Below are 125,587 nucleotides of genomic sequence, written 5' to 3' on the forward strand. Positions count from 1 at the left end.
ATTTGTTAGTAGATTCTGCTACCAAGATCTGAAAAGATAAGTCAAAACATTTGATCCACCCAATTCATGATTAATGATGTCCTTTCACAATAAAAAAAAATCCCAATATGATGAGGTGGATATAACAATGAGCAGTGATTCAGCAGCTGTCTTCTGTATACAGGGAGAAACCATCCCTCCTATACTGAACAGAGAGACACTGAAGAACCAGGATAGGTGTCAGATTTAAACCCATACCCAAACCCAAACCCTGGACAAACAGGTTCAGTGAATGTGGTGTTGAAGGTGTGGAGGTGGATCAGTGTGTCAGAGGAGACTCTGTAGAAGGACAGAGTGCCAGCAGGACAGTCCACATACACTCCTATTCTACCAGAGGAGGAGGAGGAGGAGGAGGAGGAGGAGAGGACTGTTTCTTTGTTCGTGTGAAATACAGAGTAACAACCCTTTGAGCAGTACAGACTCCAGGACTGATCATTCCCTCCAAACCAGCAGGCATCTCTGGGTCCCCTCCTGCTGATTCCTCTGTAACTCACTGCTACATACACGACTCCTTCCCACTCGACCTCCCAGTAACAGCGACCAGTCAGACCCTCTGTACACAGCAGCTGGCAGTAGTCAAATCTCTCTGGATGAACTGGACATGGCTGCTTCACACTCTCCAGCGTTACCTTCTTGTTGTTTTCGGACAGTTTGAGGTATCTGTCTGCTGTGTTTTTGTCCAGTGTGAGTTCATGGGAATCTAGTTGAGAGAAAAAAACACAACACAGCTGAAGATTATTAGCTACAACTGTTTTTGTTTTTAACATATGTTGTTGTAATATAGGAGCCATCTCTCAAGTAAGGATATGCCGTACATCAATTTGTCCAGAAATATAGGTGGTAACTTAGGGGGAAGGTGTTGCTAGATGAAGGGGCACAATTTTTTTTTCTTTTATTGTTGTGTACAGTACAACATACCAAGTGAATGCCCTTTGATGTATTTATGAAATGTTTGTCTGACGGAGAGTAATGGACAATGATTATGGATTCTTACATGTAACACACATAAGATTCTTAATAGCAAACAAATAATCTTCCATCAAGAGCAAAGAGCAGAAGTTTGTTATTTCATTTGACACAATAAAGGTGCTAGTGGAGTGTTGTGTCGGGGTCATGCCCGATCAGGAGCAGGTTAAGACTGGTGACGAAACTACGTTTAACAGCCTCTACAGACATCGTGGCAGAGGCAAAGAGCCTGAAGAGGATGTTGATGGAGGAAAATAGGAGGAGAAAGAAGAGAATGACCAAGCGAGAGGACGCTTAACAAGAGTGACCTTGAATTTTAGACTGGCTTCAAGGAAAAAGGCAGCCAACAGATGATGAGCTGGTCTTGTTGCTGTTGGAGTAGTAAGTAATACTAGCTGACTGGTAAATGAACATGAGCAAATTCAGCACATCCTGTATGTAGCATGTCGTTCACCAGGGCGCTGGGGCATTGGTGAGCTGAAAGGCATAACCAAATGGTAGGTTTTGCATAAGATCAACTTTGTGAAAACAGTGGCCCCCTCCAGGAGCTCAAAAGCAGTGGAGATGAGTAGGAGGGGGTAACAGCCCTTAACCGTGATGTCATTCAGGCCCAAGTAATTAAGCAATGGCTGCAAAGACTTGTCCTTCCTCTCCACAAAGACAAACCTGGCTCTGATAGGTAAATATCTAGGAGGACGACTAAGGAGTGGCGACCTGCTTGAGACAAACCTTATGGCAAGCAGAGCTCTAATCCAGGATGGTGGTGACACTAATGCTCAGACCAATCTTACTAAAATAATAATATGTAAGGTAGGGGTGATGCCACCCATCCACTGGCGGCAAAGGATAGGGGCACTAAAAGGTAACAAAACAAAAAAGCAGAATCTTTCTGGGCTGATTCAAACAGGTTATTGTTTCGCTTTGGTAGTGTTGGTATGACATTAAACTTTAGCTTTAGCTTTTGTTTTGTTAGCAACATCTTTGTGGCATTGAATTTAGGTTAAATTGCTCCAGTTATATTTAATTGAGAGATCATATAAAATGTCACATAAATATCATACAAGATTGTATGCTGATCTGTTATCATAAATCAAACTTCAACAATGCTTACACTTTTTGAGACCAGGTTTCAGTCTCTTTTCTCCACCATGGTTGATCCTGAAAAAAACAGAAAAACAAAACAAATTCAGACCATCATATTGTCTTGGAGATTATATATATATATATATATATATATATATATATATATATATATATATATATATATATCAAATAACATTTGCTATGAGTATTTGTTTTTCTTTTTTTCTTTGAATTATGTATTTTATTTTGTATTTTTTATATTATAAATTGTAATTGCTACCCAAAATGAAGCATTATTCCTTAGTTTGTCAGTGTAACCAAACAAGTATGTGAGCTTCTGTTGTTTGTCAATACCTGAGTATGTTCAGTTTCCACAGTGGATCCTTCAGTTGAGTAGACAGCATCCTCACTCCTGTATCACTTATATGATTGTAGCTCAGGTCCAGCTCTCTCAGATGGGAGGGGTTGGTGGTCAGAGCTGAGCCCAGAGCACTAGAACCTGTCTCTGTAACCAGACAGCCTGACAGACTGGAATTAGGAAATGGTTGATTACATTTTATAATTAAAAATGCACAGTGATTTGAGTAAGATGGTATCTTGCAGACAAAGTTTCAGAATGGGAAAACAAAACTAACCATTCAGATGTCAACATCAACTTCAGTGTAAAGCAATATTAAAGCTAGAAGATGCATTTCCTTCACAAAATGTGTGTGAATGGTGAAAAGTTAAAAGCTGATGCTAACCTACGATACTGGTTGAAATGTGTAAGATTGTGTCGATGTGTAGAGTATGTGTGTACAGTATTTATACTATGTGTACAATGGGTAAATAGTATGTAGCTATGGTATGTGTAGTATGTGTGTGTACAGTAGGTATAGCATGTGCAGTATGTGTGATCAGTAAGTATAGTATGTACAGTATGTGTATCATGTATTTAAAATACATACCTGCATGTCATTAATGTGATGAACAATTTGATGTATCAACGGTTTGAATGCTGAAAGCTAAAAAAAGCTGACGCCAAACTGTGATGCTGGCAGGAATAGTTGGAAAGGTAGAAATGGATCTAATTGCTAACTGCTAATGTTATTAAAAAAGTTGAATAAAACCAATAATATAGTATGTGTAGTAATGTGTACAGTATATATAGTACACCTGTGTATAGAACAAGGCAATCTGAGAGATATTGATGTTCATTAAGATGAACTTGAAGCTGGATGAGCAAAATTAAAATTATTCCCTTTGTTAGTAAACAGCTGAATACTGACCTGAGGATTTCCAGTGTACAGTTTGTACTCTTTAGTCCAACAGAAAGCCGCTCTACTCCTGAATCCTTCAGGTTGTTATTACTCAGGTCCAGGTCTCTCAGACTAGAGGACTGGGAGCTGAGAACTGAGGACAGAGCTTCACAGCTTCTCTCTGACAGGTTACAGCCACTCAGCCTAGGGAGATTTAAGAAATTAACACAAGAAGATATTTTCTTTGACATTTTCAACTTTTGAAACATTGTTCTTTCCAGTGATACCCCCACTCACAGAGCTTTGTTGGAGGCTTTGACCACTGGCAGCAGCCTCAGAAGAGCTTCCTCTGAAGCAGAGTATTTCTTCAGGTCAAACACATCCAGATCTTTTCCTGATGACAGTAAGATGAAGCCCAACGCTGACCAATGAGCAGGAGAGAGCTTATCTGTGGAGAGACTTCCTGATCTCAGGTACTTTTGGATCTCCTCCACTAGAGAACGATCATTTAGTTCATTCAGACAGTGGAACAGGTTGATGCTTCTCTCTGCAGACAGATTCTCACTGATCTTCTCCTTGATGTACTGGACTGTTTTCTGATTAGTCTGTGAGCTACTTTCTGTCTGTTTCAGCAGACTGTGTAGGAGTCTTTGATTGCTCTCCAGAGAAAGACCCAGGAGGAAGCGGAGGAACAAGTCCAGGTGTCCATTTGGACTCTGTAAGGCCTTGTCCACAGCACTCTGGTAGAGATGTTTTAGTTTAGGTTTCACTTTGTAGACTTTGAACAGTCGGGGTCCTGATTGTTCTTCTTCCATCAGATTGACTCCAGACTTGACGAAGGTCAGATGGACATGAAGAGCAGCCAGAAATTCCTGAACACTCAGATGGATGAAGCAGAACACCCTGCCCTGGTACAGTCCTCTCTCCTCTCTAAAGACCTCTGTGAACACTCCTGAGTACACTGAGGCTGCTCTGATATCGATGCCACACTCTGTCACATCTGAGTCATAGAAGATCAGGTTTCCTTTCTGCAGCTGTTTAAAAGCCAGTTTTCCCAGAGACTCAATCATCTTCCAGTATGAATCTATCTGAGCTCCTCCATCAAACTTCATGTTCTTCAGTTCAGACTGAACCACCAGGAAGTGGATGTACATCTCAGTCAGGGTCTTGGGCAGCTCTCCTCCCTCTCTGGTTTTTATCAGCTTCTTCAGAACTCCAGCAGAGATCCAGCAGAAGACTGGGATGTGGCACATGATGTGGAGGCTTCGTGATGTCTTGATGAGGGAGATGATTCTCCTGGCCTGCTTCTCATCTGTGAATCTCTTCCTGAAGTACTCCTCCTTTTGTGGGTCAGTGAACCCTCTGACCTCTGTCACCAAGCCAACACAGTCAGCAGGGATCTGATTGGCTGCTGCAGGTCGTGTGGTTATCCAGAGGCGAGCAGAGGGAAGCAGTTTCCCCCTGATGAGGTTTGTCAGCAGCACATCCACTGAGGTGGACTCTGTGACATCAGTCAGGATCTCAGTGTTGTGGAAGTCCAGAGGAAGTCGACACTCATCCAGACCGTCAAAAATCAACACAACGTTGAACTCTTCAAACCTGCAGATTCCTGCTTCTTTGGTTTCAGGAAAGAAGTGATGGACAAGTTCCACCAAGCTGAACTTTTTCTCTTTTAGCACATTCAGCTCTCTGAAAGTGAACGGAAATGTGAACTGGATGTCCTGGTTGGTTTTGTCTTCAGCCCAGTCCAGAGTGAACTTCTGTGTTAAGACTGTTTTCCCAATGCCAGCCACTCCCTTTGTCAGCACTGTTCTGATTGGTTTATCTCTTCCAGGTGGGGCTTCAAAGATGTCTTCTTGTCTGATTGTTGTTCCTGGTCTGTCTGGTTTCCTGGATGCTGTTTCAATCTGTCTGACCTCATGTTCAGCATTGACCTCTGCAGTCCCTCCCTCTGTGATGTTGAGCTCTGTGTAGATCTGATTCAGAAGGGTCGGGTTTCCTGCTTTAGCGATCCCGTCAAACACACACCGGAACTTCTTCTGAAGGTTAGACTGAAGGTTACGACGGCACACTGCCACAGTCGTTCCTGGAATTAAGGAAATCAATGAATAGTTGTTTACTCATTTAGTTTTAAATCTGATAAAATCTTCTTACTGCTCTGCAGACGGTCAGCCAGCTCCTCCTGCTTCATTCTCCTTAGGAAATTCAGTGTGATCTTCAGAAATGCCTCTCTGCTGCTTCTCCTCTGCTCTTTATTGTCACCGTCAAACACCTCCTCATCCTCCCTCTGTCTCTCTAAGCGTTCTGAGTAATCTGGACTCAAGACCCTCTGGAACTTTTCCAGCTCGTGCTTCACTAAATGCACAATGTTTTCCTCAAGAAGCTGGAAGACAACGATAAATATAATTTGAAAAAAAAAATTAGAAATCCACACAACATCTGTCTACCATAGACTGAATGATCACTAAACAAAGTAATGTGGTTAATTTAAAGATTTGAGCATTGTTGTACGAGATATTACATTTTATGGTTACTTTTCATCTGTTACGATTTGATATAATAATAGTAAAACAAATACTTCTACTTTTTCTACTACTCTCAATAATAATATCTTATATGGATATTAATATGGAGCCTTTCACAGAAACCAAAGATGCCGTAGACAGTAGGAAACACAACAGGAACAAAACAATACACAAACTGAGAAAGGTAACAAAGATTATTGTTAGGATGTCAGAGTTAGGAAGGTTGTAGGCTGTGGTTAACACATTGTGTTGATGAGTATATCAGTAGGGAGCGTGGGAGCTGTGCAACTGAAAGCTGTCTCACTGATAGATATCATCACCATATTATACTATATTATGTTTATTTATTTGATCTTCTACATTCATATCAAAACAGGCAACATATTTATTTAATCATTTGAACAACCCATTTGACCATTTCAATCAGTCAACCAATTACAGCTATTTTGTTTGACCTGCACATGTAAGTGGCCTGCTGGTCTCTTGTTTGTGGTTTCTGGTGTCCCTGGTGAAAAAGTGCTTAGTTTGGAATTTGCCCCCATTATTTATGAAAACCTATGCCTTTAGACGTAGAAGTTTTTTACTTGCCTAACCAAGGGACACTGTTTCTTGTCAATTGCTGCACCACCTTGATTTGTTTAATTTGTGTCTACTTACATTGCTTTCTGTCTTTTTCTAATTATTGTGCCATCCTTATCAATGCTAGTGGTGAACAGCTTTTGCCTCCAGTGTTTATTTTTAGTCTTGTGGATTATTTACTGCCTGATTAATGCGTGCCTTTCATTCTGAAATCTTGCCATTTAGTGTTTCGAATGCCACTATTTAATGCTTTGAACACCATTAACTAAATTACATAAAAAGTAGATGGACTGGTTGGGGAGGAAGACATTTAGAAGATAAATAAAACCAATACCGTCTCCATGGATAAATCCCTTAGGATGTAAGAGCAAACATATTTTTGGGTGGATTTAAGTTTTTGTGTAGGTAAACAGCAGAAACTACTGTTGAAGGTGCCTAAGGTACAACTATACAGGTCATTGGATGACATGTCTGTACATTTACATACCTTAAATATTGAGTCAAGGTCTTCTTGATGCTGCTGGACACACTGACTGCTGGGAACCTCTGAACTCGGCTGCTCAAATCTGTGAAGAGAAAGTGTTCTGTCTCAATGAATCCTGAAATCAAAAGCAATTCAATTTTCTGAGAAACGGTACCAATAAAGACTCTTATTTTCTCTCTTCCTTATGTAGCACCGGTATCACACCACTTATTGCGCCACTGGACCAGTTCTAGGCTCTAAGGAGTGGGGAGCAAAATGATTACACCAGAGACCGTAGCTTTAAATGTAGAGTCCGGCAATTAACTGACAATATGTAAACATATAAAACACAGTACAAAAACAAACAAAAAATTACCCAGCAGGTTCCAATATTGAGGTAAGTAGAAAAAGTATTTCACTGTCTTCTATTTTCTTTAACCAAGCTAGGTTAAGAACTATTTTTGATAAATTTGACCGGTCTTCCAATAAGTTTCAAACAGGTAAGTTAAACCTATTTTAGATCTCCTATTTTATTTTTTCATGAGTTAACTCTATTTCTTCCAGTTCAAAATCAAATGAAAATGGACCACAATTAATTCAGATCACATTCAAAATCATGAACATAGAATTCAAAATAAAAGCATGACACTTTCAATCAGTTCAAATTCAAATGAGGTTCAATTATGTTCAGTTCAAGGAAAAGTCTCAGTCTGAGTTCAATTCAATAAAGAAAATATGAGTTCCCAGTTCAGAGAAAAATATAAGTTCCCAGTTCAGTTAAATCCCGACACTCCTACCACTCCGGCAGCGAGCAAGATTTCCTCACTTAACGGTGAGATGAGATGAAAGTCCGGGTCTGGCCCGCCATCTTGTCCGTGGAAACGTGGATGTGCACGCCTGCACGCTGTCAAAAACCTGACCAAAACCGGTGTAGCTTAGTTCTTATCTTATCCCCGTCAATTCACGATCAGGTAGGTATCATTCACAGGTTCTAAAATAAACTTTTATAAACCTTTTTCTCCGATCTCTCCTCTGCTCTCTCCTACAGGTTTCTGCTCCTGCAGCGTCACTGAGGTGCTGCGACTAGGCCCTTAAAGGGGCAGCGACATGAATTTACATAGGCACACTTTTAATCTTTTAACATCAAATTATAGTTGTATTACATTTTTAATTAACTCAGATGAATTAGCATTAAATTAATCCTTTTTAAACATATTTATTCAGCTTTTTAATGTTATTTATTCTTATTTATTTATCATATTTTAACGTGGGTTAAACTTAACATCTCCTTAACTCTTACAGGGTTATGTCTCAAGGACACACTGGGTTCAGGATATTGTACCATCTGCTGATTGCTGCTGATAGAGTACAGTATGGACAAATGTAAATAAAAAATGGGGAAATTACATAAGTGTTTTCATTGTTTGTTGTTGTTGCAAAAGCTTACCTTCGCTCAACAGGCTGATATTCATCGTTGAACCCAGGAGGGGGACAAATGGGCCTCTCCCTTTTCTTTGGCTCACTGGATTCAGAATGGTCTGGTTTCTGTTGCTGAAAGCTGATGTAAAAAAAATGAGAGAACTAAATCTCAGGATTTTGAGCAGATAGTCACCACTTAAATTCCAAAATACCAACCCATCAGACAAGCATGCACAGGAAGATGCACAAGCTCCATACAGTAACCTATACCAGTGCTATTCAGTTCAATAATTCTTTTGTATAGCAGTAGCCTGAAAAAAAATTCAAAAAAAGTTAATTTATGGATTTGTACTGACGTAAATTAAAATGCAGCAGCATTTCTCATCAGTCTCTCCAAATGGCATCTGGGGTCCCCTTTGTTCTCTGGCAAAGAAACAGCCAGTAATCTCTCTTCCCCATGATGCCTGGCGTTTATGACCCCTACAGATGTGTGATCACCTCATTGGTCAGGAAGACCTTTGACACCGGATGGGGTCGCCTGTATATAAGCTCAATTGCATCTCCACTCCTCCTGGAAGGGGACACAGGTCTATATCCTCCAGAGACCAGAGCCCTCTTTACTCTATAGATTGTATGTTTTGTTTGCTTTACTTTGTTTATTTAGAATAAAAACCTTTTTGCAATACATGCTGTTCATTTAATGTTGAGTGATACGCCAACCCCTTCTATGAAAAGAATGAAACATTCCTTAAACCACCACTAAACGTTAATATGGTAATTTGATTAAAATGATTAATCAGTGTTCCAAATTAAATTGTTATTTTAATAACTTTATGAGACTGATTTAGGTGAATTGGCTGTTTTCTCTGTTTTACAGAGTGGTGCCCCACCTCAAAGTGAAATCAAGTGATATCATTTATTCTTTGTTTGCGGCATATAAACCCTTACATATTTAGCGCCATTTACAACGTAAATGATCCTTCACGTAAGGCATATCTCTACAGCCACCTTTCATGGCTGGAGTTTAAGCAATGACTTCCACAAAACCTATCCCTGAGAAGCTGTGCAGCTCTTGCCTGGTGTAGGATAATGAGCATATATTTACACCAGCTCACCCATACTTATACATGAATACAGACTTTAGTCCTATTAATATCTCATGGTTAAAGGACATCAATGAAAACTCTTAAACTTTTACCCAAAATAAGGCTGCTGTCTGAAATTACTAAAATAGATGACAGTGTATCTCCTCTTCCGCTCACAAAATCTAACTCACGAGTAGGGAATTATCGCTCTATTTTAGTTTTAGCTGTAAAATTCTAATGGAGGAATTAAAGGTAGTTGTCAGAGAATACATGTATCCAACAAATCCTCCAATTGTGACTAAATTGATATCATTGCAGCAGATTTGGTTGGAGAAGGATGTATACTTGATGTGTTCCAAATGTTGGGACAGCATGTGGTTTCTTTTGCACTTAATTATGGGTGGTGTATATTACAAATATACAAAGGTGATTAGAAAGGGTGTCTTCACATGCTTATAAAAAAGTTGTTAGATGGAATATTGCATCTGCTAAACCTGCTACACCAACAGCCTCCAAGGACCGTCAAAAGGGACTCTCTAAACTCAAGGACAAAGATTACTCTGCCATATTATTTTTCTGCTATTATTAGAAAAAAAGTTACTGCACATTTCTTGAACACAAGTAACTTTTTTTCTGAACGTATCCATAAGAATCTTTATATTGGCAACACTTCATGGTGACATTATGATGACTCACTGTGTTTTAGAAGAACGATGCCCTCTAAAGTTATGAGAACGCCTTATCGATGCTACGCGCTTGAAGGACGCACCGCTGGGTTCATGTTCAGGAGAGTCTGGTCTGTTCAACACAAACACACAGAGCTTTGAGTGTGAATAATGATGGTGGAGTGATTTGAGTGCTGTAGAGTCCTGGACAGTTAGAGATCCTCATCTCACCTCTGAGCTTTGGTCTGGCTGTCATGTTCCCCACACAGAGTGGTTTTAGAGGGACGGACTCCCTCCTCTCTGTCCTCACACTGATCCATAGCAGAGTCCACACCTTCACACAAACACAACAACATGCTCAGTCATTACAACAAGCTGCTCATCACAGGACACATTAGTTCTCTTAACATGAGACACGTATTAATAACATTGAAACCTCTCCCAAAATTGGATTATAGCTCTGTGACAGTGTTGTAAGGTATCGTTGAACACTTGTAATATCAGCAGTAGATAAAATCACCTCAGCCATGTTTGACCTTGGCTGTCTGACCAGTTCTGAAGTTCTCTACATTTTTCTCTGATGATTCAAGCTCAGATTAAAATCTCAGTTGATTGTACAACCAGTGAGTCATGAACAGTAAAACATTAAAATCATTTTCAAAACGCTTTCATTTAACTAACAGAAATTCTTAAGAACATTTATACCTCTTGGAGGAGTTAAGAGAGACTCTTTGCCCTCCCTCTAGAACCACTGGCCCAGAAAATTAGACAGCATCCCTCTGTACTTCCCAGTACTTTCTGCAATACAGAACATAGAATAGCATTATATGCTAATGATATCTTACTCTATGTTGTTGACGCAGGAAACTAAATTCCACATTTACTAACTACTTTTTATCTATTCACCCCTTTACCTGGATATAAGATTAACTGGACTAAATCATCATTAATGCACTTAGACTCAGCTTTATCAGTCATACGCTTGCCCTCTGTCATCCCAGTAGTAAGGCAGTTTAAGTACCTTGGTGGTGACATTTTTCCTTTGACATCTTCCATAGCATCACAGAATTTCGTAGGCATATACAATAAAGTTGAGAAGAATCTTGGACGCTGGTCTAAGCTTCCGAATTCCCTCCAAGCCCCCACATTGATAGTAAAAATGGATGTATTTCCTCGTATAAACTTTTACTCCTCTATGGTTCCCCTTGTATCCCCAAAGGGATATTGGGAAAATTGCATTTACTCATATCTAAATTTATATGGAATGGGGAGAGACCGCACTTTAAACTAAAATCCCTTCAATGAGTTAGGACAAAGGGAGGATTAGCTCTACCTGTCTTTAAAATGTTTTTTTGGTCCCTTTCTCTTTGCTCCTTATGTGTACGGTTTGACCCAAACGCTTCTGTGTGCTGAAGATCAATTAAAGAGAACCTTTTACAACCTCATAGACTACAAGACCTGGTGTACTCGAACATACCATCTAAAGAAGGTAATAAAAAAAAGGCCTAAGCCCTCTGATTTCTTTTTTGCTCATAACTTGCCACTCTGTAATGAAACACCCTGGTGTAGATCGTAAATGGCAAAAGCATTCCCCTGTATTCAACATTTTTTCTCTTCTTATTGGCAATGCGCTACTCTTTTGCACAATGGATGAACAAGGGAGTTCACGTCCTCCAAGACTTGTATGATGATGATGGCTTACGAGCTTTGGACAATCTTTTACTTACATCTGAGATCTGCCATGAAGGCATACGGTGTCCCATGGGGAGTACCACTCCTCACACATCCACTGCATAAATTATTTGCTGCACACAGAAGAACACCATCTCCTGATTGTGACCTATGTACACTTAATGTATCAGTATGTCATTTGACATATGTTTTGGGAATGTCCTGATGTATTTGCCTTTGGGAGACATACATCTCTCACTTTAACCGATATGCTTAAAATATATATTCCACTGTCACTGACTTTACTTTTACTCAATGATGACAATGATAATGTTGGAAAATGTTGGCCTTGCGATGGTAACCGCCTCACACGTTGTCGTGGCAGCAGTGGGCCAACTCTTTTCTAGACATAGTTATGATGGAGAGATCTGTGGCATGGGTGCATGGATCCTGTCAGAAAAACCCTATTAGCGGGGCGTCCCGGTGGCTCACACCGGTAGAGCGCTAACCATGTATGCCGTGTGCTGCGGCGGAGCCGGGTTCAAATCCGACCTGAGCTCCCTTTGCCGCATGTCTTCCCATCTATCACCCCCTTTCTATCTCTCACTATCAATAAAGCAACAAAATGCCAAAAAAATAATCTTTAAAAGAAAAACCCTATAAGCATGGGAAGAAGCTTCCACTTTGGTTAAAGAATGATTGCAGCATTGACATATTTGATTTTTTTTCCATGTCCATATTATATTTGTATATTTGTATTGTTTCCTTTTTTTTGTATCTTGTGGAGGTCAAGAGATAATTAGGGGTCACCATGGGTTGGGGGAGGTTGGGGATATTTTTTCAGTTTCTATAAGGTATAAGATTTTTTGATGTTTAATACTCAAAACTTGTACTATCGTGGAATTTCTACTTAATAGAAAACCAATAAAAATGTATATAAAAAAAACATTTATACCTGTACGGTTCAAAATGATATCTTAAATCAGCCAATCAGCATCAAGAAACATTCCGCCTGTGCAGTGAAACAGTGACGCAGCATGATGTGATCAAAGTAATCCTGATGATGAAACATTTACAGATTCCTCTGGTAGGATTCTCACCTGCTGAACTCACTTCAGGTCCACTTACAGACACTTTCCACCTTCATGTGTGGAGGAAACTCTGGGAGAGAAGAAGCTGCTCGTCTTCGTCTTCATCAGTCCTGGTGTCTGTGAGCGTCCGAGCTGAGGACGCCGTCACACCCTCACAACTTCACAGTCCAAGTCTAAAAATAAAACAACAGAGTGACGTGAAAACCAGTCCTGTGGTAGATGTCAGCCCATCAGAAGTATTTTAATTTGCTTTATCCACACCCTTACCTGTCCGAGGTATTTGGCTAATTAGATGTTGTTGTTTCTTATCTGTGTTGAGTGTTGTATGTATATTTGTTGTATCTGATGGCTGAAATGTTAAACTTTTCTAATGAAGATGATGTTCACAATATCTTGAGAGACAGTGTCTTGATGTATCTATATAACAATACGTCCCAGAAACACAAACAGACAAATCACTGATCAGATGGTGTAATTTAATCACATGTCCACTAAATGGCGCTAACTGACCATCTGATGTTCAGAAAGATGTAATGGAGGTTCAGCAATTTGGATTACAAGCACTATCTGTCTATCTGAAGAGACACAGTTTGATAACTGTATGTATTTATTTCTAAATGTACCTTTTTAAAAAACATTCTGTGAGTTTTCTGAACAGCAGTTTATAAAAGTTTACAGCATTTATATTCAGAACAATGAGTGTGAACCTGACAAATAAAATAAAAAATCAAACTAGAATAAATCAGTAGACAAGAAAGTGAAAAACTGTCATACCTAAATAACTCCTCTTATCAAAACAGACCATCATCAAACTTTATGATTCAGATGAAACACAAAGTGCAGCCAACGTGAGACACTGGATTCTACCAGAATAACTCTGAGTGTTAGATCTGATCCTGGACCAGAATCATTAAAGACCTCACAGAAGGACAATGGACAGTGTGTCTGATTCTCACCTGCTGAACTCACTTCAGGTCGACTTACAGACATTTTTCACCTTCATGTGTGGAGGAAACTCTGGGAGAGAAGAAGCTGCTCGTCTTCGTCTTCGTCAGTCCTGGTGTCTGTGAGCGTCTGAGCTGAGGACGCCGTCACACCCTCACAACTTCACAGTCCAAGTCTAAAAATAAAACAACAGAGTGATGTGAAAACCAGTCCTGTGGTAGATGTCAGCCCATCAGAAGTATATTAATTTGCTTTATCCACACCCTTACCTGTCCGAGGTATTTGGCTAATTAGATGCTGTTGTTACTTGTATGTATGTTTGTTGTATCTTATGTCTGACACATTAAACTTTCCTAATGAAAAAAATTGTTCACTATATCTCGAGACAGTGTCTTGTTTTACCTTGTATAACAATATGTCCCAGAAACACAAACAGACAAATCACTGAACAGATGGTGTATTTCCATCACCTGTCCACTAGATGGCAATTTGAATTACAAGCCTGTCACCCTGTAGAGACACAGTGTGGTAACTACATGTATTTATTTTTAAATGTACTGTCTTTAAAAACATCCTGTGAGTTTTCTGAGCAACAGTTTGTAAAAGTTTACAGCATATACATTCAGAACAATGAATGTGAACCTGACAAATAACAAAACATCAAATGAGAATAAACCAGTAGACAAGAATGTGAAAACTCTGTCATATCTAAATACCTCATCACAAACAGACCATCATCAAACTTCATGATTCAGATGAAACACAAAGTGCAGCCAACATGAGACACTGGATTCTACGAGAACAGCTCTGATTGTTAGATCTGATCCTGGACCAGAATTATTAAAGACCTCACAGAAGGACAATGGACAGTGTGTCTGATTCTCACCTGCTGAACTCACTTCAGGTCGACTTACAGACATTTTCCACCTTCATGTGTCGAGGAAACTCTGGGAGAGAAGAAGCTGCTCGTCTTCGTCTTCGTCAGTCCTGGTGTTTGTGAGCGTCTGAGCTGAGGACGCCGTCACACCCTCATAAGTTCACAGTCCAAGTCTAAAAATAAAACATCAGATTGACGTGAAAACCAGTCCAACATGTGGTAGATGTCAGCCTATTAAAGTGTTTTTATTTCCTTTTTCCACACCCTTACTTGCCTGAGGTGTTTAGCTAATTATTTATGTAGTTACTGTTGTTATGTTTGTTGTATCTGACGGATGAAATGTTATGCTTGTGTGGCAACAATAGTTAGTCGTCATGGTGACCATCAGCTGTGCTGCAGTCCCAGCCAATCACAGTGGGAGACTACCTCATAAAGGCAGCCATAAAGCACCTGGTTGGCCTTTTGCTTGCTGGAGGCTGGGTCACGTCACTCCTGTGCGTCCTCCATTCCCGCTCCCGTGACAGGAAGGCTGCCGGCAGTGGCTGCATTTCTCTCGTATGTCACCCATCCAGTGCTAATTTTAGTTATTGTTTGGTACAGGCTTCTTTGGGTGTTGCTGCTGGCTGCGTGCTGCGCACCGCTCCATGTGACACTTACTATTTGCCGCTGGTAGGTGTGTTTCTTTCTCCTCGTGTCCTCCCATTTGGAGTTGCATGCATTGCAACCTGTGTTTGTTTACAGGTTGCTCTTGTGTATTGTCATCCCTCCGCTCCACGCTGTATTGGCCGGGACTGCCTGACCGGTATGTAGTGCAGTGGTCTTAGCTTCCTCCTCCAGCCATTTGTAAGTTCCTCATTGTGTGTTTGTTTATTTGTTTTTATTGTAGGGTGACTGACTGTAGCGGCGCAGCGCCGGCTAATACGCCTTTAGAACCGCTGCTGTTTTGCGTCAGAGCTGCTTTACCTTACTGTTGCTTTGAATCATTGAAAGAAATTGTTTAAAGAGCTGTTTTGCTTCACCTGGAACTGTTTTTCGCCTGGCTTTGATTGGCCTTGTGCCGGACACTCATTGCCTCGCCAGGGCCCACTCGGCCTCTGGTCGCCTTGCTCATTTATTCGGCTGGCGAGAGTGTTTTGTGCTTCTTCCTCTTGCTGCTTAGGTGAATCGGTGGCTTGGCAAATGCTGTCTCTTTTATTGTTTGTGCAGCTACATCTTAACATGCATGTGCTTGTGAGAGAGGACAGTGAGGGAACATACGTTTGATTTTGATTTTGTTTTTCATTGTGGTAATTTCTTTCATTTCTTTTGTAAATGTTTTGGTTCCAACCCATAAATACGATTATCCTGTTAGTGTTGTGGTCATTTTTTGGGTTATTATCAGTTGCATCTCATTTGTGGTTATAGTGTTTTGCTTATTTGTCATTCGTGTTTAGTTACTATAGTTTCTGTACATTTAATTGTTAGATTTCTTCTGATATTGGTTATAGTTTTGTTTTCATTTTCTAACTGGTTGCTCTCTGATCTCCCCCATTCAGGTGCTGAGGCTACGGTGGTGGATTGGTGTCCTGGTGACGGTGTCCCCTTTGTATTGCGTTTGCACTTGGTTGATTCTTTTACTTTTATTTGCTTCACATGTGGTGTACCTGGGATCCCCCTCTCTTTTGGATGGTGTTTGTCACAGTAGGTCTCAACACTGATTGGTTCCTCTTATTTCCCCTTCACGAGTAAATTTTTACAGTAATTTTAAAACAGAAAATTGTATAAATAAAAGTATTTTTCTATTAACGAACTGCCGTCTCTGCCTTGTTGCATAATGGACCTCAGTGCCTTCCTTCATTTGTGTTAGTCCACTTAAAAGAAATCTCTGGGTGAAATTCCCTATCAATATTGCCTTAAAAGGCATAACCCCATACCTCATGCCGCCACACTGTCTTAGTTCAAATCAGTTGTTTGCTGGTCTTGAGACAGTGTTTTGTTTTATCCTGTTTTTCACTTCATTCCAAAATTACAGACAAATCACTGATTAGATGGTGTAGTTCTGTTACCTGTCCACTAGAAGGTGCTTACTAACCATCTGAGCTAAAGATCAGCTCAATTCAGAGAGTATCCATTTTAACCAGTCAGAGTGAGAGAAATCAGATGATGTAGTTCTACTATCTGTCCACTAGATGGTGCTGACTAACATCTGATGAAATGAAGCACAGCTTGTGTTTGAGTGTGAAAACAATAGTTGTGAGAATGTTGTTGATGTTGTGTTTATGAGAACATTGTGTGTGAAAACACACATTGTGAGAACATTGTATCAGAGATTGGTATTTTTGAGGACACAGTATGTGTTTGTACACAGTATGTGGACATAGTGTCTGCAGAATGATTGCCAGGACATTTGGTGTGAGGACCATGTGTGTATGTGAAAATGTGTCTGATGACAATTAACTATAGCAGGAAACAGAAAATAGTTCAGGAATAGAAAAAAAATGAAAAATATATAATTAAATTGGAGTTAAGTGATATGTAATGCACAGTGGAGCCCTGGCGGACAGGAGTGGAACTACAATACAGTTTTTAACAATAAATATTGTTTGTTATATAATAATACTGTTTGTTTCTTTCAGAGGCTCTAGCATGATCAATTTAAAGTCTATATAGAAGATACTCATATCATATGAAACTAGAAGATCTCCGGAATCCATTGGTGATGTCATCTTGTCAACCAGGGGGTGGAACAATGCGCAAAAATTAGCGCAAAAATATCACGGCCTGTCACAGGCTTTCCAATTCTTTTTTTGTGGATTGGTGTTGACAGGAATTTTTACACAGCAGTACCCCTCATAAATCCCAAATAAATCTGTAGACAAGTTGCAAGTTCTAGTTAGTCAATTTTATTGATTACAGCCCATTATTGATTATCATGAATCACAACAATTTGTACAGCATACAACACCCTCTGTCATTTGACCCTCAATTTGGATGAGGAAAACAATCCTTGAAAGGGTAAAAAACTGAAGACACCTTAGAGAGATCAACTGAGGAGGTATCAGCCTCCCAGGGCGGGCAGATGTACAATCGATGTTGTTTGTAGAAAGGAATGTCTTCATTAAGACACACAACGTGAATAGAAAATACTGAATAACTGAAAGTTATGGGTCGGATCAACAGGAGGAGTTCACCATCTCCGATTAAAAACATCTCTGACATGAAACTAAAAGTCAGCAAGCCAAATATTATCCAAACTGAAGCTTTGTCCAACATTTAAACCACAGGACAGGAAGTCGTCTCCATCCTACAGTGGACACAGAGACACTGAGGAACCATGTGACCAGAACCTAAACCCAGGATAAAGAGGTTCAGTGAATGTGGTGTTGAAGGTGTGGAGGTGGATCAGTGAGTCAGAGGAGACTCTGTAGAAGGACACAGAGCCAGCAGGACAGTCCACATACACTCCTATTCTACCAGAGGAGGAGGAGGAGGAGGAGGAGGAGGAGGAGAGGACTGTTTTTCTGTTATTGTGCCAGACAGAGTAACCATCATCAGAGAACTGCAGACTCCAGGACTGATTATTCCCTCCAAACACACAATCATCATTGTATCCTTTCCTGCTGATTCCTCTGTAACTCACTGCTACATAAACCCATCCTCTCCACTCGACCTCCCAGTAACAGCGACCAGTCAGACCATCTCTACACAGCAGCTGAGTCCACACGTCAAATCTCTCTGGATGATCAGGATATGACTGCTTATCTGTCACCAGACTCACCTTCCTGTTGTTCTCAGACAGTTTGAGTCTTCTGTTTACTGTGTTTGTATCCAGTGTGAGTTGACAGAAATCTGATGGAGAGAAAAAGACACAACACAGCAGCAGTTTATCATCAGATACATCTGAAGGGTTTATTCTTTCTTTGTGTCCTGATGTTGTTCATTTCTAGAAAATTTAATGATGACACATGTTGTCAGTAGAGTTGTTCCGATTCTGATACCAGTATCGGAAATGGCTCCGATACTGCCGAAAATGCTGGCATCGGAATCCGCGAGTACTGGAGTCCAGGCACTGATCCAATACCACATAATTTATTAAATGAGCTCTTAAATCAAGTGGCGCTGTGCTGCAACCTGCAGCTGTTGTTTTAGAGGGACGAGGAGGAATTGATTACGTAACACAGACACAACAGACACACACGTGTGTCAAAGCAGGTTGACGCGTGGCTTATTATGTCGGCGGTGTGGGAATATTTCACACTGGAATCTCCCACCAGCATTCGGCAGATGGCACTAGGGACCCCCCATTTTCAGCGACAAAAATTGTCAGTAAAACAGAGGATTAATGTTCCGTTAGTTAGACTATTTACATTGCAGCGCACATAGAAAGTCAGACGGCTGATGGTGTGTTCAAGGTCTACACGACTGTCAGAATTTTTGACGTTGTTCCGAGCTCCAAGTTTCAACTTTCAAGTTCTGACTTCAAGTGTTAGACCAGCCTTCAAAATAAAAGCAAACACATGTAGCTTTCAAAATAAGAGCACATGGATGTGTTAGCAGAGTCCACGACAGAATTTACAAGAAGACTGTCAAAAGAAGATGCCTTAAATAAAACATAGAAGAACCCTTATTCTCCTTTACAATAATTCTCTAAAATATGCAATGATTAAGATGGAATAGTGGCATAAGAATGTGCGAGAGGTACCAAATTTAGGCTTTTAGGGGAGTATGCTCCCGGACCCCCAGATTTATTTATTTAAGTTGCTGTTGCACTACTGTTTTCCATACTGTTTTTTTTTTCATAACATACTGGTATCGGATCGGTACTTGGTATTGGCTCATACCCACAGCACAAGTATCGGAATCGGTATCGGGAGGAAGAAAATGGTATCGGAACATCTCTAGTTGTCAGTCATGTTATAATGAATACATATCATAACTGTTAACTTTGTATTTAAAGCTGTTTTGTCTTCATTAGTCAAATGTAATCCACACTTACACTTCCTCAGACCAGGTGTTAACCTGTGCTCTCCACCATGGTCCACCCTGGAGGAAGAAACACAGTCACAATTATTTTCTATCCAACATGAGTCCTAACTGCTGTTCAACATGAAGCAGAGCTCCCCAGTTTGTCAGAGTGACAGAGAAACAGGCTGAAACTCTTCTGAGTCACCTGTCTCCATGATTCTGTCACTTTTCACTTTAAGAAGAAGAAGAAGAAGATTATGTGATATAATTTTTTTTTCAAGAGCACAGTCATCATTAATCTAATTTCTTTTTATTGATGTCCTCCCACATAATAAACATAATGATGCAAACACAAAGCCCACACTGTCAATTACTGTGACTCCCAGAAGGAATTTGTTGTTGTTCAATTTCTGGATAAAAAGGGATTAGGGTGAAGCAGGGTGAAGACTTTTAAGAATTTTACCATGTGATAAAACACAGCTAGTTCAATGTATTTTGTCAAAGGAGTCTGTTGCCATCTGAAAATATCTGTCTTGTTCCAACCTCTGCAATTATTGCGTCACGACTGCACATGTTCCAGGCAAAATGTTTGAACCATGATGACCTAGAAATCCACAAAACCATTCTGAAGATGGAGAAAATCTGAATTTATTGCATTGAAGTTAATTGAGTGGAGCCATAAAGTGACATAACAACGCCACCTGACTTGTAACAAATCCACATAACTTTACAATGACAGTCTTGTTTCAAACATAAACAATCGTCTCCTGGGATCAAAGTGCTGGGTTTGTTTGATCCATCCACCTTCTATGTGAAAGCTTGTTTTCAGGGTCCATATGGGTCCAATCAGAAAGTTATAATTTAAAAAATACAATATTAATTATAACCTTTGATGTGGAAGAACATTATAATTAGGAACCGAGAGACACCTGCAGTGTGAGCTCTTGTTGTCTGTCCATACCTGAGAGTCTTCAGTCTGCAGTGTGGATCCTCTTGTAGAGCAGACAGCTGCTTCTCTCCTGAGTCTCCTGGATGATTGTAGCTCAGGTCCAGCTCTCTCAGATGGGAGGGGTTGGCGTTCAGAGCTGAGGCCAGAGAAGAACATCCTTCCTCTGAGATCAGACAGCCTGACAGACTGGAATTTAAAAAAATATCATGAATACAGCAGTTAGAATATCATATCAAGACAGCAATCTGAGAAATATTGATGTTCATTAAAATAAACTTGAAGCTTGATTAGCAAAATTAAAGTTATCCCCTCTGTTTGTAAAAAGCTGAATACTGACCTTAGGATTTCCAGTGTACAGTTTGCACTCTTCAGTCCAACAGAAAGCCGCTCCACTCCTGAATCCTGTAGGTTATTGTTACTCAGGTCCAGGTCTCTCAGACTAGAGGACTGGGAGCTGAGGACTGAGGACAGAGCTTCACAGCTTCTCTCTGACAGGTTACAGCCACTCAGCCTGGAGAAATTTAGGAAATAAACACAAGCAGAAATTTTATTTGACATCTTCAACTTTTGAAACATTGTTTTTTTCCAGTGATTCCCCCACTCACAGAGCTTTGTTGGAGGCTTTAACCACTGGCAGCAGCCTCAGAAGAGCCTCCTCTGAAGCAGAGTATTTCTTCAGGTCAAACACTTCCAGATCTGTTTCTGATGACAATAAGATGAAGATCAGAGCTGACCACTGAGCAGGAGACAGTTTTCCTGTGGAGAGACTTCCTGATGTCAGGGACTGTTGGATCTCCTCCACTAGAGAACAATCATTCAGTTCATTCAGACAGTGGAACAGGTTGATACTTCTCTCTGCAGACAGATCCTCACTGATCTTCTTCTTGATGTACTTGGTTGTTTTCTGATTAGTCTGTGAGCCACTTCCTGTCTGTGTCAGCAGACCTCGTAGGAGTCTTTGATTGGTCTCCAGAGAAAGACCCAGGAGGAAGCGGAGGAACAAGTCCAGGTGTCCATTTGGACTCTGTAAGGCCTTGTCCACAGCACTCTGGTAGAGATGTTTTAGTTCAGGTTTGTCCCTGAAGACTTTGGACCACCATCTTGTTTCTGCCAACAGATTGACTCCGGAGTTGTTGAAAGTCAGATGGACATGAAGAGCAGCCAGAAACTCCTGAACACTCAGATGGACGAAGCAGAACACCCTGTCCTGGTACAGTCCACTCTCCTCTCTAAAGACCTGTGTGAACACTCCTGAGTACTTTGAGGCTGCTCTGATATCGATGCCACACTCTGTCAGGTCTGAGTCATAGAAGATCAGGTTTCCTTTCTGCAGCTGATCAAAAGCCAGTTTTCCCAGAGACTCAATAGTCTTTCTGCTCTCTGGACCCCAGTGTTGATCTGTCTCAGCTCCTCTATGATACTTGATGTTCTTCACTTTGGTCTGAACCACCAGAAAGTGGATGTACATCTCAGTCAGGGTCTTGGGCAGATCTCCTCCCTCTCTGGTTTTCATCAGCTTTTCCAGAACTCCAGCAGAGATCCAGCAGAAGACTGGGATCTGGCACATGATGTGGAGGCTTCGTGATGTCTTGATGTGGGAGATGATTCTGCCGGCCTGCTTCCTATCTCTGAATCTCTTCCTGAAGTACTCCTCCTTCTGTGGGTCAGTGAACCCTCTGACCTCTGTCACCATGTCAAAACAGTCAACAGGGATCTGATTGGCTGCTGAAGGTTGTGTGGTTATCCAGAGGCGAGCAGAGGGAAGCAGTTTCCCCCTGATGAGGTTTGTCAGCAGAACATCAAATGAGGTGGACTGTGTGACATCAGTCAGGACCTCAGTGTTGTGGAAGTCCAGAGGAAGTCGACACTCATCCAGACCGTCAAAGATCAACACAACGTGGAACTCTTCAAACCTGCAGATTCCTGCTTCTTTGGTTTCAGGATAGAAGTGATGAACAAGTTCCACCAAGCTGAACTTTTTCTCTTTCAGCATATTCAGCTCTCTGAAAGTGAATGGAAATATGAAGTGTATGTCCTGGTTGGTTTTGTCTTCAGCCCAGTCCAGAGTGAACTTCTGTGTTAAGACTGTTTTCCCAATGCCAGCCACTCCCTTTGTCAGCACTGTTCTGATTGGTTTATCTCTTCCAGGTGGGGTATTAAAGATGTCTTCTTGTCTGATTCTTGTTTCTGGTCTGTCTGGTTTCCTGGATGCTGTTTCAATCTGTCTGACCTCATGTTCATCATTGACCTCTGCAGTCCCTCCCTCTGTGATGTAGAGCTCTGTGTAGATCTGATTCAGAAGAGTCTGGTTTCCTGCTTTAGAGATCCCCTCAAACACAGACTGGAACTTCTTATTAAGTTTGGACTGAAGTTTACGACGGCACACTGGAGCAACAGTTCCTGAATGAACAAACAAGAAATGTAATGTATGTCATAAATCTGACAAGTGTACCTTTGAAGACATCAAGATGATATTAATTTTCCTGCTCACATCAGAACAGTTTCTGGTTGTTTTTTTAAAGCGCGAAATAATTCATATATCTGATACAAACCTATACATCATATTAACATTAATATTTGGTAATTGTAAACTTCTCCCATGTTTCCTCCGTTCCCTGTTTGCTTCAAGTTTAATTTGTTAAAATCCTCTTACTGCTCCGCAGACGGTCAGCCAGCTCCTCCTGCTTCATTCTTCTCAGGAAGTTCAGTGTGATCTTTAGAAATGCCTCTCTGCTTCTCCTCCTCTGTTCTTCATCCTCACCGTCCAACACCTCCTCATCCTCCCTCTGACTCTCCAAGCATTCTGGGTAATCTGGACTCAGGACTCTCTGGAACTTCTTCAGCTCGTTCTTCACAAAACTGACAATGTTCCCCTCCAGCAGCTGGAAGAGTAAACAATGTAAACTGTACTAATAGTACTCCACATCAGACCATCTTTTGTGGCTGTTGTAATTGAAAGTGTTTTTGTACATTTACATACCATAAATATGGAGTCCTGGTCTGTCAGATGCTGACCAGGGGGATCCTCTAAGTTCTCCTGATGAACTCTGTGAAGAAAATCAAATACACCAAAGTTGTTCTGTCAGTTCTGTGACTCCAGTATTTATAAATACTATTGTTCATCAAAAGGAAATAAACTTAAATCAATGTCCATGTTTGATTTTGTTCAATGTGTTTAATTAAGTATCATTGTTGTGCTGTGTATTGAATTGTGTGTAAGTTTTAGTTTTTAAGACACAGGGTCTTGCATACACAGTAACCATTATTTTCCTAACCCTGCACCAGTCAATCATGTACATCATAAATAACAAAGATACATTTTGGAGGAGAAGTCACTGTTCCTGCTCCACATTGTTTCTTTGTTCACATCTGTTTACACTTGAAAATAGTCTGCTTAGATTAGATATTGTGTTGTGTTTTGTTTTACTTTGCTTTGTGCTGAATAAATGTTTTTTTGAATACACAAGCTGTCTATTTACTGTTGCACCAGTGTGAATGATGCCAGACTCTTCTATGCAAATAACTGTAAAAGCATGTTACTAAATATTGATGTTGTGATTTTATTATTGTTATTGAATTAGTAATTTTAACAAAGGTCCAAACATCTTTTCTGTGTTTTATAGAGTGGTGCCTTTACCAAAGGTCTCTTAGAGTAAACTAAGTAATTGTCCAATATAATTAATTATTGTTTCTGATAATCATAAATAGCTTCCAATAGACATTTTAGCACCCATTTGCAATGTAAGACCAGTGAGACCACAAAAAAACGTCAAAAATTGAAATGAAGGAACTCAAATGTACAAATATGAACCAAGACTTTTTTATTTTCTCATTATTCATTTAAGGCAACTGAGATTTGTGAATGTGCATCCTGATTAAAAAAAAACTATGGAAACTAAATCATTCATCACTCTCGTTTCAGTGTGTATGTGTATTCACAAATACACATTCTCAAAACAGCATCTAGCTGTTTCTGGATTTGAAGCTTTGAACCCTGAGGTTTTTGTTTTTTTTACCAACATCTGCAAAGTGAGACTTCAAAAAGGTCAGAGTTTGAACAACGTAGGTCAAGTTTCATAAAAAAATAATAAATCAAACCTCATATCAAGACAGATCAATAATGACAGACATAAAGACTTTATATTCTTACCTTCGATCAGCAGAGTGGTGTCCAGCTTTTAAATTAATAGGTTTACCCATAGACCGGTCACTCTTCATGGACACACAGCTGGGTCCAGGTCCAGGTCCAGGTCCAGGTTCAAGAGAGTCTTGTCTGTCATGTTGGATGCTGATAGAATCACAAACACTGAAATGTTCCAATATAAGTAAATACAATAGGTTCAAAATACAGTTACAAAGAGGATGAATAATACAGATTTCAAACAAAATGTTGATAGGTGATGTTTTACAAGAAACTAAGATGAATTATTACTTTTGATCTTCAGTCTGGTGTTCATCTTTGAAGTTAAGTTGTTCAAACATAGAATGGTCACTCTTCATGGACCCACAGCTGGGGACAGGTTCAGGTTCAGCTCCAGGTCCAGGAGAGTCTGGTCTGTTCAACACAAACACACACAGAGCTTTGAGTGTGAATAATGATTGTGGAGTGATTTGAGTGCTGAAGAGTCCTGGACAGTTAGAGATCCTCATCTCACCTCTGAGCTTTGGTCTGGCTGTCATGTTCCCCACAGAGAGTGGTTTTAGAGGGACGGACTCCCTCCTTTCTGTCCTCACACTGATCCATAGCAGAGTCCACACCTTCACACAAACACAACAACATGCTCAGTCATTACAACAAGCTGCACATCACAGGACACATTAGCTCTTTTAATGGTCTCGCCCCATCTTACCTCTCTGAGCTGCTGCACCCCTACTCTACCACTCGGTCTCTCAGGTCAGCTGACCAGTTGCTCCTGAGAGTGCCGAGAGGTCGGCTGAAGCTTAGAGGGGAACCAGCGTTTGCCATCGCAGCTCCAAAACTCTTGAATGAATTACCGCTGCACATCAGACAGGCCTCCTCACTGTCTCATTTTAAATCTCTTCTTAAAATCAACCTCTTCTCGTTGGCTTTTAACACCACGTAGAGTGTTGATTTTATGTTTTTTTATGATTTTATGTTTTTATGTGTATACATGCATTTTTTTTTGTTTGAGCGGGCACTGCATTTTATTTTATTTTTTTTTAATTCTGTTTTATCATATTGATTTTAGTGTTTTATTCTCTACTTATCTTTTTTAAATGTGTTTCTGTGCAGCACTTTGAAAACCATGTGTTTGTTATAAACGTGCTATATCAATAAAGTGGATTGGATTAGTTTGAGATGCAGCTCAGCACTGTGTGTCAAGTTGTTCTTGTCAAAAATATGTAACGACTTAATATTCAAAAGTCCCGCCGATGGAACCTCGCAATTTCCGCCAGTATGTCCAGTACATTCCTAGAATTGAAGAAAAAAAATGCAGAGAGCCGCCCAAATATTACAAGTTGGACTAGTCCTTTATTTTACATTGTCAAAATGTGGGTTTCTATTGCCAGTGTAGAGTTTTGTGCAAATAATTGTCCTTTCTTGTTTCAGGAAGCCCTAATTAACTCCTCTTGCTCAAAAAAATTGAGTTTGTTAGATGATTCTATTTTTTATGTTGCCCCCACACCTTGAAAAGAACTACAGTTTATACACTTTTAAAATTTGATACAAACACAAAAGTTGCATTAATTGTATTAGTGCATCCACAAATGCACTGTTTGCAATAATTAAAAAAATGTTTTGATGTAAAGCCCTGAACTTTTGTTACATCCTTAAGAACAAAATGTATCTTAGGGGTTTATGGGTGCAGAGAGAAAAAACAAGATCTGTGTCTTTAAATCTTTAAGTCATGACAAAAGGTGAGACACAAAAGCTGAATAGAGACACAGATAACAGATAAACACACCTGAGCCAAGTGGATCCAAACTGTCAGACCAGTTCAGACATTCCAGACATTTTTCACTGATGATGTGAACTCAGATTACAATCAAACTGTTGAATCTACCACAAACATCACTTTTAAATCTTTATAAAACCATTGTTCTTTAACTCAGAGAGAAATTCTGCAGAATAATTCATATATATACTTTCTAAAACAGCCAATCAGCATCAAGAAACATTCCTCCTGTGCAGTGAAACAGTGACGCAGCACAATGTGATCAAAGTGATCCTGATGATGAAACATTTACAGATTCCTCTGGTAGGATTCTCACCTGCTGAACTCACTTCAGGTCGACTTACAGACACTTTCCACCTTCATGTGTGGAGGAAACTCTGGGAGAGAAGAAGCTGCTCGTCTTCGTCTTCATCAGTCCTGGTGTCTGTGAGCGTCTGAGCTGAGGACGCCGTCACACCCTCACAACTTCACAGTCCAAGTCTAAAGATAAAACAACAGAGTGACGTGAAAACCAGTCCAACCAGTGGGAGAAACCCAGTCAGAGAGAGATAAATCAGATGGTGTAGTTCTACTATCTGTCCACTAGATGGTGCTACTAACCATCTGATGAAATGAAGCTCAGCTTGTGTGTTTGAGTGTGAAAATAATAGTTGTAAGAATGTTTTTTGTCTTGTGTTTATGGGAACATTGTGTCAGATATTGGTATTTGTCATATTATATATGACTTATATAAATTATGAAATAAATGTAAATATAAATGTATAAAAAAGTCAAAGCAGTTCAGTAGTTTTATTCTTTTATTAAATAAAATAATGAACAAATAATGAAAAAAATATGAAAAAATGAAATGAAATGAATGAATAAAATGAATTAATGCAAAAAAAACACAATAAATAAAATATATAAATATATAAATTATAATGACATTTATATTAAAACATTATGAAAAAAGTCCCCTGAAATAAAATATTTTTTTATGTATTCATATCTACCGATCTAATGAATAAATCAATAAATGTATTTAAAATAAATTCTGAAAATAAGGAGCAAAACACACATGAAAATATAAACTTTTTTACGTTTTATTTATTAAGAGATAAACAAACCAATAAATAAATAAATATTACTATGAAGTAAATCCTAAAATAAAAAAGAGGCAAAACGTTTATTATTATTACATGTAGATATGAATATATAAATGAGTCAATACAGTTCAGTTTCACATTTTTTATAAAATAAATAGGTTTTTTTATTTTAAAAAGGAAAATTTAAACTTTTAACAAACTAATTTGAGTCATATTATTTCCTGAAGCAACATTAATTTGACTCTGTTTTTATTTCCTTTAAAAAAACAAGAAAATATCAAAAATGTTTGTTCTCCAGCAGCGTTGGGAGTTTGTTTACTAAAGGACAGATTAAAAACAAACAAATGTTGAGCTTCTAATACAAAGTAACTCGTATTTATGACATTTCACCACTTTGTTCTTTTTCTGTTCATCGATAATCTCTTCTTAAAAACATCTGAGTGAAGCATCTTCTCATCTTTAGACGATCTTTGAAACTTTTACTACTGATACTTTAACTTCATGTACTTTTACTGCTGATACTTTAACTTCATGTACTTTTACTACTAATACTTTAATTTCATGTACTTTTACTACTGATACTTTAACTTCATGTACTTTTACTACTGATACTTTAACTTCATGTACTTTTACTACTAATACTTTAACTTCATGTACTTTTACTGCTGATACTTTAATTTCATGTACTTTAACTACTGATACTTTAACTTCATGTACTTTTACTGCTGATACTTTAATTTCATGTGCTTTTACTACTGATACTTCAACTTCATGTACTTTTACTTCTGATACTCTAACTTCATGTACTTTTACTGCTGATACTTTAACTTCATGTACTTTTACTACTGAGACTTTAATTTCATGTACTTTTACTGCTGATACTTTAACTTCATGTACTTTTACTGCTGATACTTTAACTTCATGTTCTTTTACTACTGATACTTTAACATCATGCACTTTTACTGCTGATACTTTAACTTTATGTACTTTTACTACTGATACTTTAACTTCATGTACTTTTTATACTGATACTTTAACTTCATGTACTTTCACTGCTGATACTTTAACTTCATGTACTTTTACTACTGATACTTTAACTTCAAGTACTTTTACTACTAATACTTTAACTTCATGTACTTTTACAACTAAAACTTTAACTTAATCTACTTTTACAACTGATACTATAACTTCCTGTATATTCACTGCTGATACTTTAACTTCATGTACTTTTACTACTGATACTTTAATTTCATGTACTTTTACTACTGATACTTCAACTTCATGTACTTTTGCTTCTGATACTCTAACTTCATGTACTTTTACTGCTGATACTATAACTTCATGTACTTTTACTGCTGATAATTTAAAGATAACTAGCATACTTTTACTGCTGATACTTTAACTTCATGTACTTTTACTGCCGATAATTTAAAGATAACTAGCATACTTTTACCTCTGATACTTTAACTTCATGTACTTTTACTGCTGATACTTTAACTTCATGTACTTTTACCTCTGATACTTTAACTTCATGTACTTTTACTGCTGATACTTTAACTTCATGTACTTTTACTGCTGACACTTTAACTTCATGTACTTTTACTACTGATACTCTAAAGATAACTAGTATACTTTTACTGCTGATACTTTAACTTCATGTACTTTTACAACTAAAACTTTAACTTCATGTACTTTTTCAACTGATACTATAACTACCTCTATATTCACTGCTGATACTTTAACTTCATCTACTTTTACTGCTGATACTTTAATTTCATGTACTTTTACTACTGATGCTTCAACTTCATGTACTTTTACTTCTGATACTCTAACTTCATGTACTTTTACTGCTGATACTTTAACTTCATGTACTTTTACTTCTGATACTTTAACTTCATGTACTTTTACTGCTGATACTTTAACTTCATGTACTTTTACTGCTGATACTTTAACTTCGTGTACTTTTACTACTGATACTTTAATTTCATGTACTTTTACTGCTGATACTTTAACTTCATGTACTTTTGCTACTGATACTTTAACTTCATGTACCTTTACTGGTGATACTCTAACTTCATGTTCTTTTACTACTGATACTTTAACATCATGTACTTTTACTGCTGAAACTTTTACTGATACTGTAACTTCATGTACTTTTAGTACCGAAACTTTAACCTCATGTACTTTTACTGCTGATACTTTAACTTCATGTAATTTTACTGCTGATACTTTAACTTCATGTACCTTTACTACTGATACTTTAACTTCATGTACTTTTACTGCTGATACTTTAACTTCATGTTCTTTTACTACTGATACTTTAACATCATGTACTTTTACTGCTGATACTTTAACTTCATGTACTTTTACTACTGATACTTTAACTTCATGTACTTTTTATACTGATACTTTAACTTCATGTACTTTCACTGCTGATACTTTAACTTCATGTACTTTTACTACTGATACTTTAACTTCATGTACTTTTACTGCTGATACTTTAACTTCATGTACTTTTACTACTGATACTTTAACTTCATGTACTTTTACTGCTGATACTTTAACTTCATGTACTTTTACTACTGATACTGTAACTTCATGTACTTTTAGTACCGAAACTTTAACCTCATGTACTTTTACTGCTGATACTTTAACTTAATGTACTTTTACTGCTGATACTTTAACTTCATGTACTTTTACTGCTGAAACTTTAAATTCATGTACTTTTACTACTGATACTTTAATTTCATGTACTTTTACTGCTGATACTTTAACTTCATGTACTTTTACCTCTGATACTTTAACTTCATGTACTTTTACTGCTGATACTTTAACTTCATGTACTTTTACCTCTGATACTTTAACTTCATGTACTTTTACTGCTGATACTTTAACTTCATGTACTTTTACTGCTGACACTTTAACTTCATGTACTTTTACTACTGATACTCTAAAGATAACTAGTATACTTTTACTGCTGATACTTTAACTTCATGTACTTTTACAACTAAAACTTTAACTTCATGTACTTTTTCAACTGATACTATAACTACCTCTATATTCACTGCTGATACTTTAACTTCATCTACTTTTACTGCTGATACTTTAATTTCATGTACTTTTACTACTGATGCTTCAACTTCATGTACTTTTACTTCTGATACTCTAACTTCATGTACTTTTACTGCTGATACTTTAACTTCATGTACTTTTACTGCTGATACTTTATAGATAACTAGTATACTTTTACTGCTGACACTTTAACTTCATGTACTTTTACTGCTGATACTTTAACTTTGTGTACTTTTACTACTGATACTTTAATTTCATGTACTTTTACTGCTGATACTTTAACTTCATGTACTTTTACTACTGATACTTTAACTTCATGTAATTTTACTGGTGATACTTTAACTTCATGTTCTTTTACTACTGATACTTTAACATCATGTACTTTTACTGCTGATACTTTTACTGATACTGTAACTTCATGTACTTTTAGTACCGAAACTTTAACCTCATGTACGTTTACTGCTGATACTTTAACTTCATGTACTTTTACTGCTGATACTTTAAATTCATGTACTTTTACTGCTGATACTCTAACTTCATGTACTTTTACTGCTGATACTTTAACTTCATGTACTTTTACCTCTGATACTTTAACTTCATGTAATTTTACTGCTGATACTTTAACTTCATGTACTTTTACTACTGATACTCTAAAGATAACTAGTATACTTTTACTGCTGATACTTTAACTTCATGTATTTTTCCTGCTAATACTTTAACATGTACTTTTACTACTGATACTTTAACTTCATGTACTTTTACAACTAAAACTTTAACTTCATGTACTTTTTCGACTGATACCATAACTTCCTGTATATTCACTGCTGATACTTTAACTTCATCTACTTTTACTGCTGATACTTTAATTTCATGTACTTTTACTACTGATACTTCAACTTCATGTACTTTTACTTCTGATGCTCTAACTTCATGTACTTTTACTGCTGATACTTTAACTTCATGTACTTTTACTGCTAATACTTTATAGATAACTAGTATACTTTTACTGCTGACACTTTAACTTCATGTACTTTTACTGCTGATACTTTAACTTTGTGTACTTTTACTGCTGATACTTTAACTTCATGTACTTTTACTACTGATACTTTAACTTCATGTACTTTTACTGCTGATACTTTAACTTCATGTTCTTTTACTACTGATACTTTAACATCATGTACTTTTACTGATACTGTAACTTCATGTACTTTTAGTACCGAAACTTTAACCTCATGTACTTTTACTGCTGATACTTTAACTTCATGTACTTTTACTGCTGATACTTTAATTTCATGTACTTTTACTGCTGATACTTTAACTTCATGTACTTTTACCTCTGATACTTTAACTTCATGTACTTTTACCTCTGATACTTTAACTTCATGTACTTTTACTGCTGATACTTTAACTTCATGTACTTTTACTGCTGACACTTTAACTTCATGTACTTTTACTACTGATACTTTAAAGATAACTAGTATACTTTTACTGCTGATACTTTAACTTCATGTACTTTTTCAACTGATACTATAACTTCCTGTATATTCACTGCTGATACTTTAACGTCATCTACTTTTACTACTGATACTTTAACTTCATGTACTTTTACTGCTGATACTTTAACTTCATGTTCTTTTACTACTGATACTTTAACATCATGTACTTTTACTGCTGATACTTTAACTATTTTAAGATGATAAAAGTTCTGTACATTTACTGCTAATACTTTAAAGAAAACTTGTGTACTTTTACTGCTGATACTTTAAAGACAACTTGTGTACTTTTACCTCTGATACTTTTACTACTAAAAGCTGGTAATACCTGTGTACTTTTACTGCTGATACTTGAAACACAACTTGTGTACGTTCACTTCTGATATTTTACTACTATAAGCAGATAATAATTGTGTACTTTTACTGCTGATACTTGAAACACAACTTGTGTACTTTCACTTCTGATATTTTACTACTACAAACTGATAATACTCGTGTACTTTTACTGCTGATACTTGTTAATACTTATGTACTTCTACTGCTGATACTTAATAAGAAGTTGATAATACTTGTGTACTTTTACTGCTGATACTTTACATGAAGCTGATAATACTTGTGTACTTTTACTGCTGATACTTTACATGAAGCTGATAATACTTGTGTACTTTTACTGCTGATACTTTACATGAAGCTGATAATGCTTGTGTACTTTTACTGCTGATACTTTACATGAAGCTGATAATACATGTGTACTTTTACTGCTGATATTTTACTTGGGGCTTATAATACTTGTGTATGTTTACTGCTGATACTTTCAAGACAACTTTTGTACTTTTACTGCTGATACTTGATAAAACTTTTGTATTTTACTGCTGATAATTTTAAGACATTCGTGTACTTTTACTGCTGATGCTTTAAATACAACTTGTGTACTTTTACTGCTGATAATTTTAAGACAGTTGTGTACTTTTACTGCTGATACTTTACATGGAGCTGATAATACTTGTGTACTTTTACTGCTGATACTTTACATGGAGCTGATAATACTTGTGTACTTTTACTGCTGATACTTTACATGGAGCTGATAATACTTGTGTACTTCTACTGCTGATACTTTACATGGAGGTGATAATAGTTGTGTACTTTTACCGCTGATACTTTACATGGAGCTGATAATACTTGTGTACTTTTACTGCTGATACTTTACATGGAGCTGATAATACTTGTGTACTTTTACTGCTGATACTTTACATGGAGCTGATAATACTTGTGTACTTTTACTGCTGATACTTTACATGGAGCTGATAATACTTGTGTACTTTTACGGCTGATACTTTACATGGAGCTGATAATACTTGTGTACTTTTCCCAGTCAGACCAGTGTCAGAAACCCAGTCAGAGAGATAAACCAGATGATGTAGTTCTACTATCTGTCCACTAGATGGTGCTGACTAACATCTGATGAAATGAAGCTCAGAAGTGTGTTTGTGAAAACACAATTTGTCAGGACAATGTGTTTGAGATTAGTAATTTTGAGAACAAGATGTTTTAATGGGGATATAGTGTCTGTAGAGTGATTGCGAGGACATTCAGTTTGAGGACCATGTGTGTATGTGACAATGTTTCTGAGGACAATTAACTTCAGCAGGAAACAGAATATAGATAATGAACAGAAAAAAATGACTATCAATTAATAATTAAATTGTGTTGTACTTATATGTAATGCTCAGTGGAGCCCCTGGTGGACAGGAGTGGAACTACAATAAAGTTTTAACAATAGATATTGTATGTCCCCCTGATGCTCTGATGTCCTGTGCTGTTTGTTTCTTTCAGAAGCTCTAGCGGGATCAATTTTAAGCCTACATAGAAGATACACATATCATATGAAACAAGAAGATCTCAGGAATCCATTGGAGATGTCATCTTGTCAACCAGGGGGTGGAATAATGCACCTAAGTTAGTGCAAATATATTACAGCCTGACAGGTTTTCCAAATCTTTTTTTGTGGATTGGTGTTGACAGGACCTTTTACAGAGCAGTACCCCTCACAAATCCACAATACAGCTCTGGAAAAAAATAATAGACCATGCAAAATGATCAGTTTCTCTGATTTTATTATTAATAGGTATTTTTTTTGTGTAAGATTAACATTTTTGTTTTATTCTATAAACTACTGACAACATTTCACCCAAATATGATCATTTAGAGCATTTATTTGCAGAAAATGACAACTGGTCAAAATTAAAAAAAAAAGATAGTGTTTTCAGACCTCAAATAATGCAAAGAAAACAAGCTCATGATAATTTTTGAACAAAACAATACTTATATATACATTTTATATATATAGTCCATTCGTATTAATCAGCAATTTGCCTTTGGGAGCTTCACAATCTGTACAGCATATCACACCCTCCATACTTTGACCCTACCTTCAGATAAGGAAAACTGTCTAAAACAAACATTTTAACTGGACAAAATGGAAAATACCTCAACTGAAGTGCTATCCACCTCCCAGGGCAGACAGATGTTTTCTAATGGGGAAAGAAATGGAAGAATAACCACGGAAATCAATTGAAGAGGTTTCCACCTCCCAGGTTGGGAAGATGTACAAAAATGTCATCAGTGATACACACAACAAGGATAAAAAATAAACTAAATTAAAGCTGCAGTCAGTGTTGGCTGGCCCCGCGTAGTTACACAACGTTGTGGTGCCAGCAGGATTCGGCCGATACAGCATCACAATCCCACAACTGTCGGACCAGGTGAAGTCAGTGGAAAGATGCATGTGTGACTACATCTGGTTCTTAAAATAAGCTATTTACAAGGGCACATATAGAAAAATAAAAATATTGAAATAAGTTGATGACTCTCACAAGAAATATAAAATCTGTTACCTGAGTCATTTATAAATGAAAAAGAAAATAACTCAATTCTGAAGGTAAGGTTTTTAAAAACAGAAACAAATTTACATTTGTTCTAGTGTGTTTTGCTTTTAAACCATTATTGAGATCAATCACGACAGACATTAGCAGCTACAAGACGCTGCTCCAAAAAAAAAAAACTTGATTCAAGAGAAAATCAGAGTTCAGTCCTGAGATCATTTCACCATTTATAAGAAGAAAACATTTGTGACATTAAAGAAACAATCAGAGAATCAAATGTTTAACAAAGTGAAGCTTCATCCAACATTTAGACCACAGGACAGGAAGTCGTCCCCGTCCTACAGACGACACAGAGACACTGAGGAAACAGGGGAAAACCTAAACCCAAACCCAGGATAAAGAGGTTCAGTGAATGTGGTGTTGAAGGTGTGGAGGTGGATCAGTGAGTCAGAGGAGACTCTGTAGAAGGACAGAGAGCCAGCAGGACAGTCTACATACACTGCTACTCTACCAGAGGAGGAGGAGGAGGAGGAGGAGGAGGAGGATGTTACTCTGTTATTGTGACAGACAGAGTAACCAACATCAGAGCAGAACAGTCTCCAAGACTGATCATTACATCCAAACCAACAGTCCTCACTTTTTCCTTTCCTTCTGATTCCTATGTAACTTACTGCTACATGAACATGTCCTTCCCACTCGACCTCCCAGTAACAGCGACCAGTCAGACCATCTCTACACAGCAGCTGACAACACCAGTCAAATCTCTCTGGATGATCAGGATATGACTGATCCTCCCACACATATGTCACCTTCCTGTTGTTTTCAGATAGTTTGAGCTCTGTGTTTACTGTGTTTGTGTCCACTGTGAGTTGACAGAAATCTGATGGAGAGAAAAAGACACAACACAGCAGCAGTTTATCATCAGACACATCTGAAGGGTTTATTCTTTCTTTCTGTCCTGATGTTGTTCATTTCTATAAAGTTTAATGATGACACATGTTGTCAGTCATGTTTTAATGAATAAATATCACAACCATTAACATTGTATTTAAATCTGTTTTGTCTTCATTAGTCAAATGTAATCCACACTTACACTTCCTCAGACCAGGTGTTAACCTGTGCTCTCCACCATGGTCCACCCTGGAGGAAGAAACACAGTTACAATGATTTTCTATCCAACATGAGTCCTAACTGCTGTTCAACATGAAGCAGAGCTCCTCAGTTTGCCAGTGTGACAGAGAAACAGGCTGAAACTCTTCAAAAAGATAATGTGATGTATAAATATTAAGAGCTCAGTCACCAATGAACTGTCCTCCCTCATAATAACACACAATGTGAAATCTGGTCCCTTAAAATCAACAGTCTGTCCTGCATTCACACATGAACAGCTGAACAGTTTACACTGTTCTCAGATCAGTTTCACCATCACATTCAGTTTGTATTGTGTCATTCATGTTTGAATCTGAGCGTCTGATGAGAGGAAGTGTTGGAAGATGTACAGAGTGGAAACATGTTGACATTAATCACTGATTTTGGTTGATTTTATTTCCAGGTGAAAATTACAGCAACACTTAGAAACCAAACAGAAAACATTAAGTTATTCTCTGCTAACTTTATGTTTCTGACAGAAGAATTAATCACACACGATTCATTCAAGGACCGTAGGAAACCTGGAAATCTGACTAATATTGCTGTTTTTACAGTTTCTGGATATGGTTTGTGGTATTTTGGCTTGTCAAAGCTGCCAGGGGTTTTGTGGATCAGAGGGTCATGAGTTAATGAGACTGCTTCTCTGTTATGATGCATATCAGAAATAAAGTTGAACTGCAGTGGTAGCTGCCCTTATGAAACAAAAATATATGGCAATATATTGGAAAATATAATTAAATATATTGAATAATACATTTCCATATATGGGAAACTAGGACATACATTTTTCAATATACTGCAATATATGTATGGACATTAATGCATCGCTATATATTGATACATATAAGAAAAATATATTGAAATCAAGACAAAAACTACTACTGAAAGACTACATTTTCAATTGTTAGTTTCATTGAAAAAAATCAATTAATTAATCTTTCATGTATTAAGGTATGAGCTTGAAGAACAACCACCTCACTTTATAGGTATTTATACCTAGGTGTATATTTTATACATATTTCACATATGAAAATATAATAGAAAGTATAAAAAAATAAAAACACATAACACGGAATACATTAAAAAAAGAAGCAATTTCAGACATGTAAAAATTGGATGCCTTGTTAATCATTTTGGCAACATGGTGGAAAAGAAGATGTGATACTTTGACCTTAACCTCTCAGTCCTCCACACTGCATCTTGGAGGTATACATGCATAAAGGCTTGCATATTGTGGCAGATCAATTAGCATACATTTTCCTTTGAACATTGTCACATTAAATATATTTTTCCTACCCTGCAATACTCTTTTCAGACCAGCTACATTTTTGACATTAATCAATGTATTACTGTGTGATCTATCATACTCTCTGCAAAGAGCAAAACATTTTCTGTTACCTTGTTGCTCTACAACAATGTAATACTAAACAGTGATTATGTGTCCATTCTGCAGCAAAACTGTTAAGCTGTTCCTTTTCACTACTCTTGTGAACTCTTGTGAGTAATACAGTTGACCTTTGACTCGAAGTCTACTAAATACTTTCACAACTGTATCCACAGTGACTGAAAGTTGCTCTCTCACAGCCAGTATTTCTCCACTAGTAAGTTTTCGTGAATAATGCAAACCAAGGGTAACAACCTGATCTGCTACTCTTTCAAACTGTTTCAGTCTTTTTTAACCAGTTAAGTGCTTATACAGCTGGATACATTCAGGCACAGCATTTCTCAGAGCATCATTTCTCAAAAGAGGCAATAATGATAATGAATAATGAATAATGTCTGTATGTGAATTCTTTCATTATCTGTAGAGGAACACACTGAGTGCCATAAAACATTTTTAGTATGTCCCTGTTAAATGACTCAAAAATATATCCAGAATGTGCCCACAATGGTCTGCAGTTCTTAACAGATTCAGGCAAATGAAGAGATAAATGTACATTAAATGACACATTTTGCTTTCCATAGAGTGAGTCCTCTGTTGAAATAATGTCCTTGCATAGCAAGGACATGAATGTGACAAGGAGTGTTGGTAAAACACCTGGGGCAGAATTCCTTTCAGCACAAAGATACTATAAAACAGTAACCAGTTCTGCCATCCACTCGCCTTCCAAAACCTCCTTTGCTCAAGAGATCGGGGCACTCTCGTCACATTGCAAGGGGGCTTAATCAGCAAGAGTTGTTGATCAAGTTCAGTCACTCTATTGCCTATATAATATGGTTTCTCATGGTTTTCACTATCCAGCCACATCCTTGCCATTTGCCAAACCACACCAAGATGTATGTTATGCATATGGTCAGGAGGCATGCCCCATATGATGTCAAAGTGTGGAATATTTATAAGACATGTTGGCCCTTTAACACCCCTCACAGATTTTGTGGCACACAGAGCCTGTCTTACATCACTCATGGTTTAAGCATGGTCCCTTTTCGGAACGTCTTTGTATGGGTATACCCTAACAGTACCATTTCCCTTTTGAGCTTGTTCACCAGGATGCAGACAGAGGCTGCACCTGTACTGACCATTAAACTGGGTCATGTTTTGCATTATGGGCCTGGCAACTGAATCACACATCATAAGAGCTGCCACAACTGTCCAAAATGCTGTTTCTTCTTAACTTAAAGCCCATGGTTGACAACTTCTGACACTCTAAAGTGAATGGCTTTAAAAATGTATTAACATTTGTTTTTTTACTGCCAAACCACAAGCCAATAAGTAAAACATTTTCTTTGCGTACAGCATAAGGAAGCTCATTTACAATCCCCTGTAATGGCCAGATACTATATAGTGATGATTTAAATACAGGCACTACATTACAGTTGAGTGTTAAGGAGTATCCATGAGGACAATCAAGAGGGCCTCCATTTTTGTTCAGATTATGGTACATTTTTCCACTGCATATATCATCGCACTATCTGCATGAGTTTGTTTGCGGGATCATATTTGGATCATTTGTGTTTAATCTCGTTATTTGCACTACTCATGTTACCTGCCGGTGTAGAGCTGTAGTCACCAACGACATGTCTTTCCATCATCAATATGGCCAAAATATGAATATACATTCAGTTGGCATTAAATAAAAAAACATGACAGTGCAGTTCAAGAGGCGGCAGTGACAGTCATCGTCATATTCAGGTTTTGGAATTCCAAGAACATAAGATAGAATTTGTGAGTAGAGGTACTAGGTGAAACGTAAAAACAGGATGGACTGTTAAATGGCAAAATGGTGTTCTTTGGGTCCTTGTTTTTGGATAAATGATGCCCATGTTCTTATTTTTGTTGTGTTTTCTATACACTGCTCCATGTTTGACACAGTTTACATACATAGTAGCATACTATTTAAACACACACACACACACACACACACACACACACATATATATATAAAGTTGAAACCAGAATTAATACCAAAATTATTTCTATTTGCTTAATGCGAGTACTGTACCGACATGGACTGAAAAGGCCACTCCAAAAGAAACATAAAACATAACAACATAAAAAATATCACAGTTTTGTCAGACCACAGGACATTTCTCCAAAAAATAAGGTCCTTGTCCCTGTGTGCATTTGCAAACTGTTATTTGCTTTTTTATGTTTCTTTTGGAGTAATGGCTTCTTCCTGGCAGAGTGGCCTTTCAGTCCATGTCGGTACAGTACTCGTTTCACTGTGGATAATGACACACTCTTACCAGCTTCAGCCAGCATCTCCACAAGGTCTTTTGCTTTTGTTCTTGGGTTAATATGCACATATTGGACCAAAGCACGTTCATCTCTGGGACACAGAACCCGTCTCCCTCCTGAGCGGTATGATGGCTGGACATTCCCATGGTGTTTATACTTGGGTGTAATTATTTGAACAGATGAATGTGGCACCTTCAGGCATCAGGAAATTGCACCCAAGGATGAACCAGACTTGTGCAAGTCCACAATTCTCTTCCTGATATCTTGGTTGATTTCTTTTGATTTTCCCATGATGTTACACAAAGAAGCAGTGTGTTTCAGGTGTGCCTTAAAATACATCCACAGGTGTGTTTCTAATTAACTCAAATGTTGTCAATAAACCTATCAGAAGCTTCCATGCCAGCATCATCTGGGCTTTCCCAAATTGTTTCAAGGCATAATAATGTTAGTGTATGTAAACTTCTGACTTTGAAGAAAGTCATAAAAAATTGTCTAAAAAAACCCTTCTCTCATTATTCTGGCATTTAGCAAATAGAAATAATTTTTAGTAATCCTAACGGACCTAAAACAGGAAAAGTGATTGTCTGATTTCATGTCAGACAGTGAGAAAAAAGCATATGTGTCTTTTTATATAGTGTATGTAAACTTCTGGTTTCAACTGTATATATATATATATATATATATATATATATATATATATATATATATATATATGTATGTATGTATGTATGTATGTATACACATTCATATGCATAGAATAAATACATATACATTGTCACATATGTCAACATGTATTTCTATTCATAATTGTGTACATATATAGCACATATATGCTTCCATATAAATGTGAATATATAGTACATACATGTTCCCATATAAATGTGGATATATAGTACATACATGTTCCCACATAAATGTGGATATATAGTACATACATGTTCCCACATAAATGTGGATATATAGTACATGCATGTTCCCATAAGTCTGTCCATACCTGAGAGTGTGTGTGTGTGTGTGTGTGTGTCTGTCTGTCTGTCCATACCTGAGAGTGTCCAGTCTGCAGCGTGGATCCTCCAGCAGTTTCACTCCTGAGTCTCCTGGATGATTGTAGCTCAGGTCCAGCTCTCTCAGATGGGAGGGGTTAGACCTCAGAGCTGAAGCCAGAGAAGCGGAGCCAGACGTTGTTATCAGACAGTTTGACAGCCTGGAATTAAGAAAATGTTTAATGTCAAATTAAATCTGCAATCTGCGGAAAAATAAGACAGTATTTGAGCATTTTCACCCACATTAGCCTAAAATTTCATGGGCTGAAATTAATCCATCAACTCTTCAACAAGGAGATAAAAACAGACCTGAGAGCATCCAGTCTGCAGTTTGGACTTTTCAGTCCACCAGACAGCTGTGTCACTCCTGAATTGTGCATGTTATTGTTACTCAGGTCCAGGTCTCTCAAACTAGAGGACTGGGAGCTGAGGACTGAGGACAGAGCTTCACAGCTTCTCTCTGACAGGTTACAGCCAGTTACCCTGTAAAGAAATGTACACATCCATCAGCATTGGTTTAAATATGTCATGTGTTTGAAAGACATGTTTTTAATAATGCAATGATTTTGAGTTAGCTAAGAGACATTTGTTTGTGCAGATTTGTGTTTGTGAGGCAGCTTTAACAGAGATGTACATGATTAAAATGACTGGGTTTAAACTTTAATTATTACCTGTGATTTTTTCTTTCAGTGCGCTAATGACAAATAAAACAAACAAAGAGACCTCCCAAAAACCATGTAGATTTGAGGTATTTGCCTTTCCATCAAGCTGAAAACAAACAAACAAAAAACAAACCAACAAACAAACAAACAAACAAACAAACAAAAACCCTCAAGAGAAATTGCTCTTCAAAACCAGTGTGGCACTTTAGAAATGGTTTCATACTGACTTGAGGGTTTTCAGTTCACATAGTGGATTCTTCAGTCCAACAGACAGAAGCTTTATTCCTGAATCCTTCAGGTCATTGTTACTCAGGTCTAGGTCTCTGAGACAACAAGACTGGGAGCTGAGGACTGAGGACAGAGCTTCACAGCTTCTCTCTGAGAGCTTACAGCCAGTTGCCCTGAAAATAATTGTTCATATTCATCAACATTAATTTCAATATTTCATGTGTTTCAAAGACATGTTTTCAGAAATGCAATAACTCCTATTTTAGCGTGCAACTTTTTATTTTTATTTTTATTTTTAGCTAAGAGACATTTGTCTGTGCAGATTTGTGTTCGTCAGGCAGCTTTAACAGAGATGTAAATGATTAAAATGACTGGGCTTTAACTTTAATATAATTATTACCTGTGATTTTTTTCTTTCAGTGTGCTAATGACAAATAGAACAAACAAAGAGACCCCAAAAACCATGTATATTTGAGACATTTGTCTTTCCATAAAATTGAGGGAAAAAAACCCTCAAGAGAAATGGCTCTTTAAAACCAGTGTGGAACTTTAGAAATAGTTGCATACTGACCTGAGAGTTTCTAGTTTACAGTGTCGACTCTGCAGTCCAGCAGACAGACGCTTCCCTCCTGAATCCTTCAGGTCGTTGTTACTTAGGTCCAGTTCTCTCAGACTAGAGGACTGGGAGCTGAGGACTGAGGACAGAGCTTCACAGCTTCTCTCTGAGAGCTTACAGCCACTTAACCTGGAGGGGAAAAGAGATAAATATCAACAAAATGTTTTATTTGTCTTGTATTACAGAAAGCATGTATCATGTTGTTAATATAGCCACTCACAGAGCTTTGTTGGAGGCTTTTACCACTGGCAGCAGCCTCAGAAGAGCCTTATCTGAAGCAGAGTATTTCTTCAGGTCAAACACGTCCAGATCTATTTGTGATGACAGTAAGATGAAGACCAGAGCTGACCACTGAGCAGGAGACAGTTTATCTGTGGAGAGACTTCCTGATCTCAGGGACTGTTGGATCTCCTCCACTAGAGAACAATCATTCAGTTCATTCAGACAGTGGAACAGGTTGATGCTTCTCTCTGCAGACAGATTCTTCCTGATCTTCTTCTTGATGTACTGGACTGTTTCCTGATTGGTCTCTGAGCTACTTCCTGTCTGTGTCAGCAGACCTCGTAGGAGGTTCTGATTGGTCTCCAGAGAAAGACCCAGGAGGAAACGGAGGAACAAGTCCAGGTGTCCATTTGGACTCTGTAAGGCCTTGTCCACAGCACTCTGGTAGAGATGTTTTAGTTCAGGTTTATCCCTGAAGACTTTGGACCACCATCTTGCTTCTGCCAGCAGATTGACTCCAGAGTTGATGAAGGTCAGATGGACATGAAGAGCAGCCAGAAACTCCTGAACACTCAGATGGACGAAGCAGAACACCCTGTCCTCGTACAGTTCACTCTCCTCCCTAAAGACCTGTGTGAACACTCCTGAGTACACTGAGGCTGCTATCATATCGATGCCACACTCTGTCAGGTCTGAGTCATAGAAGATCAGGTTTCCTTTCTGCAGCTGATCAAAAGCCAGTTTTCCCAGAGACTCAATCATCTCCCTGTTCTCTGGACTCCAGTGTGGATCTGTCTCAGATTTCCCATGATACTTGACGTTTGTCCGTTTGGACTGAACCACCAGGAAGTGGATGTACATCTCAGTCAGGGTCTTGGGCAGCTCTCCTCCCTCTCTGGTTTTCATCAGCTTCTTCAGAACTCCAGCAGAGATCCAGCAGAAGACTGGGATGTGGCACATGATGTGGAGGCTTCGTGATGTCTTGATGTGGGAGATGATTCTGCCGGCCTGCTCCTCATCTCTGAATCTCTTCCTGAAGTACTCCTCCTTCTGTGGGTCAGTGAACCCTCTGACCTCTGTCACCATGACAACACAGGGATCAGCAGGGATCTGATTGGCTGCTGCAGGTCGTGTGGTTATCCAGAGGCGAGCAGAGGGAAGCAGTTTTCCCCTGATGAGGTTTGTCAGCAGCACATCCACTGAGGTGGACTCTGTGACATCAGTCAGGACCTCAGTGTTGTCAAAGTCCAGAGGAAGTCGATACTCATCCAGACCGTCAAAGATCAACACAACGTGGAACTCTTCAAACCTGCAGATTCCTGCTTCTTTGATATCAGGAAAGAAGCGATGAACAAGTTCCACCAAGCTGAACGTTTTCTCTTTCAGCCCATTCAGCTCTCTGAAAGTGAATGGAAATGTGAAGTGGATGTCCTGGTTGGTTTTGTCTTCAGCCCAGTCCAGAGTGAACTTCTGTGTTAAGACTGTTTTCCCAATGCCAGCCACTCCCTTTGTCAGCACTGTTCTAATTGGTTTATCTCTTCCAGGTGGGGTTTTAAAGATGTCTTCTTGTCTGATTCTTGTTTCTGGTCTGTCTGGTTTTCTGGATGCTGTTTCAATCTGTCTGACCTCATGTTCATCATTGACCTCCGCAGTTTCTCCCTTTAAGATGTAGATCTCTGTGTAGATCTGATTCAGAAGGGTCTGGTTTCCTGCTTTAGCGATCCCCTCAAACACACACTGGAACTTATTTTTTAATTTGGATTTGAGTTTTGGCTGGCACAGAGGAAGAATCTCTGAATGAAGAGAACAATGAAACCAATGAGGGTTTGTTACAGTGAATGTGAGTCATGAATTCATCAACAAGTGTACCTTACCTTACCTTCAAGTTTGAGGGGGGGGTTTGATAATTTCTGATTTATCTTCTCTTTAACAGTTCTGGCCACTTCAGTTGCATTTATACTGTAGGTCTGAATCATCTGATCCACGGTTTTCATCCGGTTTGCATTCTCTAGTCGACTCTTTGGGATTGCTTGGATGCCTTCTAGCGCCCCCTGCAGGAACCACTTGAATTTTTCAAAGTCCTCATCTCCCAAATCTTCTAAAATTGATAAGAGTTCCACTTCAGTTGTCGCCATTTTTTTGTCCCTGCAAAGATACCAAAAGGAAATAGTCAACTTTAAAATACAGACTGAGTTATGATGAAGATGGTTTTATTAGTTTTAAGCAGCAGCGCATTTGTGGTCACCCAAGAACTTCTGAAAAGTTAAGAGACAGTTAGTTATTACGGTCAGCTACCTGTAACTGTCAGACAGATATTTTGTTTGGGGATCCCCAGAGTCGAGGATCACTTCTGGTTTTCAGTACAAGCTGATAAACATTGATGTGGAAATATGTGCTCACAAATTACTAATTCAAGAACATGGATAACTAAACCAAGAGAACAGATTCTTAAATTATAGATTTGGTAAAAAAAATCGAGGCAAAGAAATTCAATGCAAAAAATAATGCCAGTTTGACAGTGGAGTATTGACAGCTATTGTTATAGTTAATGAATTGTAAGTACATTTTTTCATGCAAAATATATGAGTACTCTGTTTTGAAGGCTAAGACATGGAGAATTCCTTTTTTTCTCTGTTTTCTATCATTTAAACTAAATATCTGTGTTTTCGGTTGATAAAACAAAACATTTTAAACCAATGATGTATCCTAAAAACCAATTTTTTAATTTTTATTAAATTATATTTTCTTATATAACAAAGCAGAAAGCTGCAGAAACCAAAAGACAAATATAAATGATTTAAAGTAATAAAAATCAGGATCTTTGTGCTACATAGAAAATACAACATAAACTAAACATACTTTTTGTACTGTAGCAATACATTTTCCATTTAGTCAGATGGACTACACATGCACACTGTCTTAATCTTTCAATCATTAATTTCTTATTGTAGCTGATGTGTTTACTGTGTGATATTAAGGTTCAAGGTTATATTTTCACAAACCATATAATCACATAGACTTCTCTATAAACATCTTTATCACTGACTCTGATTAAAACACTTACCATCAAAATAAAACAGACAGTCCAGCACCTAGACAGGTACAACAAAAAAGTTGGAGACACACCGTAACTACAGAATGACGTCATCTATTATTAAAACATCTGTAGAGTAAGTAGAGTAGCTGTGGAGGAGTGAAAACATGCTGTGTGGGTGTTTTGATGTTAAAACAAGAAAAAAAGGAAATCAAAAGACACAAAACAAAGGGAGTTTGACAAGATCTGGCTGCTGCTGTGGCTCTTAAAGCATGGTGTGTTCCATATTGATGATTACACTCAATCAGGTCTGCAGCCCTGAAGAGAGAGAGATGGGGCATACCCATGGAAGAACAATATTATGACAATATTTCAGTCTGTAACAGGCAGAAAATAATTGTTTTAGTATCTTCAACAATTGTTAAATGTTGCATGGCCAAAATGACATTTTGTTAAGATCCACAAGAATGTTTTTCTGTGGTGCATTACAATGCTGCAGCCTTATTTTGTTTTAAGAACTTAAGGTTTAAACCTTTTTTAAGAATTTGTAGAGTTTCTCCTTTTTTCCCTTGGTCACTGCGAGGGTCAGAGGACAGAGGATGTCGTAACATGTACAGTCTATAAAGCCTTTTGAGGCAAATCTGTGATTTGTAATTCTGCGCTATATGGATGAAATTGAATTGGAAATTGAACTGAATACATTATCTTGAATGAGGACAGGTTAAGGTTTAACATTTTTTGCCCTCTTACATATAAACACTCAAAAAGATTTACTCCTTCTCTCAACATTTGTTTCATTCTGTTGTTGTGACACGATTTAACTGTTTTAGCATGAGTATGTTATTGTCCATTTACCACTTTTTTAAATGTCTAAATAGCTTTCCAAATAAAAGTGAATTTGATTGATTGATTTAAATTTAAACTAAAGTAAAAAGACACTATAAAGACATTTTTTTGTACATTTTAGTTATTTTTTATGTTTGAGTCTGAGTGACAGTTAAGTGGCTCTGTGATGAGCAGCTAGTTGTAATGTAACTCTGCTATGGATCAGTGTGAGGACAGAGAGGAGGGAGTCCGTCCCTCTAAAACCATTCTGTGTGGGGAACATGACAGCCAGACCAAAAGCTCAGAGGTGAGATGAGGATCTCTAACTGTCCAGGACTCTTCAGCACTCAAATCACTCCACCATCATTATTGACACTCAAAGCTCTGTGTGTGTTTGTGTTGAACAGACCAGACTCTCCTGGACCTGGACCTGAACCTGGACCTGAACCTGACCTCAGCTGTGTGTCCATCAAGAGTAACTGGTCTATAGATAAATGTATTTACCTCAAAGATGAACACCAGACTGATCTTCAAAGGTCATGCATTTTTTTATGTTACAAATTAATTTAGCAAGCAAAGATCTAGTCTGAAGACAGCACGAGTCAGTGCTGTGGAGTTACATTTGAGTCTAATACGATATCGGTGTCATCAGGAAGTGTATAAAGACAGTGCAAATAGTGGGTATTGGCAAAAATGGCCAAAAAGCACTTAAATCCAGTTGATTGAAATAAAATATGTACACATGAAAAACATTTATTTCAGTTAAAATGGCTAAAACTGAAAAATATTTAACTCATCATCACTTGTCGTGGAATTAATTTGAAGATGTATTTAAATATCTGACATATAGCAGTTTAAATATGCATCAAACATGTTTTGAAAAACACACAGAACTCTGACCAACAGTCACAGTCTCTTTACAGGAAACTTTTGCTTGATTAAGATATGAGCAGCTCTGATTCAAGAAATCCCAAGTGTGTTCTGATATCAAAAGTAGGACATAACAGGAAATAACAGGACATTAAAACCTTAGTTACCCAGATAAATTGACGCACGAACCTGCAAGATAAAAAAGAGACACTGAGTGTTGTCTCGCTCAGTGTTGTTCTGACTTTTGGATTTGTCTATCATCTGTTTCTGATACTTGCAAAATAAATCCCGCACAAGGCTGCTATTCGAATCTACCTGGTCGTCAGTTGTTTTTCTTTAAAGATTTTCTACAACATAATGGCGAGCTAGATCCAGAATTTTTTCCAGTAGTCTGGGGGGGGGACCCGCCCGGTCGGCGCGGCCGAGAGCTCCAGGCGCCGAAAAATCAGGTAGGAGATCTTTTCTCTCTTTATATAAAAAGAGCTCTCTGTCTTGTTATTGCTGTGGGGCGCCTTCCTCTGACGTAGTAGGAACCAGAACCTATAGTATTTAAAGACGACGGAGGTTCGAATCAGTCTTGTGTGATTTTTGTGTGTTCATACAAAAATAACCACCAATAATATTCTTAATGTGAACCAAAACAATAAGAAGAACAGATTTGGGAAATAAAGTCTAACTAGAGTAATCAGTGGTTTGGATTGCTGGTCGCCTGGCTGTTTTTTTTTTTTAGGCCTATTGAAGAAGAGGAGCCTGGTTTGGGGTAAACCAGAGGTTTGTGACAGCCGAGTTGTAAATCTGCAGAGTCCTGCCCGGATGTGATTTGTGATTGATTAGCCAGCGTTGATATGCTGAAGAATTCAGAGAGACGTGATTTGTGTTGTAATTAGTTATCAAAACGAGAGAGCCGAGGTCGCCACTCCCCAAGGGCCCGGCGAGACAGACTTGCGGTTCTTTTGTGCTTTTGTCTAGACGAGTTCAATGTATACGTGGAAGTTTTCCACTAGTTAAAGAGGACGACACCAGCTGAGGAGTGCTAAATCGTAAATACAAGGGAAGTGTCCTCAGTGGTAGCCGGAATCTGCACATGGGTTGTGCCAAATAAAGCAATATCCTCTCTGAGTATAAAGGGCAATACTTAATTCATATGTAATTAATATGGATAACTGTTAGAAGTACATAAGTACAGACCTCACAATCAAATTAGATGATTGACACAGATGAATTGGACAAGAGGTCAGAAGGGTGTAATTCCATGGTACACTCAAGAAATCCAACATGTTTGAGAAAAGAAAAGTCCAAATACCAAAGTGAACAAATCCCAGACTGACTCATACTAACAACTGACTGACTGACTGACTGACTGATGTTATAATATCTGTACTTAAAAGTGTTATAATATTTTAATGTTTCTGTTATTAAGTTTAATATGTTTTTATATATGTGATTTGTACAGGTACATTGTGTTATGTGATAATATGTAAATACTTGTTTATGTGTAAATACATGTTGTACATACATGCTGAGCTGAAGTTAATAAGGGGTTAAAATGCTCTAAGCTGAGAACAGGAAGAAACACATAAACTCTGACCACACTGACAGAGCACACACACATACAACAGACACATACACACACAATACAACGGCATTCACAGAGAGCACACACACACACACACACATCCCCCGCCCCTACAACTCTGTCAACTCTGATTCAATGTTCTTTCTTTTTTTTCCCCAAGGAAGAAAGTTATTAGCTAGAGGTTTTTGGAATTAAATGAGCAGATAGGCCTATAATAAGCATTTTAAACAACTCCTAGAACTGTTTGGATTAATTTAAGACGATAAAGTGATTGTAAACATTTGTTTAATTAGAAATGACATCTCACAATACCAAACATGATTTTACTCATGACATGTTAATGATTCTGATGTCCCAACTCCACAGTTCTGGAGACTGTGGAAGGAGTTTGGAAATTATGAAAAGCTTGATGCTTTGCCGCTTGCTTTCTTTCAACTAACAGAGCATGATATAATAATGCTAACCACCTATGCCAAAACAAAACGATTACTGGCTCCCTATAAAAGAACCTCGCTTGAGCAGTCGCAAGCTGAGATAATATGATGCAACTAACAGCAAGCCAGAGATCAACCACTCTACAGGAAGACGGTGAGAGACAGCGATCAGGACAGCCAACAGCAGTCCAGGAGGAAGAAACACCAGCTGGTGTCATGTAAAGGACAACAAACACAAGGACAGTATGCTTCAATATAGAAAATACTGGAAAATGACTGTGATGCACGATAAGAATGAAAACATTTTGTTGCTGATGTTGCCAAGGCAACTGGGACAGCCAATGGTGAAGCTGAAGGGCCCTAACGAGGCTTCATGTGACCAGGAAGCTCTTAGCAGAGAGGCAGCAAGCTGCAGGAGGACCACACCCAACGATGCAACACACACACCAACCCAGACAGTGCTGACCCATACCAACATTCACATTTCATACAGTCAAGAACATGTTAAATAGATGTATGTCCCAGGAAGAGACAGAGCTATTTAGGAAGCCACACAGACTTCAAGTTACACAAAGTGTGCAGAATTTAACCTGCTCATCTCACAAGCTGACACACCAACATGTTATAGTAGATTATATAACACATATTGAATGTTTGCAAATGCTGGATTTCTGGAAGTTGAAGGTGTTGTAGAAAATCTTTAAAGAAAACACTTGACAAACAGATAGATTCGAATCACAGCCTTGTGCGGGATTTATTTGGCAGATATTAAAAACAGATGAGACAACGCATCCAACGGTCAGAACAACACTGAGAGACAACACCCAGTTTCTCCCTTTTCAGGTTGGTGTGTCATTGTTTCTGTGTAACTAAGAGTCAACGCCCTGTAATTTCCTGTTATGAGGAACAATTGATATAAGAGCACACTTGGGATTTCCCAAATCCGAGCTGTTCATATCTCAATCAAGCAGAAGTTTCCTGTAAAGAGACTGTGACTGTTGGTCAGATTTCTGTGTGTTTATCAAAACACATTTGATGCATATTTAAACTGCTATATGTCAGATATTTTAATACATCGTCAAATTAATTCTACGACATATCCCCCCTTTAATGGAGATATCCATTAGCAACATCTACAGAAGTTAATTTGAAAGATGTGTGTTTCTATATAAACATGGGACCTCTATGAGATTTAAAAATTAAAAAGGAAACATCAGGCAGGTTTGGCTAGTGAGTTTTTCCTTTTGGGTGTGGGGACTTTCCTGCAAGATATTGCTTTGTGGACAAATAGGAGTTTGATATATTAGTATCTACATATACATTTTAAAAATGTACAATACATCAACAAAGTAAGACACTTTCTAATGGTTATGAGCAAACCTTCACCAAATACCTTGATTAATTATTATGAGATACCCAAGTGGATTATAAACATTAATAAATACTTCTATATGTTCTGTTTGTAAGATGCGGCTCAGTGTACAGTTCGTGAAAACCTCATACAGGCTGTCGTGTTTATGAGGAAAGTCGAACTGCGGTCCCACCCGCCTCGCTAGCTCGCCACTATGTTGTAGAAAATCTTTAAAGAAAACACTTGACGAACAGATAGATTCGAATCACAGCCTTGTGCGGGATTTATTTGGCAGATATTAAAAACAGATGATACAACGCATCCAACGGTCAGATCAACTCTGAGAGACAACACCCAGTTTCTCTCTTTTTACTTTGCAGGTTGGCGTGTCATTGTTTCTGTGTAACTAAGGGTCAACGTCCTGTCATTTCCTGTTATGAAAAACACTTGATATAAGAGCACACTTGGGATTTCCCAAATCCGAGCTGTTCATATCTCAATAAAGCAGAAGTTTCCTGTAAAGAGACTGTGACTGCTGCTATATGTCAGATATTTTAATACATCTTCAAATTAATTCTACGACAAAGGATGTGATATGACTGTAAACTGTAAAGTGACGTGGGTTATTATTATAGTTCTCACATGTCAAATGACTCTACCCCTCATAGGTATACTAGTATGGGTTGAAAATCACATTACAATAAATCAAAGTTGCCAGGATTTGAATATGACCAGCCCAGTTAATTCTGCACAGACAGGATGTGTAGGAATGACACAGTGAACAATGAGCTCTCAGGAGCTGGTGGGGGTGTATGAAGGAGGAAGTGAGACTCTCAACATTAGAGGAATGTGTGGAGAGCTTTGGAGAAACAATCACTCACACCAAATGCTAAAATGTCCTTAAACCTGCAACTATCCCCACTACGTTATAGGCTCAGGATGAGTCCAGGCCGGTCTGAAGTCCAGACTTCTCTTGATCATAAGTAATAAAAATGTTAACTGATAACTGTCACATAAGTGAAATCCTGAAGGTGATGAGGGAGCAGCTGCATGTTACCATGGCAGGACAGAACAGACAGGTGTTTAGTATGTAGTTAGCTGTAGTTGGAGAAATATTATTGTACATTCATTTACATTTTACATAGCAGAATGCTGGTAGGGGGGAGTCTGTCAGGGGATTGGGTGAACCAAATTTTAGAGTAATGAGGAGCCGTTTTGGCTAAGGCATTAATCAGTTTAATTCTGGTTTCCTTTGACATGTTGCATCGTATCCATGCTGAAGAGATGGAGTCAGAGACAAACGTAGGACATAACAGGAAACAACATTAAACATTAAAACCTTAGTTACCCAGATACATTGACGCACGAACCTGCAAGATAAAAAAGAGACTTTGAGTGTTGTCTCGCTCAGTGTTGTTCTGACTTTTGGATTTGTCTATCAGCTGTTTTTGATACTTGCAATATAAATCCCGCACAAGGCTGCTATTCGAATCTACCTGGTCGTCAGTTGATTTTCTTTAAAGATTTTCTAGATAGATAGATTTTATCCCTTTATTTATCCCAAGCTGGGAAATTACAGTGTAGCAGCAGCATTACACACATAGACAATGACAACACAATTAAATAAAAAGAACAACCTAGGCATACTTCAAGCAATAAAATATAAAAATACAATAAAAATACAATAAAAAATAAAGTGTCTAAAGAAGGATTATGTATTAAGGAGTAGAATAGAATTCCAGTGCAGAATAAATATGAATATACAGTATAAAAATGTAGGTGCTATGAAACAAATAAGGGGCAATGAACAGTGTGCATAAAAAACACATAAAGTGCATAGACAGTATGTAATGAACCAGACTATTGTTTGTTATTGTACAGTGTGATGGCATGTGGAAGGAAAGATTTTTTCTACAAGATCTACAACACACTCAGTTGAACCAAATATGTTAAGTTCAGCATTTGGCAAGAATGTACAGTCTGTTTTTATTTAAAGGGCCAGCAGATGGTTGCTATGGTGATGACAGGCCCATGCAAAAAAGAAAAAAGATTTCTAAAAATGTTCAACTAGCTTGCTGTTACTTGACAAATATTCTTCCTCAGTCAACAAAATCAACCAACAGACAACAAGCTTAAAAGGCAGAGCCCTTCAGCGTTCCTCTTCTAATATCTGTGTAACACAGGGAGTTCTCCATATATGGTTACACATGAAACACTTGAAGGCCATTGGTTTAACAGAGCTCAACATATCTAATTGTGTTGGCTAAAGGCTCTAACTCTCCACATCAAATATAACACAAGTCATAAAATACATCCAATACATTTCTAGATACATAAACATGGTCAAAAAGCTGTTCTTGTTGTATTTCTAAGAACACATGATACATGCAGGTTTTAAACCAACAGAATTCACTCAGAACTCACAGAACTCACACTGATATTTACTCAAGAAATGGTTGGAAAGGACAGTTTATTACCTTAATGTCACAGCTGGTGGAAAAGTGTCCGGAGCAGAAGTTTAGCTGTGAGCCAAGCTGATGACTGAACTGATGTGTCTGATGTGCCAACAGATTTCAGAATAAGTGAACGGAAACTGAGTCTGACTGCTCAGACAGGATGTTGTGGTCTGGGTGCAGCAGAGGTCAGCAACAAGTGCAGGTTAAGTGGATGTGCACGCTGTTTTCATCACTCATCTGTAAGTCTTCTCCTTCATAATAAAAGACTGTGTACAACTTGATGTATGAGCCTGATAACATTAATAAATAAAATCAGACCTAACAGGATCTGAGTGTTTCTGTGACTTCCTGTACTAGTGGGGCGGATTAGCTCAATATTTTACAACAATCGTTCACTTTGTGATAAAAGCATGAAATTTGGTAGATGTGTTGGTGAATATGTTTCGAACAAATCTGGATATTGGGCCACCTCAAAAGCGACCCCTAGTGGCCGTGGCAGGCATTTGTTATGCGAATAAATCAATGATGAATAAAAACTGCCCTTTTAATAATACCAACTGGTAATGAATTGTATATTGTTGTAAAGCCTGATTAGTCACCTTTACAACGAGGTACAGCTTGTAAGGATCGTGCATTCATGGAATGAGCAACGGGGCTAAACGTGTGGGTAGCACCCCCCAAAAATGTGCATCCCCTGTGTAGTGGGGTGGATTAGCTGAACAATCGTTAATTTTGTGATAAAAGCATCAAATTTGGTACACTCATTGCTGAATACATGTTTAATGAATCTGGATATTGGACCATGGCAAAAAAAATTCTGATGGCTGTGGCGGCCATTTTTAAAAATGGCCATTTAAAAGCGGCCATTTTTAAAAATGGCCGCTGGTGGTTACTGGCGAGGAATGCTTTGCCTACCCTACAGCTGCTGTTTCATGTTTTCAGCACCACAAATATAATTTAGAGACATGTTAAAGTGACAAAAGCTTTATTACAGTCTAATAGAAAAGAACATTAACTTTGTATAACATTTTATTAGGTCTTGATATTCCCATTCACAGGCTACGGCCTCTTCTTTGGCTTGTATTCTTCTGTTGCTCCTTAAAAAGAAAAAATAATTTCAATATTGTATGACCTGCAACAATAAAAACAAAACACAGTTAGACAGAGAAAAAAATCATACATTTTAAAAATTCTACTAGGGTTACTTGTAGCAGGTTACTCTTTCTGGCAAAATCCTTGTTCTGAGGTGTGTGACTTAGTCAGGCGGCTCAGCCAAATAAAGGGGACACGCCGGACTAGATCACCACATTTTTTCCACATACTCTATCATTATAGGTTTCAATTTTTAGTAGGAGCCACTCCATCAAGATTGCGGTGATGGCAGCCATATAAAGTCTATGAGAAATGCTATATCTTCCAAGCCACTTAGAAGGTCAATCTTGGTGTCAAAATATACATTTACTGGGTCCAGGAATCATTTAAAGCTATTGAGAATATCACTAGATGATTATTTGATCAGATAGATATGTTCATTTTCACTCAGACTGGGCAACTCGCTTCAAGTGCTGCAGCAGGGAATCCTGAGTTGAAACTGTTTGGAATCAATGTTCACGGGAGAGTGAGGATTAGCTGCCATGTACACTGCTCAAAAAAATCAAGGGTATGCTTTCATCTCATGTCAGATCTTGATCAACAAATTATTTACAGTGAGTCATCCAGTGATATTCTCAATAGCTTTAAATGATTCTTTGACCCAGAAAATGTATATTTTGACACCAAGATTGACCTTCTAAGTGGCTTGGAAGATTTATTGTTTCTCATAGACTTTATATGGCTGCCATCTCCTATCTGCAATCTTGATGAAGTGGCTCCTACCAAAAGTTGAAACCTATGGTGATAGAGGGCATGTGGAAAAATGTTGGTGCTTTTGTCCGGCGTGTCCCCTTTCTTCTCAGATCTGGTCCTAAGCCGCCTGACTAACTGTGATGGAGTTATAAAATACATTTTAAAAAAGAAAAAAAGAACCACATGGGCAAAGGAGACATTACATATAGTGTGTGTGTGCCTTTGTGTGTGTGTGTGCAGAGAGGGATGTCCACATTCCACAGGACATAATTTAACAGTGTCTTATTAAGCTTTCACACCCAACAGCCACTGATACATGTTCCAAGCTAACTAGCTAGCTTAAGTACCTATTTTTGCTATCTTGCTAATTTACTTTTCCGCCAAGGCCCATGATGATTGTTTTTCTCTTTAGCCTTTATGATGTTCATAGCATATTTTATTCATAATTATAACTGGTGAAATAAAATATTTAGACATACCTTGATGGACAGTCCACTGCACTGCTTGTCCCAGGAAGCAAATGCTAGCTAGCTCATTTGCTAGCTAGCTCAATGGCTAGTCCGATTGTGGTGGGGCAGGAAAAATAACTGAAAGAGTGTCTAACTGGATTTTTGTTAATTTAATATGTGTATTTACATTTTTTTAATTTACGTTTGTATATTTAGTTTAAATTTTTTTAATATTTTAAGAAATAATTTAAATATTTTTTGTAATTTTAACGAAGAAAATGACTGCTATGGCCACTAGGGGGCGAATTTGCGATGGCCTAATACACAGATTTGTTTGAAACATATCCACCAACACATCCACCAAATTGTGTGCTTCTATCACAAAATAAACAATTCTTGTGATTTATTGAGCTAATCCACCCCACAGGGGATGCACATTTTTGGGGGGTGCTACCCACACGTTTAGCCCCGTTGCTCATTCCATGAATGCACGATCCTTACAAGCTGTACCTCGTTGTAAAGGTGACTAATCAGGCTTTCCAACAATATACAATTCATCACCAGTTGGTATTATTAAAAGGGCAGTTTTTTTTTCATCATTGATTTATTTGTATAACAAATGCCTGCCACGGCCACTAGGGGGCGCTTTTGAGGTGGCCCAATATCCAGATTTGTTTGAAACATATTCACCAACACATCTACCAAATTTCATGCTTTTATCACAAAGTGAACGATTGTTCAGCTAATCCGCCCCACTATACAGACTGAAGGCTGCTGGAAACTCTCTGACCTGACCACAGCTCTTTGTCTCCGCCCCCTCCACCACCGCCGGCTCTCGTCCACTTTACAGACGAGGAGCCGCTCACACCGAACGAGCCTCATGAAAGTGACACCTGGTGTTATCATGAAAGAAATGGAGCTTTATTGCATGATCCATTTAGTGAACTAAACTAAACACTGATGAAATGAAGTTCAGCACCGACAGATGGAAGGAAGCAGAATAAAAGAACGAGAATAAAACATTTTAACGATCCGAAACTCTCATTATAGTCTGTTGATACGTGAAGTAGGGTGGCTTGTGCAGAAATAACAACAAAAAACAACCAACAACATATTTTGAGATGTTCAAAAATGACATGCTAAAACAAAAGTCATACTACAACATGTCGATTTTTGTCAAAAATGGTTAAATTTTAAAATGCTAAAAAATATTTTATTATAGTCTGTTTATATTTATTAGAGCATAGTTTGTCTGTAAAAGAGAGAAAAACACCATATTATTGGATGTCCAAAAATTGGACAAAATCAGAAAAGTCATACTATAACATGTCGAATTTTATCAATAATGGTCAAATTTTAAAATGCCTAAAAATGCTAAAAAAATATTTTATTATAGTCTGTTTATATTTATATTAGAGCATAGTTTGTCCATAAAAGAGAGAAAAACACCATATTATTGGATGTCCAAAAATTGGACAAAATCATATTGAATTTTGTCAAAAATTGTGAAATGCCTAAAAATACATCAAATGGGTCAATTATTGTCTGTTCATACAAGTTACAGGATAAAATGGCCAAGAATGACAGAAAAACACCATATTCCAAAAATCTTGGAAAGAGAGATCATGTGACTGGAATCATTGAAGTCATGTGACCACTTCCCAGGATTAAGAGACTTTAGTTGGTTTGTTCCAAGTTTACTTTCAATGTTTCCAGTTATGTTGATGATAAATTACTATTATTGCTCTGGATCAGTGCAACAACAGAGTCAGACCTTCACACGTGTTCCTGAGAGGTGCAACAGAGACATCCAACCACCAGATGGAGACACAGACCATGAGAGGTCTGAACCTGTCCTCTCCCAATGAGGACTCACCTTTATACTGCTACTGGGTTCAGCTGGGACACACCCAGAGACCAGGATCAGCTGGGACAGACCCAGAGACCAGGATCAACTGGGACGGACCCAGAGACCAGGATCAGCTGGGACGGACCCAGAGACCCAGAGAGAGTTTATAACTGATGTACCTGCTTGTTCAAAGGAACTTAACAACTAAACTAAAACTTTAGTTTAGAAGTTTAGGATCCCTGTCCTCCCTGAGTGTCACAGAGCAGAAGAAGAGGTTGTAGACCAGAAACAAAGTCCTGGATCTGATTTTAAAGAGAAGAGAGTTTGAGGTCAAAACGTATATTTGCACATATTGTCCATTATGCATATAAAGACACATGCTCACACTCACACACACACACACTCTCTCACACACACACACACACACACACACTTAGATAAACACACACTCACAAGCACAAATGCATGCACACAGAGTCAAACGTGAAAATTAGGCCCTAATCTTGTATATTTGACTAAAACGGACCAATAATAATGAAAAAAATATGAAAATTATATATAAATGTGTTGGTCTTGAGTTGCCGTAAAAAGTGAATAAAAAAAGTTAATATTTTTTTCTACATGTCCTAAAACCAGTCTGATGTCATGGGGTCCTTTTTGACCCCAGGAGGATGGGTGTATTAGTCGACTGGAGGATTAACAGGGGTTAATCTGCAAACAAGTTAATAATAATCAACTATTCAACTTTAACTGACCAGGACTGGACCAGGACCAGGACTAGGACAGGACCAGGACTAGGACAGGACCAGGACCAGGACCAGGACCAGGACCAGGACAGAAACAGACAACGTCTAACAGAAACATTCAGAGTCTTAACTTCTTGAACTGATTTTATATTCAACAATGTTTACAAACAAACACACGAACAGCCTCTGGTGTTTTCAAACAGTAAAACAGTAAAAATATAATTTCATCACAATAATCTCAACTGGCAGATCAATAATGATCCAGTTATTACTGTCTGATCAATAATCAATAATCATCGATCAATAACTGATAGAACTGATTGATCTGTTTTTCATTTCATTCTTTTAATTAGTGGAAAATAATAATCAAACAGAAAACAGGTTTTAATATTTGATCAATCAGCTGATCAGGAAGTTACTTTGTGTCTTTATGATGAAATCAAACAGAACTGAAATTAAAAATGTTTTTTTGGAGTAAAACTGTGAAGAGTGAACAGCTGCTGACAACCACAGAAGAAGAAATTAGCTGATGATGTCATCAGTCAGTGTGACAGGCAGCCGCTCTTCGGCCGGCGTCTGGACCCCACGGCTAAACACCAAAACACAACAAACAAACAACTTATTTACACTTTTCACATGTTTGAGTTTGTGAGAGACGATATTTTATGAAGGGAGTAAAGATGAGTTTTAATATCTGAACAGAAATTAAATACAAACAGAGACGCTTTCACCTGATTGTGATCAAATGTAACTTTGTCTGTGACGAATAGACCATCCTTGTTTTCTTCAATGCATTTGTTTGGACATTTTTCATGGTTTATTGATAATAATAAAAACCATTATGAATAAAACCATGTTAAATGTCTAGCTCTTAAATTAAACTCTTATCAGATATTTTTGTTGTTATCATTATATTTGTCCAAACAAATGAACCTTTAGTTGAACCAGACATTAAAATGAACAAGAAACTGAAGAAAACAAGCTGGTCTAATCATTTTTCCATAACTGTATGTATGTATATATATATATATATAAATATATATATACACACACACATATGTTGACATATGCTGATAACCCACAAGTCTTTACTAACATGCCCACTTTATGCTGATAACCCACGAGTCTTTACTGACATGCCCACTTTATGTTGATGACCCACGAGTCTTTACTGACATGCCCACTTTATGTTGATGACCCACAAGTCTTTACTGACATGCCCACTTTATGCTGATAACCCACGAGTCTTTACTGACATGCCCACTTTATGCTGATAACCCACGAGTCTTTACTGACATGCCCACTTTATGTTGATGACCCACGAGTCTTTACTGACATGCCCACTTTATGCTGATAACCCACGAGTCTATACTGACATGCCCACTTTATGCTGATAACCCACGAGTCTATACTGACATGCCCACTTTATGTTGATAACCCACATTACTGGAGAAGTTTTAACGAGACCTGCTGGACTGGTCCTGGACTTCTTTGCTGGATCTACTGGACCAGAATCTGTATCCTTGTTGTCTTCAGTTGCTCTCATTTCAAATGATGTGATCTCTTCAAACTCAGACTCCTCTTGGTGTTCTCCGGACTCTGCAGGAACCCCATCCCTAGTCTCAGGGTCAGGACAACTGGAGCCCGCCTCAGAGTCCTGGACTGTGGTCTGGATCTGGTCCCGTTCTGTGGCAGCAGCTTTAGTAGAAGTGGAAGCTTCAGAGGGGTTTTGGATATCTGGGGGGCCTCCATCATTCTTGGCTGACCCTGGTTCTGGTCTTGGTCTGGCCACTGGATCTGAGTGGGTCTGGACTGCCTCTGGTAGTTCTGTGGGCTTCTCTGATTGGCTGAAAACAGACGAGTCGGACTCGTCCACAGCCAATGACCTCTGTATGACGGCAGGACGATCTGACCACAACAACACAGTCGAACACGGAGTAAAACAGTCCACCGGTCCACTACAGTCCACTCCAGTCCACCACAGTCCACTACAGTACTCTACAGTCCACTACAGTCCTCTAAAGTCCACAGCAGTTCACTACAGTCCTCTACAGTCCACTACAGTCCTCTACAGTCCACCACAGTCCACTAAAGTCCACCACAATCCACCACAGTCCACTACAGTCCACTACAGTCCTCTACAGTCCACCACAGTCCTCAGTCCTCTACAGTCCCCAACAGTCCATTACAGTCCCCAACAGTCCTCAGTCCTCTACAGTCCCCAACAGTCCATTACAGTCCCCCGTAATCTATTGCAGTCCCCAACAGTCCTCTACAGTCCCCAACAGTCCTCTACAGTCCTCTAGAGTCCTTACCATGGACTCTGCTGTCCCTCTCGGCTCGTGGTCTGGTCTTCTTCAGGTTGTAGCCCTTCCTGATCTCAGCCAGCAGGTTGTCGATGATGCAGCCTTCGTCCTGGTTGGACACGTCCTTCCTGACTGGAGGACAGACACTTGTTGTCATTCTGAGGTTTTGTTGCTGAGACATGTTCAGCAGCAGCAGCGATCTGATTGGCTGTTGGTCGGGACCTGCTGACCCTAGCCTAGGACGTGTCCCTGCAGAGCTGGACTCACTCAGTTTGTTGGTGTCTCCTCTGAGTTTCCTGTCCTCCTCCTGCTGCTTCCTCCTCTTCTCCTGCTGCCGGCGACTCTCGTTCTCCTGACGACATCAGGGACAGCGTCAGCCGATCAGAGTATGGATCACATATTGATTGTTATCTGTGCTGTGATTGGCTGCTGACCTTGATGGCTCTGAGGAACAGGCCTCTGAAGGTCTTGATGGTGTTGAGGAGTTCCTCCACAGAGAAGCTGCTGCTGTCCTCACACAGGTAGACGGACAGATCCGTCCTCCGGTCCTCCACCGAGGACAACAGCTGCTGCAGCTGCTCGCACGCCTGCAGGCTCTCCTGACAAACACCACAGAAGAAGAAGAGGGCGGGGCGAGTAAATACACAATAACATGAAGTGAAGGTGAGTGAAGCTCCTGCAGTACCTGGAGGACCGACAGGTGCTGCTCCTTCAGCTCCGCCGGCGAATCGACAACCTTCCTCTCACAAGTTCTCAGCTGCTTCATCAGAGCTCTGCACTCAGACTGCATCGAGTCCAGGTTCAAGCTGCAGACACACACACTCAACATCTGTCCAGCTTCTGTCCAACATCTGTCTAATAACGGTTCAACATCTGTCCAGCATCTGTCTAATAACTGTCCAACAACTGTCTCACATCTGTCCAATAAACGTCTAATAACTGCCTAACAACTGTCCAACATCTGTCTAACATCTGTCTAACATCTGTCCAACATCTGTCCAACATCTGTCCAGCATCTGTCCAGCATCTGTCCAACATCTGTCTAACAACTGTCTAACAACTGTACAACATCTGTCTAACATCTGTCTAACATCTGTCCAACATCTGTCCAACATCTGTCCAGCATCTGTCCAGCATCTGTACAACATCTGTCCAACAACTGTCTAACAACTGTCTTACATCTGTCTAACAACTGTCTAAAAACTGTCTAAAACTGTCTCACAACTGTCTAAAAACTGTCTTAAACTGTCTAACAACTGTTCAACATCTGTCCAACAGATGTCTAATAACTGTCTGACAAAACTGTCTAACAACTGTCCAACATCTGTCCAACATCTGTCTAACAACTGTCCAACATCTGTCCAACATCTGTCCAAAAACTGTCCAAAAACTGTCCAACAACTGTCCAACATCTGTTTGATTGTTCCTGTCTGTTCTGTGTTAACTGCACTAACTTTTATATACAGTTTGACTGATTGAACATTAATAAAAAAGAAACATTGATAAATAAATCTCCTCTAAACAAACAGTCTTCAGTAAAAAAATGAACTGAAACCATTTTTCAGACGCATTAAAATACAAATATAATAAGTAATGAGTTCTTTGTCACCCAGCAGCCTTTTCACAGATCTCCAAATCTTCTGGCAGGTTCAGCAGGTCTGGATGGTTCTTCTCCACCTCCTGTTCATCAGAAACAACAACACAGCTGAGTTTAACAGGAACCAGTGAGACCAGTGAGACCAGTGGGACCAGTGTTGTACCTGCAGGATGTGGTGCAGCAGGGTGATTCTGGACTTGTTGGCTTTCGTCTCCGTCAGTTTGAGCAGAGTGCTGATCTTAAAACCTTCGGCGTTCCCCGTGTGCGTCCCCTGACAGTTTTCACAGTAATAATAACATAAAATAATAACGATAATAAATAATGTAAAGGTCAGGAAGAGGCAGAAAACCCACACTGATAATAGAAAAAAGACATGTATAACATCAACAACAAGTTATAATGACAACAACAAAAACAACAATATAAAAACAAACATATGAACATGATATAAAAGTGTGTTTGTGTGTGAATTAGAGTGTTAAAACAGCAGTTAAATGGGCTTTTAAACGTCTTCTGAAACATTTTATAGAGATGGAGTTCTCTGGTTTTCCATCATTTAGTCCCTAAATTTAACAATAAATATATAATAATATTCTCACGTAGTTGAGGAAGTTTCCAACACTCAGGATGAGTTTACAGAAGCTGGGCAGACGAGTGCTCTCCCTCACACCTGAACACACACACACACACAGTCATATATTATTCATAAAACAGCAAATTGTAAGATTGTTGAGAACCCGCCATGGTTTGTGTTGGCCCAGTGGAAGCATGAATTAGTTTATTTTACGTCCATTTAATGAAAGGTGAGCTCAGCCCAACTGGCCCCGGGTCAGGGTACCTAACGATCACAATAACTCGTTACTTCACTAAGATACTCTTCATTAAAGTTATTTAACACTCATGGGCCTCCTCCTTTTTGACCCCAAAGCATCCTTTATAGATAATATAAATGTCAACTTTTATACATTTTTACGTGTTTTATAAATTATTATAACACCCATGGTCCTCAGGGGTCAAAAAGCACCCCATGACATCAGACTGGTTTTAGGACATGTAGAAAAAAAAATATTATCAACTTTTTTTTTCACCTTTTAAGGCAACTCATGACCAACACATTGATTTAAAATTTTCTTTTTTTTTGTTTCATTATTATTGGTCAATTTTAGTCAAATATACAAAATGAGGCCTCATTTCAAGAGAAAAAAAAAGGAATAAAACCTGAAATTTTTTTTCAATAGTAATAGTACAAAAGAACATTTCTTGATAGGAATGCACGGAGTAGGTTATGTCAACTTTTAGTGAAACTTATGTTTTGAAAACATTGTTCATTTTTAGATGACAGCAAAAAAATTAGGGCCTAATTTTCAAGTTTGACTGTGTGCATGCATGTGTGCTTGTGAGTGTGTGTTTGTGTGTCCTTGTGAGAAGATATGTACCTGTGAGTGTGTGTTTGTCTGTGTGTGTGTGTGTGTGTGTGTGTGTGTGTGTGTGTGTGTGTGTATGTGTGTGTGTGTGTGTGTGTGTGTGTGTGTGTGTGTGTACAGACTCTGGCAGGCTTGGTCCAGCAGCTCAGCTTTGGGCTTCAGAGTCTGCAGAACACAGCTGCTCTCCTCACACAGCAGCATGCACTCGGTCCTCAGAGCGTAACTACAACAAACACACACACACACACACACACACACACACACACACACACACAGGTAACTCCCACTGAAAAATAACTGATTAGCTTCAGTTAGCTTAGCATCGTCACACAGCCGGGAGGTTTATTGAAGCTGCAGGTGTGTCCTACCTGGGGACGTCCAGCAGGTGCAGGTAGAACTGATCCACGGATGACAACTGGTCCCTGTCAGCCTGGTGAGACTTCAGGTTCTCCACCTGAGGACGGACAGGTGAGGGACAGGTGAAGGACAGGTATAGGACAGGTGAGGGACAGGTGAGGGACAGGTGAGGGACAGGTGAACGACAGGTGTTTTAGAGTCCTTGTGACCTCTGACCTCGTGTTTCTCTGGCAGCAGTTTGATCAGCTGTTTCAGGACCTCCACATCAAACCTGGACCTGTCTCCTCTCCAGATCAGAGACACAAAGTCCTCATGGGAACTACAGGAGAGACAGGTGAGACAGGTGAGACAGGTGAGACAGGAGAAGGACAGGTGAGACAGCCACCTGTCCTTGATTTGTTTCTATTGGCTGAGAGACGTTGTTGATATTTGAACTGGTCACCATTTGAAGTGCTTTAGGAAGATGTTGAGGTTTAGGCTTTTCTTGGCGTCGATGAAGGAAATCTGTGGACAAAGTTACCACATGAGGACAAACAGACTGGCGCCTGTCCTCGACCCACAGGTGAGGACATGTCTCTACACTCTCAGGTGAACGGCTGTACCTCTTTGGGCTCAGTCTTGGCTTTGGTTCTGGTCTTGGTCTCGGTTGGAGGAAGACTGAAGAGCTGCTCGATGCTGCAGTAATCTGGTTCCACCGGATCCAAGGACGCTGATGTCCACAAGGACTGAGGAGCTGCAGAGAGACGGACGGGGACACGGTCAGTGATCCAGATATGAAGACCTGAAGTCCAAACCCTCAACACTCACCTGTCAGCGCTCTGGACGGGAGCTTCTGCCAGTTCAGTTTCTTCATACGGAGGGTGGGACACGGGGCGGAGCTGGAGGACGGACTGCCCAGACCCTGAACTACCTGGGCTACGATGACTCCACCTGGAGGAGCCCCTGACCCAGGTAAAGGAGGTGGAGGAGGAGGTGCCCCTGATCCAGGTAAAGGAGGAGGAGGAGGAGGTGGAGGAGCCCCTGACCCAGGTAAAGGAGGAGGAGGAGGAGGTGGAGGAGCCCCTGATCCAGGTAAAGGAGGTGGGGGAGGAGGTGGAGGAGCCCCGGATCCAGGTAAAGGAGGTGGGGGAGGAGGTGGAGGAGCCCCTGATCCAGGTAAAGGAGGTGGAGGAGGAGGTGGAGGAGCCCCTGATCCAGGTAAAGGAGGTGGAGGTGGAGGAGGAGGTGGAGGAGGAGCCCCCGATCCTGGGAAGGAGGTGGGAGGAGCGCATGGCGTGGCAGCGTCTGGTAGTCGAGTCTGCACCGCCCTGTCGATGGTCCGGATCCTGTGATTGGCTGAGAGGGCCTTCTGGGGGAGGAGCCTGTCCAGCAGACAGTCAGCAGGCTGGGAGTCAGCTGAATGTACAAATAAGACAAAAACAAACAAGTTATTCTCAAAGCTGCTCCGGTTCTACCTGCACCTTTAAAAGGGGTCATCAAAACATCTGGTGCTGAATCTGAATAAATAAATAATTCCCGTTTAAATGAACATGAGCCTCACTGCAAACAAGCCCAACTCCCTGAATGATCAGCTGCTGAAGGAAGCTTCAATAAGGACCAACATGAAGTCCACTCAGACGCCTTTACTCCTCCAACTCCTCTCAGCTCCTCTCAGCTCCTCTAAACTACCCATAGCTCCTCTCAGCTCCTCTCAGCTCCTCTAAACTGCCCTCAGCTCCTCTAAACTCCCCTCAGCTCCTCTAAACTCCACTCAGCTCCTCTCAGCTCCTCTAAACTCCCCTCAGCTCCTCTCAGCTCCCCTCAGCTCCTCTAAACTCCCCTCAGCTCCTTTCAGTCAGTTTTTCAGGGCTTCACTCTTTAACATGAACTTTTTTAACTCTATGTGGTGACTGAGTCGGTTGTGATGATGAGCAGACAGCTGCTGGTGTAACTTTTTACAAAAAGCAAAACTGTTTTTGAGGAGGTTGAGGAGATTTTCTGAGCTGTCAAAGTGTGAATAAATGCATCAAACAGAACCCTCAGCTCCTCCGGTCCAAACCAAGCCAGTAAACCTGGCTTCTGACCCACACCTCTGGATCTGAGCGGTCACTTACAGTCCTGGGACAGCAGGGAGGCTCTGTCAGCCAGCAGCTCCAGAGCCAACCAGACGTCAGATCTGTCCGGATCCACCAGCAGCAAGGCCTGGAGGATGGACAGGAGCTGGACGGAGGACGGACTGCTGGACACCTGGACAGAGACGGATACAGACATGGAGGTTCAGTCTTCACTGGGACGTAACGACACACTCAGCTCACCATTCGATACCATTTCTGACACAGGGTTAACGGTACGATTTTCTCACAATGTCTTATTTTTTAAGCTTTAAGATAACTTTATTAATCCCACAATGGGAAATTCCACCTCTGCATTTAACCCTTCCTTTACACACCAGAGAACACACCATGCTTATGGGCTTGTAGACACACTGTGACTGAAAAAGATGATTCATTATTTCTCAGACTAAAAACATTTCTGAGGTGTAACTGCAAACACAAACTAAAATATATAAAAACTAAACACATTTTCTCTTGTATTTAACAAGTTAAAGATTATATTTTAATTTCTCAGAGGCAAACGTCACACGTCCTCTTAAAACTGCACCAAAAATTATATTTAGATTATTTTAACAAATCCCACATCAAAATAACTAAATGAGTAATGTTAGCTATCAGTTAGAAAGCTAAAGTTAGCTTATATCCACTCTTGTCCTCTTAAATTTCAGTTTTTGAGCTTGTAAAAGGTATTTGTGGAGGCGGTGGCGTTATGCAGGTGCAGCAGGTCACCTTGGTGAAGAGGGAGGTGAAGACCTGCTGGTGGCTGCTCATGTCGATGCCTCCGTACAGTCTCTCCATTTCCTCCTCGTCCTCCGTCAGAGAGTCCTCAAACGCATCACACTGGATGTTCAGGTCCTGGTCCTCCGTGTCCCTGGAGGCCCAGAGGCAGACAGAGGTCACACACAGACAGACAGCGTGCTCGTTGTTCGATTATTAAAAATAAAACCTGTACCTCAGCCTGGGCAGGTCGTCCAGCAGCTGCAGTCCTGTAACAACATGTTTACAGTGAGAAAATCTGACAAAAGTATGCGTTCATTAACAACATCACAATTTTGGGGGAGTCAAGTATACCTCGCCACACACCTGGACAAAAACACACCACCTGGATTTAGCTAAGCGGACAGGTCCGAGCCTCCCATTGGATAATCACTGCACTCTTTCATATTTATACTGAGCAAAAAATATAAACGCCCCATGTCAAATATTGACTCCACATAGAGTTAACAACTCTCAGTGAACATATGCTGACTTTTACTTGTACAGCAGGATTATTTCTCTTGATTTGTGTAACACTTTAATCCATCTCTCTGTCAAGGAGCAGATGACACTCCTCTTACTGGGACAATAAAAGACCCCAACATGTCAAGTTTAGTCATAAGTCCTCATGCCTCAGATGTCTTAGGTCATGCTGGATGCAGAGACGACCACCAGAGATCGCTGTGCAGCTGAATGTTAATTATCGGACGCTAGACCATTTGAGAGTTCGTATTCTCAGGACATGTCGCCCATAGAGCATCTTTGGGATTTTCTGGACCGACGTGTTGTGTTGGAGCAGTTCCGTGTGGCCCTCAGGGAAGAATGAAATAACATTCACAGTAATGTAATTACTGTAATTCACATAAGTAATGGACGTTGATCTGAAGATTAGTCATTAACAAAAATAAATTCTGATCGCTTCAAATATTGGTTTATTGGTGTATTTGGGAGCCTAACGTTTGGGGTTGGCTTCAACTGGTCAGGACTCGGTTCAGCAACGACATCTGCTCAGCCGACTGCCTGAATATACTGAATGAGCAGGTTTTTTCTTCCTTGGACACATTCCAGGATGACAAAGCCACGATTCATCAGGCTCAAACTGTGAAAGAGTGATTCAGGGAGCATGAGACATCGTTTACAGAGTCCAGACCTGAACCCTCCTGAGAGTCTTCGGGATGTGCCAGAGACTCACCCGTCAATGACACAAGATCTTCAACTCTGCACAGAAATAAATGTTGTGACATTGCAGAAGCTAATCGGCATGATGCCACGGGGAATGTGTCAAAGCTAAAGGCGTTCCAAGAGATATCAGTGTGACTTCTTTTGGCCGGGCAGTGTAGCAACAATGTGGAAAACCCTGGCAACCCCGTCGCACAATCCCTACACTGTTTCTGAAAACATTTCAGGAGACAAAAAACAATCCGGATTTTTCATTATTTAGTGCTGTAGTTTGACAGTTTGACCTTCTGGACTTTATCTGAAACAAGCTGTTTTGACCTTTGACCTTTGAAAATCAAAAATCTTGAGTCCAAGTGGACGTTTGTGCCAAATTGAAAGGGACAGTAGAGATGATTTGCTGTATGATGTTTATACTCCAGCCAGTGTTACTGCAGCAGATGTTCTGCTTGTTCCCAGTGTGGAGAACCAACAAACAAAACATGTTTCAACCATCTGAACATGTTCTGCCTGTTTATCTGTCACTTGTTGCTACCAATGAAATGTCTAACAGCAACAGAAATCTGTGGACATATGGTCTCCTGCCTGCAGCTTCTCTCATCTGCTGACTGAGGACCAGTACTTCATACAACCTCACTGCAAACTAACCCTTTAAAGACATTCCCAAACATTCCCCTCTGAGCTACACAGGGGCATACAAACCTCAGGGACAGAAACCCTGCAGCTCCGAGCACCTGCTGCAGACCCTTCAGGTCCTTTTAGCTCACAGCAAAAGTCACAACTTACATCTCAACTACTTTCAGGACTCGTCGGCTGATTTCAGCTTGATTACAAACGTGTTGCATCCTTTCCGAGTAACACTCGGACTGTTTTATCTTTTTAATAATGGTGTTGCATTATCCCCTGACGTGTTGAAGGATGCGTCTTACCAATGAACTCGTGTCGCAGCCGGTCCCTCCTCCTCAGGTCCTCTTGTCCCAACACGAGGACGTTGATGACGCTCATCAGCGACACCATGTACGGGACGTTATCGGTGCCGTGGAGCTCGTTCATCACCACACTGAAGCGATACTGCTGCTTCTTCAGACTCTGAACACAAACACAGGACGTCATATCAACCAAAACACAAACACATTCAACTTTATGACTCAGAAAAGGTCTGTCTGTTTATTTCTTCTCATATGAACACACTCAGGGTAAAGAGGATGCAACTTTAAACACAGCTACACATGTTTTAATCCTTATAAAAGGAGGGCAGATATCTGATCTGTGGAGAATGTTTGGTGTTTGCATAGGTCACGCCTCAGAGCGACTGAAAACAAGCCTGAGCCAAGTCGATGCCAGGAATATGGCTGACATTTGGAAGTGATGTGAGATTAGTTGAGTGTTATCTGCAGCCACACCCGCTGGTTCACTCACTGATAACAGGTGACACAAAGAAAGAGCTGATAATGAACCAGGTCAGCTCAGTCCGCTTTTAAAAGCCTGGTTAGACTTAATATTCGGTCTTTCTGCACAAGACAAGCTTAAACCCACAGAACTATGACGTAAGTAGACGAGGTAGCAAATAGTTAAGGTAAAGCCGCCAAACAACTGGACTTGATGCAGAATTTAAAAAGCTGGCCCATCCCTGTGTCCACAGAGAGATTATTATTGTTATTAGTTTATTTCCTGATTGGCAGGATGTAATTTCCAAATAAAATGAATCTCGTGAACAGGCAAACATGTATATTCATGCTGTTTTAGGAATAAATTAATGAATACTATACAGAAAGAGGCAACTAGGGCTGTTAATCACGAACCCACAATAACCAATTAATTAATTAAACAGTTATTATATTGTTATTAAAGCAGCCTGAAGCCAAGGCATGCTGGGCAGCTGGTGGTCAGTCTGGATAAAGTCATCACAGTTAGCAGAGATATTTAACGTCAGTTTATAACAGTTCAACATGACCAGAGCTCCCTCCAAGCATTAACGCTCAGTGTGTTAGTGCGTCTGGTTACTGTTGCAGCTTGTCAGCAGCACGCTGCATGCAAGACATCGGCCTCGTCCGTTATCACGGTTATTAACTTAAATTACACTCAACAGAAATCCTCCACAAAAACATCGAAGCTCTGCGAGTTACGTGTGCAGATTGGGGTCATAAAAAAGAGGAGGCGACCCCTAGACCTGTGTTTACCTTGTAGTGGTCCAGGGCGTCCAGGGCCAGGCCGTGTCCCTGGGGGTCGAACAGAGCCAGGGCCGCCAGCAGCTCAAACACCTGCATCTTTACCATGACGTTACACGTGTCCAGAGCTGAGGGGACACGAGACAGCCCAGGTGAGTCCACAAACACCAACCAGGTGTCTGACTCCACCTGAAGAACCATTAAAACCAACAACAAGGAACCAAACAAAGACAGAAGGACCAAAGAAAGAAAGAATGACCAAAGAAAGAAAGACCAAAGAAAGAATGACCAAAGAAAGACAGAAGGACCAAAAAAAGAAAGAACAAAGACAGAAAGAAAGACCAAAGAATGACCAAAGAAAGACAGAAGGACCAAAGAAAGAAAGAACAAAGACAGAAGGAAAGACCAAAGGAAGACCAAAGAAAGAAAGAAAGACCACAGAAAGACAGAAGGACCAAAAGAAGAAAGAACAAAGACAGAAGGAAAGACCAAAGGAAGACCAAAGAAAGAAAGAAAGACCACAGAAAGACAGAAGGACCAAAAGAAGAAAGACCAAAGAAAGAAAGAAAGAAAGAAAGACCAAAGGAAGAAAGAACAAAGAAAGACAGAAGGACCACAGAAAGAAAGGAATAAGGACCAATGAAAGAAAGAAAGAAAGAAGGTCCTGATCTGGATGAACCTACCCTGGGTCAGGGTCCTGACGTAGCCCTGGTTGTCCAGGATGAAGTGCAGTCCTTCAGATGAGTTCATGACCGCTCGGACGCAGGCGACGCAGGTCAGCTGCAGCAGAGCGTCGGCGATGCGCGAGCAGCCGCGGCCGGACAGACGATCCAACGCCTCCATCAGCAGGTCCAGACCGCGCTGCTCCAGGAACTGAAGCATCCAGGCCCGGTCGCTGGCCTCCAGCCGCCGCCGCAGACCAGAGTAGTTCACCACTGTCGGAACCTGGAGGACCACAGAGAGCTCAGTTTCAAATGAGTCAGTCAGTCAGTCAACAGTCAACAGTCAGTCAGTCAGTCAGTCAGTCAGTCAGTAGTTCACCACTGTCGGAACCTGGAGGACCACAGAGAGCTCAGTTTCAAATGAGTCAGTCAGTCAGTCAGTCAACAGTCAGTCAGTCAGTCAGTCAGTCAGTCAGTCAGTTAGTCAGTAGTTCACCACTGTCGGAACCTGGAGGACCACAGAGAGCTCAGTTTCAAATGAGTCAGTCAGTCAACAGTCAACAGTCAGTCAGTCAGTCAGTCAGTCAGTCAGTCAGTTAGTCAGTAGTTCACCACTGTCGGAACCTGGAGGACCACAGAGAGCTCAGTTTCAAATGAGTCAGTCAGTCAACAGTCAACAGTCAGTCAGTCAGTCAGTCAACAGTCAGTCAGTCAGTCAGTCAGTCAGTCAGTCAACAATCAGTCAACAGTCAGCCAACAGTCAACAGTCAGTCAGTCAGTCAGTAGTTCACCACTGTCGGAACCTGGAGGACCACAGAGAGCTCAGTTTCAAATGAGTCAGTCAGTCAGTCAACAGTCAACAGTCAGTCAGTCAGTCAGTCAGTCAGTAGTTCACCACTGTCGGAACCTGGAGGACCACAGAGAGCTCAGTTTCAAATGAGTCAGTCAGTCAGTCAGTCAACAGTCAGTCAGTCAGTCAGTCAGTCAGTCAGTCAGTTAGTCAGTAGTTCACCACTGTCGGAACCTGGAGGACCACAGAGAGCTCAGTTTCAAATGAGTCAGTCAGTCAACAGTCAACAGTCAGTCAGTCAGTCAGTCAACAGTCAGTCAGTCAGTCAGTCAGTCAGTCAGTCAACAATCAGTCAACAGTCAGCCAACAGTCAACAGTCAGTCAGTCAGTCAGTCAACAGTCAACAGTCAGTCAGTCAGTCAACAGTCAGTCAGTAAGTCAGCATATGAATAGTTTGGGTGCAGACCTGCTGTGCTGTGATATATATATAGTTTCAGGTCCTACCTGCAGCAGTCTGATGCAGAGTTCGGGGCCGGCGTTCTCCAGATTGGCGTCCAGCTCGGCGTCCGGCTCGTCCGCGGCGCTTCCTGTCACGTGCTCCTTCACTGCTCCCCACTTGGTTTTGGCCGCCATGACGGCGAGCGGCTGCAGAGCCTGAAGCGTTCAGATGTTCTGTTGGTCTGACAGATCAAATATCAACGCTCCGTCCAAACCTGAACCTCTATAAATAAACATCAGGTTCTAAACCAAGCAGAACGCCACAACCTGCTCATTCTAGTCCCTCCAACAGAAAACTGACAGAGGCGCTTTAGCTTCTGTTCAAATACACTTTGTGATATGTGACTCAGTGCTGATGATAAACATCCAGTGCATTACAATAAATAATAAACTAACATGAGACAGAGTGATTCATGCGAAAGAAATACAATAAATATTTAATTTATGCCCCTTATTAAGAAATATTATTGCACTTGTCAGTTGATTTTAGTTTATATTCTTTATTTGGACTCGTGTGATGATCTAAAATGTGAGTCGTGAATCTGAGGAATGTTTGTATCAGCTGATCTGCAGACGAGACACACAGCCATTGTCCTGCCAGTGTGTGTGTGTGTGTGTTTGTGTGTGTTGAATGTCTTCAGTGTTTCAGCTTCTGAATTTGAGCTCAAACAGTCGATTCATCAAAATGAGTCTGAAACTTTTCTGTTTTCAGCTAATATTTGTTTACATGATTGCTTTTTCACATGCAAAATCTATATAATCTATATTATAATGTATCTATAAAATCTATAAAATGTGTCTCTGAGGAGCAGAATTTAATGTTTTTAAACAGAATCTGTTTTATTTTTAATGACACATGGAGAATAAAGAGATTCTGACTCTAATATCAACATTTAACACAAGTAATGGTCACTTTTTACAACTGATGATGCATTCAGGGACCGTCTGAAAGTTCAGACTCTGTTGATAAAGTGTTTTCACAGTTTCTGTCTGAGATAAATGAGGATTTTAGACAATCTCTTAAAGAAAACAAACGTTCAGAGGGTGAAGAAAAGAGATTTAAAAAATGGTAAAAGCTTTTTAAATGTTTCGCTGTCATAAATAAAGTAAATTACATGAATAATGAAATATTTGATGAATAAATATCTGGTGACCTTTAATCGCTGAAATGATTCTTTGAAGAAGAAACTTTATCTTCGTCACAAAGTTCATGTTTACTGATGGTTCAAGACAAACAGCCAACAGGAAACAGCTGACTGAAGGAATCTGCATAAAAAGTTCAATTACATTAAAAAAAATAAATGTAAAAATAAAAGTGAATCATTGCTGTTAATATGTGGATCAATCAGGCCTGTCAGCATTAAACTGATGTTTCTCTGTGACCCCACAGCTGACTGGCTCTGGTCCCAAACCAGACTCCCTTTAAAACTCACTCAATTTAAGGTTTCTTCACAATTTAACAAAAGAGTGCAAAAAAACATCAACAGCTTTAATTCTGTTGACATAAACACAATATTCAGATGAATTCTGCAAAGTCGGAATCCAACAGAAAGCTCTCTGTTTCTGTTAAAATCCGTTTTATTTACGTTAACTCTAGAAGAATGACAGTTTCTGCTGTGTGTTTTGGTGGATTCTGACGTTAGTGTCGCAATAAAAGCACATTTGAAAGTATTTTAAAATGTGCATCAGAAAGTCTGAGCGGCTGAACACATGCCGAAGGACAGAGAGCTCAGCAGAGATTCAGCTGGTGTTTTAGTTTCAACTCATCAACAGCTGTTTGTTTACAAATAAGACAACATGATTTAAAATCAACGGTTTTTACACCAAGTTCGGCAGCGAAAGACAAAAACAATCAGGACTGATTTGTTTCATCACACAAAGTTTTTCATGAGTTTCTCACCTGAATTGAAAGATTCTTTGTGTTTATTCCAACGGAAAGAGATCAGCTGTGTCCGTACCGGGAGCACCGTCGGTCCTCTAACACGTCCGCAGCATGTGGGCGGGGTCAGAAGTCACGGTGGTCAATAACTTAATAAACAAATATATATATTTTTTTTTACCAAAATGTAGCACTAATTAATTTTTTTTCTAATTAATTTAAAAAACCTTTTAACCGTTTTTTTTATTTTCAAAAATGTTATGTTTAAAACAGTTCAAATGCATCAAATGAATCACAAATCAATAAATGAAATGAAAACTATAATTGTTATTTTAAAAAAATGTAAGTTCCAACAGAAATTTCACGTTATCACACTTTATTAATTCTGGATTTCCTACATTTGTTTTTAATATTTTTTGATGCATTCAATGGCTTATTGTCATTAATGTATCTTAATAAATTATAATAATACATCTATTAATATGCCCCTTAAATGTACAAACAATAATATTCGAAATTAGAGAAAATAAATTAATTCATAAATCAAATGTGAAAAAAATAGAATTCTGTTTTTGATTTATTTGAATTTATATTTAGCTTTATATTCATTTCCCTAAATTATCTTCATATTTGTCTTTAATGCCTTTAATTTAATCATAAATAGAAAATTGAATCAAATAAGAAATTAACTGTATGTTGCATCATCAATGAATTAATACCAACAAATAAAAAAACATTATTATTATTATTATTATTATTATCATCATTGCTTTTGGCTGCTGCTGTCTCCATCCAGCTGCTAACTGAAATTTAAACAATTATTTTTTGTCTTTGATGATGTTTAGATATGCAAATAAGGTGTGAACTTAAATATATGGACCAGGACATAAATCTGAACATTACAGAATATTTTACTGTTATTATTTTCATTTATTTTTTGACTAATTTGATTAAAAGTTTTTGACTTTTATCATTTCATAAATCAGAAAATCCTGAAGATAAATATGAAACTACATCTGGTTTTCAAATGAGAAAATGAGTCTGGATTGTGAAGGTAATGTCTTTATTCCTCTTTAAAACAGAATCAGATTTACATTTGTTAGAAGCTGCTGTTCTCGTGAGTCTTTAAACCTTTATTGAGATCAATCACGACAGACATTAGCAGCTACAAGACGCTGCTCCAAAAAAAACTGGATTCAAGAGAAAAAATGAGAGTTCAGCCCTGAGATAATTTCACCATTTATAATAGGAAAACATTTGTGACATTAAAGAAAGATTCAGAGAATCAAATGTTAAACAAAGTGAAGCTTCATCCAACATTCAGACCACAGGACAGGAAGTCGTCTCCGTCCTAAAGAGAACACAGAGACACTGAGGAGTCATAGGACAGGACCCCGAACCCAAACCCAGGATAAAGAGGTTCAGTGAATGTGGTGTTGAAGGTGTGGAGGTGGATCAGTGAGTCAGAGGAGACTCTGTAGAAGGACAGAGAGCCAGCAGGACAGTCCACATACACTCCTATTCTACCAGAGGAGGAGGAGGAGGAGGAGGAGGAGGAGGAGAGGACTGTTTTTCTGTCATAGTGCCTGACAGAGTAACCATAATAAGAGCAGCTCAGACTCCAGGACTGGTCGTTACATCCAAATACAGAGTCATCACTGCCTCCTTTCCTGCTGATTCCTCTGTAACTCACTGCTACATGAACTCTTCCTCTCCACTCGACCTCCCAGTAACAGCGACCAGTCAGACCATCTCTACACAGCAGCTGAGAACAGGAGTCAAATCTCTCTGGATGATCAGGATATGACTGATCCTCTCCAACACGTGTCACCTTCCTGTTGTTCTCAGACAGTTTGAGCTCTCTGTGTGCTGTGTTTGTGTCCAGTGTGAGTTGACAGAAATCTGATGGAGAGAAAAAGACACAACACAGCAGCAGTTTATCATCAGACACATCTGAAGGGTTTATTCTTTCTTTGTGTCCTGATGTTGTTCATTTCTATAAAGTTTAATGATGACACATGTTGTCAGTCATGTTTTAATGAATAAATATGACAACTATTAACTTTGTATTTAAAGCTGTTTTGTCTTCATTAGTCAAATGTAATCCACACTTACACTTTCTCAGACCAGGTGTTAACCTGTGCTCTCCACCATGGTCCACCCTGGAGGAAGAAACACAGTCACAATGATTTTCTATCCAACATGAGTCCTAACCAGGGTGGGAATTTCACAACGGCCACGACGGCCATGGCCGTCGTTGGCCCGCACTTTTGCCTTGATGCCCTGTGAAAAAATGTTCAATTTACGACCAAGGTGGCCTTTGCGCCCCTGTCAAAGTTCCAGTATAAACACAATGCTAGTGGCGTGTGGTGGGCTGATGGAATTATACAGCCATCCTAATGGTCAAACCCGACACAACCCAACCCAACACATGGCTCATTTGGATATTCAAATGAGCCATATGTTGATGCGCAGCACAGGTAAGCTAGCGGGACAAGCTGTTTTGATATGTTGTAACTGAACTATGTGGTAGTATTTGACAGGACTTAACATTTACGTTTTTATATAAAGTACTATTGATAGGTAATTACCATTGTATTAGCCTATTTAAAGTCGACTCGTTAACGTTACATTTTTGTGTCATGAAAACTAGCAATAGCTAGCTAGTTAGGATATCGCTAACGTCTTCCCTACCTCAGGGACAAGGGCTCCACATTTAGCTGATGTAAATTTCACCTCAGCAGGTTCCTTTTTTATGGCAGGGGGAGGCATTTCTCTTTCTTTACTCTAAGATGAACTCTGGCAGGAGATTCATTTTGCCATCTTTTCGAAATATATGCATTTGCCATCTTTTCAAAACAGGTTAATTTGTCATTGTCCAAAAAGGTTCTTTCTAATATATTTAATATATTGTGCACTGCACTGTGTCAGGAGAAAGTGTATCTCTGATACTTCTGTGTTTAGGTCACAGTGGTGGCTGTTGTCTTTCTCTCCCAGTATTTGTCTGTACCTTCTCACTTCTATGGCCAGACTCTAACACTGTTTCAGCCTCTCTCTCTCTCTCTCTCACACACACACACACACACACACACATTCTATTTCTCTCTCCCTCACTCACAGTGCACTCTTAATGCAATGTTTTACAATGTGATATGTTTTTCAATGTTTATGAATTATTTATTATTTATTGAAATAATTAATGTTTCTTGGTGAATGAGAATGTTAAGGTATTAATCTGAAAGGTAAAACCAGCGTTATTTAATCAAATGGCCTGTGTGCCCTGCCATGTGGCCTTTGTGCCCTTAAAAAAAATGTGAACGGGAAGGCCAAATGGCCTTGCCCCTAAAATGACGAAATTCTAAGCCTGGTGCTAAATGCTGTTCAACATGAAGCAGAGCTCCTCAGTTTGTCAGTGTGACAGAGAAACAGGCTGAAACTCTTCAAAAAGATAATGTGATGTATAAATATTAAGAGCTAAGTCACCAATGAACTGTCCTCCCTCATAATAAAACACAATGTGAAATCTGGTCCCTTAAAATCAACAGTCTGTCCTGCATTCACACATGAACAGCTGAACAGTTTACAGACTGTTCTCAGATCAGTTTCACCATCACATTCAGTTTGTATTGTGTCATTCATGTTTGAATCTGAGCGTCTGATGAGAGGAAGTGTTGGAAGATGTACAGAGTGGAAACATGTTGACATTAATCATTCATTTTTGAATATTAATATCACAAACTTACACAACACATACATTACCTACAGAACACCCCCCCCCTCTCTCTCCTCCCTCCCATATCTCTTCTCCTTACACACAGTTTGATAGTGAGAAGTTTATAGCATAACATTTTTTTATTATTAAATTATTTCATTGATAACTGGTGCGGTGGAAGCCACCTCAGAACAATCATTTTATTTGCTGCAGTCATGCCAGCCAACCAAAGTTTACGTTCTATCTCAGCGATCTTGAGCCTGGAGTCATCATTTAAGAGAAGAAGTGCAGGTTCCAGTGGGAGCTTCCTCTCCACCAGATCGGACACCTTATCCACAACTTTAACCCCAAATCTTTGTACATCAGGACACTCCCATAAGACATTATTAATGTACCCATAATGCCCTGACTAGAGAATGTACAAAAGGGATTGGGCGCTAAACCAAACAGATGCCTTTTATGTGGTGTTAAATAAGTCCTGTGGCAGATTTTGTAATGGATTAACTGGTGATTTGGGTTTTCAGAAGACCCAAATACATTTTTCCACACCAACAACCAATCAATGGTCTCTGTTCCTAGAGGTATATCTGTCTCCCATGATCTATAACTGGGTAGAAAAAGGAGACTGTTTTCTTTTGAGGTGCCCTTACCATCAGTGATGTTAATCTGGTTCTTTTCAAACTCAGTCACCAACATGGCTTGCGTTAGCTGCTCTGCCGCCTTTGTGCGTGTGGTGCGTCCTTCTTCAGTGATTTTGATCGAAGTCTTGTATTTTCTGCCTTAGTCCGACATCAAAGGAGTGTTTCGCAGAGGGAGGTCGTCGGTGTAAGGTTATGGTGACTTTACAGGCGTAAATGTAGAAATAAAACATACTTTGCTCGGGAGCTCTCCTCTGCATGTCTATCCTAGCATGCAATCAACCCAGGAGCCCTCCATTAACTTTGGTTTTAATAAGAAAACTGACTTAACTTGAGGATTCTCCAAAAAAAAAAGATTTAGTTCCAGGCGAAAATTACAGCAACACAGCAGAGAATAACTTAATGTTTTCTGTTTGTTTTCTGTTTCAGACAGAAGAGTTCATCAGACATTAATCATTCAAGGACCGTAGGAAACCTGGAAATCTGACTAATAATTCTGTTTTTACAGTTTCTGGATATGATTTGGGGTATTTTGGTTTGTCAAAGCTGCCAGGGGTTTTGTGGATCAGGGGATTCATGAGTTAACGAGACTGCTTCTCTCTTATGATGCATATGAGAAATAAAGTTGAACTACAGTGGTAGCTGTACCAGAAACCCAAACAGTGAAGGAACACCCTCGGACCAAACAATATCTATACAATAGAACAGCTATTTTTATATTTCATAACAATCATAATGATGTTTTTTATGTTTACTGCTAACTGTTTTTCCTTATGATTTTATTTTTCAAGGTTTTCTAAATTTAGTATTGAAAAGAAGAAGTTTAAGGTAAAACTACTGTATGACATTTTATTTTCTGTAAATTGTTTTGTTTGTCCTTTCTGTATCTTTTGATAGTAATACCTTTTTGTTTGCTTTTAATCCATGTTTCCATGTCTGGAGCACTGTTGTCACTTTTATGTCACTGTCTGTCGATGTTGTCAATGTTGTCTGCATGTGTGTGTAAGCAGGCTGCACCCAGCAGCTGTCTGTCTGTCTGTCTGTCTGTTGCGTGAGAGTTTCTGTCTGTGTCTGTTTGTCGGTCCATACTTGAGAGTGTCTGTCTGTCTGTCTGTTTGTCCATACCTGAGTGTTTGTCTGTCTGTCTGTCCATACCTGAGAGTGTCTGTCTGTCTGTCTGTCTGTCTGTCTGTCTGTCTGTCTGTCTATCTGTCTGTGTCTGTCTGTCTGTCTGTCCATACCTGAGAGTGTCTGTCTTTCCATACCTGAGAGTGTCCAGTCTGTCGGTCCATACCTGAGAGTGTCTGTATGTCTGTCTGTCTTTCCATACCTGAAAGTGTCTGTCTGCCTGTCTTTCTATCTGGCCGCACCTGAGAGTGTCTGTCTGTCTTTCCATACCTGAGAGTGTCTGTCGGTCTGTCTGTATGTACATACCTGAGAGTGTCTGTCTGTCTTTTACATACCTGAGAGTGTCCACTCTGTCTGTCTGTACCTGAGAATGTCTGTCTTTCTGTATTTCCATACCTGTGAGTGTCTGTCTCTCAGCCCGTCCATACCTTAGAGTGTCTGTCTGTCTGTCCATACCTGAGAATGTCCAGTCTGCAGCGTGCATCCTCCAGTAGCTTCACTCCTGAGTCTCCTGGATGATTGTAGCTCAGGTCCAGCTCTCTCAGATGGAAGGGGTTGGAGCTCAGAGCTGAGGCCAAAGAAGAACAGCCTTCCTCTGAGATCAGACAGCCTGACAGACTGGAAATAAGGAAATAGCATGAATACGGGGTTTAAGAAAATTATCCCATCAGCAAAATCATACAGAAGTTGCCCATCTTCACTATCATGGAATTCAATTTAAATTGAACTTAACAGACTTAAAATATCAACTATTATTGATAATTACTACTGACCTGAGAGTTTTCAGTACACATAGTGGACTCTGCAGTCCAACAGACAGAAGCTTCACTCCTAAGTCCTTCAGGTTGTTGTCACTCAGGTCCAGGTTTTTCAGACGAGAGGACTGGGAGCTCAAAGCTGAGGCCAGAGAAGAACAGCCATCCTCTGAGATCAGACAGCCTGACACACTGAAGCCAGGAGAAAATCACAGCAGGAACAACAGGAAATTCAAAAAGATGTTGACTATCTTCCCTTACAAGAGCCTGAAGCAGGATGAGCAGGGTTTCAAAGATCAACTTTTTGACAATTAGCAGAATACAGACCTTAGAGTTTTCAGTTCACATAGTGGACTCTGCAGTCCAACAGACAGAAGCTTTACTCCTGAATCCCGCAGGTTGTTGATGCTCAGGTCCAGGTCTATCAGACTAGAGGACTGGGAGCTGAGGACTGAGGACAGAGCTTCACAGCTTCTCTCTGAGAATTTACAGCCAGTTACCCTTAAAAGAATTGTTCATATTCATCAACATTAGTTGAAATATTTCATGTGTTTCAAAGACATGTTTTCAATAATGCAATGACTTCTATTTTAGTCTGCTATTTTTTTTTTAGCTAAGAGACATTTATCTGTGCAGATTTGTGTTTGTCAGGTAGCTTTAACAGAGATGTACATGATTAAAATGACTGGGCTTAAAATTTAATTTAATCATTAGCTGTGATTTTTTCTTTTAGTGTGCTTAATGACAAATAAGACAAACAAAGAGACCCCCCAAAACATGTATATTTTAGGTATTTGTCTTTGCATAAAACTGAAAAACAAAACAACAAAAAAAAAACCCTCAAGAGAAATGGCTCTTCAAAACCAGTGTGGCACTTTAGAAATAGTTTCATACTGACTTCAGGGTTTTCAGTTCACAAAGTGAACTCTTCATTCCAGCTGACAGAAGCTTCACTCCCGAATCCTGCAGGTTGTTGTTACTCAGGTCCAGGTCTCTCAGACTAGAGGTCTGGAAGCTCAGAGCTGAGGCCAGAGAAGAACAGCTTTCCTCTGAGATCAGACAGCCTGACAGACTGAAACCAGGAGATTATCACAGTAGGAATAGCAGGAAAGTCAAAAATATGTTGATAATCTTCCCTTACAAGAGCCTGAAGCATGATGAGTGGGATTTCAAAGATAAACTTTTTAACAATCAGCAGAATACAGACCTGAGGGTTTTTAGTTCACATAGTGGACTTTGTAGTCCAACAGACAGAAGCTTCACTCCTGAATTCTTCACATTGTTGTTACTCAGGTCCAGGTCTCTCAGACTAGAGGAATGGGAGCTTAGAGCTGAGGCCAGAGAAGAACAGCCTTTATCTGACATCAGACAGCCTGACAGACTGGAATTAAGGAAATAACGTAAATACAGGGTTTAAGAAAACAATCTCATCAGGAAAATCCTACAGAAGTTGCCCATCTTCACTAACATGGAGCTAAATTCAATTGAAAATTAAATTACTTACTTACTTACTTAGTTACTAAATACAAATTGAACTTAAAATATTTAAAAGATCAAGTGTTAATGATAATGAATACTGACCTGAGAGTTTTCAGTACACATAGTGGACTCTGCAGTCCAACAGACAGAAGCTTCACTCCTAAATCCTTCAGGTTGTTGTTACTCAGGTCCAGGTCTCTCAGATTAGTGGACTGGGATCTCAGAGCTGAGGCCAGAGATGAACATCCTTTCTCTGAGATCAGACAGCCTGACAGACTGAAACCAGAAGATTATCACAGCAGGAACAGCAGGAAAGTCAGATGTTGGCAATCTTCCCTTACAAGAGCCTGAAGCATGATGAACGGGATTTCAAAGATCAAATTTTTAACAATCAGCAGAATACAGACCTGAGAGTTTTGAGTTCACATAGTTGACTCTGCAGTCCAACAGACAGAAGCTTTACTCCTGAATCCTGCAGGTCATTGTTACTCAGGTCCAGGTGTCTCAGACTAGAGGACTGGGAGCTGAGGACTGAGGACAGAGCTTCACAGCTTTTCTCTGAGAGTTTACAGCCAGTTACCCTGAAAAGAATTGTCCATATTCATCAACATTAGTTGAAATATTTAATGTGTTTCAAAGACATGTTTTCAACAATGCAATAACTCCTATTTTAGCGTAGAACCTTTTAATTTTTAATTTTTTAGCAAAGAGACATTTGTTTGTGCAGATTTGTGTTTGTCATGGAGATTTAACGGAGATGTACATGATTAAAACAACTGGGCTTAAACTTTCATTTAATTATTACATGTTATTCTTTCTTTCAGTGTGCTAATGACAAATACAACAAACAAAGAGACCCCCCAAAAACATGTAGATTTTAGGTATTTGTCTTTCCATGAAAATGAAAAAAACACTCTTAGAAATAGTTTCATACTGACTTGAGGGTTTTTAGTTCACATAGTGGATTCTTCAGTCCAACAGACATAAGCTTCACACCTGAATCATTCAGGTCGTTGTTACTCAGGTCCAGGTCTCTCAGACTAGAGGACTGGGAGCTGAGGACTGAGGACAGAGCCTCACAGCTTCTCTCTGAGAGCTTACAGCCAGTTAACCTGGAGAGGAAAAGAGATGAACATGAACAACATGTTTTACTTGTTTTGTATTACAGAACGCATGTTTCATGTTGTTCATATAGCCACTCACAGAGCTTTGTTGGAGGCTTTGACCACTGGCAGCAGCCTCAGAAGAGCCTCCTCTGAAGCAGAGTATTTCTTCAGGTCAAACACGTCCAGATCTGTTTCTGATGACAGTAAGATGAAGACCAGAGCTGACCACTGAGCAGGAGACAGTTCATCTGTGGAGAGACTTCCTGATCTCAGGGACTGTTGGATCTCCTCCACTAGAGAACGATCATTCAGTTCATTCAGACAGTGGAACAGGTTGATGCTTTTCTCTGCAGACGGATTCTTCCTGAGCTTCTTCTTGATGTACTGGACTGTATTCTGATTGATCTCTGAGCTACTTCCTGTCTGTGTCAGCAGACCTCGTAGGAGATTCTGATTGGTCTGCAGAGAAAGACCCAGGAGGAAGCGGAGAAACAAGTCCAGGTGTCCATTTGGACTTTGTAAGGCCTTGTCCACAGCACTCTGGTAGAGATGTTTTAGTTCAGGTTTGTCTCTGAAGACTCTGGACCACCATCTTGCTTCTGCTATCAGAATGACTCCAGAGTTGATGAAGGTCAGATGGACATGAAGAGCAGCCAGAAACTCCTGAACACTCAGATGGATGAAGCAGAACACCCTGTCCTCGTACAATCCACTCTCTTCTCTAAAGAGCTGTGTGAACACTCCTGAGTACAATGAGGCTGCTGTGATATCGATGCCACACTCTGTCAGGTCTGAATCATAGAAGATCAGGTTTCCTTTCTGCAGCTGATCAAAAGCCAGTTTTCCCAGAGACTCAATCATCTCCCTGTTCTCTGGACTCCAGTGTGGATCCCTCTCAAATTTCCCATGATACTTGACGTTTGTCTGTTTGGACTGAACCACCAGGAAGTGGATGTACATCTCAGTCAGGGTCTTGGGCAGCTCTCCTCCCTCTCTGGTTTTCATCAGCTTCTCCAGAACTCCAGCAGAGATCCAGCAGAAGACTGGGATGTGGCACATGATGTGGAGGCTTCGTGATGTCTTGATGTGGGAGATGATTCTGCCGGCCTGCTCCTCATCTCTGAATCTATTCCTGAAGTACTCCTCCTTCTGTGGGTCAGTGAACCCTCTGACCTCTGTCACCATGACAATACAGTCAGGAGGGATCTGATTGGCTGCTGCAGGTCGTGTGGTTATCCAGAGGCGAGCAGAGGGAAGAAGTGTCCCCCTGATGAGGTTTGTCAACAGCACATCCACTGAGGTGGACTCTGTGACATCAGTCAGGATCTCAGTGTTGTGGAAGTCCAGAGGAAGTCGATACTCATCCAGACCGTCAAAGATCAACACAATGTGGAACTCTTCAAACCTGCAGATTCCTGCTGCTTTGGTTTCAGGAAAGAAGCGATGAACAAGTTCCACCAAGCTGAACTTTTTCTCTTTCAGCACATTCAGCTCTCTGAAAGTGAATGGAAATGTGAAGTGGATGTCCTGATTGGTTTTGTCTTCAGCCCAGTCCAGAGTGAACTTCTGTGTTAAGACTGTTTTCCCAATGCCAGCCACTCCCTTTGTCAGCACTGTTCTGATTGGTTTATCTCTTCTTGGTAAGGCTTTAAAGATGTCTTCTTGTCTGATTCTTGTTTCTGGTCTGTCTGGTTTCCTGGATGCTGTTTCAATCTGTATGACCTCATGTTCAACATTGACCTCTGCAGCTTCTCCCTTTAAGATGTAGATCTCTGTGTAGATCTGATTCAGAAAGGTCTGGTTTCCTGCTTTAGTGATCCCCTCAAACACAGACTGGAACTTCTTTTGTAATTTGGTTTTGAGTTTTCTCTGGCACTCAGCAAGAATCTCTGAATTAAGAGAATAATGAAACCAATGAGGAGTTGTTACAGTGAATGTGAGTCATGAACTTGTTCAGATTTCTTTATGTTGAGAGACCAGATTGAGTCCAGTCGAGGGAAGTAATATTGTCCAAACAAACATACAGACTTCAGGGTGTGCACATTTTAACCAGGTAGAAGCAACGAATAACAGGATTGTTTGCCTTTGATTCATCATTTTAGTTCTCAGACAGACTTTAATTTTCTTTCTCTGCTGGATGTGTTTTTTGTTGCTTATTCTATAATCCAAAGTGCAACACAACAAACGTGTCTATATTTGTAAATCAGAGAGACGTTAGCTACACACCTCATGTTTGTTGAAGTCTCTGTAATGTACAACTTCAATCTTTTTTACATCCATTTTTATAATAATAATGATTCTGACTTACCTTCAGGATCGAAAGAGGTTTTTGATAATTTCTTCACTAGTTCATTTTGATTTATCTTCACTAAAACTGTTCTGGTCACTTTAATCGTGTTTAGACTGTAGGTCTGAAACATCTGATCTATGGTTTCCATCCGGTTTGTACTCTCCAGTCGACTCTTTGGGATTGCTGGGAGGCCTTCTAGCACCCCTTGCAGGAACCATTTGAATTTTTCAAAGTCCTCAGCTCCCAAATCTTCTAAAGTTCTGAAGAGGACCTCTTGAGGTGTCGCCATTTTTTCTCCCTGCAAAGATCCAAAAGAAACCAAAAATAAATAGTCACCTTAAAAATATAGACTTAGTTATGATTAAGATTCATTAGTTCAAGCAAAAATATCATAATTTTTTCACTGTCGTTAGATCAGATCTGCAACAATGAGTGGACTAATTGGTAAAAAGAAAGTAATCTCTCTTAGATTAGATATTGTGTGTTTTGTTTTAATTTGCTTTCTTGTGAATAAAAGCTTTTTGGAAAACACATGTTGTGCATTTAATGTTGCACAAAAGTGAATAATGCCAACCTCTTCTATGCAAAGAACTCTAAATTCCTCCATCCTTCACTAAACATTATTATGGTAATTATTATTATTATTATTATTATTATTATTATTAATAATAATAATGATAATAATAATCATTAGATTCATAATTGACAATATATTAATTTGATGAGATTTTTCCCCCAGAGTTATTAATAACTTGGATATCCATCTTGACAGACTTTTGAACTGAGACCAATGGTGCTCAGAGTTGAGGCAGAGTAAACCCGAACAAAATGTATGTATTTCCTTATAAATTTAATATATTTAGAGGAATCAATGAAGAGTAGAGTGTCAGTAACAAGCAGGGTAGGCAACAGGATATCAGTCTAAAAAGAAACAACTGGCATGAATGTGTGTGAGGCAGGAGTCTTTATACTGGCTTGATCGGAGATCTGAAGTAGCTGAATGAACAGGTGAGTGGAGTTGGGCTGGTGAGGTGGGAATGGCTGGCAGGTAGAATGTAAAAGTACTGGAAGAAAGCAAGAGGCTGCAGGAACGAGCAGGAGTGAGCAGAGCTCAACTGTGACAGTTTACAGCAGATAAAATGTTTTAACTTTGCTGTCCAACATGTTTGGACATTCTTTACATTCATTACTGATGAAGAAATATGAAATTAAAATTATGTTTATTATACATTACAATCATGGCAGTCATACATGAACATCATTGTAATTTAACTTCCTACCAGACACTTTCCCCCTTCATGTGTGGAGGAAACTCTGGGAGAGAAGGAGCTGCTCGTTTCTTCCTCATCAGTCCTGGTGTCTGTGAGGGTCTGAGCTGAGGACGCCATCACACCCTCACAATTTCACAGTCCAAGTCTCAAAACAAACAACAAAATAACATGAAAACCAGTCCAACCAGTTTCAGAAACACAGTCAGAGTGAGGGAAATCAAAGGTTTTACCATATCACTAACTGAAATGTAAGATTTGCGTCACAAAGACGCAGGGTCTTGTATGACAAAACCATTATCTTTCTAACGTGCCACCACTCAATCACATACAAAATACTTTTCAACACAGGCACACAACTTTGGAGAGAAATTGAAAGTTAATGGCACATCCTGTCCATTGTTCTGATCTCTCTCTCTCTCTCTCTCTCTCTCTCTCTCTCTCTGTCTCACACACACACACAAACCTTTAAATAGTCTCCTCAGATTAGAAATTGTGTGTTTTGTTTACGTTGCTTATTTTGGGAATAAAAGCTTTTTGGGATACACCTGCTGTCCATTTAATGTTGCACCTGAATTAATGATGCCAACCTCTTCTATGCAAATACCTCCAAATTCCTTCAAATACCTCACTCTAAGTTGCTAAGGTCATTTGGGGTTGGTAAATTAAGACATATTCAGATGTCAGGGGGAATAAAAGGAAGAAAAAAAGGAAAACAGACAACAAGCAAAATCTATGTAAGAAAAGCAAAAACACAAACTTGCCAGGACGATGACTTTCACCTCATCTTTCAACTGTAGATCTGTAGTTCCTCCTCCCTGTGTCTTCACCACCTGTTGTTATCTTCCACCAAATTCGTCCTCCTGTTTCTGAAAACAGGAAAACAAAGAAAAAGGAAATTCCAATTCACAACATTTTTATTTTATTTTAGAGGCAAGGAACTTTCAACCAAAGACACATTTCCAAAGAGAAACTTCCCAAATGGTTTCATAATGAAAAATACAGATTGGTCAATTATCATGACTAAACTTTCTGACGATATATAAAGTAATTAAAACTTCCTCCTGCAGCAGCTCCAACAGTAACATGCTGCTCTCAAACAGATGCTTCAATATTCATCTAATAATGTCACAAAGAATCAGAAATCAGTCTCACACAGAGAGACATTTACTGCAGAACAAGAACTTTTACTTTTGATAAATTTAGTACATTTTGCTGATAATACTATTATACTTTTACTTCAGTAGGATTTTAATGTACATTTTTTTAACTTGTAACCAAGAGGAAAACTTCAGGGCTGATAATGAAGCAAACATGGAAGTGCCAAAAGCTGCAGTTTATCATCTAGCTGCAAAATGAAGCCAAACCTCACAGAGCTTCATGTTCAAATGTCCAACATTACAGCAGAAATGAACATATTTACAACCTGGAACAATAAAACAGTTTGGTCTCTAAAGCTAGAGCTCAACATAGATAAAAGTGTTGTCTCAAGGCTCCAAATATAAAACATGTCTTAAGATACATCCAATACATTTCTAGATACATTAACATGGTCAAAAAGCTGTTCTTGTTCTATTTCTAAGAACACATGATAAATGCAGGTTTTTAGCCAGCAGAATTCACTCCTGATATTTACTCAAGCAACAGTTGCAAAGGACACTTTATTACCTTAATGTCACAATTTACTGGAAAGACTCAGAAGCAGAAGTGCAGCTCTGAGCCAAACTGCCACATTCAGCATTTAAAACTCCTGTCTCTCTTCAGCCAGACTCTCAGTTTAAGGCAAAAGTGGCCAAAAAGCACTTAAATCCACTTGATTAAAATCAAATATGTACACATGAAAAACATTAATTTCAGTTCAAATAGCTAAAAACTGGAAAATATTTAACTCATCATCACTCAGTTGAAGCAAAGATGTTCAGTTTAGCATTTGGCAATTCTGTAATTGATGAAATCAGTTCAGCAATTTTATATGAATTCATCATTAAAATTAATTAAAAAATGTGCAGTCTGCCCCAAAGAGTCCTTACTGTCAGTGTTGAGGCTGTGGAAGGTGGCGTTCAGAGAAGAGACCAAAACCTTTCTGGTTTCCATCCCATTGTAGAATGTACAGTCTGTATTTATTTAAAGGGCCAGCAGATGGTTGCTATGGTGATGACAGGCCCATGCAAAAAGAAAAGACTTCTTAAATTGTTCAACTAGCTTGCTGTTACTTGACAAATATTCTTCCTCAATTAACAAAATCAACCAACAGACAACAAGCTTAAAAGGCAGAGCCCTTCAGTGTTCCTCTTCTAATACAGGAAGTTCTCCATATATGATTACACATGAAACACTTGAAGGCCATTGGTTTAACAGAGCTCAACATATCTAATAGTGTTGGCTCAAGGCTCCACCTCGCTACATCAAATATAACACAAGTCATAAAATACATCCAACATTTCTAGATCCATAAACATGGTCAAAAAGCTGTTCTTGTTCTATTTCTATACACATGATACATGCAGGTTTTAAACCAGCAGAATTCACTCCTGATATTTACTCAAGCAACGGTTGGAAAGGACAGTTTATTACCTTAATGTCACAGCTGGTGGAAAAGTGTCCGGAGCAGAAGTGTAGCTGTGAGCCAAGCCAATGACTGAACTGATGTGTCTGATGTGTCAACAGATTTCAGAATAAGTGAACTGAAACTGACTCTGACTGCTCAGACAGGATGTTGTGGTCTGTGTGCAGCAGAGGTCAGCAACAAGTGCAGGTTAGGTGGATGTGCACGCTGTTTTCATCACACATCTAAAGTGTTATTAGTGATTAATAACGACTTTGTAAAACAGATCGGACTGAGGTTACAGTTTTGAAAAGCCCACAGCCTCAAATGTTGTTATGAGGAGCTTCCTGTTTCTGCCTTATTTCCCCTCAGCTCTCCAGACTAGAAACTCGTCACGTAGAGGCCTCGGCCGCTGCAGCAGCTTTGTTTACACGTCCACAGCTGATTTATAAACAGCAGCAAACTGACATGATGCTGGTATTCATCAGTAATCATACATCACCTGTAAGTGTTCTCTTTCATAATTAAAGACTGTGTACAATTTGATGTATGAGCCTGATAACATGAATAAATAAAATTAGACCTAACAGGATCTGAGTGTTTCTGTGACTTCCTGTACAGACTGAAGGCTGCTGGAAACTCTCTGACCTGACCACAGCTCTTTGTCTCCGCCCCCTCCACCACCGCCGGCTCTCGTCCACTTTACAGACGAGGAGCCGCTCACACCGAACGAGCCTCATGAAAGTGACACCTGGTCTTATCATGAAAGAAATGGAGCTTTATATTCACATTAAACTCAGCAAAGACAGAAAAAAAGGCTTTAAGGCTGTGAGAGCGTGACCCTGTTTTGGTGCTTTTATTAAAATTATTCTTTTCATACTGATATTGATTAAAATGACATTAACATAATCTGTTGATACATATTAGAGGATAGTCTGTCCATAAATGACAGAAAAACACCATAATATGGGATGTCCAAAAATTGGACAAAAACAGAAAAGTCATGTCATATTTTTGGGGGAAAATTGTTAAAATTTTCAAACAATGAAAAACTCTCAAATCGTCTCATTATATTCTGTTAATATGTTAAGTAGGGTTGCTTTTTTGCAGAAATACAAAAAAACCCACCATATTTTGAGATGTTTAAAAATGACCCATACAAACAAAAGTGATACTATATCATTTCATTTTTCGTCAAAAATTTTGAAGTTCAGGTGTCCCAATGGTACACCTGGTAGAGCACATACCACAGAGGCTCAGTCGCCATAAGCAGAGTTGATAGTTTTCCAGGAGTCTTTTCCAAATCTTTTAAAGTATTTTAAATCTTTTAAAGAAGACACCAGTAGACACCAGAATCTTGTCTTTAGGCGCCACCTTCAGGACAAACTTCACATTTTTAGCTGCAGAAATGCAACAAATACTCAGGATTTTTATAATATGAAGTCTGCAGCATGTAGAGCACCAACACAAGTTTGACTTGTTTCTCATTCTCACAGCTTCACTAAGACGTTTCATCAAAATGTCCTGATAAAGACCGGAGGAGGATTTGATCCAGAGGAGTCTCAGTGGGGCTTTGAAGGGGACGAGGTGAATTCAGTCCTTGAGTTCAGGGGAGAAAGGTAAAGTAGATGACGGGAGGGGGGTGTGGGGATGTCATTCATCCTCCTCTGAGGCTATTAAGTGAGAAGAAATATTCAGCTGACAGATTAGTAAATCTAAATAAATGAGTGTGATGGGGAAACAGAGGGGATTGTGGATAAATGTTGGGCCGTGGGGGTTACTCTGTGTCACACTGCTGAGAGAAAAAAATAAGAAAAAGAGTCAAAAATGATGGACTAGTTGTTTTTTCATTGTGGAAAAATGGAGAACAAACAATAAATGACAGTCAAGATTTTAATGAAAGAGGTCCATCACTTCATATTACATGTGTTTATATATATATATATATATATATATATATAATTATTATTATTACTGTATATATGACCATCAGACGTGACTTTCTGTTTTATTTCGTAAAACACTACTATTATTAACTCCTCTCTGTCTTCGTGGTTCCCTGACGGAGATCGAGTGTTCTGCGCCTCACAGTTTGGACGGCGGTGTCTTGTGATTGGCCGGAGCCTCAGCGACGAGTCGACCCCAGAGCCGCAGCCGACTGACTCCTCCGTCCGGGCTGATGACGAGGCGAACATGAGTGATAGGTGAGCGGAGAGCGAGCTGGGCATCGCCGTAGAGATGTCTGTGATGAGGATGCAGCTGCACGTAGACAGGAAGCAGTTTATCAGTCAAACACCCAAAGATTAAATAGATCAGGAGACAAGGATTGGACTGAAAGCTTCTGGGTTTCAAAACCAAACTTTATGAAATAAAAAACGAACTTTATGGAAGAAATATCCTGTCTTTATTCAAGAGCGTAGATTTTCAGTTTGAGAGCAGCAGCCGGGAGGCGAACCGGCGTCCAATGTTTTAAAAATAGCAATGCTCTTAATCATTTGGCTATCGTAACATTACTATGTCACATAGAGTATTTATATACTAGATAACTCTTTTTAGGATTATTTAAGATCAATTATACATGAATGTGTTGGCGTCTTAAATAGGTGATGATTCAAATAGCTGCTAATATGGCAAACTGGTGTATTTCAAGAGTAATACAACTTTTGGAAAAAAGAAACCTTTGCTCTCAACAATTTTGATTGCATACTAAAGACACAAAAGTAAAGTTTTGTTCATCATCCTGCACAATCCCACAACTCAAAAATATAGATTTTACACAGGAATGGAAACTGATGGAGGCCATTGTGCTCCTGTAACCCTGATGTTACTCCCCCTGTGCTGAACTCTTTAGCATCCTGTTTTTGGTGAAAGTGCTGCCACAGTTTTGCAGAAGTTTCTTTACAATTTATAAAAAATGATTGCAAAGACAATTGATGAGATATGTTAATCAGATGTGTTGCATGTCCTCAGTTAATAATATCCATGATTTTTCTGAGAGTCTCTCAGAGTGTAAGACAGTAGACGAGACCAGACGAGATGAGGCGAAGCCAGGAAGATAAGGGAGGCGAGAGGAGAGAAAAATGTGGCCGCCTTCGTTGAGAGCCAGAGAAGAGATAGTTGTTAAGTGTTTAATCATATTGCATTTGTGTATTTCAGGTTATAGACATGAACCCTATAAACATGGCGACTCCTGAGGAGAAGGCTCAATGTGCATCATGGTTTATTGAAACCAAAGTCTTTCTGTGGCGTTATGTTAAAGATCAATGTGTGGAACAAAGATACGGGACATGACTGACCTGAAGCCACAGATCACTGATTGATGAGGCTCTGCTGCAGCCAACGTGCTAAGAAGTCGACCACCGTCTTGGTGCCATGACGATCACCTTTGTATCATTGTTTTGTTTGTATTTTTGTTAGTATTTTTTTATTTTTTCATCTAGCTATGTAATTTAACTGAAGTATTCTGCCCTACAAAGCCTAACTGCATTAACTACGCAAAGGGTAAAACTGAGAAAAACTATTTCAAAGTTTTCTAACTGGCCAGCCAAATGTGTTATATGTAGGTCAGTGATATGACACTTATTTCTACATGTATTGATGATGTCATTTTTATGCTAAAAAATCATGACAATTTATTTGACCTTTGACCCCAAAAATGTAGTTACTGCACTCTGGTTTTGATGTAATAGGTTCTAATATTAATGATAAACAGAGAGCAGTAACTATAATGTTGTTGTCTTCTTTCAGCTTTTATATTTTGTTTTCAGTGAATAAACATTTTCAAATTGATTTTGTTATAAATGTATTGAAAAGTGTTGAAGTAGAGTTCAAAATCAACTCTATTCAAAGACTTGTGTATTTTAGACTTAATATTATAAAATATTGTTATATTTTAGTCTTCATATAATTTGATCTCAATTTTTTACTTCACTATCTAGATAATAATTTCCCTTTCATATAAACTTATAATTTCTATTATTCTTGTCTTCACTATTCAACACAATGAAGAAATACGAGCCTACACTGCTTTGGTTATGTTGGATTTTGTAGTTACTGCAATTATTTCTCTGAAATAAAGCAAAATTTAAATCTTAAACTTTGTCACAAGATAAAACAGACATCAAGGAGTTCATTTTTAGTTATGACTCAATTTTGACCAAAAATGTAGCTACTGCAGTTAGACTTTGTAGGGCAGTGTTGCTATTTATATGTCGCTTATAAGCCCTTTGGGCTTTTAAAAAATCTTTCTTGTATCTTCTATCGTTTCTTGAACTGTTCTTTATTTATGATTGTATGTTTTTTAAGTGCAAACAACAATAAATAAAATAGAGGTGCGTTAAATGAGGCAGAGAAACTTCAGTATCTACTCCTCATTTTGTAATAATTTCCACATATGAGTCTGTTCATTTGCTTTGTAATCATTTTTTTAAGTTGTAAAGAGACTTAATGGACACCCTGTATAACTGCTGCACACCAGGCAGGACTGAGAGTCTCTGGAGCTAAATGACTGGAGAGAAAGTATCTGTGACATGTCTGATGTCTTTCTCTGTTCGGGGAGCTCCTCTCCCATAAACAGAGATTGTGTGCACTGTTTAAATAAAGAGATGCTTTAACTTTAAGATCCTGTAATTGGGCTTGTTTCTTCACCCACAGAAGTGATCCCACAGGTGGAGGAGACTTACTTTCTGAGGGGGAAGAAGGACCTGCCAGTCCCCAGAAGTCCACCGGGTCCCGGTGCACTGAGCCTCCTCCTCGGGGCTCAAACAGCAAGCGTCGATCCTGCAGGAGTCCGGGAAGTTCCCTGGATGGAAACACACACGTCATTTTCTTTCTGCGAAGCTCAGCACATTTGATTAGGAAATAATAACTTTGAGGTGTGAGTGGACCTTTGAAGTGGTTGGTGTCGACCTCGATGCTGCTGATCGCTCCGAGATGACCGAGTCGAAACACCGCCCACTCCCAGCCCGGGACCTGCAGGATGCCCCGCTGGTCCACCTGAAGTCAGCCAGCAGGGACACATCAACACGTTTTAAACATCCAGACAGCAAGAATGGATAGAAAAAATCCATGCTGTGATCTGGTTTCAGAGACTTTTGACATTTAGTAGATTTGTGTATTTTGTGCGATTGTGTGTCAGCTCTTGTGTTGTGTTGCTGCTTATTGTGAATCTAGTGAGTCAGCATCCATCCTCTGAATGCTCCAGGTCTCTAGTCTGGATGCTCCAGGTCTCTAGTCTGGATGCTCCAAGTCTCTAGTCTGAATGCTCCAGGTCTCGAGTCTGAATGCTCCAGGTCTCTAGTCACTCACTAACATCATCACATGAAGAACTTTGGGCTCATTGAATCCAAAAGAGTCTCAACTTTACACTCAGACCCCATTTATGCAGCTCACAGACTGTTTAGGGACCCCAGGATGCACAAAGACACACACACAAGAGGACACAACAACACGTTTACTGCAGGAGAAACACTGACTGTTATCAGCATAAAGTGGGCGTGTCAGTAAAGAGTCGTGGGTTAACAACATAAAGTGGGCAGCCTCTGAAATGGGAAAATCTAATGTCTGACTTTAACCCTAACTTTGGCGCGTTACTTCACCTCCTTCCTGTCATGATGTCATGACGTGGTTGGTAAGCAGGGTAAATGTGGGGGAAAAAATTCAAAAGTGCATTTTTTTGATGAGAGGACAATTTTGGATTTTTGTGAAGATAATTTCAGAAAATAACGTCATTTTTTTCCACTTTACTTTAAGGTTCCTTTAGGATTTTTTTACGATTACAGAAAATCCATGTTACTGTTAATGCTTAGGTCAGGGTGTGTGTGTGTGTGTGTGTGTGTGTAGACCTCCAGGTGTTTGGGTCTGTCCAGTCTTCGGGCCGTTTCCCATCCGTCAGCCATGTTGGCAGCTCGGCCGAGGCCTGCACACACAGCACGCCAAACTTCAGTGATCCCACACCGGGACATTAACTTCTTCCAGCAGCTCAAGATTCGAGAGAAACAGAATTAAACAGTAGAAATAAAAAACAGTCATAAATAAAGTAAACTAAAATAGCGTTGTACTTTTAACACCATTGACCAAACCTGATTTCTCATAATACGATAATAAATAAACCTTTTCTCCAACGACAAAGAAAAACTTGTGTATTGTATTTTGTGTCGGTCCCAACCAATCATGTTGCGTGGGTGCCCAAAGTGGGCGTCGCTGTAGCCGAGGCAGACTCCTCCATTGGTCAGAGCCAGCAGGTCGACGTCCTGGTGGGCGGAGACAGACGACCAGTCTCTCTGTCCGACGCCGTACGCCCGCAGCCTGGCGATCCCTCCATCTGATGGCACACAGAAGAGCTGGACAGTGTTATATTATTATTACTATGATTATGATTATTATTTTTATTATTATTGTTGCTTTTATTATTATTACTATTACTATTATTACTATTATTATTATTATTATTATTATTACTATAACTTATTATTATTATTACTATCATTATTATTACTATTATTATTGCTGTTATTATTATTGCTTTTATTATTATTATTACTATTATTACTGTTATTTTTATAATTGTTATTATTATTGTTGCTTTTATTATTATTACTATTATTATCATTATTGTTATTATTATTACTATTATTATTATTATCATTATTATTACTATTACTATTATTATTGCTGTTGTTATTATTGCTTTTATTATTATTATTACTATTATTATTACTGTTATTTTATAATTGTTATTATTATTGTTTTTATTATCATTATTACTATTATCATTATTATTGTTGCTTTATTATTATTACTATTATTATCATTATTATTATTATTATTATTATTATCATTATTATTATTATGTGTGTGTGTGTGTGTGTGTGTGTGTGTGTGTGTGTGTGTACCTGGGTGCATGTTGAGGCGCAGGTGTGTGACTCTGTGGGTGAAGTTCACCTTGTAGTAGTTATGGCAGCTGTCTGAGTATCCGGGCTTCAGCTCCGACTCACACACCAGCTCTGGCCACACCTCCGAGTCCAGCTGTCAGTCAAACCACACGTCACATCAGCTGTCAATCAAACCACACGTCACACATCAAACGCAATCTGACTGCCAGTGCCCCGCCCAGAGGCCAGAAACTCCAACCACCAATGTAACAGGTGACAGGCGGGGAGTGTAAAGAGTGACACAGTCTGCCTAACAGACACCAGACCTTCTCCTAAACTTAACCACTTAGTTTGAATCGATAACTTTAACCACCACTCGTTTAAAACCCAACTTATATCTTTCTTGGAGTCTGACTGTGGGATTAATGTCATAAAACTGCCCCACCCTTCACAATAAAAGCCCAATAATGCATGAAAATAAAGTTAATAACATTTATTACAAATATTAAACAGAACATGGAAGTTAAAATCTGTAAATTAATACAATGGGACAAATGTACTTTTTTAATTTTTAATTTTTACAGTATTATAAAATTGCTTAATGGTCTTAAATGTTAAATTCTATGACAAAATACAAAACATACACATCATATTGCTGAATGTAAGGAAACTTTGTGTTTTCTTTTCTTTGCGTCCATAGACCAGTTAGTTATATTATTTGATGCATATTTTTGGTTATTAACACATATTTGCGAGTTTATATATTTATCACTTATTGTGTCTGGTATGGTATTGATTGGTATCTTTTCTGTTTTTCCTCGTAGAACCACATTCACACCCCCTCACTGTATGGACAAATAAATACACTTTGACAAATTTACTTGTGTATTCTTACCGATGCCCCACAGTGGCTACTACATCCCAACCACTTGACATAACATAACATATAAGTCAAACCCTCATTACAATGAACATCTACTGTTGACTTGCTGTCCCGCCCTAAAAACCCTTCCCACAACCACCAATTCTGTGTCCAGTTGTTTTGAACGATAAGGGGTTAAAACTACGTCAAAAAGGGACATGACGAGGATGTGATGAGTACGGAATGATAACGTCAAAATTCTACACTTTTGCATAAAAACGTACAATAACAAAAATGTTTATTTTAGCGACTGGTGTGAGCGTAACCACGGTGAGCAGCTGCTGGCAGTACGGTGGCCGGCACCTTGACCGGCTGGTGTCAGAGTCACTTTTACAATCAGAAAATGTCAGCGTTACCTTGGCGACAGCAGCCAGCTGGCTGTCAGAGGCGGCCATGCCGGTTCGGTCTCCTTCCAGGGTGAAGGTGGGTGGTTTGTCTGGTGAAGAACATATAAATATCAGTTAATAATCAATACTCGTACAGGTTCACCCTTCATATCTATAGAGGGAGTCTAATGCTTGATATAAGTGAGAACAGGTGGTACCCAGACAGCCGGCCTGGATGGACACGTGGGGCGAGTGGTTTCCTGTGAAGAAGGATGTGTCAACATCGAAGCCGTAGATCTGCCCCGGGACTCCCAGCTGGATGATGCACCAGTCGTGACCTCCACAAAAAAATGTTTGGTAAGAAAACAGAATAACAATGTTTTAATTGGGCTGAACTCAAGGTAAATCCAGGTTTTCCAGGTCAGCATAAAGAACAGTGAGAGCAGGTTTAATTGTTGGTTTCATTCCCTTTCTGCTGCATTCTACCAAAAATTCCAGCAGGGGGCGCTGACGGCGGCTGCAGAAGCATTTTGGTCCAATCTATCTCAATACAAAATGAGAAAACTTCTTACTTAATTTATTACCTCATAAAAAATGATCATGACAACACTATGTTCTCGACCTGTAGTAAAAAATCTTCTTCAAGACAATCTGATGTTAATAGTGTAAATAATGGCCCCATTTAGAAGAAAATAGAAGATAAAGAAACGTATGATTTGGGGCGTGGCTACCGTTGATTGACAGGTCAGTAACATCATCATCCGGTTTTATCTCATAACTTTGACCCTTTCACACTGTATTTTAATTTATTGACAGTTTATTTGAGAGTTTTGTTCATTAAATGTGTTGTTTTTTGTCATTTTTTCAGGTAAGTAACATTTAAAACTAACTTCCCAGTTAATGATACAGTTAATATCCATTATTTATATACATTATGTTTTTTGTCATATTTAATTCTGGTACTAACCAGGAATTCTCTTTCTCCTCGTCTCCCATCCGTCCATCCACTTTCCAAACTCAGTGAAGGCGGAGGCGATGAACTGCGGCGGCTCTCTCTGTGTGAACAAACGCTCATCAGTTGTTAATACTCTGAATCACTTTACTCAGATATTCAGCTACAGATAGTTCATAGAGTGTGTAACATTTCAAAAGGTTATTATATCGTATCTTTGACCCTCATCACATGTTCTGCTGAAGTTGTTGTTTGAAGCTGACATGGTGGATCTGAGCTGTACCTTCAGCAGGTTGGCAGCAGGAGCGAACCATTCGTCTGTAGCAAAAATAACCTGAAAGAACAAAAACAGAACAGCCAAATAATGTGTCTGCTGTAAAAACATGGATAATGAACTACCAGTCTTTTGTTTTTCCAACCCAGTTTAGATGAAACCACGCCCACTCCAGTATGACGAAAGCCTTAACTGTGCTGTGATTGGCGAGATCATTTCTATCACCAGAGGAGTGGTTACTTTTTTGGCTTTGTTGGGCTCATTTTGTGTAACCATGGAGCTAGCTCACTAATTAGCCAGCAGCTAAATTAATACATTGAGGCTTTGTTGAGAAAAATGTTCAACATATTTATAAAACCTTGTGCAACAAGATCTACAGCCGAGACCAGAGAACAAACCGTTTGTCAGCACCACCCATAGACTCCTATGAGTGTTTGGCAGCTCGCGGTACAGAGCGGATCGTTCTAAAAATAGCACACACGTCATTCTACAGACACGTATGGTTCACTGCTGTAAAACAGCTGCAGTTTCTGTGGATTTAGGCTCCAAAACCACTGAGCTAGGTTTAGAGCAGAAACCTTCCTGGTTAGACTCTAAAAGACAGTTTAAACAGGAAATACATGATGGAAATGCTGGAAGAGAAGGAGTTAGGAGGATGACGTGAGACACAGAAGTTATGTAAAAAGTTGTTTTATTTTGTTTCCACACGGGACATGAACCCCATTCTCCTGGTGAAAGTCTCTGTTTGTTTGAGTCTGTAAAATTAGTCTACAATTATACAACCACAAAAGGAGGACTAAAGGCTGTAAAAAAGAAAAAAAAGAAAATTAACTAAAATGTTAAATAAATACATTTTACAGTTTACAAAATCAAAATTACTTTATTTATCCCTGAGGGGAACACTGTTGAGGCAATGAGCACCAACCAATCACAGCACACTGTAGAATTTCACCCACCGGTACAATACAGCACTGATCATGTCTATTCACTTTCATGTTTGTGATTATTTCATGAGCATATTTCTTGATTTATGTCTAGTCCTGTGCAAAAGTCTGGCAGCTGTGAATAATTGATAATGGTTTTAAGGCAAAGGGTGCTCACACCAAATATTGATTTGATTTAGATTTTCTTCTCTTCACTCACTTTGCATTTTTTTTAATTGATAAAAATAAATTATTAACAGCAATCTTATTTTACAGTATTTTTTTCACACCTGCCTTAAACTTTTGCACAGTACTGTATATGTGTTTGTGTAGGCCTGTGAATGAATGTGTTTCTGCCTGTATTTTACAGTGACAGTAACTCACCTTCCCACCGACCGCCTCACAGACCAGATCATTGAACTGCAGGAAGTCCTGCTTAGCTGCTGCCTTTACTGCCTCTCTCCTCTCTGCCATATTAGGATTTTTCACCGAATTGAGGAACTAGATGGTGGAAGCAGCTGCTCGCTCTGCTGAAGCCTCATCAATCAGACGGACTGGTCGGTCCTGTAGGACAAAGTTCATTGGCTGCTCAGTCACATGTGGCGGGCTGTTTGTTTGGACAGTAAGAGTTCAATGACTTCATGCACTCATAAATGAACACTGTACAGCTCTGTGACCACAGTCTCAATACTGTCATGTATCAGGAAAGTCAAACTTATTCCATTCACTATACTGCTTATAATCAGAGGTGGAGGTAACTAATTACATTTACTCAAGTACTGTACAAGTAAGTACAATTTTGAAGTACGTGTACTTTACTTGAGTATGTTAATTTTATGTGACTTTGTACATCTACTCCACTACATTTTGAGGCAAATATTGTGCTTTTTACCCCACTACATTTAGCTGACAGCTTTAGTTACTTTTCAGGTCGAGATTTAACATAAAAACATGAAACAAACAAATTTAAAGTGATTAGACTTTTTTTAATGAAATCTTATAACAGTGTATTGTTACAAGTAACAAGTTCCTCAATTCACAGTTTTCTTCAGGGTGTGGGCCCCACCCCTACCGTAGGTTGGACTTTTTCGCGATTGGTCAATTTAGAATGGTGTCACAGTAGCCAACCCATACTGGCACCTTGTGGTTTATGTCTTTTCAAAACAGTGGTGTCATGTATGTGTGTATGCATCTTACTTTCTTGTAAGGCCTGTGTGTATGTTTCAACTGAGATAGCTGCCCCTTGACCTAGTTCTAACTGATTTTCAGGAAAGGTTCAGTAAGAGGGCAGGACCTGGTCTCTTCACCCATAGCGAAACAAGGGAACTAAACTTTAAATGTTCATCGAGCACCCTTCTGCAAATACACTGAAGTTTTCTAACAAATAATAGTTTTAACACCTCAGTTACAGCTAAGCTAAGCTATGCTAAGCTATACTAAATATCCCTATCCTTCAATATACAGTAGTTTAATGAGGCCTCTTTTTACAAAATTAAAACACTGCTTACATAAAAGCAACAATACAAATAATCTGATATCATATTTGGAACATATTTAACAATCTAACTGGGCCCATTCTGCACAATGTGTACTTTTACCTTTTATACTTTTAGTACATTTTGATGCTGATAATTTTGTACTTTCACTTCAGTATTTTGAATGCAGGACTTAGTGTAGCTGAGTCATTTTGCAGTCTGTATTAGTACTTTACCCACATGAGAAAAGAGTGATGTAACTAAAAGGAGTAAAAATATTGTAAAGAAAGCGTACAGTGATACTGATGTTGATATTTATAAGTGTCTAAAACATTTTAATCTGCTCCCACCGTCCACAACAGTACACTTCTTAAATACCCCATGCAAGCACTTCAAAAAGATCAGAACTATCCCTTTAACTGTGATTAGAAGGAGTTCACAAAACACATGCAAGTAACCATCCTGTTGACAATAAACCAGCTTTGTAGCTTTTCCTGTAGCTGGTGGGAGTTTTTTCAGTTGGGCTCAACTTCTCATTTTTCTCAACGTTTGTTGTCGGGTAAATCCTGATGAGACGATGTGTGGGTTCAGTAGAACAAGTGGAGAATGAAAGATTCAGACTCAGCTGGCTGATAATTGTGGGACAGAGCCCTGTTCTCCGGTGAGTAGAGAGAGAACTCAACTGCTGCAGGCATGTTTTTACATGTTGTATCTTTTCTGTTACAGGAAGAACCACTTAGGTGTGTTGAGTACTTTGCCTGATGTTTAAATGTCTGTCTGTCTGTCTGTCTGTCTGTTTGTCTTTAAAAATTAATCCAAATCAGTCATATCAATAATATCAATCGTGACAGAACTTTGCAAGACACAATCACAAAACTGAATTCTCAACAAAGTCAAAGATGGGTGTGGTCTGAGCACTGTACTTATGTACAATTTTGAGGTACTTGTACTTTAATTGAGTGTTTCCACATATGTAAATCTGTACTTCCAATCCAGTACATTTTAGAAGCAAATATTGTACTTTTTACTCGACTACATCAACCTTCCTCTTGTGTTCGGGTTGCCACCGACCCGTTTTTAGGTTTTAAATGCATAAAAGTACCACACAACTTTTGTAACATTTTATGTTGTTAGGGTCTGTTTTGACACAGTTTAAATGTAAGTTTGTAAAACAATATTTATTGCCAAAACTTAAATCATAAACATACTGTCAGCTTAAAAGGACAACAGTCCACTGAGAGCCAGCTCTTCTTCCAGCCCCTGAGCTTCATTTGGGGGCTGAATAAACAAACCAACAAACAAAGACAGACATGTCCGGATTTGTAAGTGATGCATAAGACTTCAAGACTAATTTCTGGGTTGGTGACTTCTCCAGTTTGCAGCATGCAAAAATTAGAAGAAGATTTACAATAAGCCAAGTTCTGGATTATATCTTTACTGAAAATCGGGCAGGGGACGCAGAGCTGCATAGTGGATGAGCAGGTTTCTGAGGAGGACCATGTGGAGTGTCAACCAGAAGACACAGACACGTCTGATGCAATAAGAACAGAAAGACAAACATATTCTGCTTCTACAAAAATATCTCTGCAAAGAACACACTAAGTGTCACTTTTTGCCACACATGCATCTAAATACACACACATACACATACATGTTCCTGCACACAAAGACTGGCGCTAGTTCTTAATTTCTATGGCTTGCTTGGCTTGATTGCTTGTTGTTAATTTGCACATCTACATTTTGTATTATTACTTATTCTGCTTTTCTTTTTTAATTTGTATTTAAGTTAGGTCAAATTTGACCCTAACACCATAGATGCAAATAATATTAAAATAAAAAATAAATGAAACAATTTATTTGAGAGATGTCTTCTTATACCCTTCAATAATAGTCAGGTAACATAATAACCTTGTTATTTAATTATATACTTCTCTTGAGGTCCATTTTACATTTTTTTTAAATTGAAAATGAGGGGTATGCTGTCAAAAGAGGTAAGAAACAAATTGGATGATAAATAATTGTTTGGAGGGTATTTTATGGATCATTTAAGACTCGGGTCAAAACCAACCTGCTAACACCATGGATAGTAACAGAAAGCTAACACAAGAGGAAGGTTAAGCTTTATTTACTTTTCAGTGTGAGATTTAACATAAAAAACATGATCAATTAAAAGTCATGAGACATTTTTTTTACATTAAACCTCATATAATTAAAGTAGTTAAAATTAGCATTGTCTTTACAAAATTAAAACATTGCTTACATAAATGCATCAACACAAATTATCTGATCATGTATATATGCAATGTGAGTGAGGTTATTCTACATAATGCGTACTTTTAGTTTTGATACTTTAAGTACATTTTGATGCTGATACTGTTGTACTTTTACTTCAGTAGGTGTTGAATGCAGGACTTTTACTGTAGTGGAGTAATTCCACAGTGTGGTGTTAGTACTTTTATTAAGTGAGAGACAGGGGCAAGTCTAGGGTCAGAGCTTTAGGGCTGCTGAGCCCCACTGAGCCCCGCTGCCACCACACACCCTCAATCAACAGTCATTAGAAGTGATTAGATTGAACTTTATTGTCACTGAACAAAGTAACAGCTACTTGGACAACAAAATGCAAAATATAGGCCATCTTTCTCTCTTTCCCTTGGCACTGACAATCATACACAAATATATTGTAGCAGACCATTTCCTACATTTTGTGTCTTTTTTTGGTAATTTTGTGTCCTTTTTAGTTATTTTGTGTCTTTTTTTGGTCATTTTTGAGTCTTTTTTCTGTCATTTTGTGTCTTTTTTTAAGTAATTTAGGTTTTTTTTGGTCATTTTGCCTTTTTTTGTAATTCTGTGTCTTTTTTAAGTAATTTAGTTTTTTTTCCTGTCATTTTGTGTCTTTTTAGTTATTTTGTGTCTTTTTTCTGTCATTTTGTGTCTTTTTTAAGTAATTTGGTTTTTTTTCCTGTCATTTTGTGTCTTTTTAGTTATTTTGTGTCTTTTTAGTTATTTTGTGTCTTTTTTCTGTCATTTTGTGTCTTTTTTAAGTAATTTGGTTTTTTTTCCTGTCATTTTGTGTCTTTTTAGTTATTTTGTGTCTTTTTTTGTCATTTTGTGTCCTTTTTAGTTATTTTGTGTCTTTTTTTGGTCATTTTGTGTCTTTTTTAATTAATTTCAGTTTTTTTGGTCATTTTGTGTCTTTTTATTCATTTTGTGTATTTTTTCTGTCATTTTGTGTCTTTTTTAAGCAATTTTTTTCCCGTCAATTTGTGTCTTTTTTATTTATTTAGTGTCTTTTTTGTCATTTTGTGTCCTATTTAGTTATTTTGTGTCTTTTTTTGGTCATTTTGTGTCTTTTTTATTTATTGAGTGTCTTTTTGGTCATTTTGTCTTTTTTAGTAATTTTGTGTCTTTTTAAAGTAATTTAGTTTTTTCCTGTCATTTTGTGTCTTTTTTAGTTATTTTGTGTCTGTTTTTGGTCATTTTGTGTCTTTTTTTAGTAATTTTGTCTTTTTCCTGTCATTTTGTGTCTTTTTTAAGCAATTTTTTTTTTTTGTCATTTTGTGTCTGTTTTAGTTATTTTGTCTTTTTTCTGTCATTTTGTGTCCTTTTTTTTTTTTTTTTTTTTAGCAATTTTGTGTCTTTTTTCTGTCATTTTGTGTCTTTTTTAAGTAATTTAGTCTTTTTTCTGTCATTTTGTGTCTTTTTTTTTAATAGTAATATTGTGTCTTTTTTGGTGATTTTGATACTGCCTCCAGCGGCACCCAGGTAATTTGAGCTTGAGACCCCTGCTCTAAAGTAACGATAAACTTTAACAACAGAGACACAAGTACACACTTCACCGGTACGCAGTTAATTTGTCGCACTGCTCCTTTTGATTAATAAACGGACCGCTCCAGTTTGACTGTAGCTGCGCTAATGGCGCTAACGAAGCTAACCGAATTAACTGGAAAACGGTGCCTGGACTCCAGTAACTCGCCGATATGGTATCGGAATCGGAACAACTCCAGTCTAAAAGGAAAGTATGAGACAGAGCTTTGGAGCAACTTACTTAGTTGATTCACAACACGACAACTAAAGGATTCTCACTCTGCATGTGTCGCTGCATGCCGGTCGGCCAGCGGAGTGGTGCAGCCAGGAGAGGGAGCGCTGAGAGGAGGATGATACCATTTGCGAAGCGGGGGTGTTTTCATTTTCATCCTTTACATATACATTTAAACCACAAACTACGGAGTTTGTTTTGGACATCATTTAAGTTTTTCAAAGACGAACAAAATTTTTAGAATAACAACATTTCTTACTCCAAGTTTTAGGGGTGTTGAAGCACCCCTAAAAATGGACCAGCCTCGCCCATGGTGAGAGATCTGAATACTTCTCCAACATTGCTGTAAATACATTTTAATCACAAAGGTCTGAAGATGGCACAAAACAAGTTTGAAGTTGATCTGATGAAATCTCCAGGAGGAGTTTGTTAAAGTTGGAACCTGGAAATGGTCCAAAACAATTTGAAATCAAGATGGCCGACTTCCTGTTGAATTTAGGGTATGGGTCTAAGAGGCTTTTTTGGTGCATCTCCACATTTGCCTTGAAAATTTTGTTACTTCACGTGAAAGCTCACCATTGGGTTCCAGTCTGTTTAAACGTTATGGGGGGCGCCACTGAGGTATTTTGCTACGCCCATTAGCAAGACCCCTAAAATATCAAAATTTTCACCAGACCATTTGAAAAGTTTTACGACTTTAATGAAATTATAAAGCTTCCAAAAAGCCAAAAGACCAACGTGCTGTTTGCAAATAACGATGATGTATTTTGTGGGCGGAGCCTAACTACTGGTCCCAGCACTGCGAGCGGTACGATTGTCAAAAAATATGAATCGTCCACATGTTTTTCCATATTATTTTCATGGTTTGTCAGCAAAAAACAGATTATCTCAAGATTTGTTTCAGGGGTTTTGTGTGTTACGGACAGAGGTACTGCTTTTACTATGTACGTAAAATGTTACTTTATTGTAAAATGTTTTATATATACATTTATAGAAACTCCGAGGGAAATTACTATTAATGATCGATCTATGAAAACAATAAGAAAATAGAGGGAAACAGAAGACATTCAAAGCCACTGGATGTCAGAACAGAAATAATAAAAAAAGATTACTGCTCATTCTTATCAATTTTGATACACTTTCAGACTTTCTAAAGTAATACTAGCCACTTGCTGTCGTGGCTCATAACTATTCATCATAGCCCCATATCATGTATAAGGTGATGATTTTTATCTTTTGGACATTTTCAGGGAGAGAAAAGATGGCGACACCTAAAGAGGTGCTCTTAAGAACTTTAGAAGATTTGGGAGCCGAGGACTTCAAAAAATTCAAGTGGTACCTGCAGCAGCAGGAAGTCCTCGAAGGCCTCCCAGCAATCCCAAAGAGTCGACTGGAAGGTGCAGACCGGATGGACACAGTGGATCAGATGGTTCAGAATTATTGTTTAAACACGATTAAAGTGACCAGAACAGTTTTAGTGGAAATTAATCAGAATGAACTTGTGAAGAAATTATCTAACACCACCTTTGAACCTGCAGGTAAGTTGCATTCATTATGAATTTTAAAAAATTGGATATAACAAAGATTGAACTTTGAACATTGAACTAACTAACATTATCTTTTTAGCTAATATCTCTCTATTATATACAAGGATATACAGATGTGATGTGTTGCACATTGGATTTTGGAATAGGTCACCAAACAAATGTCAAGTGAAGGAAATAAGAAGTAAAGTGTCTCTGAGAACACAGATCAATAGAACAAAATTGCTAAAATTGTAACAAACAGAAGTCACTGTAAAATACTGCTTGGACAATATTAAATCCATATGTTATTAAGTCTGGATTATTCATAGAACACAGAGTTCATGGAACCATCACATATCACACTAGGATAGATTTACAGTTACTAACACATCCAGGATCTATTTGTCAAAGGTGCTATTAATACAGAGATATGTGCACATGTTAGAAAATGTATTCATGACTCACATTTACTTTAACAACTGCTCAATTAATTAGTCTTTGTTTTATTCATTCAGAGATTCTTGCTGTGTGCCAAAGAAAACTCAAATGCAACTTACAAAGGAAGTTCCAGTGTGTGTTTGAAAAAATCACCAAAGCAGGGGTCAATTCTACTCTTCTGAATCAGATCTACACAGAGATCTACATCTCAATGGAAGAAACTGCAGAGGTCAACATGGAGCATGAGGTCAGACAGATTGAAACAGCATCCTGGAAACCAGACAGACCAGAAACAAGAATCAGACCAGAAGACATCTTTAAAGCCCTACCTGGAAGAGATAAACCAATCAGAAGAGTGCTGACAAAGGGAGTGGCTGGCATTGGGAAAACAGTCTTAACACAGAAGTTCACTCTGGACTGGGCTGAAGACAAAACCAACCAGGACATCCACTTCACATTTCCATTCACTTTCAGAGAGCTGAATGTGCTGAAAGAGAAAAAGTTCAGCTTGGTGGAACTTGTTCATCACTTCTTTCCTGAAACCAAAGAAGCAGGAATCTGCAGGTTTGAAGAGTTCCACGTTGTGTTGATCTTTGATGGTCTGGATGAGTATCGACTTCCTCTGGACTTCCACAACACTGAGATCCTGACTGATGTCACAGAGTCCACCTCAGTGGATGTGCTGCTGACAAACCTCATCAGGGGGAAACTGCTTCCCTCTGCTCGCCTCTGGATAACCACACGACCTGCAGCAGCCAATCAGATCCCTGCTGATCCCTGTGTTGTCATGGTGACAGAGGTCAGAGGGTTCACTGACCCACAGAAGGAGGAATACTTCAGGAAGAGATTCAGAGATGAGGAGCAAGTCGGCAGAATCATCTCCCACATCAAGACATCACGAAGCCTCCACATCATGTGCCACATCCCAGTCTTCTGCTGGATCTCTGCTGGAGTTCTGGAGAAGCTGATGAAAACCAGAGAGAGAGGAGAGCTGCCCAAGACCCTGACTGAGATGTACATCCACTTCCTGGTGGTTCAGACCAAACTGAAGAACATCAAGTATGATGGAGGTGCTGAGAGAGATCCACACTGGAATCCAGAGAGCAGGAAGATGATTGCGTCTCTGGGAAAACTGGCTTTTGATCAGCTGCAGAAAGGAAACCTGATCTTCTATGATTCAGACCTGACAGAGTGTGGCATCGATGTCACAGCAGCCTCAGTGTACTCAGGAGTGTTCACACAGGTCTTTAGAGAGGAGAGTGGACTGTACCAGGACAGGGTGTTCTGCTTTGTCCATCTGAGTGTTCAGGAGTTTCTGGCTGCTCTTCATGTCCATCTGACCTTCATCAGCTCTGGAGTCAATCTGATGGCAGAAGAACAAACAACCTCCTGGTTACCTAACGTCTTCAGAGACAAACCTAAAATAAAACATCTCTACCAGATTGCTGTGGACAAGGCCTTACAGAGTCCAAATGGTCACCTGGACTTGTTCCTCCGCTTCCTCCTGGGTCTTTCTCTGGAGACCAATCAAAGACTCCTACGAGGTCTGCTGACACAGACAGGAAGTAGCTCAGAGATCAATCAGAAAACAGTTCAGTACATCAAGAAGAAGATCAGTGAGGATCTGTCTGCAGAGAGAAGCATCAACCTGTTCCACTGTCTGAATGAACTGAATGATCGTTCGCTAGTGGAGGAGATCCAACATTCCCTGAGATCAGGAAATCTCTCCACAGATAAACTGTCTCCTGCTCAGTGGTCAGCTCTGGTCTTCATCTTACTGTCATCAGAAACAGATCTGGACGTGTTTGACCTGAAGAAATACTCTACTTCAGAGGAGGCTCTTCTGAGGCTGCTGCCAGTGGTCAAAGCCTCCAACAAAGCTCTGTAGGTGCATTGACAAAATCAATTCATGAATATTATAATACAGAGAGGAGAAAAAAATCATTGCAGTTTTTTCATGACTCAATTTTCTTCAGGCTGACCTCCTGTAAGCTCTCAGAGAGAAGCTGTGAAGCTCTGTCCTCAGTCCTCTGCTCCCAGTCCTCTAGTCTGAGAGACCTGGACCTGAGTAACAATGACCTGCAGGATTCAGGAGTGAAGCAGCTGTCTGTTGGACTGAAAAGTCCCCTTTGTGAACTGAAAATGCTAAGGTCAGGACTCACTTTTCACTTTCAGTTAATTTTGATAAATCATTTATTTGATCAACATATGTGATATATTCCTGCTGACAGGGTTTACTAAAACACTGAGTTCATGTAATTTCCTTAATTTTAGTCTGTCAGGCTGTCTGATCTCAGAGGAAGGCTGTTCTTCTCTGGCCTCAGCTCTGATCTCCAACCCCTCCCATCTGAGAGAGCTGGACCTGAGCTACAATCACCCAGGAGACTCAGGAGAGAAGCAGCTGTCTGCTCTACGAGAGGATCCACACTGCAGACTGGAGAATCTCAGGTATGGACAGACAACAAGAGCTCACACGCAGGTGTCATTTTCAGTGTCTTTTGGGAGTGAGTGTGAGTAAACTCACATGGCAAGGCACACATTATGTGATGATGGAAAAATTCACAAGCATTACACATGACTTAAGCGCTTTACAGACTTTCAGTAGTCGATTACATTAGTCAACCACAAGAGTCTTTTAGTACTTTGTATGTATGTGTTTAAAACAGAACTTCTAAAGATAGATCAACCAGGAGAGTCTTGAGATCGAAGTAAATATAAAAGTCCATTTTGACATATGGTGATTAAACAGAAAAAGTGATTATAAATGAAGACTAGATTATTATAAGAGGTATACGTGATGAGAGATTTGCATTTAGGGGCATCTGCTCTGCCCAGCAACATGTGCCCCTAACGTAAGGACATAATAGACCAATGCAATGTTGATGTCATGATACACCAGTCCAATAATGAAGTCATAATACACCAGTTTAATAGTAAAGTCATAATAGACCAGTGCAATAGTGAAGTCATGATAGAACAGTCCAATAGTGATGTCATAATAACCAATGCAATATTGAAGGCAACGTAGACCAGTGCAATAGTAAAGTCATGATAGACCAGTACAATAGTAGGATCATTTTCTCCTTATTTTGTTTGTGGTATGGGTCCGTCGGCTACCTCAAACCCAGCACCTTCAGCATACTGTGTTTGCAGCCGAGTGTGAAGTAGTTGGGAAAAGAGTCAACCCCTCCAAGTCTTCATGTAGTGAGTGAAAGACAATATATAGTGGATACATGCGTTGGAAGGTGATTTAACTAGACAATCTTTAACAGGCTCATCACTGCTATCAGTAAATAAAACATTCTTTACAGGGTGAGGTCAAAAGTGAACACTGGCCAGTAATATCCATTGCACCATTAACTGGAATACCTGCTAAACTGACCAGATCAGTAGTGACTGCGCTCTCTTAATATTTGTATTTCACATCTTCTTCTTCTTCTTCTCCTCCTCATTTTCGCTCAGTTTCAGCCTGTTTCTCTGTCACACTGACAAACTGAGGAGCTCTGCTTCATGTTGAACAGCAGTTAGGACTCATGTTGGATAGAAAATCATTGTGTCTGTGTTTCTTCCTCCAGGGTGGACCATGGTGGAGAGCACAGGTTAACACCTGGTCTGAGGAAGTGTAAGTGTGGATTACATTTGACTAATGAAGACAAAACAGCTTTAAATACAAAGTTAATAGTTGTGATATTTATTCATTAAAACATGACTGACAACAGGTGTCATCATTAAACTTTATAGAAGTGATCAACATCAGGACACAAAGAAAGAATAAACCCTTCAGATGTGTCTGATGATAAACTGCTGCTGTGTTGTGTCTTTTTCTCTCCATCAGATTTCTGTCAACTCACACTGGACACAAACACAGTAAACAGAGGACTCAAACTGTCTGAAAACAACAGGAAGGTGACACGTGTGACAGAGGAACAGTCATATCCTGATCATCCAGAGAGATTTGGCTTCTCTCCTCAGCTGCTGTGTAGAGATGGTCTGACTGGTCGCTGTTACTGGGAGGTCGAGTGGAGCGGAAGAGTTCACATAGCAGTGAGTTACAGAGGAATCAGAAGAAAAGGAAAAAGTGATGACTGTGTGTTTGGAAGAAATGATCAGTCCTGGAGTCTGGACTGCTGTGATGGTGGTTACTCTTTATGGCACAGTTACAGAAAGACCGTCCTTGTTCACTCCTCCTCCTCCTCCTCTTCTGGTAGGGTAGCAGTGTATGTGGACTGTCCTGCAGGCTCTCTGTCCTTCTACAGAGTCTCCTCTGACACACTGATCCACCTCCACACCTTCAACACCACATTCACTGAACCTCTTCATCCTGGGTTTCGGCTCTGGTCACTTGGTTCCTCAGTGTCTCTTCCTGTCCTGTAGTCTAAACAATGGGCAAGGCATCACTCTGGTTAACATTTGGCTCACTTATTGTACACAAAACGTTCAGCCCTGAGGAGACAATTTCTACATTCCAGGACAATTACATTTCTGACTATAAAGGCACAAACTGTGTTGACTTAAATATTCAGTATAATAAAGTTTTCTTAGAGCAGCATCTTGTTGCTGCATGTCATTCAGTTCAGTTAAAGCTGCAGGAGTTTATGTTTCAGTCCCACCTAACAAATTCAGGAGACTTGAGAATTAAAAAACACCAATTGCAGATATACAGCAAATTAAATCCAGTGTATTTAATGAAGTTGACTACCTTACTTTGTTGAGCAGGTCCCTCCTCAGCCCTATCAAGCACACCCATACCTGGTTAATCCAAGTTGTCCTTTTTATTTTTTTGTTTTCTTCACGAAAACCACTTAATCACATGCTTGGTCATTGGTCTTAAAAGTTAGACTAATACTGTATTCAATGTCAGCAAAGAATTGCTTCCCAATGGATCAGTTGTTCTCCAGCCATCATATTCCTGCAGTTGATGGAGCCTCCTTTAAAATGGCAGCCACAGTGATGACAGTGACAGACGTTGTTGCACATATTGTAAATATCTTCTTAAAGAGCAGTCGTGGGAGCTGTAGGGGGGAGCAGTGCTTTTTTTCTCATGTTTTGTGATTTAGGTGGTGAGTTAAGCTGACTGTTTTTTCTTTAGTTTCTTTTGAGTTTCTAGGTAAGAATTAAAATGAGATTTTGTTTGTTGTGTTGGTCATGCTGTCTATTTTCCTTGAGTTATGTAAATAAATGGACTCTGAATGAACTGCATCTGTTGTGGCATTGATCATCCTTGGGAGTGGGGAATGGGGGAGTCATCTCTTTATGCTGCACTCAGGTTCCTGCGAGACCAGGAACAGAATATATTACCTTAAACTGTACAGGAGAGTCAAAACTTTTCTGTGGAAGAATCCGTTGGAAAAGTTCTTGTGAGCTTAAATGTGATAAAATTGACTTGAAATGCACTTTGATATTCAATTTGATTTTACTGTAATAGGTAATTAAAAACCAGTTCAAATAAAAATGCCAGAATTTAAGGCGCAGGACAGAGTGAATGTACAGATCTTTTTTGATATTGTGATTTCTTGATGATATTATAATCTTCACAGATACTGTCTTCACAAAAACTGACCTCTAACACAAAGTCCACACACAAGCTAAACTACATCCAGACCCTGACCTCTAAGTAATTTGTTAGTCCCAACAGTTGTTATTTAACTTGTATCTCCAGCAGCAGTTTTTGTAGCAGCAGCATGATTAGAAGTGATAACAATAAAAGTATGTCTGACTGGTTCAAAGCAAACAATATCTGTGGCAGCCCGAGGTTCTGCAGGTTCTGGTCTCCTTTGTTAGGAACTAGGACTGAGGAACAGAGTTAAGGGCCCGTCCGGGATCTCAGGCTGCTGTCTGCCTCAAAACAAACCAACATGTCCAAAATATAGTTGAGTACCAATGTGATCCACACAACTGCTTCCTTTCATCTGTCAGTGCTGAGCCTCATTTCATCAGATGGTAAGTAGCACCATCTAGTGGACAGATAATAGAACTACAACATCTGATTTACCTCACTCTGACTGGGTTTCTGACACTGGTCTGACTGGTTTTCACGTCACTCTGTTGTTTTATTTTTAGACTTGGACTGTGAAGTTATGAAGGTGTGACGGCATCCTCAGCTCAGACGCTCACAGACACCAGGACTGATGAGACAGAAACAAGCAGCTTCTTCTCTCCCAGAGTTTCCTGCATACATGAAGGTGGAAAGTGTCTGTAAGTCGACCTGAAGTGAGTTCAGCAGGTGAGAATCCTACCAGAGGAATCTGTAAATGTTTCATCATCAGGATCACTTTGATCACATTGTGTTGCGTCACTGTTTAACTGCACAGGAGGAATGTTTCTTGATGCTATGGCTGATTTAAAAAGTATATGTATTTTAATTATTCTGCAGAATTTAAATTAAAAGAACAAAGGTGTTTAAAAGATTTAAAAGTGATGTTGTTTGTGTTTCTCAGTTAAACAGTTTGATTGTGATCATTAGTCAAAAATGCAGGGAGTGTCTGAACCGGTCTGACACCTTGGATCCACTTGGCTCAGGTGTGTTTATCTTTTAACTGCTGAACTGTCTTTAATAAACTTTTTCAGAATTTCATTATTAAAGAGAAAATGTAAAGATAAATATAATATTTTGAGACAGAGATTTGATTTTCTCTTTGCACCCATATATCCAAGTAAACAAACGTTCAGAGTTTTGACATTATGACAAATATTGAAAACAAATATACAATTTATATGAAAAATACAACAAATTTGTGGGTGTATTAATACATTTTTGGGATTGCATACTTGTTGTAGATGCTTTTTTAAAGTTTGTGATTATATCCATATTTTGGGGTAGTATTAATGCTGCAACCCAACATGCAGGAAAAAACAAAGATTTGGTTTACAGACTGTTGGAGTTTTCATATGCCTCGAACCTGAGCAACACTCGTGTGCATTTCACGGTTAAAAGTGTGTTTTGAAGGCTATGATAATTATTAATAACTATCATAATTAATAATTATTAATTATGATCAATGATATGACTTGATTTACTCTAAGTCACCTGTAGATCGGGCACCACTCTGTAAAACAAAGAAAAGAGCCATTTCACCTAAATCTGTCTCAAAAAGTTACTAAACTATCAATGTGGAACTCTTGGGGTGCTTTTCATAGAAAGGTTGGTGTAGGGAATTTAGGATGTAGGATTACAAACAAATGATACCTTTCACAGGGCACCATTAATGTAAAAAAGGGCATTACCATAAATACTATCCCTCCCATGGGGAAATCAAATATGTAAGGAGAACCTGAGCAATACTTGTGAGGGTCTCTCGGTTCAAGTATGGTTAGATGGCTACCAGAATTATTAGCAATTATCATAAATAATTTTTAATCATAATAAATGATACGACTTGATTTAATCAGTTGTCTCTCGATTGGGACACCACTCTGTAAAACAGACCCTCTCTTTCATTGGCTGTTAGCAACACGAGTTTGCAGTTGGCTCAGTAATCAGTTCACACTACCTGATTGGGGGGGGTAGTGGGTATGTACTTTTTCACAATAGGCTGCCAAATATGTCTGTTCATCCGTCCCGTTCTTGTGAACATGATATGGGAAAGCCTCAGGGCAGGCAAGGGAATTTGTTCAGATTTGGCACACACGTTCACTCATACTGAGAGATTAAATTATTAGATTTTGAAAGTCAGAGTCACATTAACATCACAAAATACTTTTTAAGACAGAAATCAATAATTCATACATTAATTATGACAAATGTCTAATAGGGTAAAACTGTAAAATGACAACATTTTATATTCAAAAGGTCAAAGGTCAGCTTTACTGTGACATCATAATGTTTTATGTTCAAACTCAGGAACAGATGGGGAGACGTTTAGGTGATACTGAATTGTTGACACTAAACTTTAAACTGTGTTGACTGTAAAGATCCTCTCAGCTGCTGGGTTAAAGACATTATTTTGCAGCAGAACAGACTCTCATTATGCATAACTTAAGAGTCTTAATTTAATCTAAATAAATGAGTCATATAAAAATGAACCCCTCATACAGCAGTTAAGGGAGAAAGTAGCTTTAGAGACCAAACTGTTTAATTCTCTCATAGTTTAAATATGTTTATTTGTGCTGTAAAGTTGATTTTTGAACATGAAACTCTGACGATTGACCTACTTTTGGAGACAGTTTGCTTCATTTTTCAGCCCTGAAGTTTTCCTCTTGAAACATAATGAATTGTGGGACGTTTAAAGTTGAAATTTGTCTTTGGTTAAACTGGATTTGTGAAACATGACAAGAGGCCCAAACACTGTGTAAGGGGTCAGGAACCACTGGTGTAATGTATACAGATATTTTGTATGTTATAAATGTAAAGACGGGCTACAAGGTGATGTAGTGGTTAGCACTCATGCCTCCTTCTTTGTCTGGACTGTGAGTCAGCTCATGACAGAATAAGGCTCCTTTAAGTTAGTGAGAGGACCTGTGTTTGTTTCAGCCTGATTCTAACTGCTGTTTCTGATTCTGGTGAGTTCAGTCAGTGTTGTGTCAGACCTGATGTTCTTTGGTGTTTGACTGTTTCTGTGGAAGAATCAAACATGTTGGTTTGATATATTTACTGAATGCAGTGATGAGTGAGAGCTCAGTCAGTTCAGTGATCAGTTTGGATCCAGTTTTATTCAATTGTGCTCAGAACAAGTTTGGCCATTTAGTCTTTTTTCTGTTTTAAACAGTTTTTACTTTGTGTTTTTCTTGTTGTCAGTTGTGTGTGCCATTAGTTTTATTGTTCGAAAAGTTTTATCATCCTATCAAAGTTCACCACAAACTGACAAATATTATTACAACCAGTGCCACTCAGTGATGGATGTTCAGAGTCTGAAGCTGATGGGTGGTTAGAGACTAACACGTAATAAAATATAATAAAATATGATACAGGAAGGAATCTCTGAACATTTTGATATTAGTCATTTGACCAGGCTGAGAGCTGTAGAAACTCAAACATTGTTCATCACCTTTATTATAATCTATTCTGAATTATAATTCATGTTACAATATATAACTTGCCGTGTGAATCAGTGAGCAAAGTAAACTCTTTCTGGAATAAGTGAGTATCATTATCAAAGTGTGTCTCCATGTTATATTTAAACATTCAGTCAATCATATATTTTTCACTTCATGATAAATGAAGTACTATAATCACACCATCTATAAAGGCTCAAGGGTCTAATAATTCGACCATAGTGTTACTACCTTAGTTTGAGGTCTAGGGGTCACAGGAAGTAACATATTTGGTAAACATAAAACTATGCAGAAAAATGGCTGCATGGACTCCAAGTTGAACAATTATAATATTTATTAACAGGCAAATGGAATAAACAGAGATAAACCAACTAAATAGCACAGAAAAAGGAAGCAGCTAAATCTTCAGGGTCTCCAAGGCCAAAATAAGAAACAAAAGTCACTATCTGGAAAATAAGATTCAGCTAAACCTACCAAACAAAACAGACAATGCTAAGCTCCCTAAATAAGCAAAAACAGGAGAAAACAGGTTAACAGAAATGGCAGAGAACCCCTACCAGGCTTCCAGACACTCTAACAAGTTGACTCTATATGTAGCTGTGAGACATAAACACAGAGCAGCTACAACACAAACTTTATGCAGTCAACCAGAGCAGGTCAGTGGCAAGAGAGAGGGGAGATCAGTGGATCTGGAGGTAGATAACAGCTCTCCTGACGAGCGGATCATACTCAGGTGTGAACCAGGTATGCAGAGAGGGGCGTGGCAGGACCTGAAACACACACTGGGCCTCATTCATGAAACGTTAGTAGATTTGTGCGTAGATTTGCACATAAAAGCCTACGCTACTAAAAACCTACTCCGGATTCATGAACGCCGCGGGAAACTCAGATCTGATCGTAAACACGTGTGTATGATCATGAATGCCAATCCATCGTAAGGTGGCAGCGCGCTCCCGGTAATCAGCAATTAGCATGAACCCCGCCCATGAATTGCTAATGACCACCATATAAGGAGGTGTGTAGAGGCATCCTGTCGACCTGTCAGTCATGGCACAAAGAAAAAAAGAACGAGAAAGAAAAAATAATTTTTCCGAAGCGGAGATTGAAATTATTTTGGGAGAAGTGGAGTCCAAAAAAATTTTTTATTTTCATATGTTAGTAGTGGTGTGACAGCTCCTGTGGTGTCTGCGGGCTGGCCAGTGGGGTCATAAGCCACGGCGTCAGTGGGTAACCCCTATCCCCTATGGATATAGAAGGGTAAGTCCATATATAACACACACATGTGATTATGCAGGCTATATTCTTACCAATGAGCCAGCCGTCTCTCACAGCTCCATCCTCCAAACGCGTGCCAACTGCGCAATTACGCAGGATGAATGCGTCATGCGTCCCACCGGGCCACCGTGCCACAACGTTTAACAACACACACTTTGCGTCACAGATCAGTTGCACATTCACGGAATGAAAGTTTTTCCGGTTAATGTAAGCAAATGCATCACCGGATGGAGCCTTGATGCGTACGTGTGTGCAGTCTATGGCACCGATAACACCTGGCATGTTTGCAACTGTGCTGAACCCCTGCATTACTTCTGTCTGCCGTTGTGCGCCATATGGAAATTGGATATACTCTGGCATTAATTTAATGATACCTCTGAGAACTGCAGGCAGGATGCGGCTCATGGATGGTTGCGAAATGCCGGACCTGTCACCTATCTCCCGCTGGAACGTCCCTGTGGCTAGGAAGCCAAGCACAGATAGCACTTGTAGGTGTGCAGGAATGGCATGGCTGCGTTTTGTTGGCCTCGTCAGATTAGGCTCCATAATGTTGCATAAATGCAACAGAATTGGTCTTGGTAGTCTGAAACGACTAATCAATCTCCAAATAGCGCCTTGCGCCAAATCATGTAGAAGTGCAAGTTCAGCCATGGTTACCATTAACTAGGACTGAGGACCTTTTATACTGTGGGAGGTTTAATTAGAATTGATCCAGATATGGTAATGGTTTACATCCTTTTGTGATTTTATTATTAGCCTATATTTTTATTATCATCATTTAACATGTAGAAAATAACGCGTAATATATTGAGTCAATTTACATAGATAATTCACAATTATGAGTTTAATCTGAATCTTAATCCCGCCAATTGCCAACTAATTTAACTAAATATGTTATATTTTTAATCGTTTGTCATGTTTATATCACATGTTTCAAAGGCATCTGCGTATTGTGTACATAACAGAACGCATTATGAATTAAAATTGTAATTTCCAACAGTGACGAGCATTATTTATATGCGTTCTTAAATTTACACAAGCACTACGTGTGGTCAGCAGCATGTGTAGATTTTGTTAGTAGCTACGAAAAGATCGGAGCTACTAAAATATTGATGAATGCGGAGATGCACGTAAATTTCCGTCTGCGAACGGTTTACACACAAATTCGTTCTGCTCACGTTTCATGAATGAGGGTAACTGTGGGGTAACTGTGTGTCCATCGATGTTGAGTGAGAAGTCCTGAGAAGAGGGAAGGTGGGGTTTGGGGCCAGTGATAATGATTCCTGATTTGTTGCAGTTGAGTTTGAGGAAGTTGCTCTTCATCCAGGATTTTGTGTCAGCGTGGCAGTTGTTGATGGTGAACAGAATGGTTTTCAAGGAGATGTAGAGTTTTATGGTTTTGTTTTAGACACATTTGTGGTTAAAAATGACAAAAAATCAACAAAGACTTGGTCTGAACGTACCTCTGTTTGTATTTCTCTCACAAATATGTCTTTATTGTAGGTTACAAACAAAGTTAAAGCATTACAACATTTGTGGCAGCATAGAAAAATCTGGTATTAATATTTTGTAATGGCACCTAACATTTTATGTTTTGTTTCAGCACCTTGGAGTTAAGTTTCAGTTTAAAGTAAATTATTTTGATAGAGGGCCATTTTAAGGTTTGATGACATATTTAAAAAAATAATAGTAAAACATATGACATTTATGTGGACAGATAAGAATGAATTTCCAGTTAAATCAGATAGTAGTTTTATTAATTCATGTCCTGGCAGGAATCTAGTTTCTGGTTAATGGTTAAACTGATTTATTGTCATGTTAATGTTTCTGGACTTTGATTGTTATGGGGGCATGACAGCGTCCTCAGACTGATGGAGGATCAGCAGCAGTTTGTCTCTCTGTGTTTCCTCTACAGGTGAAGGCAGAAACACTCTGTGACTCGATATGGATCTGAATTCACCTGGTGAGACCTTTCTTTATTCTACCTCACAGCAGACAGGAAGTATTTGTTTTTTTACTTTGTTTTTAAACACACGTACATATTAATATAAAGCAACAGTGGAAATCTTTTGAATTATTATTCATCTTGATACGATCACGTGGTAGAATGAAGAATGACAGTGTGTCCTTTGATGAGCAGCTTGTTGTAATGACTGAGCATGTTGTTGTGTTTGTGTGAAGGTGTGGACTCTGCTATGGATCAGTGTGAGGACAGAGAGGAGGGAGTCCGTCCCTCTAAAACCACTCTGTGTGGGGAACATGACAGCCAGACCAAAGCTCAGAGGTGAGATGAGGATCTCTAACTGTCCAGGACTCTACAGCACTCAAATCACTCCACCATCATTATTCACACTCAAAGATCTGTGTGTGTTTGTGTTGAACAGACCAGACTCTCCTGGACCTGGAGCTGGGCCTGAACCTGGACCTGGACCTGAACCTGAACCTGGACCTGAACCTGGACCTGAACCTGAACCTGAACCTGAACCTGGACCTGAACATGGACCTGGATCTGGACCTGAACCCAGCTGTGTGTCCTTTAGGAGTAACCGGTCTATAGGGGAACCTATTTATTTCAAAGATGGACAGGAGTTTTCTGATCAAAGGTAAGACTGTAAAAATATTCCTAAACCCACTTTGTTGAATTTTAGGCTTACATTTCAAAGATGGACATTCACATGTACTGTGCTGAGTTATGGTAAGAATCAAAGACCAACATGTTATCCTTGTTGAAAAAGGTATTCATTTTCTAGTCCTTGATCATTGTTGATTTTTCTTCCACTTTGAACATTGCCACATTCACAGTCAAAGTTTTCTATATGTGTTTTATTGAAGGCCAAAGCACTTACAAAGACCCGAATCCCCTGAACACGGACCCAGCTGTGTGTCCATGAAGACGGACCGGTCGATTGGTGAACCCATTTACTTCAGAGATGGAAGGCATTTCTATGATCAGAGGTAATAATGGAGGCATGTTGTTGATGAAGAACGAGCAGTCCATGTCACACCGCGGTGAGTGTTTTGTCAAGTTGCGTTTTTGTCCTGTCTCTGTCTTGTCAATTCCTGTTTTATTTTGAAAAGTAACTCTCCTCTCGTTTCAGGTCACTTGCCCTTCCTCATGTGTCTCCAGTCTGATTGTCTTCCCTGATTCCCTGATTGTGTCCACCTGTTCCCCATTACCCTCATGTGCTTATAGTCTGTGTCTCCCCTTTGTCCTGTGCCAGTGTGTCATGTCTTTTGTCCGCACCACTAGCTCTGAACCACAGTATTGCCACAGTCATAGTCTTGTGAAATTGTTATTTTTCCTTAGCCCTCGTTAAGAGTGATTTTTTGTTGGCCTTTTGCCCCTTTTTGCCTAGAGATCTCCTCAGTTTAGTTTTGGTATTTTTCTTAGTAACTCCCTCGTTTTTAGAGGCGCCTTTTGTTACCTGTAGCTCCGTTTTTCTTGGACACAATAAAGACCTTGTTTTTTCTCAACTACTCTGCATCCGAGTCCTATTCCTGGGTTTCCCCTCCGTGTCAGTACACACTGGCCAGCATGGACTCGGCAGAGCAGGACCAGCTGAGCGCGGCGCTGCGCTCCCAGGCGTCCAAACTCACGCAGCAGGAGGAGCAGGTGGCCAGCCTTGGCCAAGGACTCAGAGGACTCGCGTTCAGCCAAGAGGAGTTTAAGGCTACCGTGATGTCCAAGGTGGGTCTCCTCGGCTCCCAGGTGGAGCAGCTTCTCCTCATCCTCGCCAAGAACCCGACAGCAGCGCCTGAACCGCCCGCAGCGTCTCCGGAGCCCTCTCCCTCATCTACGCGCTTTGGCGCATGCACCAGGCTGGCTCCTCCGGAGCGATACTCGGGGGACCTCGGACTAAGTAGGTCCTTCATCACAGAATGCGAAATGCATTATGAACACTCACCCCATGATTTTCCCACGGAGAGATCCAGAGTTGCCTTCATGATGTCTCACCTCACGGGGAGGGCCCGGGCGTGGGCCACCGCGGAGTGGGCCAGAGACTCCGAGGTGTGTACGTCACATAAGAGATTCACCGAAGCTCTCAGACTCGTCTTTGACCCGGTGGCGACAGATCGAGAGAGGGCTCGGGAACTCTGCAGGCTGAAGCAGGGAGCTGATTCAGTTTGTGATTATGCCATCCGCTTCCGCACCCTGGCTACGGAGAGCGGGTGGAACGCCGCTGCCTTGTACGACGTTTTTTTGAAAGGGCTCGCAGATCCTATCCAGGATCTTCTGGTTCCGCTGGACCTTCCTCCGGACCTCGACTCCCTCATCGCTCTCGCCGTCCGCACGGATAACCGGCTGCAGGAGAGGAAGCAGCGGCGCGGGTCCAGGTTGGTGCCAGCCGCTATGCCAGATCCCTCCGCGGCTCCTTGGCGCACGGCGCCACGTCGATCTCCTCCCGAGCCACTTCCTCGCCCTTCTGCTGAGCTGGAGGGGGAACCTATGCAGCTGGGAAGGTCCCGGCTTTCTCGGGAGGAGCGGCAGCGGCGATCCCAGGAAGGCAGGTGCTTTTACTGTGGCACACAGGGCCACCTCATCGCCGCCTGCCCCGTGAAAGCGACCTTGGTGGTGAGTCATTTCACAGCCGTCACCCCCATCCCACGAAAGTTAACAACCGTAACGATTACGCACCTTGGCAAGGACATTGAGCAGGGTGTTTTGATTGACTCGGGGGCGGATGGGAGCTTGATTGACTGGGGGTTTGCTCAGAGACTGGGGCTCCAGGTAGAGCCGCTGAGTAAGCCTATTAAGGCGAGCGCGCTCAACGGGCGCGCACTATTTGACATTACACATATTTCTGAACCAGTACACATTCACATCGCTGATCATGAGGAGCACATTAGACTTTACCTGATTAACTCACCTCAGCACTCTCTCATCCTCGGGCTCCCGTGGCTGGTGCGCCACAACCCGCGCATTGATTGGCAGACCGGGGACATTATTGGGTGGGGGGAGGGTTGTAAAATCTGTTGCCGGCCCCAGAATGAAATTCTCACTCTGAACAATGTTTCTGTTAACTCTGCCATAGACCCAGAGACCATCGACCTGACCACAGTACCAAGCTGTTATCACCACCTCGCGGAGGTTTTTTGTAAAAATAAGGCCACAGCTCTTCCGCCACATCGCCCCTATGACTGCCCCATCGAGCTCCTGCCGGGCTCCACCATTCCCAAGGGCCGGCTTTATTCGGTTTCTGGGCCTGAAAGGCAGGCCATGAAAGACTACATTGAGACCTCATTGAAAGCAGGCCTGATTCGACCATCCTCGTCTCCAGCCGGGGCTGGGTTCTTTTTTGTAAAGAAAAAGGATGGGACCCTCCGCCCCTGCATTGACTATAGCCCCCTCAACGAGATCACAGTAAAGAATAGATATCCCCTTCCCCTCATGACTTCAGTATTCGACCAACTTCAACAGGCGCAGATCTTCACCAAATTAGACCTGCGTAATGCATATCACCTCGTTCGCATTCGGGAAGGGGATGAGTGGAAGACTGGTTTCAACACACCTTCAGGACACTATGAGTATTTAGTCATGCCGTTCGGCCTCACAAACGCTCCAGCAGTATTTCAGTCCATGATAAATGATGTGTTGAGAGATTTTCTAGATCACTTTGTATATGTCTACTTAGATGACATCCTGATTTACTCTCCCGACGTGGAGACTCACAAGAGACACGTCAATCTTGTTCTGCAACGTCTCCTTGAGAATAAGTTGTTTGTAAAGGCCGAAAAGAGCGAATTTCACGCCGATACCATCTCCTTCCTGGGCTTTATCATAGCTCCTGGAAGGGTTCAGATGGACCCGGCAAAAGTTAGCGCTGTGGCTGAGTGGCCCACACCAGATAGCCGCAAGAAAGTGCAGCAATTCTTAGGATTTGCCAACTTTTACGGGCGGTTTATCAGAGGCTTCAGCGCGACAGCGGCTCCTCTCCATGCTCTCACTTCTCCACAGGTGCCGTTCCGCTGGTCCGCCGACGCGGACGCAGCCTTCCGAGAGCTTAAGCGGCGGTTCACCACAGCACCCATCCTCACACTCCCCGACCCCTCTCGCCAGTTCGTGGTGGAAGTTGATGCTTCCAATGAGGGGATCGGGGGTGTTCTGTCCCAACGAGCCGAGTCGGACAACAAGCTCCACCCCTGTGCCTTCCTGTCACGACGCCTGACGGCAGCGGAGCGAAACTACGATGTGGGAAATCGGGAGCTGCTGGCAGTGAAGGTGGCGCTGGAGGAGTGGCGGCACTGGCTGGAGGGGGCACAACACCCGTTCCTGGTTTGGACAGACCATAAGAACCTGCAGTACATAAGAAAAGCCAAACGGTTGAATTCTCGACAAGCCCGCTGGTCATTGTTCTTTAACCGTTTTCAATTTTCCCTATCTTACAGACCGGGGTCAAAGAACACTAAGCCTGATGCCCTGTCCCGTCTTTTCAGCCCCGAGCCCGTTGCCACGGAACCTGACCCCATCCTTCCACTTAACCATGTGGTTGGAGCGGTTACCTGGCCCATAGAAGCCGAGGTGAAGCAGGCGAATGGTGAGACCCCTCCACCTAGTGGGTGCCCCGAAAATCGTCTGTTTGTTCCTGTTAATCTGCGCCCACAGGTGATTCACTGGGCTCACTCGTCTCTGCTCACCTGCCATCCGGGTGTACGTCGGACCATGTTCGCCATCGCACAGCGGTTCTGGTGGCCGTCCATGGAGCCGGAGGTCCAGGAGTACGTTGAGGCGTGTCCAGTCTGTGCCAGGAATAAGAACTCCTCCAGAGCCCGCGCAGGCTTGCTGCAGCCTCTCCCCATCCCGTCCCGGCCGTGGGCGGAGATCTCCATGGATTTTGTCACGGGGCTCCCGATCTCCAGAGGTAACACTACGGTCTTAACCGTAGTGGACAGATTCTCTAAGATGGCACATTTCATAGCTTTGCCTAAACTGCCGTCTGCTAAAGAAACAGCTGAGTGTATGATGAACAATGTGTTTAGGATCCACGGATTCCCTCAGGACATTGTGTCAGATCGGGGGCCCCAATTTATCTCACGGTTCTGGAGGGAGTTCTGCAAGTTAATTGGAGCTACTGTTAGCCTCACCTCGGGGTACCATCCAGAGGCTAACGGCCAGACGGAGCGCCTCAATCAGCAGCTGGAAACCGGCCTCCGGTGCCTGGTGGCACAGAATCCAGCGTCTTGGAGTCAACACCTGACATGGGTCGAGTACGCCCACAATTCCCTTCCCACCTCTGCCACCGGTATGTCCCCCTTCAATTGTGTGTTTGGTTACCAACCCCCTGTCTTTTCTGAGTCTGAGCCTGAAGTGTCGGTGCCCTCCGCCCATGCCCTAGTCCGCCGCTGCCGCCGCATCTGGGCAGCAGCCCGCCAGACACTAATCCGTCAAGGGGACAGAGTTAAGAGAGCAGCAGATCGCAGGAGGAGACCGGCTCCTGCCTATCAACCTGGCCAGCGGGTGTGGCTCGCTGCCAAGGAGCTGCCGTTGCAGGTGGAGTCCCGCAAACTGGCTTCACGCTTTGTTGGTCCATTCCCCATCTCTAAAATCATCAATCCAGCAGCCGTGCGCCTCCGTCTGCCCCGGTCCCTCAGAGTACATCCCACCTTCCATGTCAGCAAGATTAAGCCTGTCAAGGAGAGCGTCATGGTGCCGGCAACCAAGCCACCCCCCGTCTCCCCGAATGGTCGAAGGGGGGCCTGTTTATGCCGTAAAGAAGCTGCTGGCAGTGCGCAATCGAGGTCGGGGCAGGCAGTTCCTTGTGGACTGGGAGGGGTATGGCCCAGAGGAACGACAGTGGGTCCCAGCCAGGTTCATCATGGACCCTGACCTCATTCGAGACTTTTATAAAGAACACCCTGAACAGCCTGGGCCGTCAGGTGTCGGCCCTAGAGGGGGGGGTACTGTCACACCGCGGTGAGTGTTTTGTCAAGTTGCGTTTTTGTCCTGTCTCTGTCTTGTCAATTCCTGTTTTATTTTGAAAAGTAACTCTCCTCTCGTTTCAGGTCACTTGCCCTTCCTCATGTGTTTCCAGTCTGATTGTCTTCCCTGATTCCCTGATTGTGTCCACCTGTTCCCCATTACCCTCATGTGCTTATAGTCTGTGTCTCCCCTTTGTCCTGTGCCAGTGTGTCATGTCTTTTGTCCGCACCACTAGCTCTGAACCACAGTATTGCCACAGTCATAGTCTTGTGAAATTGTTATTTTTCCTTAGCCCTCGTTAAGAGTGATTTTTTGTTGGCCTTTTGCCCCTTTTTGCCTAGAGATCTCCTCAGTTTAGTTTTGGTATTTTTCTTAGTAACTCCCTCGTTTTTAGAGGCGCCTTTTGTTACCTGTAGCTCCGTTTTTCTTGGACACAATAAAGACCTTGTTTTTTCTCAACTACTCTGCATCCGAGTCCTATTCCTGGGTTTCCCCTCCGTGTCAGTCCATGGGCCACCCTATGAACTTTGAAAGCCATCAGCATTTTGCTAACTTAATGTAAGGACACACTTCTACTGAGATTTTCTTTGAAATAGCCACATTTACAGTCAAAGTTGTGTTTTATTGAAGAACGAAACAACTACAGAGACCAGACTCCCCTGAACCTGGACCCAGCTGTGTGTCCATGAAGACGGACCGGTCGATTGGTGAACCCATTTACTTCAGAGATGGAAAGCACCTCTATGATCAGAGGTGAGAATGTAGAAATGTTGTTGATGAAAAGTGAAGAAAGGAAACTCACTTTTTCAGTTGAGTTCGCCTTCTGTTCTAACTGGAGAGCGGATTATATCATCTAATCCTTGCTGTGTGGAATTGTTTAATGTGGCATTTACAGTCAACAATGGCAGCTCAACAACACTATTGGCATGCTTGAATATATGTGTTATTGTAAGTCCTAAACTTTAGTAATTTCTCCGCAGAATTCACCAGGAGAGCTCAGAGGTTCCCA

The 125,587-nt window shown here is 39.8% G+C and overlaps 7 protein-coding genes across 13 annotated transcripts in view; 1 reads left to right on the plus strand and 6 right to left on the minus strand.

The window, feature by feature from the left end:
* LOC131990765 (uncharacterized) overlaps positions 1-11,805 on the minus strand; it is a 25,089-nt gene extending 13,284 nt beyond the window's left edge. The window contains exons 1-11 of the mRNA XM_059355881.1: positions 11,790-11,805; positions 10,294-10,396; positions 10,094-10,195; positions 8,341-8,451; positions 6,918-6,996; positions 5,493-5,769; positions 3,624-5,412; positions 3,357-3,530; positions 2,443-2,616; positions 2,117-2,163; positions 534-739 (exon numbers count right to left, since the gene is read on the minus strand). Coding sequence (XP_059211864.1) covers positions 534-739; positions 2,117-2,163; positions 2,443-2,616; positions 3,357-3,530; positions 3,624-5,412; positions 5,493-5,769; positions 6,918-6,996; positions 8,341-8,451; positions 10,094-10,195; positions 10,294-10,396; positions 11,790-11,805 — 3,078 coding nt within the window. The remainder of the gene's footprint in view (positions 1-533; positions 740-2,116; positions 2,164-2,442; positions 2,617-3,356; positions 3,531-3,623; positions 5,413-5,492; positions 5,770-6,917; positions 6,997-8,340; positions 8,452-10,093; positions 10,196-10,293; positions 10,397-11,789) is intronic.
* Positions 11,806-17,929: 6,124 nt separating this feature from the next.
* Positions 17,930-24,757, minus strand: LOC131990766 (NLR family CARD domain-containing protein 3-like). Its single transcript, XM_059355882.1, has 8 exons — positions 24,690-24,757; positions 23,520-23,586; positions 23,193-23,421; positions 21,145-22,939; positions 20,877-21,050; positions 20,552-20,725; positions 19,622-19,668; positions 17,930-18,474 (listed from the first exon to the last, which is right to left on the minus strand). The coding sequence occupies exons 1-8, from the start codon at positions 24,755-24,757 to the stop codon at positions 17,930-17,932; spliced, it is 3,099 nt and encodes a 1,032-aa protein (XP_059211865.1).
* Positions 24,758-34,267: 9,510 nt separating this feature from the next.
* LOC131990767 (NACHT, LRR and PYD domains-containing protein 12-like) lies at positions 34,268-45,621 on the minus strand. Its single transcript, XM_059355883.1, has 9 exons — positions 45,602-45,621; positions 44,468-44,733; positions 42,587-44,381; positions 42,322-42,495; positions 41,750-41,923; positions 41,170-41,343; positions 40,860-41,021; positions 36,083-36,129; positions 34,268-35,869 (listed from the first exon to the last, which is right to left on the minus strand). Exons 1-9 carry the CDS (start codon positions 45,619-45,621, stop codon positions 35,328-35,330), a joined length of 3,354 nt encoding a protein of 1,117 aa, XP_059211866.1. The 3' UTR covers positions 34,268-35,327.
* Positions 45,622-58,259: 12,638 nt separating this feature from the next.
* On the minus strand, positions 58,260-73,835 carry LOC131990884 (inverted formin-2-like). 7 transcript variants are annotated; one of them, XM_059356081.1, is made up of 23 exons: positions 73,751-73,835; positions 71,857-72,032; positions 70,584-70,845; positions 69,913-70,028; positions 68,662-68,821; positions 66,753-66,786; positions 66,530-66,671; positions 65,801-65,933; positions 64,515-65,102; positions 64,310-64,440; positions 64,150-64,211; positions 63,924-64,026; positions 63,719-63,804; positions 63,473-63,573; positions 62,526-62,596; positions 62,090-62,197; positions 61,939-62,009; positions 61,015-61,135; positions 60,764-60,928; positions 60,597-60,681; positions 60,339-60,461; positions 59,491-59,931; positions 58,260-58,612 (listed from the first exon to the last, which is right to left on the minus strand). In XM_059356081.1, the coding sequence occupies exons 2-23, from the start codon at positions 71,983-71,985 to the stop codon at positions 58,566-58,568; spliced, it is 3,279 nt and encodes a 1,092-aa protein (XP_059212064.1). In that variant the 5' UTR covers positions 71,986-72,032; positions 73,751-73,835; the 3' UTR covers positions 58,260-58,565. The 7 variants fall into 7 exon arrangements, with proteins under 7 accessions (XP_059212064.1, XP_059212068.1, XP_059212067.1 ...); XM_059356085.1 differs by having other exon boundaries at positions 71,857-72,006; positions 73,751-73,804; XM_059356084.1 differs by having other exon boundaries at positions 71,857-72,024; positions 73,751-73,797.
* A 945-nt stretch (positions 73,836-74,780) lies between these two features.
* LOC131990881 (NACHT, LRR and PYD domains-containing protein 12-like) lies at positions 74,781-86,856 on the minus strand. Its single transcript, XM_059356076.1, has 13 exons — positions 86,118-86,856; positions 84,856-85,135; positions 82,645-84,436; positions 82,380-82,553; positions 81,849-82,022; positions 81,544-81,717; positions 81,170-81,343; positions 80,861-81,034; positions 80,290-80,463; positions 79,981-80,154; positions 79,664-79,825; positions 75,845-75,891; positions 74,781-75,631 (listed from the first exon to the last, which is right to left on the minus strand). Exons 1-13 carry the CDS (start codon positions 86,223-86,225, stop codon positions 75,081-75,083), a joined length of 4,158 nt encoding a protein of 1,385 aa, XP_059212059.1. The 5' UTR covers positions 86,226-86,856; the 3' UTR covers positions 74,781-75,080.
* Positions 86,857-90,597: 3,741 nt separating this feature from the next.
* On the minus strand, positions 90,598-99,455 carry allc (allantoicase). Its single transcript, XM_059356119.1, has 11 exons — positions 99,304-99,455; positions 98,006-98,056; positions 97,738-97,825; positions 96,989-97,108; positions 96,801-96,880; positions 95,544-95,676; positions 94,817-94,972; positions 94,494-94,567; positions 93,537-93,645; positions 93,333-93,451; positions 90,598-90,909 (listed from the first exon to the last, which is right to left on the minus strand). The coding sequence occupies exons 1-11, from the start codon at positions 99,391-99,393 to the stop codon at positions 90,736-90,738; spliced, it is 1,194 nt and encodes a 397-aa protein (XP_059212102.1). The 5' UTR covers positions 99,394-99,455; the 3' UTR covers positions 90,598-90,735.
* Positions 99,456-105,656: 6,201 nt separating this feature from the next.
* Positions 105,657-111,612, plus strand: LOC131990914 (NLR family CARD domain-containing protein 3-like). Its single transcript, XM_059356140.1, has 6 exons — positions 105,657-105,968; positions 106,472-108,278; positions 108,371-108,544; positions 108,669-108,842; positions 109,970-110,016; positions 110,230-111,612. The coding sequence occupies exons 1-6, from the start codon at positions 105,692-105,694 to the stop codon at positions 110,766-110,768; spliced, it is 3,018 nt and encodes a 1,005-aa protein (XP_059212123.1). The 5' UTR covers positions 105,657-105,691; the 3' UTR covers positions 110,769-111,612.
* Positions 111,613-125,587: the final 13,975 nt, after the last annotated feature.

This window comes from Centropristis striata, chromosome 18 (assembly GCF_030273125.1).
Source record: "Centropristis striata isolate RG_2023a ecotype Rhode Island chromosome 18, C.striata_1.0, whole genome shotgun sequence".
Taxonomy (NCBI): Eukaryota; Metazoa; Chordata; class Actinopteri; order Perciformes; family Serranidae; genus Centropristis; species Centropristis striata.

Excerpts from the sequence above, each read along its gene's own strand:
- LOC131990914 (XM_059356140.1), top strand. The coding sequence starts at position 105,692 with ATGGCGACACCTAAAGAGGTGCTCTTAAGAACTTTAGAAGATTTGGGA. Across the intron at positions 108,545-108,668 it reads TGTGAACTGAAAATGCTAAG|TCTGTCAGGCTGTCTGATCT; the intron begins GTCAGGACTCAC and ends CCTTAATTTTAG. Across the intron at positions 110,017-110,229 it reads AACACCTGGTCTGAGGAAGT|ATTTCTGTCAACTCACACTG; the intron begins GTAAGTGTGGAT and ends TCTCTCCATCAG.
- LOC131990881 (XM_059356076.1), bottom strand. The coding sequence starts at position 86,225 with ATGGCGTCCTCAGCTCAGACCCTCACAGACACCAGGACTGATGAGGAA. Across the intron at positions 82,554-82,644 it reads AAAGCCTCCAACAAAGCTCT|GTTAACTGGCTGTAAGCTCT; the intron begins GTGAGTGGCTAT and ends TTTCCTCTCCAG. Across the intron at positions 80,464-80,860 it reads TGTGAACTGAAAACCCTGAA|GGTAACTGGCTGTAAATTCT; the intron begins GTCAGTATGAAA and ends AATTCTTTTAAG.
- LOC131990766 (XM_059355882.1), bottom strand. The coding sequence starts at position 24,757 with ATGAAGAGTGACCGGTCTATGGGTAAACCTATTAATTTAAAAGCTGGA. Across the intron at positions 19,669-20,551 it reads TGCAGACTGAAGACTCTCAG|GGTGGACCATGGTGGAGAGC; the intron begins GTATGGACAGAC and ends TTCTTCCTCCAG. Across the intron at positions 18,475-19,621 it reads AACACCTGGTCTGAGGAAGT|ATTTCTGTCAACTCACACTG; the intron begins GTAAGTGTGGAT and ends TCTCTCCATCAG.
- LOC131990884 (XM_059356081.1), bottom strand. The coding sequence starts at position 71,985 with ATGGCGGCCAAAACCAAGTGGGGAGCAGTGAAGGAGCACGTGACAGGA. Across the intron at positions 68,822-69,912 it reads ACGCCCTGGACCACTACAAG|AGTCTGAAGAAGCAGCAGTA; the intron begins GTAAACACAGGT and ends GTTTGTGTTCAG. Across the intron at positions 63,805-63,923 it reads TGCTGCCAGAGAAACACGAG|GTGGAGAACCTGAAGTCTCA; the intron begins GTCAGAGGTCAC and ends GTCCGTCCTCAG.
- allc (XM_059356119.1), bottom strand. The coding sequence starts at position 99,393 with ATGGCAGAGAGGAGAGAGGCAGTAAAGGCAGCAGCTAAGCAGGACTTC. Across the intron at positions 95,677-96,800 it reads AGCTGGCTGCTGTCGCCAAG|CTGGACTCGGAGGTGTGGCC; the intron begins GTAACGCTGACA and ends TTTGACTGACAG. Across the intron at positions 90,910-93,332 it reads TCCTTCTTCCCCCTCAGAAA|CTGCATCCTCATCACAGACA; the intron begins GTAAGTCTCCTC and ends GTCTACGTGCAG.
- LOC131990767 (XM_059355883.1), bottom strand. The coding sequence starts at position 45,621 with ATGTTTATAGAGAAGTCTAT. Across the intron at positions 44,734-45,601 it reads ATGTTTATAGAGAAGTCTAT|GGACAAAAAAATGGCGACAA; the intron begins GTGATTATATGG and ends GTATCTTTGCAG. Across the intron at positions 36,130-40,859 it reads TGCAGACTGGACACTCTCAG|GGTGGACCATGGTGGAGAGC; the intron begins GTATGGACAGAC and ends TTCTTCCTCCAG.